This window comes from Podarcis vaucheri (assembly GCF_965113315.1).
Source record: "Podarcis vaucheri genome assembly, chromosome: 17".
NCBI classification, from domain to species: domain Eukaryota; kingdom Metazoa; phylum Chordata; class Lepidosauria; order Squamata; family Lacertidae; genus Podarcis; species Podarcis vaucheri.
In genome coordinates, this window is record NC_138755.1 from 35201028 (window position 1) to 35312188 (window position 111161).

General features: G+C 45.6%; 5 protein-coding genes and 1 long non-coding RNA gene across 9 annotated transcripts; 3 read left to right on the plus strand and 3 right to left on the minus strand.

Annotated features, from left to right (window-relative positions):
• The first annotated feature begins 378 nt into the window (after nt 1–378).
• PPP2CB (protein phosphatase 2 catalytic subunit beta) lies at nt 379–16627 on the plus strand. Its single transcript, XM_082205157.1, has 7 exons — nt 379–801; nt 3210–3419; nt 3569–3742; nt 4992–5081; nt 13541–13702; nt 14746–14864; nt 15969–16627. The coding sequence occupies exons 1-7, from the start codon at nt 700–702 to the stop codon at nt 16039–16041; spliced, it is 930 nt and encodes a 309-aa protein (XP_082061283.1). The 5' UTR covers nt 379–699; the 3' UTR covers nt 16042–16627.
• Nucleotides 16628–17177: 550 nt separating this feature from the next.
• GSR (glutathione-disulfide reductase) lies at nt 17178–35460 on the minus strand. Its single transcript, XM_082204999.1, has 13 exons — nt 35236–35460; nt 32181–32207; nt 29601–29689; nt 29001–29070; nt 28010–28157; nt 25752–25806; nt 23789–23888; nt 23144–23230; nt 21339–21500; nt 20645–20756; nt 18940–19071; nt 17766–17899; nt 17178–17508 (listed from the first exon to the last, which is right to left on the minus strand). The coding sequence occupies exons 1-13, from the start codon at nt 35443–35445 to the stop codon at nt 17359–17361; spliced, it is 1476 nt and encodes a 491-aa protein (XP_082061125.1). The 5' UTR covers nt 35446–35460; the 3' UTR covers nt 17178–17358.
• A 4759-nt stretch (nt 35461–40219) lies between these two features.
• On the minus strand, nt 40220–47706 carry LOC309522055 (cystatin-F-like). Its single transcript, XM_082205270.1, has 4 exons — nt 47082–47706; nt 43532–43704; nt 42640–42762; nt 40220–40384 (listed from the first exon to the last, which is right to left on the minus strand). Exons 1-4 carry the CDS (start codon nt 47269–47271, stop codon nt 40307–40309), a joined length of 564 nt encoding a protein of 187 aa, XP_082061396.1. The 5' UTR covers nt 47272–47706; the 3' UTR covers nt 40220–40306.
• Nucleotides 47707–51135: 3429 nt separating this feature from the next.
• TMOD1 (tropomodulin 1) lies at nt 51136–89568 on the plus strand. Of its 4 annotated transcripts, none has more exons than XM_082205105.1 (11): nt 51136–51376; nt 66754–66927; nt 68326–68482; nt 75108–75227; nt 79223–79312; nt 80957–81084; nt 81684–81791; nt 82175–82318; nt 84206–84350; nt 85217–85281; nt 88715–89568. In XM_082205105.1, exons 2-10 carry the CDS (start codon nt 66808–66810, stop codon nt 85279–85281), a joined length of 1077 nt encoding a protein of 358 aa, XP_082061231.1. In that variant the 5' UTR covers nt 51136–51376; nt 66754–66807; the 3' UTR covers nt 88715–89568. The 4 variants fall into 4 exon arrangements, with proteins under 4 accessions (XP_082061231.1, XP_082061232.1, XP_082061229.1 ...); XM_082205106.1 differs by having other exon boundaries at nt 85217–85275; XM_082205103.1 differs by lacking the exon at nt 85217–85281 and having other exon boundaries at nt 51139–51376.
• LOC309522175 lies at nt 85288–87536 on the plus strand. Its single transcript, XR_014214947.1, has 2 exons — nt 85288–85757; nt 86154–87536. It is a non-coding gene; the product is annotated as an uncharacterized lncRNA (long non-coding RNA).
• Nucleotides 89569–92127: 2559 nt separating the features above from the next.
• Nucleotides 92128–110458, minus strand: TSTD2 (thiosulfate sulfurtransferase like domain containing 2). The gene is made up of 10 exons (XM_082204971.1): nt 110331–110458; nt 108696–108904; nt 107294–107625; nt 105760–105874; nt 102822–102947; nt 100654–100759; nt 99032–99150; nt 97826–97984; nt 94939–95077; nt 92128–92734 (listed from the first exon to the last, which is right to left on the minus strand). The coding sequence occupies exons 2-10, from the start codon at nt 108885–108887 to the stop codon at nt 92505–92507; spliced, it is 1518 nt and encodes a 505-aa protein (XP_082061097.1). The 5' UTR covers nt 108888–108904; nt 110331–110458; the 3' UTR covers nt 92128–92504.
• Between the last annotated feature and the right edge of the window lie 703 nt (nt 110459–111161).

Consider the following 111161-nt stretch of genomic DNA (forward strand, 5'->3'; position numbering starts at 1 on the left):
CCACCGTCACAACATCTGTGCTCCTGACTCAAACTTCAGGATTATTGAAATACAACAACAAACCTCAATTTGAGTTGTGTGACTCAAATTGGGTCTACCAGACACACACACACCCCAAAAAAATTGCAGTAAAGCCGCTTCTGGGGGCCCTCGGGGATTAGGGGGCCGTGAAGCTTAAGCTTCATTCATTTCATAGTAGATCCGCCCCTGCCTTCAGGTTTCGATCCCTTTTCCCCTCCCGCGAGCGGAGCAGAGGCGAGCTAAGAAGGCACGTTCTGCCCTCCGGGCGATAGGTGGCGCTGCGGCCGGCCCGTTTCGCCGGAAGCACCTCGACGTGAGGCGGAAGTGCGCAGCGCCGCCGCCGCCGCCGCCGCCATTACACGGTGCCGGAGGGAGAGAGAGGGGGTGAGGGACTTGAGGGTGAGGCTTGGGCCTGTGTCGCGCGCGCGCTCTCTAGGCGGGCCGTTGGGCTTGTGACCGTTGGTCCGGGCCTCCCCCTCCCCTCCCCCTCTCTGCCCCCCCCTCCTCAGTACCGTTGGCTTGTCTTTCTTTTTTCCCCTTTCACCCCCTTCCTTCCTTCCTTTTTTTCTTCGTCTTTCCCTCCCTTTGGGCCGGTCCAGCCTGGACCACGCCGCCCTGGCCACGCCGCCCGGAGCTGCTCCCTTCTCCCACAACTGAGCGGGCGGCTGGCCGGCCAGAATGGAGGACAAGAGCTTCACCAAGGAGCTGGACCAATGGATCGAGCAGCTCAACGAGTGCAAGCAGCTGAGCGAGAGCCAAGTGCGGAGCCTCTGCGAGAAGGTGCGTGGCCGGGGGGGGGCGGGGGGGGGAGGCGGCCCGGATCCTACCGAAATAAAACCCGTATGTTGATCTGAGAGGATCACTAGAGAGAGGAAGGAGTGGGGGGGGGGGAGCTGAAAATGACTCGGGCCAAAGGTTTGGACTTCTCCCTTTGCCAGTAAAACGGGTCCTGGGAAACCAAGGAGACCGTTTTGAGAAGGCTAAAGGTGGAGAGAGTTCTCTGGAAAGGGCTGCCAAGGGTGTGTAAAAGTACCCCCCCCCAAAACACACACACACATTTGCATATAGAAATTAGATTAAGAGCGAAGCTGACAATCGACAAATGAAGCCGGTGGAGTATATCAATGTCATACTTCAAACCTAGGCTTTGCCTTTCTTGGACTGGGGCTGTCTTCGCTCCCTGCGAATTTCTCTCCATCCTCATCATTCTTAGCACTGTTAAGATCTTGGTGCCTGGGGTCTGGTTTGAAATCTTGCTGTGTTCCTGGCAAAGGGCACCGTGGGATTGTAGGGAACGTTACATTTCACTCTCCTCCGTTGCCATTTACTCTTCCCCGCTCGCTCGTGGGGAGATGGAAGTGTTGCGAAGGGTGGGGGCCACAGACAGATGACTGCAACTGTATTGTTGCTTTTTCCCAACAACAACAAAACAAAAACCCACCATGCTCTCAGCACCGGATTTCCTGCAGTAAGAGGTTGCTTTTGCCACTCGTCATTTACACACGCAGAGTATGCGCCCACAGCAGTGGGTTCTGTTATAATCCAGGTATGAGCCACAGTACTGTATCACCCCAAGTACTCAGTGGATGATGCAGTGCTTATGTGGTCACTACATTTTGAATGTATGTATCAGACATTTTTTAGAGCGTTGTGCAAAATAGCACCACTTTGTTAAAGTGCTTTGTCACTTTGAAGAGGAAAAAATGGCTTTATGACACGGTTCTGTATATTCCTTTACCTCCATAGCTGTCAACGTTTCCCTTTTTTAAAGGGAAATTCCCTTATTCCAAATAGGATTCCTCGCAAGAAAAGGGAAAAGTTGACAGCTATGCTTTACCTCCAATGATGGAGTTATCCTCACTGTTTTTGCACACCCTGATCCAGGAAATTTTGGAACATTCTAGTTTCTTTATCCAAACTAGGTTACTTGCTTTTCCTTCCCCATACAAGGCTGAATACAAAGAAGCCTGATTGAATTTGACTTCTTTCAGAAGTTTTGGACAGCTTCCCACGCAGAAGGCTTCTTTCATGGCTCTAGCTAGCCTATGAGAATATAGAGTTAACAGTGTGATCCTATACTTACCTGCTCAATGGGAATTACTCCCAGGCAGGTGTGTATAGGATTGCAGCCTAAACAGTACAAATAATGTTTACATTTTTCTTTTTGTTAGGAAAACAGCTGTACGTGCTTTCCACATATTTCAGTAATGTAAATTCTTGCACTGCTCTGTATAATTGGATACAGAACTACCCCCGGTTTTCAACTAAACATTCAACATCCATTGCACTTAGCATTATGGACGTAGTTGCCCAGCCACCAGGAGTGTGACTTTGAAAGCTATGTAGTTACAGCCAAGAGGGAGCCACAGGAATCCCATAGTTTTTTGCTTATTTCTTGAGTTTTATCATAGTTTATTGGTATGTCTTTTGAAATCAGGATTTTTAAAAATGCAGGGCTGAATGTGTTTATGTAATCAGAAATATGCATAAATTAGTGCAAAAACATTGAAGCAATGGCTCCCAGAAGACCACATTTCTAGCACTTTTCCCACTAAAAATTATACATAAATGAAGGAATTCTATGATTTATGGAATTGAAATGAGATTAATAGTATTTAATCCATTGTAGATCATATAGTTTAACTTCTTAATAATGTTTGCTGCTGGTAGTAATGATAGGTCTGGAAGTGGTGTGCACCTAGGATTATAGTTTTAAGAATATTGATTTTGTTTATCAATACAATTTTTCTTGGAGTTGATAAACACATCCTGAAGTGTCAAGCAAGTGCTTTTTGAATGTTGTAGGGCCTTGCATTTGTTGAAACAGGGGTAGGGGTTTTGGGTTTGGTTGGTGATACTTGCAAACGGGAGATAATAGGTAGTTCCTGAACACCTGGAAAATTCCTAAACGTTATGCCAGTTGTGACTGGTGCCCATTGGGACTCGTAGGGCAGACTTCAGGGAGGCAAACAGTAGGGTGGAGCCATAGCCAGTTACAGGCAGAGCTGGTTGATTCTAATTTTGCCCCCATCCTCTTTCCTGTTGAGTTCAACAAGGAACTCAGTTCAACACTGAGATTAAGGACAGTCACTAGATCTTCTGTTGCAGCAGTTTTTCTTTACATTTGCATAAAAAAACTGAATATAGTCTGTTTTCAAATCTGATTGGTTGTTTTTTTCTCATATTAGGCTAAAGAGATACTTACAAAAGAATCAAATGTTCAGGAAGTACGTTGTCCTGTTACAGTTTGTGGAGATGTCCACGGTCAATTTCATGACCTTATGGAGCTCTTTAGAATTGGCGGGAAATCACCAGACACAAACTATCTCTTCATGGGAGATTATGTTGACAGAGGCTACTACTCAGTGGAAACTGTGACTCTTCTTGTGGCATTAAAGGTAAGGTTTGTAGGTTCTGACTCCTGTGGTTTTAGATTAAAATATGCTTAGTAAACATTTTGCAATGAGATAAGCTCCATGCCACCTGGAGTATAATGGTGATACCAGCTGGTGGATCATTACAACACGTGTTTGTTCTTTATGGCTAGGTGCGCTACCCAGAACGCATTACAATTCTGAGAGGCAATCATGAAAGCAGGCAAATTACACAAGTATATGGCTTCTATGATGAATGTCTACGGAAATACGGAAATGCCAATGTTTGGAAGTATTTCACAGATCTGTTTGACTATCTTCCACTTACAGCTCTAGTTGATGGACAGGTATGATACTATTATTTTTGTGATACTCATAAAAAGCTTGGCTTCAGTAAACCTGGAAACCATTACCAAGAATGATGCAGATGTGTGGAGGGGAAAGGGAACTCCTGACAGCCCAGCATTCCATCCCATATGTGGTTTTGCCTTCTTATTCGGTGGTAATAGTACTGCCCTGTACTAATGACTTAAATTTCATGTCCTTAATTTGAATTGTTAGGTGTAAAATACATATTGTTTATATTTTGCAGATAACACTGTGAGGTGTGAAACATACTTGTGTATGGAGTTCAGAAACTAGTTTAAGAAATGTTGATGCTTTTTGTTGATGTAGAACAAAAAAAAAAGAATTCGCTATTAAGTAAGCTACAGAACTTTTCACTGTGCAAAAAATTGATCGCTTACTGGTGCTATTTGAATTGGAATTTAAAATGAGTTTGGCTTGCGTATAGAAGTGCTTATGTAACAAAAGTTTTATTGGTTGAAGTGACCCTTCACTCTAGAACAAAGGAGCAATTTTAAAAAGTCCTAGGATTTTGATACCCTTTATTTCCCCCCTCTAGATGATGCAGATAGAAGGGGATTGTTGAAATGCTATGATATCAACTATATTCACAGAGGAGGCGGAAATTGTTTTTGTTACTCTTTGCGCTGTATTATGCAGGCTTAGATGTTAATGCATTGTGCTACTAAATTGATTGCTTTTGTGAAACTTGTTTGGGTTTACTGAAAACTATGTGGGTGCTGATATATTGTGATTATTATTAACCATAGTTAATTGAATCAAGGCAGCTTCATAAACTGACTTTTTGTTGACTTGTTTCAACAAACCACTGTTAAGATTAATTATAGGTTGTCCAGATTTAATACAAGCTGCGTTTAGAGCAGAAGCAAAACGTCTAAACTCCTGGCAGCTGAAGAGGGTGGGGGAGGGGGGAACCTTAAGTTTGAGGCTCATTGCAGTTTATTATTGTAACCCTAAACAATGGTTTTAGTGTTACATCTAAAGTGGCCCAATGAAAAACCTGTTTCAGGTGATCACACAAGCTGGTGATTTTAATCTTCGGTAGAAATTTCTGTTCTCCCCTTGTGCAAAAACTGAGAAAGAAAGCAACACACAAGGCTCATTGTCAAGTGCATGTTGCGACAGTAGCATAAGAATTGGTTCTTGGTATCAACAAATACCTCACGTGAATGAAAAATACAACCTCTTGGCAGTGCACATAATAAATTTATTCTGGTTCTTATTCTTCAGATATTTTGTCTCCATGGAGGTCTTTCCCCATCTATAGATACACTGGATCATATTAGAGCTCTTGATCGTCTGCAGGAAGTTCCACATGAGGTAATATCAATGAAAATATATTGTGACTCAGAGTATACATTGAATGGCAAATATATACATTAAATATAGAATAGGGTATGGTATCATATCTTTGAACTGAATCAGGCAAATATAATAGCTAGACAAAAGGGTTGCAACATGCAGTTGATCAGTTAATTGATTAAAAAATGTGTTGGTTGCCTTAATTAGTTTGCAGATCTTTAGCCTTTAAAATTATTGTTCATTCTAGTATTTATAAAAATTGGATGCAGTACTAGTTATGTACCTGAGTAAGTTCTGTCGACCTTTGTGGGCCTTACTTCTGAGTAGACATGTATAAAATTGTACAGTATGAGGCATTCCCTGTTGCATGTGTGTGTGGAAATACCTTTTAAAATTCTGCAAGCTCTGATCAATCTTAAAAACCAAGAGTTTTCTTCTACAGTACTATTTTTTATGTATGAATTTAATTGGATGTGTGAGGGGATGATTAGCTGCTTGTGCTTAAAATTGTGCCCCCTCAGAGTTTGTGCGGCTCCACAAACCTCTGTGTGTGACAGAGCTCCTCAGACATGTCTGCTCTAGTCACTAGTAGAGTCTGACAGTGGCTGCCTGCGGAAGCGTTTCCAGCAAAGAAGCTCCTTAACGGAAACGCGTCTCCTGGACTCACGACGTGGCAGCTTCCGGCGAAGTATGGGTCTCCCTACGGTTGCTTCTGACACCTCCCCGCTGTTTTCGCTGGACGTGTCTCTCACCCCTTTCTCTCCCCTGCTGGTTCCTGCCTTGGTTGCTGCGTCTCGCTCAGCATTACTGAGATCCTCCTCCAGAGACCCCTCGCTCCCCCTGCTGGTCCCTGCTTTAGCTGCTGACTCTCTCCCAGCCTCTGGGAGCCCTACCACCTCCCTTTCCTCTGATGTCAGTTCCCTGACATCCACCTCCCCTCCAGGGCCCCCTTCCCCCCCGCCCCTACTCTCTCCTCTGGGCGGTGAGGAGCTAAAACCCCGAAAAGAATCCTCTTCATCTTCAGACGTCTCGAACATTTCCCTCCATCGGTCTTCGTTCCGGCTCGCTGAATCCTCCTCCGCCTCGGAATCAGAGAACCCCTCCAACTCTTCTTCTTCGTCGGTGGTGGCGAAGTATTCCCTCCGGAACCTCGCCACTGGCTGAGGTTTACGAGGGAATCTCTGATGAAAAGTTTCTATCAAAACCTCGTCATCTACATCCTCTGCCATGACCCAGGTGTTTTCCGACTCCGGCTCCCCTTCCCACATTACCAAATACTCTACTTGATCTCCCTTCCACCTGGAATCGAGAATCTCCGCTACATGGTAGCTGTGTTCTTTTTCCTCCATAGCTGGTCCCCTATTGACCCTCCCTTCTCTGTCCCCTTTATACGGTGACAGCAACGACCTGTGGAACACTGGGTGCAGCTTCATGTGGTTCGGTAACCGGAGTCTGAAAGCCACTGGGTTGACCTGCTGCGTGACTTCAAATGGGCCCAGCCTTTTGGGTCTTAACTTCTTACAACCCCCTTTGAATGGTAACCCTTGGGTGGACAGCCACACCTGGTCCCCCACCCTAATGCTTTCCCCTTCCCTTCTGGTTTTGTCTGCCTGCCTCTTATATTCCTCCTTAGCCCTGTTTAAGTTGAGTTGGAGCTGGCGATGGATCGCTTCCATTTCTTCAACGAACTGTTCTGCAGCTGGAACGCTCCAGTTCTCCCCTTCCCCCCCTGGGAAGGCTCGGGGATGACACCCGTGATTAGCCAAACAGGGGCTCATCCCCGTGGACACGTTCTCTGCATTGTTGTAGGCAAATTCTGCCAACGCCAGCTTCTCCACCCAATCATTCTCTCTGTCATTCACATAACACCTCAAATATTGCTGGAGGACACCATTAGCTCTTTCCGCCTGCCCGTTGGTTTCTGGATGACGGGCAGTTGAGAAATTCACCTCTACATGCAATAAGCTCATGAGCTTCCTCCAGAACCTGGAAGTAAATTGTTTCCCTCGGTCAGAAACCACCCTCAAGGGGGCGCCATGCAGCCTAAACACATGTTCCACAAACAATTTAGCGGTTTCTTCCGCTGTGACCGCATGTGAGCCGGCTATAAAGTGGGCCATCTTGGTTAACAGGTCTACCACAACCATGATGGCTGTTTTCCCTCTGGACCTTGGCAGATCAGTCATGAAATCTATTGCCACTGCCTCCCATGGTCTTTCCGGCGTGGGTAGTGGTTCTAATAAACCTGCCGGTGCCCGCCTCTCCCCCTTGGCTCGTTGGCATTGGTCACACCCTCTCACATACTCCCGCACATCTTCCCTGACCTTGGGCCACCAGAATTCCCTGGTAACCAGCCACATGGTTTTGTGTTGCCCAAAATGCCCTGCTGTGGGGCTATTGTGCAGTTGCTTGAGTACCTTTTCCCTCAATTCCCCTTCAGGTATATATAACGCTCCCTTGTAGTACAACGCCCCGTTTCTCTCCTCAAAACCCCCGGGTTTGTCTCCCTCCCTCCTGAGACCCCTGAGTTTGTCCTGGGCGTATTCATCCTGCACCGTTCCCTCTACCAGTTCCCTTTGCCCCACCAATGCCGCCCCACACACCCAGCGGTCCTCTGGAATGACATGGGTCTCTTCGGGTGCTCCCTCCCCCTCCAAATATTCAGGTTTGCGTGAGAGAGCGTCCGCCCTAACGTTCTCTGGGCCTGGCACGTAACAAATCTCAAAGTTAAATTTGGAGAACTCCTGGGCCCATCTCAACTGCCGTTGGTTGAGCACTCGCGCAGTTCTCCAATACTCTAGATTCTTATGGTCCGTGCACACTTGCACCTTATGTTGTGCACCAATTAGCAGGTGCCTCCATCTCCGGAAAGCCTCATGAATCGCAAGAAGTTCCCGGTCGTACACCGTGTAGTTCCTCTCGGATTTGTTCAGCTTTCGCGAAAAGAAGGCACACGGTCGCCACTCTGACTCCTCCTTCCCCGGCTGCAGAAGAAGCACCGCCCCTATGGCTCTGTCAGATGCGTCTGTTTCGACCCTCAGCTTTTTTTGTAAATCCACATGCAGAAGTTGTTCATCAGAGGCGAAGGCCCTTTTCAGTTCCTCAAACGCTCGCTCCGCCTCCGCCGTCCAAACAAACTTCTTTTTACTGCTGAGACAGTCCGTGATGGGCGCCGTCAGGTGGGCGAAGTTTCGGATGAACTTACGATAAAAGTTTCCAAACCCTAGGAACCTCTGCACATCCTTCTTGGTTTTGGGTGTTTTCCATTCCAGCACTGCTTGAACCTTGCCGGGGTCCATGGCCAACCCCTTGTCTGACAAGCGGTACCCCAGGAATTCCACCTCCTTGGTATGAAACTGACACTTCTCCAGTTTCACCCACAGCCTGTTGGCTTGCAGCCTGCCCAACACTTCTCTGACGTCTCTCACATGTTGCTCCTCATTCTCCGAATACACCAACACATCATCTAGGAAGGCCACGCAATTCTTGTAGAGCAAAGGCCCCAGTACGTGGTTCATGAAAGATTGAAAACACGCGGAGCCTGTTTGTAATCCAAAAGGCATCACGAGGTATTCAAATGCCCCCAAAGGGGTGAACATGGTGGTTTTCCATTCATCCCCTTTCCTTATACGTATCAGGTTGTACGCCCCCCTTAGGTCCAGCTTTGTAAAAATCTTTCCCTTCCGCACCCTGGTCAAAATATCATCAATCCTGGGCATAGGAAAAGCCGCCGGCTCTGTCACTGCATTTAACCGCCTGAAATCACATACAAGTCTCGGCTTGTCCGTGTGCTTTTTATCCACAAAAAACACTGGGCTACCCCCCGCTGCCTTGGACTCTCTGATGAAGCCTCTCTTCAGGTTCTTGTCAATGAACTCTCGCAACTCCTGCATTTCCCTGTCTGACATGGCATACAACTTGCCTACAGGAAGCTGTGCTCCAGGGAGTAAATTGATCTGGCAATCAAAGGGCCTATGCGGGGGTAGTTGGTCAGCTTCCTTCTCGCTGAACACGTCGCTGAGATCTGCATACTGTGGTGGCACCTTCACCTTCTCCATTACTTCAGTCCCTGCTAGGGTGGCTTGGGCCCCTGCTGAACCCTTTTCCCCCCTGCAGTGTTCTAAGCAATGTGCTGAACCGAAGGAAACCACTCTTTGATGCCAGCCCACCAGCGGATCATGTAGGGCTAGCCAGCTCATTCCCAAAATAATGGGAGCGCCTCCCAAGGTGGCCACATTAAACGCTATCAGTTCTGTGTGCCTTGCCACCCTCATTATCATTGGGACGGTCTGCAAGCTGACTCCTCCTCCCAACAGTTCCCTGCCATCGATCGTGGTCACCTGCAGGGGGTTGCTTAAAGGGATCGTCTGTATCTGGTGTTCAGCAGCAAACTCCTTGCTCATAAAATTGCAGGAGCTGCCTGAGTCCAACAGCGCCTTTATTTTTAGGGGGTGTCCATTTTGCAGCTCTAGCGACACTTCAATCACTAGAGCAGGTCGAGGAGCTTCTGGCACGGGCACTTTCACTGCTCTTTGGCCTGGCTGCAGTGCCCTGACGGTGGCAACCAGGCGTTGGCTTTTACCTGCTCCGTTTCTCCCTGCTCTCCCCCCTCAACAGCTCCCACCATCCCTTGCCATTCCTTCCTCTGGGGGCAGACTCTGGCAAAGTGGCCTGGCTGTTGGCAGAGATAGCATTTCCGGGCTCCTTTTCCCTCCTTCTTAGCCCCCTCACTGGGCTTTGAAACTGCGCGCGCGCGCGCTGTTCCGATTTCCATCGGCTCTGCCGGCGGGAAAGCTGGCTCAGGAATGTCTGGAATGCGGAACTCCTTCCAACGTTCCCCTCTCCCTTCCCGCCTCTCCAAGGCTCTTGCCTCCTGGCGCGCTCCAATGGTCAGCGCAGATTTGGTCAGCTGATCCATAGACACCGCCCTGGGGCTCCGGGACAGCTCGTCTTTCACAGCCGAAGAAAGACCTTCTTCAAATAGCATCTGAATGGGTGCCGCCGATAAATCCCACCCCAATCTGTGAATCAGCATGGTAAATTCAGTCCAGTACTCACGGACCGATCGGCTTCCCTGCTTGCAAGCCATTAGCTGTCTGCGCACCACCCCTTCCTCAATATCGCTGGAAAACATGATATCCATTGCACGAAAGAACTTCATAGTGTCCTTTAGGATATCATTGTGCGTTGCCATCAGGGGTCGAACCCAGTCTCGCGCCCCCTTCTCAAGATGCCCAATTACGAAAGCAACTCGCGATTCCTCATCAGGGAACTCATCAAACTGCACATTAAGGGCATATTGCATCTCTGTCCTAAAGGCATGGTAATCCTTGGGGTCCCCCCCAAACTTCTGCACCAATCCTGGTACCTTTCTGGGGAACTGAGTGGTTCTCCCCTTCTTGTCTGCATCCTGAGCCCTTCTCTCCTCGAGCCTCGCCGTCTGCAGCGCAAGTTGGACCTCCAAAGCTTGATACCTTTCTTCCAAGCTTGGACCAGCTCCAACCCCTGCCTCTCCGGTTCCGGCTGGGTTGCTCATGATGCTTTCTCCTGCACAGGCAGCGTACAAAGACTGTCAGACTGCTGTGAGGGGATGATTAGCTGCTTGTGCTTAAAATTGTGCCCCCTCAGAGTTTGTGCGGCTCCACAAACCTCTGTGTGTGACAGAGCTCCTCAGACATGTCTGCTCTAGTCACTCGTAGAGTCTGACAGTGGCTGCCTGCGGAAGCGCTTCCAGCAAAGAAGCTCCTTAACGGAAACGCGTCTCCTGGACTCACGACGTGGCAGCTTCCGGCGAAGTATGGGTCTCCCTACGGTTGCTTCTGACACCTCCCCGCTGTTTTCGCTGGACGTGTCTCTCACCCCTTCCTCTCCCCTGCTGGTTCCTGCCTTGGCTGCTGCGTCTCTCTCAGCATTCCTGAGATCCTCCTCCAGAGACCCCTCGCTCCCCCTGCTGGTCCCTGCTTTAGCTGCTGACTCTGTCCCAGCCTCTGGGAGCCCTACCACCTCCCTTTCCTCTGATGTCAGTTCCCTGACAGGATGGCTAGAAAATGAACAGACCAGAACTTCTACTTTATAGTTTACCATAATAGGGTCTGTAAGAACAAAACGTCTGCACAACTTGGGTGTCATATCAAGCCCTGAATTGGTGGTATAGATACTTTGTTCCAATGATATTTTTTCAGCTCATCTCATGGTGGGTGACAATATTTAAAATGATAATAACACATCTAGTTACTTAAATGAAAGCAGGTAAAAATGGGGAATTACATTTCACAGTGTGAAATGTAGCAGTGGGCTAATATTCATAAATGCCCAGCCTAGTGTTGGAATGTCAAAAGCATTGGGGCCTGATTTATTTCCAGGAGGAAGGCATTTCATAGTCAGGATGCCACCACAGAAAAGGCCATGGACCACATATCTGCAGTACATCTTGACACAGATGTTTCTCAAATGGTTTATTATGTGCACTCATGGCAGTGATACATGACTCATTCATTTGCACTGGATTTTAGTCAACACAGAATGCACTTGGATAACAACAGTTCCGTAGCAACTGGAGTTGGTCTCCTGTAACTTTACAAAGTGGCTAGTACATTGCTACAGCTGAAATATGTTTTAAAAGAGCAAGACTAGCTTTTTGAGGAGGTTGAGAATGTGTAGATAATAGTAATAATAAATTTTTATTTATATCCCGCCCTCCCCAGCCGAAGCCGGGCTCAGAGCAGCTAACAACAGTAAAATAATACAACATTCTAAAATCAATTCATTATAAAATCAGTTTAAATCAAATTAATGGCAACCATTGGGCTAGAGTTCTGTGAGGATTACCAGAGGAGGGGGTCAGGCTGTGGCTTGGCCAAAGGCCTGGGGGAACAGCTCTGTCTTGCAGGCCCTGCGGAAAGATGTCAAGTCCCGCAGGGCCCTAGTCTCTTGTGACAGAGCGTTCCACCAGATCGGAGCCATAGCCGAAAAAGCCCTGGCTCTGGTTGAGATCTTCTCTAGAAGTTTATAGTTTGCTCCCCCTTTCCTAAAAGCACTTTGCATCAGGATTTAGCATCCGCATTCCAACATACGTAGGAAGCACAAGGATCCAGTCCCCAGCATCTCAGGCACACCCGGCTTTCTCAAGTTAAACGGGGAAATCTCAGTGAGAATTCTAAACGTGCTTGACTAAGTGAGGATAGAAGCTCATTCAGACCTTAGTGGGGGTGGGTGTAGACAGAGTCATGCAGGGACCTTGGCAGACATGATGCCTGAATAGGGCTATTGTCTTGTATAAATAGAATTATTCTGGGCATTTGTAAATAATAATTTGGATGTCCATACATGAGTTGAAAACTGTGGTGTTAATTACTTTAGAAAGTTGAGATTATGCCTGTAACCTGGCTTTGAAAGTTTACCGCATGCCGGTGCACACACTTGGTTTATAATGCTTTACTATAATCAGTGCATAAAATTTCTGTAGCTCTGTTTTGTTTGAGCTGCAAGGTAGATCATGGCTCCTTTCTTCTGTTTGCACCACAATGACTATGTAGTTTAAGAGAGACACAGACGTGCATCTACAGTGCTATATAGTTAGAAGGTACATTTTAAACTGATGCTGATGTCATGCAAAGTTTGCTAGATGAGTCAGTTCTGAGATTATGCATAGCTTTCACATTGGAAGGGTGTAGACCCTTTAACGAAAACATTTCGTTTGTGTGCTTGAAGCTGGAATTATGCCTAGGTACTTTACATGCAAGAGCTGATCTTGCAGGATCCTGGCATCCCTCAGCTGTTCTTTTGGATTCTCCTTTGTTTAGCTGTCATCTGGTTTCCGTTCTTCCTTTTGGGAATTGCATTAGTTTTTCTCAGTGCCTTTACTGCCTCTGGTCCTTTCAACCTAGTTTTCATTTCAACCGAAATTACACTTTTTCTTTACCAATTTTCTCTCTAAACAGCACTGTGGCTTTTCTGTTCAACTTGATCTTTTGCCAGATACATGCGCAATAGTTCACATACTGGTGATGTTCAATTATATTTTCCTGTTTTTTCCTAGTATGCTTTTTTCTATTTATTGACTTATTTTTTTATCCTGCTTTTAGTTCTTCTGCTCCATCTGTGTTTGATTGTTGCTGGTATTAACTTTTCTTTTTGGCTTGGAACGTATTTTGTTTTGATGCTTTTACTTCATACACCTCTTTGTTTGCCAAACTCATCTGCTAAGTTTCTCATCACTTTTACAGGGGGGTTGGGTGATTTTTTTTCCTATTGATACTGTTCACTTCTCTGATTTTCACACTTGTTTTCTCTAGATAGGTTTCATTTTCAAATTCCTGAAGACTGTAAGAAACAACTTTTCCTATTTCTCTGTAAAATGTTTTTATTGTAGAGAATATGCAGTATACTTAAGAGATCCAGGAGTTTAACACTTTTTAGATTACCTTTTGCAATATTTCCCTCCTTATGTAACATACTGTACCATTTTCTTTGAACAGGGCCCAATGTGTGATCTGTTATGGTCAGATCCAGATGATCGTGGTGGCTGGGGGATTTCTCCACGTGGTGCTGGCTATACATTTGGTCAAGATATCTCTGAAACATTTAACCATGCCAATGGGCTTACATTGGTGTCTCGTGCTCACCAACTTGTAATGGAGGTATAATTTCTCTGTTGCACCTAGCCGCCTAAGGCTTAAAAATGAAAGTGTGTCTTTTTTGGAAAGAAGGTTGTATAGTCTCAGCATCTTGAATTTTTATGCTATGTAGTAGGCACCAAAAATGTTCTGTATCTTAGAAGGTGTAAATTAGTATAATATTCATCAAGAATTATCAGAACAATATTCAGAGTAAATAAAAATGTTTACACGTGTCACAAATATATGGTTCAGTTAACTTTATTTGCCAGTGTGCCAGTTAATCCTGTAATATTAATGTCTCTGTGACTGATTTTAGTTTATACTAAATTAATTTTAAGGGGACATTTCAAGTGAGCATCCCACATTTTCCAATTTGCTAGTGGATAGGGTTTGATAATTCGCCACGAGTTACAGAGAATGTTTAAAGATGTAAAAATTGGTGTTTGCATTTGAACATAATTAGTATTCATTGAGATAGTGCAAAGCATGTTTGCTCTGACTCTGAAATAGTTTGTTTTGTACCAGTGAAAATATATAAAGCAAGGTAGGATGCATTCCTAAGGGGATGGGGAGGGCGAGTCAAAGATGGCCCTGCTGGGCTTGTGCCAGCACTGTGAAAGGGAGGACAAAGGAGCAGTCTTATGCTACTCCGTCCTTTTCTTTTTATTTAAACTATTTCCCTACCATTGGGACCAATGCAAGGGAGATAGAAAGGAATAGTTTTCAGCTCCTGGGCTGTAGTTTTGTCCCTGGTGTGGGACTTGTCAGGGTACTGGGAAGGATTAGATCAAAGTATTTTGGCCTACCCCCAGCATGTCTCTTTATCACCTCTGATCAGGGTAGAGCAAAAGTTGTGGAAGTTTCAGCTATGCGGAAGGGGAATTTAGCATCAGAGCTTGCTTTCTGCTGCCAGAGAAGGGAATTAGCTGCTTCCTGTGACCCCTGGATCTCCCTCCTCAGGGTCATGGGATTACTGGCCTTACACCTTTTAATCTAGTTACACCTTCTTAAGAAGAAATTGGTTGACACTTTTCACTGAAAGCATTTTCTTCCCCCCACTGCAGGGTTACAACTGGTGTCATGATCGGAATGTGGTCACCATTTTCAGTGCACCCAATTACTGTTATCGTTGTGGGAACCAGGCTGCTATCATGGAACTAGATGACACTTTAAAATATTCCTTGTAAGAAACATGAGCTTGTTTTAACAATGGGGGTGGGGTTGCAAGGGGTAAAGTTCTCTGGCTTGTGTTAAGTGTTGATGAATTCTATAGAGTACACCACTTTTGCAGTATGAACTCTAAAGAATATCTCATGGGCCTAGTTTAGCTATGCTGGAAGCCTAGTTATGGTTTAGCACAAATGTGTGGACTCGTGGAGAGAAGATTGCAGCCACTTTGCTCCTTTCCATTTGTTTTGCTGCTGCACTGAGCGGGACAAAGCTTGGTTCATCATGTTGTCGAAATCTGGGCTCGGGGATTAGCTCAACTGGACAAGCCATAACCCATAGTGCAAACTTTGGTTACAGCTTGTGGTCAGGCCTCAGAGATCTAAACCACAAGCCTGAGTTTGGGTGACGTGAAGTTATGGCTTAGTTCAGTAGCAGGCCGGGGCAGGGGGTGGACTGCTCACATTCCAAGGCTTAGTGTGATGTGCAAACTAGGCCTTAATGTTCAGAAAATGATAGCTAAAACATAAGTAATATTTTTGAAACTGTATGTTAAAGAATACTGCATTTGTTTTTAACATCAACTCAAGTTGAATTGCTACCTCGTCTAATCAAGGAATAGGACACATTAATTTGGGAATTACACCACAAAATAGTCACCTTCAATGTAGGGACAGAATTTTAAACAAATCATGATTAAAACACTGCTAAATGAGTCCATTTTTATTTCATTGGAACTTTTCCCGCTCAAGCCCTAATAGAGAGTGAAAGTATGGGAAATGATGACTGAAATATTGATAACGTTTGTTGCAGATAATAAAAATACAATTTCCCTTTTTTGATTCAGTGTCGCATAACATTTAGTGAAATATGGGTAATTGTCTACCATAGTCAAGCAAGCACAAACATTGTCCTTGAAATCCTAAACCCTTGTCTGAAATATAATTTTCAGTTTTGGCAAACCTGAATGATCTTTATCGGCCTGGCATTCTGCAATAAAATAGCTTAAGAATGGAACTTGTGGAAATGAGAGTGGGGAGAGGACAGGTATGGGATTTAATTAACAAAAATGCAGCAGTTAATGCAACAAAGCACTTAATCAGCCTTTTCCTTTTAACAGCCTTCAATTTGATCCAGCGCCTCGCCGTGGAGAGCCTCATGTTACTCGGCGTACCCCTGACTACTTCCTATAAACATCTCTTCCTCAGCCTGACCTTGATCAGTAGTAGTACACCTGGCAATTTTTGAAAAGCAACAATTTGTGATAAGTTGAGGTCTGTCTCAGCGTAAAGCCTCTTCATGGACCAAACTGTGCCATAATGAGGATGACGAGCTTTTGAGCACAACTTCAGATGGACTTCAACGCACTAATCAATCCTTTATCAGCCAGTCCAACAGCCAGTTTGCCTGCTGTAACTATAGTAATTGTTTTCTTCTGGACTATTCAAAGAGGAAAGGTAACTAACAAACTCATCTCCCTGTCATGCTTACTTGTAAATTTTAGTTGTAGTGTTTAACTGGCATGTATTAACATTTTGAAGTTTAAGAAAAATGCACAAACTAACTTCCTTCTTACGCCTATCGCCCTCTATTTTATTGACATAAGTAACTTAACTGCAGAAGAAAGTTCCTCTTGGGAGTATGTTGTCATAAGCTTTCCCTCCATTTAAGCTAGATTACTGTTCTGTGTTGATCCTACCTTTTTTCTGTATATTTGTCAAAGTGCTTGCGTCTTATTTGATGTATTTGAGCAAATAAACTTGCAGATCATTACTCCAATCAGATGGGTACACTGAAATGAAATAATTTCTCTTTCTCATTCATTATAGGGGATTTATCAGTTGTTGGAATACTGCTTCTTGGCATTAAATATCTGGCAGCTAAACATGTAGGACCAGGGCCACAAACATAGCATGAGACTGTTTGCACTCACTCTTCCTTTCATAGTAGTATAAAGGTAATAGCTAATAGTTTTCTAGTTTATATCATTACTTCATGCTAACTAGTATCTGCAACTAAATATTTAGAACTCACATTTTGATATGCTGCATAAGACAGTGGCTATATCCCTCATAATGAAGTAAAATGTTAACTTGTTCTGTTTACGTAAAATTATATTAGCTCAAATTCACATTCCAGATTTAACTTAACAAAGTGTGGGTGAAGACACTGCCTATTTTTCCTTATAGCTGTTACCTTTTATAAACTTAGTTCTTTTGCAAGTTGTATTTTCCCCTAACATTTACTCTCCCTCCACAACTTCGTTTACTGCAAAATGATCACTTAAAAAGCTTCTGTAAGAATTGAATGACAATTCCATCCCACAATGTTAAGATGATTTAAGGCAACTTTATTCCAGTGCTGCATTTTCCAGGGCCTGTCGATAGATGGGCAAAGATTTCATTTACAGTTCAGTTGCAGTAAGAAAAGACAAGTTAATCTTGTATTGAATTAAGAGGGGAGAACATGATTCTGTGAAGATTACATCTAGGCACCTTATTAAAAAAAAATCAACGAAGTGTAACAAGTTCTTCAGAAGATGTTGGGTGGATGGCCACTGTCTGGTCAAAATCTGCTTTTGTTGCTCCCATTTTGACAGCCACAGCAAAGCCTTGAAGCATTTCATCACATCCTAACCCTTGCATATGAAGGCCTACCACCTTAAAAACAAACAAACAAACATGTTAATTAAAGCTTTGGTTTTGCATTGGTGATTTAATACTATAATTAGACATCTCATTGACTCCCCAAACCAGCTTTCTTCATCAATAAAAATAGGTTTATATTTGCAGTGTTCTCCTTCTCCAATATTGCTCCATTTGCCAGTTCTGCACAAAGTAGAGCCATGTGTGGTGTCTAGATAAGTATAAACAGACTAGTTGCTCACAGAATCTTTATTATTCCCCGTTTTGCTCACCTTCTCCTGTTTAGTTGCACACACCAGTTTCATTACACACTTCGTTTTCCTTTTTGTTACAGCATGATACATTGGGATAAAAGAAGTTGTATAGGTTTTCACATTCTCGCTTCCATATGTAGTTCTGGCTTCCGCTGAAACAGACAAACAGTAAGACAAAAATAAGCATATAGCCCACATAGTTAAGGAAGAGGAACTACAAAGCACAGCAATAATTGCCTTGCTTTAAAAGCCAAAAGGCAGACTAGATGTGTCTGAATTGCTATAATAAAGTTTTTGAAAGTATTTGACGTGTCTAAATACAGATGTTATAAAGCAAGAATTAGGAAACTGCAGCCCTCCAGCTGTTGTAGGCTGCGGGGGGGATGTGTGTGTGTGTGTGGACATCCACCAATACTTCCTATAGCACCTACAATAGTTATTCATAAATATCACAATGTGCAACACTTTTTCCTACTCAGTTGCCATTCACACTTGGCTGGCATCTCCTACATTGAAGCCACCTCTCAAGCGTGGCCACATTTCGGTGGAAGACAAGATGGACACGCTTCCAGTTTTGAACAGATGAGATCTGCAAAGAGCGTCTCTCTGTCAGAAATATGCAGTGGCTGGTGTAGGCTCCATCCCCTCCTCCATGTGCAGGGCATGCCCACTGGCCCAAAAAAAGATTGGTGACCCCCTCCTGTAATCAAACAGCTCCCATAATCTCTAAACACTGGCCATGCAATATCTGAAGGCCCTCAGGTTCCCCATCCTGGTTTAGAGGGCCTGGGCTGCCAATTTTGCAACTCACAACTCTTAAACCTTCCACATTCAGAGTTTAACAGTTCCAATTTTACATACTAATACAGTTTTTTATGCTTTGAACAAATTAAGAAAATGTCTTCTGCACTGAAGTTCAGGAGGATCCTCCACCATAGTCAAGGGGAAATGGGAGAGGGGGTGAAGCATTCAATTCTGCAGCCAGTTTCTAAATTCTAGTTAGCATCTGCAATGTGTTTACGTAGGCACAACCTTTTGTTCTTTATATAGCCTTGCCAAGCCACTGGCAGAAAATGTCCTAGAGCAAAGGATAAAATGGTATCGCATGTCACAAACGCTTAAGGTTACAGCGCCAATTCTTTTGCCCACTGAGCCATAGGAACTAGCAAGACAACAAGGCCTAAGATCCTACCTTCTGTTAGTCCCACCGTTCCAATAGGTGGGTGACTGAAGACCACGGTAGGAATGTTGGTGTAGTCAAGTTTTGAATCTTCTTTCCTCTCAAAAATCCTGTGTGCCAGTTTCCTTCCAGCAGCTATTGCAACTGTTAAGGATGAAATTTAGGCATGTCACCTGGCATAGTAGCAGGCAACTGTGTCCATTGCCGCTCTCCAAGGGATGCATGCAGTACAGGCAAGCCCCCCCCCCCCCACATGGCATAGGGTAGCAATGATAAAATGTGATATCTGCCCCAGTGCAGGCTTACACATGAAGTGATCCAGTGGATGCAGCTGCATGGAAGAAAGACAGTAAAGGTAAAGGGACCCCTGACCATTAGGTCCAGTCGCAGCCGACTCTGGGGTTGCGGCGCTCATCTCTCTTTATTGGCCAAGGGAGCAGGCGTACAGCTTCCGGGTCATGTGGCCAGCATGACGAACCAGAGCAGTGCACGGAAACTCCGTTTACCTTCCCGCTGGAGTGGTACCTATTTATCTACTTGCACTTTGACGTGCTTTTGAACTGCTAGGTTGGCAGGAACAGGGACCGAGCAACGGGAGCTCACCGCGTTGCGGGGATTCGAACCGCCAACCTTCTGATTGGCAAGTCCTAGGCTCTGTGGTTTAACCCACAGCGCCACCTGCGTCCCAGGAACTACAAACAGCCCCCCATTTACGCAGGGGTTACGTCACAAGGCACCACAAATATCGGTGAAATTGCATATAATTGAAACCCATTGAAAAAGCCTGCAGATACCCCTTTCTGTCCCCGCCCTATTAGTGATGTCTTTATGACGTTTCCAGGTCAGTTCTGGGTTCAGCGCAATGCACGTATTCACAGTCGCACATGTATTGAACACGCGTAAACGGAGCTGCCTGTATTTACATCTCTCCATTGCACTGCCCATTTATTCCTACTCTTTGCTTTCTGATTTTTAACCAGTTACTGATCTGTAAGAGGGCATCTCGCCTTATCCCACAATTGCTACATCTACTCAAGAGTCTTTGTTGAAGAACTTTAACAAAAAGTCTCCTTGATTACCCCTATTCCCCATGCTTGTTATGCCTGAAGAACGTGTTGATATGCCTGAACGACCAGACCCAGTGATTTGTGAGTTTTTAATTTGCCAGGAATGGGGAACACTTGATCCTCCATACATTGCGGAACTACAAGGCCCATTGTCCATGCTGGCTAGGGCTGATGGGAGCTGGAGTCTAACAACATCTGGAGGGCCAAAGGTTCCCTGTCCCTGGCCTAGAACTTCATCTCATCTCCAGAATTTGCATCAATTATTCTCCATATGACAGGGAACTAAAAAGCTTATGTATTGTTTACTTGGTGTGGCAGATCTAAAGGCAAACCTGATAGACTTCTAACAAGTCACATTGCCACACAATTCTTTAATTTTCTGCTAGTGTTTCAGAAATCAGTGATAAGGGAGATGCTAAGAGGTCACACCCAGACCTTATTGATGCAGTAGATTTACTATGATCAAAAGGCAGTAGTATTCTGTATAGCACCCAGAGAAGTTGATGAGCAGAAAAAGATCCCCAGGCAACCACTTGATTAATTCCCCGTCTTCCTCCCAGTTCTCTCCCACGCTATCTTTGGTGCAGCATGCACAGGTTCCCACATAACATTATAGAAGTCTTTTGAGCAAAACAGCATACTAATGTTACCTGGTGTAAGAAGAGCTTTTCCACATACATCTCCAACAGCGTAGATCCCCTTTCTGCTGGTATTTTGGAACTCATCAACAATAATGTGACCCATAGAATCTACCTTAATATTCTAAAAATGGAAAGGATAGTTTAAGTCAAACACGACATTCTGGGGAAAGAGTATCCAAGACAAACAGCAGTGATTCATCTCTTATTTCGAAGCTGTGTAACTTTTCAGAAAAATTATGTGAATAAGGGAAGGCAGGCCTTTTTCTTCCCACGTAGCCTCAGCACACAAAACACACGGAGCCATTTCAGAGTCAGGCATGAGCTGTATGCTTAGTGACAGGAGCTATGTGGGATATTTTTCCCATAACATTTAAATGACATTTACTATGTTCAGAGCTCTACATGTATTATCTCAATAATCCTATGAAAAAAATGTAGGTTTGCATAAAGTATTTGCTGGTGGGTGGAGGAATTGTTACCTAATATATGGTGGTCTGCTTTTTTTATAAGTATTTCTATTCATTCTTTTTAATAGGCTAATCAGAACAGCTTTCTAACTGAACAAAATGAATTTTTAACTAACTAAATACTGCAGCTCTACTCATAACCACAACACGATGCCAACGCTCATATAATCCAGATTCTATATGCAATGTATCAAAATCCCACATTGTCTCAAAGAAATAAAATAATTCCTGCTCACCTGCTGGTCAAGATTTAGCCCCTCTGTGTTTGGCTTTCGACCAATGGCCCATAACAGACAATCAACGTCCTCAATAGTTTTAAAGGTGGGTTTCTGACTTGGAGGAGAGGATGTTACAGTTACCGACAGCAGTCCTGAAGGTGACTTTGTGACCGACTTGACCTGTTGAGAAACAGGAGACTTGAGGACAAAGAGCAAAACAGTACGTACAACGGCCATAAATACTAGCTGCAAGGAAGGTGGATTTTAGGGCTCAACCCGATTTCCTGCTTCAAATTTGTTCTACAGTGGTACCTCCAGTTGCGGACGGGATCCGTTACGGAGCTCCAGTCGGATCCCAAAGTTTTCACAACCAGAGGTGCCTTTTCTGCGCATGTGCGCGGTGCAGTAGAGTGCTTCTGCGTGTGCACAGCAACACCCAGAAAAATACTTCCGGGTTTGCCGCATGCGTATCCCGAAGGATACGTAACCAGAGGTGCGCATAAGTAGAGGTACCACTGTATTTATTTCACAATTTGTTATAATATCTAAAAAAAACCTTTATTAGATTTGACATGTCAAGTTATAGGCATGGCTATGTGCCTGCCACAATTCTGTAGAGAAAAACACAATTATGTTGCACCAGTACAGATACCAGCTTCCTTGGGATCTCTCAATTTCATTTGAAGAAAAACAACAAGGGCTGCTGGAATCTTGAGAAGTCGCAGCAATGGCCAATTATGTTTTCCAGTGATCGGAGGATGGGGTTGGAGTGTCTTGCATTGCTCCTGTGCTTCAAACATGCAGAATAAATTATGCAAAAGAAGTACTATGGGGAAAGGTATGCAAAATAATGTGTTTTTTAAAGTGTTATGTGAAAAACCTACCCTAATTGTTCTTGGCCTTTTCCAGTTTTATATTAAAAATGTAAGGCCATTGGACAGGGCCTGTCTGTGTTTTCTGAACAGTGTCTTGTTTGTTTTTAGGGGAGAGAGCCCAGGACCTCTGTGCCACAGAGAGTCACTTTGGTGCTGCTAATGCAGCAGAAACAATGTTAGAGGCAGCAGTTACGAGTTTCTGGTTTCTGCGGCCACAGCAGGCGCTGCGATTATCCAGCAATTTGATTTCACCCCAGGAGGCGCTCTTCATTGTCTCCCGAGACAGACAGATGCCACCTTCAAATAATATATTTAATGCAAGTTGCAGAATTCAACCATTCTGCATACAGAATGTGTGACTGACTGGTATCGGTACTCAGCCTTGATTTAAGGACAGCTGCAGCTTTCCCAAAATGTACCAACCAAGGTGCAATAAATAGGAGCTCTGTTTTTCTGCTTATGATCTGGCTACTAGCCCTATTAAAAGCAGCTATAAATACACCAATAAGAGAAGCCGCATGGGCAATAAGTTGAAGGAAAAGGAGGGTGGGGGAGTATTTTGTTACATGTTTGCTACTTTCTCTCATTAAGAATAATACCACTCATAGAAGAAATTAAAGCACTGGTGCTTAATAAACTGGTGCTTAATAAAAGGTATTAATCTGTTAAAACAAACAACATAGCAATACAAGATGGGAACATCCCTGCATACTTTGCCCCGATAGAAGATAGAATCATTCAGCCCCACAAAAACAATAAAAATGCAGATTTTTTATATTTTTAAATTAGATTTATACACCGCACTTCATCACAAGATCTCAGGGTGCTATACAGGATAAAATACAAAGGAAGAACACAAGTAAATAGTTAAAACAAAAATAACAAAACATTGCTGCCCCTAAATATAGGCACACAGATGATGAAAGTGATACAGTAAATAGATAATACCTGAGAACGTTTCCAGACTTCTACACCACCTTGCTCCAGCTCCTGAGTACAGTTTGAGCTGATCATTGAATCAAAGTTTCTCAGCACCTGTCCAGGAAGAACATTAAATAAGACTGTAAGGGCACACAGCATATCCACATAACTCATTCAAGAGAGCCAGTGTAGCAGTTACAGCTGTTTCTGAACGCTTGTGATTTCCATATCACTGCATTTTTATAAGAAATTCCTGTAAACCGCTTTGAGGTCCACGCGAAAAACAATATATAAATGCATTTAATAAATAGTAGTGGCTAACAGCAGGCTGTAAACCTAGCAAGGGCAACTCACAAAACCACAATTCTCTAAGCCTCTCCACCCCAAACCCTCAGGATTTTTCTTTTGTAAATTTGGTTGTTTATATTTATCTGTATATGTTTAAAGCAAAATAAAAATTACTTTTTTAAAAAAAGAATGGAGTTCAGAAACTCTAGTTTAAGAAATGTTGATGCTGAACAAAATGTTGAACAAAAAAACAGTGCTTCCTTGCCCAGCCAATCAGTGCAAGGAATTAAAAGCGTGCACAACAGAACCCCATCCTTGCTTTTTATTGCATTGGCCAATACACAGCAGAGCAGTCAGGACAAAGAAAAAGTGAGTGTGCCTTACCTCACCATAACGGATCAGTAAGGATGTCTTTGAACCCAGGGCTGAAAGAATGCCAGCTATCTCCACAGCTATGTATCCAGCACCGACGACAACACTGCGCCTGAAAGAATAATGGGTTTTGAGCCATATCACACACACCCTATGAAGTTCCTGTTGGAAATATATTCTACTGCACCCTGAACTATGCTTTGCCTGAGTGCCTCATACTGAGGCAGTAAGGATCTTCACTCAGCGGACTGTTAAAACTATGGAAGCTGCTGCTCAAAATGTAGTGATAGTCATCCTTAAGTTAAAGGTAAAGGGACCCCTGACCATTAGGTCCAGTCGTGGCCGACTCTGGGGTTGCGGTGCTCATCTCGCTTTATTGGCTGAGGGAGCCGGTGTACAGCTTCCGGGTCATGTGGCCAGCATGACTAAGCCGCTTCTGGCGAACCAGAGCAGCACATGGAAACTCCGTTTACCTTCCCACCGGAGCGGTACCTATTTATCTGCTTGCACTTTGATGTGCTTTTGAACTGCTAGGTTGGCAGGAGCTGGGACCGAACAACAGGAGCTCACCCCGTTGCGGGGATTCGAACCACCGACCTTCTGATCGGCAAGTCCTAGGCTCTGTGGTTTAACCCACAGTGCCACCCGCGTCCCTATGTCATCCACTTAGATGGTCCTAAAAGGGAATTGGGCAAATGCATGGAGGGAGGACTATGCTATCAATAGCTACTAGTCATGAAATCTATATGCTACTTCCAAGGATCAGAGACCTACCACTAGGGACCTGTCGCTGGGGAATAACAGCAAGAGAGGGCTATCGCTCTCATGTTTCATCTGTGGGTTTCCTATAGACATCTGGGCAACTACACGTGTTCAGATGCAAGTAAACCTCCTCCCATCTTCCAGAGTTCTGGCCAATGAGTGCAGAAGCACTAGCAAACATTTGGCTACGTGCTGTGTGCGCTTTATAAATGACCAAATAATTATATGAAACTTTGGTTCATTTTAATTAACTTAATGACTCAAATTGAGCATTTTGCTGCACTGATTTGCAAACCACACCACCACAAGCCTGCTAAACTTTTCTCAAAAAACAAACAATGCCAATACAGAGCAAACCGTGTCTATGTGTGTGTGTGAACAAACAAGTCATTAGAAGGGGTGAGGAGGAATGTTTTGCGCTGATATTCAACTGCTCCTAAACAAGAATTTTATAGGTTTCACGTATCTCCCCAAACCAATGTGTCAAACATCTATTTACAAGCCAGACATGAGACTTTGTGCTGATTCTTGCTATTCTGAGATGCAACCCAGAAAGTAGGACTGGGACAATCGAAAAGAACAACTGTTGCATGAAGGAGCCTGAACTCTACAACCTCCAATTTTAGTACTACATAAAGCCAGCCAGTAAGGTAAACCTCCTTTAGGTGCAATTCAGCCACTGTTATACACTTGTAAACCCCATTGCTTTCAATGGAAGACTGGGTGCAAACTTCTACCTACTTCCCTAATGGAAGCAAGCCTCACTTAATTCAATAGGACTTACTTCTGAAGAGACAAAGCATATAATGCACTGTTGGGTACATACTTAAGCCATCTTGCATTAAAATTAATTGTGTTTACAAGTGATTTAATTTGTCTGGATTTTGCCCGCAGATTTTTCTCAGGCAACAAAAGAAACAAAGCCTCTAATCTAGCTCTAGACTAATACCGGATATGCATCAGGACAGACCAGATGCTAAATGGGGCATCTTTAGCAATTCTGCAACTTGCAACAGTAAATACAGCACTATGGGGGAACTCACTAGCCTTTTTCCTGCACTTAAGGTATTTATAGACATTTGAGGGATGTACATGAGCCCCACCTCACCCCGCCTATCACACAGTAACCCACATCCAGCATGCTCTATTTCTCAAATAATCTCCATTACGATGTGGAAATTGAGAACAGGTACACCCTAGATTGGCAACTTACTTGGGCAGCTCTTCAAGGTCAAAAAAACCATCACTAGTAATTCCCAAGCTGGCCCCTGCAAAGCAATGAGACACTACCCTGAATATCAAAGTCCACTTATGTAAAAATAGATCTTAGCTATGCAAATATTCAACTTTTCTTACAGCTCGTTCACTAATGCAGACCTGCTGCATACAATGCAATTCAATACTGCAAGCAGGAAAAACAGGCTTCTCCTAAACTGGGGCGAAGATGGTAAACATCTAAAAAATGTGGTGAATACACTCCCACAATTATGTCCGCAGCAATCCTGAAATTGTAAGTTCCTTGGGACAGGGGTTGCCGGACTTTTCAAAAATTACTCCATGTACATTTATGACCCTTAATAATTGACAGGGAGAGGGGGAGAGGAGGAACATTCCTGAAAAATGCACGTATTCCCCAAAGATCAACAAAACACAACGAGCAGCACAGGCGATGAGGGCAACAGCGTTTGCCAAGGATTAATGTTACAAAGTACAGAAAGTTATTGCTTAATCTTTTGAAGCAAGAAGCTCAACTGTCATATCAGCTTTTTTAGATCTTTCCTAATCACAGGACAGAGAGAGCTATTTCCATTTGCTTTAGCTCACCCTCCATCTAAGGAGCCTTCGTATGGGAGCTGCTCCCAAGTAAAGTATTGATGAGATTCTTGCCTTTTAGAATAAAATGGGGGGAGGTAACAAGAAGGGCTGGGTGATATCTGGTTTTCAACATCATGATGTATCACCAGCTAAATATCGCAATATAATGATGTATCACGATGTCTGAAATAAGGATGGAACTATGTAGAGGTGAACAGCAGGGCAGGGTGATATCTGTTTTTCAATCTTGTGATATATCACCTGCAAAATATCATAACACATCAATATACCCGTATTTTTCGCTCTATAGGGCGCACCCGACCATAGGACGCACCTTGTTTTAGAGGGGGAGAACAAGAAAAAAAAAATCTCCCTCTCTCTGCTCAGCGCCCCTTCAGCGAAGTGGCAGGAGAAACGGAGCCCCTTCCATTTCTCCTCCCACTTCGCTGAAGGGGCGCTGCGCAGCTCTCCCTCTCTGCTGAAGCCAAGATAGTCTTGCTCTCCTGGCTTCAGCAAAAGGAACCCGAAGCCTTTGGAGCACAGGGCAAGTTCCCGCTGCGCTCCAAAGGCTTTAGGCGGCTATCCCTGAAGCCTGGAGAGTGAGAGGGGTCGGTGTGCACCGACCCCTCTCGCTCTCCAGGCTTCAGCGAAAGCAACACAAAGCCTCCGGAGCACGAAGGGAGAGCTCTCTCTGCTCTCTGGAGGCTTTGCGTTGCTTTCGCTGAAGCCATGGAGCCTGCATTCGCTCCATAGGACGCACACACATTTCCCCTTAATTTTTGGAGGGGAAAAAGTGTGTCCTATAGAGTGAAAAATACGGTATCACAATCTGTGAAATAAGGATGGAGCTATGTAGAGGCATTGGCACATTGTGATTTTTGCATAGCGCATGCACACACACCATGAGTCACAATATATTGCCATACCATAATGCTGCAGCGAGGCTCCTCACAGGGTCTCTGCCATGGTAGCATATTCATCCAGTGCTTTACAAGCTGCACTGGCTCCCGGTGGAGTACAGGGTCAGATTTAAGGTGCTGCTTTTGACCTTTAAAGCCCTTCACGGCCTAGGACCCTCGTACCTACGGGACCGCCTCGCCTGGTATGCCCCACGGAGAGCCTCAAGGTCCATAAATAACAACACCCTAGTGGTCCCAGGCCCTAAGGAAGTTAGATTGGCTTCAACCAGAGCCAGGGCCTTTTCAGCACTGGCCCCAACTTGGTGGAACGCTCTGTCTCATGAGACCAGGGCCCTGCAGGATCTGAGGGCGGGGTATAAATAAAAAATTATTATTATTATTATTATTATTATTATTATTATTATACGAAACCAATATCACAATATGGACTTTGTTTCGGACAATATATTGATACATCACCCAGCCCTAGGAACAGGGCAATAATGATGATGATGTCATTAGCTTTGGGCTATTTTTGGATGTGAAGTTACTGGATATTTCTATTTCTGAACTATATGCTCATTTAAACTTTGATGTACGTTAAATGAACTTTCAACCACTGAAATTTTAGCGTTACATTGTAGTGATATCATAATTTACATTATGTATCGTTATTATTGGGATACTGTGCTTTGACAGTTAAAATGCTTTGAGAAACCATTATGCTTGCAAAAAATGTGGCATGTAAATGACTTACCTGGCACCTCACTTTCACTGGGGACTGAAGGCTGCCCACCAGTTGCAATCAGGATATGGGGTGCTGTGTATTTTTTACCATCCACTTCAATCGTGCCTTTGCCATCAGGTGTGAACGAAGCATCACCACGAATAGTTTCTACATTGGACTAATGAAATTAGGTTGAAAATGAGCTGTCAATCTATACGTCAATTCAAAGACCAGATAAAGAATTTCACAAGACCTTTTAGCTATTCCCTATGTTGTCACAGTGCTACCTGGTTGGTGTTTGCCGATTTCTCTCATTTGTTGATTCTCTCAGGAATTTAAATAATTGAACAAGTCTGGGTTATCCAAAGCTCTCCTATATATTTTGCCATAAATTCAGAGAAACCTCTATACCAGGCTTCCTCAACCTCGGCCCTCCAGCTGTTTTTGGCCTACAACTCCCATGATCCCTAGCTAGCAGGACGAGCGGTCAGGGATGATGGGAATTGTAGTCTCAAAACATCTGGAGGGCTGAGGTTGAGGAAGCCTGTTCTATACTGATAGAGCAGGTAGAATTAAGGGCATGTTTACAATACAGACTTAAATTCATTACTTCCTCTATCCAAACTTCTCTATGGGAATTAGGATCTCAAATGGATAATTCTTTGTACCCTCAGCATACAAACTATACTTCCCAGGGTTACTTAGAGAACCTATGACAGATAGAAAAAAAAGACTGATATAAAATCAACATATATTAGCAATGTGGATAGGGCTAAGACATTCTCAGAGGCGGGGCTGAAAATCCTAAAGCATTTCCGGATTGGTGAGAGAGATTTTACAAAAGTGCTGTGTTCTGAAACTAAAAGGAATATATTTCCAAGAGCGAAGGATGGTTGTCTCAAAGGAATAAGCTGATAACCAGCAGAGCCCTCTAGATTCTATACTGTGAAACTCATCGTTAGCAGCTGGAGGAAAGAGGCTTAACGATCGGTTGAGGTGCAAAACAGGAACATTTACAAACCTTGTTCAAATTACTTTGATAGATATCATTCAGTCGTTTCACATAAGCATCGCGCTTTTCCTTAATTACTCTGTAATAAAATAAGTTTTGTGTGACAAAATTATCTCTCTCTTGCACTAGCAAAACTATGGCTCAAAAAAACCCTAACCTTGTCCCTCCTTTCAAATCCCCATTCATTATTTGCTTTAGGAATTTACATCCCATCAAAAAAATCAAGAGGCAGGTATATTGGGTAGGCAGAACTGTTTATAAAGCCAATATCCAACTGTTTATAAAGCCAAAATAATAAAACCAGAAGATGAGCCAGTTTTTAAAAGCTTCAAACTTTTTTCTCCATTGACTGAGCTGCTTTGCTGTCAAAAGACAGCCTTGTGCATTTCAATGGGACAAGAATATAAATACCTCCTAGTAGATTGGAGGAAATCTGATGAATGGGGTACATTCAGCTACTATTAATGATGCTCCAAATATTTTGCACATCTTCCACTCAGTTCAGTGGGGCAAGCATATCAGAACCTCTTAGTAGATTGTACCCCACTCATCGCATTAGTCTGATGGTGCACATTTATTTCCACAGAAAGGAATTTTAACCTGACTTACCGCCAGTTAAACTTCACATCGGATACTTCAAAACCATAATCTGCATGATCATGGATGAATTCAGAGTGGACAGCAGTGTTCCACATCACCTGTTTGGGGAGGGGAGGGTGCAGTGAGAACATCCAGGGTTTAATTTAAAAATAAATGAAAAACCAAACACCGCTATTTATTGTATAATTAAGGATAATGTGAATAAACATTTTGATATGTTGTGGGGGGGAGGTATAATGCATAAAGGATTTTACACTGGGACAGCGGTTTAGATATATCAGGCCTACACAACTTGCCACCCACCATGACAAATGTAACCCACTAGGCATGTACTGTAGTCTGCAAAATACTTCAAAAACTCAATTTTAAATTCACTCAGTCTTTCTCTAAAGCAGTTCCTCTCCTGGTAACTGCCAGCTTTTTTTAAATCAAGAATAGTCTGAAAGATTCCCACTCACCCCCAGAGGCAGTGGGACAGGAAACCTGTATCTTCAGTCAACAGCCCCTAACCTGCCATTTACAACTCTGCTTTGCCCAAAGGATGGCTTCTAGGCAAAGGGCATGATCCAATTTGCCAGCCTCCCTGTGGCTACTTGGAAGCATCCACTGTCTGCAGCGGATGGAGAAACCAGCCTTCAATTTTCTATGAAACGAATATGATCCCAAGATTTCTTTTTCATTTTATTTTCCGCAAATGAGAATCATTGCATCAGGCGTGCATCAAAACACGCCAATGCAATTTCTTAAGTTCATATTTGAGTCTGTTCACGGAGAAGGCAAGAGAAAAACCAGTGACGTTTTCTTTCTAACAATAAAGGACGCTTGCTTCATACATTGCAATGTTGACTTCTCAACCCTTCAGAACCGGATCAGCCAGAAGAGCCTTGGGAAATTAGGCACTTAGCAGGAGTAACAGCAATCCTAAATTAGACAGCGGAGAAGCGAAGCGATGACCCCCCCCCCCCGGTGTATACAAAACCACACCAGCTCACAATGGCCAAGGGTATAAAGACAGTTGTCTTTTTTCCCGCTTTCTTTTTCTGCAACAGCTCACGCCTGACATAGATGGGGAGTCCCCAAGGAAGGGTCCCTGGAGTGATCTACAAGGCTTAAGTCTAGCAGACCTCTAGCCTCTGGGACCCCTACAATTGGTAGGACAACCAGTGAAGTGGAAAGACACATGGTGTCTTTTACATGCCATCTAACATCCCCCAGCCATCTGATAGCATTTAGTTTATTATCTGGAATCTTGTCTTTATGTTGTATGTTATATGTTGTATGTTTGCGATTGTAAAATTTTAATTTGAAAAACTAAATAAATAATAGTCATACCTCGGGTTACAGATGCTTCAGGTTGTTTTTTTGCAGGTTACGGACCGCTGAAACCTGGAAGTACTGGAACGGGTTACTTCCGGGTTTCGGCAGTCACACATGCGCAGAAGTGCTAAATTGTGCTTTGCGCATGTGCAGAAGCGCCGAATCGCAACCTGCGCGTGTGCAGACGTGCCGCTGCGGGTTGCAAACGTTGCGGGTTGTGAACATGCATCCCACACGGATCACGTTCACAACCTGAGTGTCCACTGTATATGTATAGGTATCAGCAAAAGTTGAACTGTGCCCTGAAATCTCTGCTTTGAAGAGTACGCTTTACCCTCAATGCAATCAAGCTGAGACTCAGTATGGAAAATAAGAATGCTAAGTTTACTACAGTCAAACCTCAGTTGTTGAACGTAATCTGTTCCGGAAGCCCATTTGGCTTCCGAAACGTTTGACAAACGAAGTGAAGCTTCCGTTTGGTTGCAAGAGCTTCCTGCACTCAAGCGGAAGCCGTGTCGGACGTTCAGCTTCCGAAAAACATTTGAAAATCGGAGCATTTACTTCCAGGTTTTCGGCGTTCGGGAGCCAAAACGGAGCCTTTCAGGAACCGAGGTCTGATTGTATAGGAAATACATGTTGGATAGGAAAAAACCTACTTCAAACAATCTAGGATGGAAATGCAGAAAGCCATGCTTGCTCTTTTATCTTTCTACAGGGCAAACAAAAGAAAAAATGTCTCCTCCTCCAAGGTGGGACAAAGAAAAAGTAGAAACACCCTGAGAGTATCAGTGTAGCAACTGAGGAAAGGTCAGCACAGATTCATTCAGAAAGTCAAGTCTAGGAGGCTTGGCGGTTCCTGTCCACCTACTTTCTGCCCATGGAAACCCAGCAGCCTTAATGCAACTGAGCTGCATCCCAGCACTTTCAGCAGCATCAACATCAGGGAGAGAGTTAATATAGCACTCTGATAACAGTTCCTTCTAGAAGAGAAGCAGAATGCCAGACCACACTGTGCCAAGTGCCTCTCCCGTACAAAATCACACATAAGCAAAAAGGCAGGTGTTTTTTGAGTGATCTGGCCATTTTCTTGTGTTCATCTGCATTTAGAAGACACCAGTCTCCTTGGGTAGCAATCTGACACATGAGGAGCCTAAGAATATATTTTAAAACCATTTCTAGCTGTTACTGCTGCTGAGTTTTCACTTCACACAATTTAAAAATAAAACAAAACAAAACAAATTGATAGTGACACATTCAGCGGTTTGTTTTTACCTTTTTAGGAACACATCCAACATTCACCTGAAAACGAAAAATAAACAGTGTCAAGCACCAACGCTACTAAGCAAGTATTTAGCAAACATGCACAAACAGGTTACAAGATAATTTGTTATGGATAGCTTTTTATTATTTATTTATTACAGTAGTTCAGAGGCATCCTGCCCTAATATACAGTCAACATGAGTAGTAGGCATTGCTATCTTTTATGCTCCATATATTTGTCAAATCCCTTCTTAAAACCATTTAAGCTGGTGGGCATCCTTACATTTTGAGGTAGCAAACCCCATAGTTCAACAATGGACTGTGTGAAGGAAGTATTTTCCTTACCTGAATTTAATAAATATGGAGATTATAAGCGATCTACCTTCCTTGTAAGGTACTTGACCTAGCCTCTTGTAAGGGTGACTGAGATCATGTATGTGAAGTACTGGATTCCGGCATCAGATTGAATTGCATTGCTGACTAACAAAACTATTTTAGATTTGGAGTTTATTGTTGTCTTGCATAACATGTTACATACATGTCTTTGTATGAGTTAATTGCTTCCAAATCTTTGGTTACAATGTTGACTATACATTTCAGACACAAAGATTTGACTACAATAAATATGAGGTATTGCCTCCTTCATTGTTGAAGTTCTGTAGAAAGCTCCTTGAAAGCAGATGTGCAATGATGGGTCCCTTATATTCAGTCGTGTGACCAAGAAACAGAACTCAGAATGGGGCAGAAAGAAACAAGACATGATTCTCAATTACTTGATTTTCAACAGAAGAGGATCTCAGAGGAAGAGAGCAAGTTCAGCACCACACTTTTTTGTGGTGTCACCCGACAGGGCCTGCTTCCATACAATTAAATGGTGACAGCCATTCATTCCAACTGGGAAAAAGAAATGGTGACACTTGGAAATATTACAAGAAGGTTAAAATGTACCCTGCATCACGGACAACTGGGTAACCTGGCCCTCACAAATCAAGAACCCAGAAAGGATGGCAACAAACACATGATTAAAAATTACATTTATATCATGGCTTTCCTAAAAGGAGATCAAACTGATCTGTAGAAAGGACTCTGTGAACTGAAAGTAGATACACTGTAATGTACTTTTGTAACCCAAGAAAATATTTAATAAAAACAAAGATTTAAAAAGATACGTGACTCCCCCCTCCCTTTTATGCTCACAACCCCCCTGTGAGGTAGATTAGGCTGAGAGGCAGAGATTGGTCCACAGTCCACCTGTGAGCTTCATAGCTGAGGGGGGGATTTTATCCTGGTCTTCCCGGGACTTTTTAACCACTAACTGACATGTCACACAGGCGTAGCCAGGATTTTTGTTAGGTAGGGCAGGACTGGGGGGGGGGGGGGGGAGCAGAACCAGCGTGATTGATCAGTTAGTTAATTATTTCTGTTGTTTTACTTGATGGGGGCAGCTGCCCCCCCCCAGCTAAGCCCATGGACATGTGGTCCTTTTGCAAGGATGATGCACAACTTTGTGAAGTGTACCACATTTTGGGGGCATGGAAATAATGCTTGGCATGCAGAAAACAGTGAAAGCACTATTTCAGTAATTCAAAGTTTCAGGTTTTTTGTTTCCTCTCCAATGAGCCATTTGAAACATAAAACTACTGGGGGTGGCGTATGGAACATCCTAAAATTTAAGCTGCAATTTCTGCATAAAGAGCTAGACCCTTCTCTCTCTATCAAATGCATGCACACATTTCCTCTGTTCCTCCTTCAAAGTTCAGTGTGTGTGTGTCTGCATGTGTGTGTGTGTGCATAAGGAAATAAAAAACAGAAAACAGATTAATGTTCTTATTACAACTTTCCTGTGCTCCTGGTCATCCTTAAGTGTGGGGAGCGGGGCAATTAACACCTGAGAGATGCCCTCCTGGCTTGCACACAGGGAGGTCCCAGGGTTCAATCCCCAGGCAGGGGCTGGGAGACACCCTGTAGAGCCCGTTGTCAGTCTGTGTTGACAACACTGAGCTAGAAGGACCACTGTTCAGCTTCTTATAATCATAGGCTTGTAGAGCTGGAAGGGGCTCCAAGGGTCATCTAGCCCAACCCGCTTCAATGCAAGCATCTCAGCTGAATTATACACGACAGGCGGCTGCCCAACCTCCCTTTGCAGTGCGTTTCACAGAATAATAAAATTGGAAGGGGCTCCAAGGGTCATCTAGCCCAACCCGCTTCAATGCAAGCATCTCAGCTGGATTATGCACGACAGGCGGCTGCCCAACCTCCCTTTGCAGTGCGTTTCACAGAATAATAAAATTGGAAGGGGCTCCAAGGGTCATCTAGCCCAACCCGCTTCAATGCAAGAATCTCAGCTGGATTATGCACGACAGGCGGCCGCCCAACCTCCCTTTGCAGTGCGTTTCACAGAATAATAAAATTGGAAGGGGCTCCAAGGGTCATCTAGCCCAACCCGCTTCAATGCAAGCATCTCAGCTGGATTATGCACGACAGGCGGCCGCCCAACCTCCCTTTGCAGTGCGTTTCACAGAATAATAAAATTGGAAGGGGCTCCAAGGGTCATCTAGCCCAACCCGCTTCAATGCAAGCATCTCAGCTGGATTATGCACGACAGGCGGCTGCCCAACCTCCCTTTGCAGTGCGTTTCACAGAATAATAAAATTGGAAGGGGCTCCAAGGGTCATCTAGCCCAACCCGCTTCAATGCAAGAATCTCAGCTGGATTATGCACGACAGGCGGCCGCCCAACCTCCCTTTGCAGTGCGTTTCACAGAATAATAAAATTGGAAGGGGCTCCAAGGGTCATCTAGCCCAACCCGCTTCAATGCAAGCATCTCAGCTGGATTATGCACGACAGGCGGCCGCCCAACCTCCCTTGGCAGTGCGTTTCACGGAATCACAGAGTTGGAAGGGACCCCCCCCCCGGGTCCCAGGGTCATCTAGTCCAACCCGCTGCAAGGCAGGACTCCCAACTCCACCATAAGCCACCGAGGGCCGCCCAATCTTCCCGGGCGCCGTGTTTCCTCCAGGCCAAGTTTCCTAAGCGCCCGCCACCCGCCTCCCGCCCCGGGACTCACGCAGGTGCCGCCGAGCCGCCCTCTCTCCACCACGGCCACCCGAGCGCCGAGCTCCGCCGCCCGCCGAGCGCTGGCCAGGCCGCCCGAGCCGCCTCCCAGCACCAGGTAGTCGAAGGCCGTCGAAGAGGAGGCGCGGAGCTGGGCCATGGCGGCGGCTGCAGCGCGACTAGCAGGAAGGAGGAAGGCCGCCACGGCCAGGGGAGACCGCATCCCGCCTCCTGCCCTGCCCCCGCAGCGGGCGAGGCGAGGCAGGCGGCGCCGGCGGGCGGGGAAGGCGGGCCAGGCAGGCCAGGCCGCGGCGCTGGAAGGCGCCTCTGTTAGGCCGCCTCAGCGAGGGAAGGAGCCCCTGAGGGAGAAAGCGGGCCCTGGCGGATTTACGTATAAGCTGAACAAGCTATAGCTGAGGGCCGCACTCTCTTGGGCCTCCCCCCCCCCAAAAAAAAAAAAATTAAAGGGAAAAAACCCGGATGTACATTTCCAAAATATAAGATATAAAAAAATAAAAAAAATCTACATCCAGCAGCAGTGTTTTGTTTTTTGTAGGCTCCTGTAAGTCATGGGCCCCACCTCCTCCCTAAAATACCACTGGTTTGCTCATTTCATAGAATCATAGAGTTGGAAGAGACCACAAGGGCCATCGAGTCCAACCCCCTGCCAAGCAGGAAACACCATCAGAGCACTCCTGACATATGGTTGTCAAGCCTCTGCTTAAAGACCTCCAAAGGAGGAGACTCCACCACACTCCTTGGCAGCAAATTCCACTGTCGAACAGCTCTTACTGTCAGGAAGTTCTTCCTAATGTTTAGGTGGAATCTTCTTTCTTGTAGTTTGGATCCATTGCTCCGTGTCCGCTTCTCTGGAGCAGCAGAAAACAACCTTTCTCCCTCCTCTATATGACATCCTTTTATATATTTGAACATGGCTATCATATCACCCCTTAACCTCCTCTTCTCCAGGCTAAACATGCCCAGCTCCCTTAGCCGTTCCTCATAAGGCATCGTTTCCAGGCCTTTGACCATTTTGGTTGCCCTCCTCTGGACACGTTCCAGTTTGTCAGTGTCCTTCTTGAATTGTGGTGCCCAGAACTGGACACAGTACTCCAGGTACTTTCTACATATAGGGTGCCTACATTCTGCATGGACTGGTTGCACGGCAACATGTGCAAATGGCTTGAGATACCTATTGGGTCCATAAATGACCACATAGCCTATATTCTGTGATAGGAATTTTGAGGTCTTAGATATATGGTAATATTCATAAGTTACCAACCAAGCACATACATAGATCAGCACAGGAAGACCGACCTGGAACCATTTTGATTCCTAAACTGAGCAAATGTTTTCTCTGCAAGGTCAAAGTGGGAAACCGTCCATTGTCTCTTTCCTCACAAATCCTGTCTTAAGGGCACATTTAAGATATGAATAGGGTGTGAGCCTGTGACCTGGCCCAGGGACTATTTATCATTACAAAAGACTGGCCAGGCTCCCCAGGAAATCCAATCAAGTAACCTGCCAGACAGGAGATAAACAAGGACAGGAGAAAAACAATATTCAAATTTCTGTTTTGGACCGCCTTTTCTGTGATGTAGGTGTGATGTATCTGAGGGGAGGTCTTAGGTTACACCCCTTCTGTGATGTATGTATGATGTTTCTGGGGGTGGTCTTGATCTACAGGGTGGCAATTTCAAAAGTCTTTATAAGGCCTTGCACACCATTTTTCTGGGTCCTCCTTCTGCGGGTGAGGGGAGCACCCTGTTGCAACAGATCACTAAAGATCAAGCTTACTAGCTGCTTTGCTTCTCAATATTCTCTGGTTGGCCTCTGTTATCTTCTCCCACCAATAGGGAACCTATGTAAGGACTCTGTATGGGCTCTCAGATACCCCATAAGGGAAAGGGGCAATTTTTGTTTACAACAATTCAACACAAAAAACAGCGACAATTTGTTGTTGACAAAGGACATATCAAGGGCCCCATTACCTTCAGCAGCTTAGGGTCTCATCAAACCTCAATCCGGCCCTGCCTGCAACATTTCTTTATATATATATATATATATATATATATATATATATATATATATATATGCAGGTTTTGGTGTCTTCGGGTGTCTTCCCGTGTAAGAGTCGGGGTGTCTGTGCGACGTTTCGACGAGGTCTCACTCGTCATCTTCAGGCTGGTGCTTTCGGCTTCTTGTTACTGGAACAGAGCAGAATCTGGTGTTTGAGTTCCTATAAATACTGTTGAGGGGTGTGGTGTATAGCCTCCAACGTTCTGGGCAGAGAGGAAGTTCCTAGATTAGTGTGCCTCTTCTTCTTTTGTTCCTTAATTACTTGAGGGATATCTTGAGTGATTTCATGAGTGATATTCTGAATACCACTGGGTGGGTCATTAAGTGTAGATTAGTTGCTAAAGCTTTTGTGTCTTGACCTCTTGAGCTTGTGAAGAGTTTTTCTGAGAAGATGGCTGTGCTGCATTTAGTTGTGCTCTGGCTTGGCTTCGTGTATAGGGGCGAGCTGTGGTTTTGTGCCTTGTGCCAGCCAGATCTGTGTAGGGATTGCAGGGGGGTGCAGCATCCGGAGGTGCCACTATAGTTTGGCTACTGGATGGAGTCTGTAATATGTCTGTGGAGAGGGTCTGGGTTTGGGTCTGGTGTGGTTGATTGGTGACGGCGTTCTGTGTGCTTCTGGTTCTGGTGTCGGTTTTTGTGGGGAAGGCTAATTTCCAGATGTCTGGCAGGCGGGACGTGTCGTCACGCTTGTTCATGTTGTGAGGGTGTTTCTCTATCTCGATGGCTTCCATGATTATTCTCTTGTGGTGATGTTCCATGTTAAAGAGCAATTTGGAATCTGCAAAATTAATTTCGTGTCCTGTTTCTTTCATGTGTTGGAAAAGAGAGGAAGTTTTTTCTTCTTTTTTGACGGCATTCTTGTGTTCTGCGATACGTGCATTTATTCGTCTGTTTGTTTGTCCAATGTACGTGGCTGGGCAGACTTTGCAGGGTATTTCATAGACTATGAAATACCCTGCAAAGTCTGCCCAGCCACGTACATTGGACAAACAAAGAATGCCGTCAAAAAAGAAGAAAAAACTTCCTCTCTTTTCCAACACATGAAAGAAACAGGACACGAAATTAATTTTGCAGATTCCAAATTGCTCTTTAACATGGAACATCACCACAAGAGAATAATCATGGAAGCCATCGAGATAGAGAAACACCCTCACAACATGAACAAGCGTGACGACACGTCCCGCCTGCCAGACATCTGGAAATTAGCCCTCCCCACAAAAACCGACACCAGAACCAGAAGCACACAGAACGCCGTCACCAATCAACCACACCAGACCCAAACCCAGACCCTCTCCACAGACATATTACAGACTCCATCCAGTAGCCAAACTATAGTGGCACCTCCGGATGCTGCACCCCCCTGCAATCCCTACACAGATCTGGCTGGCACAAGGCACAAAACCACAGCTCGCCCCTATACACGAAGCCAAGCCAGAGCACAACTAAATGCAGCACAGCCATCTTCTCAGAAAAACTCTTCACAAGCTCAAGAGGTCAAGACACAAAAGCTTTAGCAACTAATCTACACTTAATGACCCACCCAGTGGTATTCAGAATATCACTCATGAAATCACTCAAGATATCCCTCAAGTAATTAAGGAACAAAAGAAGAAGAGGCACACTAATCTAGGAACTTCCTCTCTGCCCAGAACGTTGGAGGCTATACACCACACCCCTCAACAGTATTTATAGGAACTCAAACACCAGATTCTGCTCTGTTCCAGTAACAAGAAGCCGAAAGCACCAGCCTGAAGATGACGAGTGAGACCTCGTCGAAACGTCGCACAGACACCCCGACTCTTACACGGGAAGACACCCGAAGACACCAAAACCTGCATTCCTGTACCCGTGAAAATCTACGAAAGCAAATATATATATATATATATATATATAGCCCTCCCCACAAAAACCGACACCAGAACCAGAGGCACACAGAACGCCGTCACCAATCAACCACACCAGACCCAAACCCAGACCCTCTCCACAGACATATTACAGACTCCATCCAGTAGCCAAACTATAGTGGCACCTCCGGATGCTGCACCCCCCTGCAATCCCTACACAGATCTGGCTGGCACAAGGCACAAAACCATAGCTCGCCCCTATACACGAAGCCAAGCCAGAGCACAACTAAATGCAGCACAGCCATCTTCTCAGAAAAACTCTTCACAAGCTCAAGAGGTCAAGACACGAAAGCTTTAGCAACTAATCTACACTTAATGACCCACCCAGTGATATTCTGAATATCACTCATGAAATCACCCAAGATATCCCTCAAGTAATTAAGGAACAAAAGAAGAAAAGGCACACTAATCTAGGAACTTCCTCTTTGCCCAGAACGTTGGAGGCTATACACCACACCCCTCAACAGTATTTTATAGGAACTCAAACACCAGACTCTGCTCTGTTCCAGTAACAAGAAGCCGAAAGCACCAGCCTGAAGATGACGAGTGAGACCTCGTCGAAACGTCGCACAGACACCCCGACTCTTACACGGGAAGACACCCGAAGACACCAAAACCTGCATTCCTGTACCCGTGAAAATCTACGAAAGCATATCTTTTTTATTGAGTTATGAGGCAGAACCACATTTCAAAACACAAGTCTTCTCCCGTCACATGTATAATATATTTTGCGTGTGATGTAACCTTCAGTCTTCTATTAGCCCTTGTAAAAGGAAGCAGCCGCTGGCAGAATGGTTAACAGCACTTGCTTACCGTATATCTCCTTGGTGCGCTGCCTGTTTAGTCCTTTGCTTGACCCCTGCCCTGTTTGGTGTATTTGCTTTTAGCTGCACTGAACCTACTTCCTTCAGTTGTGCCACACGTTCTGCAGTTTCTCCCCCACCCCAGCATTTGCCCGACTTCACCTCTAGGGTGCAGAATTAATCAGCAACAACCCAATAAAACCACATACAATTCTTTACAGACCAACATCTTTACTGATGATTTTGTCGCAGAACAACATTTACAAAAACAGAGTCCATTGCCTGTATTAGGGGGAGGTTATTGACAGAGGGAGACTGGGACTTCGACTTGATGCAGCCAGGGGGTGATCCAAACTTCAAAATAGCATCTGAATGTCTGAGAAGGGGGGAAAGGAGAAAGAAGAATGTTAAAATCAGCCCAGTGTCGAAATCTAGAAAGCTGACCTGTGTCATTATCCGATGGCTTGTTCAATATCCTGAGCAGGTATTTCAAAAAGGAGCTCACAGTTATTCCACCTTCCTCTTTGACAACCCCAAGGCAAGGAGATGTGGCCGCAGCTCCTGCAACATTCATGCGCAACTCCCTACTCTGGCCTCATGCCCAACGTGATAAAGGACAGAGGCCTCTTGCAATGCTCTGGCTTAGGAAACGACAGCCTTTCTTGTAGTGCTTTCGCTATCTGATAAGCCTCATAGATTACGTGGGGAAAGATTCTGCATCAGCAAGGGAAGAGCCTCTCGCTGCTCTCATGATGTTGCCACTACTGCACGACTTCTCATGTTGCGCAGGGCTAGAGGTCCCAGGCCACAGGAGAGCAACGAAGGCCACACGCCTTTGACAAAGCGCCTTCTGTGGCTTCGTTTCCCTACATCAGTAGAGCCTGCCCGATTGACCACCAGCAGCAACCATTTCAAATTTCCCACAGTGCCCTTGTACAACTTTCTCCTACGCAGTCACCCCAGAGCATTGTGGGAAATTCATCATGGCCATTTGCAGCCGCTCACTGCTTGGTGGGTGGGGGTAGAGGCTTAGAGGCTCAGGGCAGGTGTCAGAAGGTGTCTAGTGCTGATATCAGGCCTGGGCGCAACATAACTAATGCAGAAATAGGATGGAGCAGGGCTTTTTAAAGCCAGAACTTGCTGGAACTCCGTACTGACACCTCTTAGGTGGGCACCATTGCCGTTATAAAAGAACCAGAGAGTTCTGGACCCTCTTTTTCTAGGAAAAATAGCACTGGGAAGGAGCCATAGTATAGGTTCCTCTCACATTGCCCAGTGCTTCTTACATTACCTAAGGTATTCTGTGAAAGGTACAGGCGTATCTTGGTTCGCAAATGCCTTGCGAGTCGAACATTTTGGTCCCCAACGCCACAAACCTGGGAGTGAGAATTCTGGTTTGCAAACGTTCTTTGGAACCTGAACATCCGACGTGGCTTACGCGGCTTGGTTTCCGAATGTTTGGAAGTTGGACGGACTTCCGGAAAGGATTCCATTCGCATTCCAAGGTACCACTTTATTTTTTAAAAAGCTCCCAGATTTGAAGGTGGAAGGTAATGTCAAGGCTCTCGGGCATTAAGGTTCCCAACATGCAACAAAATTTGCACCTTCAGGACCTTGGAGAGGTAAGAATTGCAGCTCTCTCCCCAACATGAATTTCGCATGCGATACATTTATGCAATGAATAATCCAACCACCTTGGCTTGTGTGCTGCATGAACCAATCATGTTCTCTGGCCCTCTTTGCCATGTGTATGAGTTCTGCAGCACACCAGTCAATGTGAAAAGTGTTTCCTGAAGAGAGAGAGAGTTTGAAATCTACAGTGTGGTTTTTTTACACGTGGCTTCCCTTATTAACTTATTGAATTATAACTGGGATGGGGAATCTGTGTCCATCAACATCTGGAGAACAATAGGTTCTCCCCACTGCCCCATTTATCACTCCCAGGAGTAGGTATGTCAGTTTATTGCAGCAGCAAAAACAACAAATTATTGTGGCATCTTAAAAACCAGCAAATTTGGTTATGACATAAACCGGCCTTCCCCAGCTTGCTGCCCTTCAGGGTTTTGGTTTTTTTCATTTTATATTGGTCACTATGCTTATTTTACCTACATTTAAGTTATAAATATAATGTTTGCACTTCTAGACTCATGAACATTGATAAAGATGGGTGCAGCTAAGGCACCAGTGAAGAGATACCAATATGCATAGGAGTCCATTCCTAGGGGCCAAGGTCCCTTTGGCTCCCCTAATAAAATATTTGAGGAGGCCAGGTCTCTCAAAGTTGATGGGCAGTGCCATTCAAATGATGTGTTGCACCACATAATGTGTTCAGTTATGTGGGGCAGGGCCTACCTCCTCCCGCCCCATTTTATTCAAGTTGGCCTCCCTGCAATATGGATAGCACATCAGATCCTGGCTGAATCTAAACACATGGGGGGAATTTCAGGAAAACGTGTTGTAAACCTCGTAATGTGAAATCACGTTGCCAAAAGGCAGAACTCCACAGCGCAATCTGGTGTCACAGTGTTCTAATGCATTTAAAACGCTTTTTCTTTACTAATGTAGCTGAGTCCCCGTAACATTCCACATTAGTCCATTAGGAAACCAATGAGAAATCTGAACTCATCTTACTTGTCTCAGTGTCTTTTTCCTCTGGAAATCACATCTGTCCAAGTCGGGCTCGGGATGTATCCTTTTGCTGCATACTGTCCGGCAGATATCAACATCGATTTTGTATTTCACCCCTCTCACAACCTAGAGAGAACAATTTTCACTAAACCAGACATAGTAAGGCAAATTGAAGAGATAGAGGGAACTTTTTATATACCGGGGGAGCAGGAAGGGAAGATAACAGTTTTTTCAAAGGCCTTATATTTCCACCCCACCCAAGTGGGAGGCATATTGCTAAGGCATGTTGGTGCCTGTTGCTTGTATATTCATCCTACTCTTATCTCTGATTATTGGTTTTGAAGGACAAAAACCTCTTAAACCTGTTTGACCAGAGACTACATTGGGAGAAGGTGATGAAACAGCGAGGTTACTAGCTGGGGTTCCATTTGGATCATATATAACCTCTTAAAACAGCTGCATTGGTTGCAGCCAGTTCTTTTCTACACCTAATTCAAGATGTTCATGTTAGTGATTAAAGCCCTTAACAACTCAGGCCACAAATACCTGAAAGACTGTCTCCTTCCCTATCAACTTTCTCTGGTGTCAAGATCAACAGAAGGGGCCTGCAGAAGCTCAGGGTGGTGGCAGCCCAGAAGATGGCGTTCTTTGTGGTTGCAGGAGAAATGTAGACCTTCCAGAAGGGCTTATTTAGCCATCAGCAGAGCAGCAGCTGAACCAAGATGCAAGTCATAATAGCTCACTTCAACAGTGTGACTTTCAGACGCACTGCAGTGATATTTCCACCTGAGTGTGAGGTGACTTACGGGAATATTTCATCTCGCATTGGCACCAGAAAATGACAGGTTTCGTTTCATTGCTGAATTTGTTGCCATAACAGCCGGAGTTTCCTTACCTGCCTCATGGCTTTGTTTATGCGAAATTCTCTGAATAGAAAGATGTCATTTGAACTGTTGTTGTATCTGTAAACACCAAACCTAGCAGCTCTCTGAACTCCTGGGTCGTTGGTCTTGACAGTGATAGGAGATCCAGGTTTTATGGCTGAATTAGGCAAATGCCTCTTGCTACCTGTACAAGCAAAATTCACAAATAAATAATTATTTAGAAATTTTGTCCAGCTGACACATGGAAATAACCTTGTGACATATCAGCTAGGTTTGGAATTTCACACCTCCACCTCCCTATTTTGGAAATGTATTCATCATTTGAATGAAAGCGGGGGCAAATTTGACCACAACACAAATTACAATTGGAGTCAGCCCCTGCGAACCAGGCAAATAGTTTTGTGAGAGAAATGTGGCCCAGAGCTGTTTGTTTTGTTTTTAACTACACAGGGCTTTGTGGGTTTGCCCAAGGTGCTAGCTTGCCATTCATTTGAAATACAGTGGTACCTCGGGTTACAGACGCTTCAGGTTACAGACGCTTCAGGTTACAGACTCCGCAAACCCAGAAATAGTACCACGGGTTAAGAACTTTGCTTCAGGATGAGAAGAGACATCGCGTGGCGGCGGCACAGCAGCAGCAGGAGGCCCCATTAGCTAAAGTGGTGCTTCAGGTTAAGAACAGTTTCAGGTTAAGCACGGACCTCCGGAACAAATTAAGTTCTTAACCCAAGGTACCTCTGTACAGGCAATGGCTGGTTTGATGTGAGACCGTGCGCACGTGCATTGCACCGACCCCAGAAGTGGACAGAAAAGGGGGCAGAGCGGGGGTAGAGGGCTCTCTGCTGATGCTCGCGGGGGTCAGCAACGCAACTCTCTTGCAAAATGGCCACCACCTGTAGTCCCAACACCACCAAAATCTACCTTTTGGTGCCTCCAACTTTACTGAAGAAGCTTGCTGTTTGGCGAACTCAGACTGAAAAACTGACAGCTTTCAAAGCTGATGTCGTATGAGGAGGGGAACCATCAGCTTCTTCCTTTCTCTCACAGTTAAAACCCACTCTGTGGTTTATCGTTACTCTGCAATCAGCAGTTGACTCAGAGGACACGACAAGAGAGTGTCAAAACTGCAAACTTTCTCCAGAGGAAAGCTTGATACGGCAGTGCATTTAAACAATAGGTCAAGTTTCTGGCAGTGTAACTGGTGTGTAACACGGTGCAACCCACAAAGTCCTGGTTTTGCAACTGTGTGATGAAAAAAAAGCAATTGTCTGGATTAATGCATGGTAAAAATTGTGCAGTTTCTCTCCCTTGAACAGTACGTGCCGGTTCATACCTTCATATTAACCACGTGATCACTACAAGTAGAGATTTATCACGGCTAAAGAAATCAGGTGATACATGCATGTATAAAGGTAAAGGGACCCCTGACCGTTAGGTCCAGACGTGACCAACTCTGGGGTTGCGGTGCTCATCTTGCTTTATTGGCCAAGGGAGCTGGCGTACAGCTTCCGGGTCATGTGGCCAGCATGACTAAGCCGCTTCTGGTGAACCAGAGCAGCGAACGGAAACGCTGGAGCTATTTATCTGCTTGCACTTTGACGTGCTTTCGAACTGCTAGGTTGGCAGGAGCAGGGACCAAGCAACGGGAGCTCACCCTGTTGCAGGGATTCGAACCGCCGACCTTCTGATCGGCAAGCCCTAGGCTCTGTGAACTAGCTGCACACAAAAGCAGGGACGCACTGAGTAGCCTCAAACATGACACCACACATGCTGAGCAGCCCCTCCCTTGGCATCTGTGTGCACAATGCAAACATCTGTAGGGAGGGGTTTTTCAAATGTACAGGTTTATGTGCAAAGCCCCTTCCTCCAGACATTTGCCATGTGTCCATGAATGCCAGGAGGGGGGTCACTTAGCATGCACAGTACATGGGGGGGGGATACACACTCTTACGTTGCGCTATTCACTCAGCAAGTGTGTCTGAATGTTGCACGCTGTGAATATGTGTCCAAATCACTCAAGTGGAGACGTTTATCCCAGTCTGCATGTGCATTGGACTTGATTTTTTTAAAATTCTTGATGCTTTTATTGTGGCGTTGATTTGAGATTTGCTTGTAGAAAGCATTTCATAAATGGAATGAAATAAATAATCTACCGCACTTCAGAATGTGTGTAGAGCTCTGTTAGGGATAGACATAAATGCAATAGAGGAAGAGCAAAAGAGGAAGTGGTTCCGAATTCCACGCACATTCCCAGCAGAGAAGGCTATATGCACATTGTAAAGAGCGAGAGGGGAAGTGGTTTGAAATTTCACACACATTCACAACCTACTGAAGCCAACTGGATAACTGGATGCCTATGGGGAACTGAGAATGGCACATGAATGATGTGTTCATTCACAGTGGTCACTGTGATAGCAGCAGTTAGTTAGTAGGTCCATCTTCTTCCATGGTCTTCTCTTTCTGTCCCCCTTTTCTTTTTCACTCTGAATGCCAAGCTGGGCAATTTCTCAAATATTCCCACCCTTTGGCTGGCATCCCACTGCTAGTATTAAAAATACAGTTCCATGTACATCAGTGCAGCTCCTTCCAGAAATGTTGAAAACAGATGCATATTCATTTTACAGTAAATAGCTTTGAGAAACACCTAAAACAACACACACACACCCCACACACCAGTGTTAATAAAATATCAGGAGGGGGAAAAACACCCTTAGCTTTTTCGCTACTCAGAATATAAACCACAATGGAAAAAGAGAGATTTCGGTTTATCTAACAGCAGGCATTTTGTGAGACTCTGCTTTTTCTGTGCATTCATGTCTGAATAAGGAGAGAACCTCATCATCATCATCATCATTAGTATCCTGCCCTTCATTCAAAGATCACAGACCAATTCACAACATAAAAATGAAAATAAGAGAACACAAAATGCACAATAAAAACAAAAACAAACCAACACCCCCCTCCCACTTAACATTAAGTTTTCAGATCAGATCTTGAACCTTTAAGCGCAGCCTGGCATCCAGCTATTTAGCAAAAGAAGTTTTCCATGCATGGAAGATGTCATGGGAAGGGAGTTCTACGTGCTGAACCTCTGTCTCAGAGGGTTTGCAAAGGAGCAACAGCTGGCGTCTGTAATCCCGTTTTCAGATAAAACACTGGAAAATCTAAAGTTGACCTAACTGCCACTAAGAAACCTTGCAACAGCCTCTCTTTCACAAGGGTGTTACAGTCCTTGATTCAATCGCACACACTCTCCACCCAGTGCAACCCTGTTTCTTAGACTTAATTAAAAAGTAGTGGTCTCAACTGATAATGGCTGCGTACAAAACATACATTTAAAGTGCATGGCTTCCCCTAAGGAATCATGGGAACTGTAGCTTATCCACCACAGAGATGCAATTCCCAGCACCCTTAAGAAACTAAAGTTCCCGTGATTATTGGGGGGGAACCCCATGTACAGCATTTTAAATGTGCTTTAAGTGCATTGTGTGTAAACACCCAATATTGTACACACACCTGCAAATGCCATGGGAGAATACTAAAGCTGTTTTCTGATCTTACCAGCTGAAGTCCTGGCCACATTGCAGAGAAGAAGACAGCAAAAAAGAGCCATTTTCCTCCACCCAACGGACACCATTTCTACCTTCCTAGAGTAACCAGCAAAGAGACGAGGGCTGCTTGACTCGAACACTTGCTTTTTTGCACCTAGCAGAGGAAGTGGGGTTTCCACTGTCTGTTCAGGAACTCTCATTGGTCAAGAAGAGCATACTGTATAAAAAAGCCTCGATCGCTATCTCCTGTCCCGCTCATTGGCCCTTGCAAAATCTATTAGCAAGTTTCTTTTTGAAGAACTCTGGGTGATGTTAGCACTTCGTGCAGAACAGGGTTTGTTTGTTTGTTTGTTTCTTTGTTTGTTTTTAAAAGGGAAGTCAGATCCAAAATGGGCAGGTAGAAGGAGTCAGAGGCAGTTCAGAAAGAACATCGGGGGGAGTTCAGTCATTCAAGTCATGCAAAAAGTTGTGCTGTGTTAGGTAATAGAAAAGGGTGTAGCCAAGACCCTGATCAAGTATACCCATTTCTCTTTCGCCCTGCCAACAACCCTCCCTGCAGACTCCACTGCTCCGGGTATTCACCAATGCTTCTAGAACGAAGGAGATAGTTCTAGAGCATGGTTCTAGTCCTGTGGTGTTGCGATAAGGGTGCGAAGCCAGAAATATCCAAGATGGCATTCATAACATGGACCTTACTGGAGCCAACATGGATGTGAAATATTTGTGTCCCAAATGCACAAAATCATTAAAGCAGTTTGGAAACAGAGCAGTCTTCTGTCTAGGTTCCTCACTAATGAGAGGCAGTCACAAGAGATACGAAGGAATTATGAGTTCTCAATGTTAAGTTGTGGGTGAACATATCAGACGACACAGCAATTCTTCAAACAGCTCTTGTTTATTCACAGGCCAGAACAGAACTGAACTGAAGGGTTCAGCCAGCCTGCTTATATAGAGCTCCACTACAAAGCAACAGTAACAACTTTCTGTAACTATCCAATCACTGAACGTCACTTTCTATTCCTTATTTGCATATGTGGACCTGAGTGAAAACTATCTACAGTATCCCCCTGCTGGCCCAGGGTGAGAACTTCAGTACATAACTCTCAACTCTCCCAAGATCCCTCTTTCCTCAAAATCCCAGTCCTGAGGAGCTCCTCCCACTCTGCGTCGATTTCTAAAGGCCGTGGGATTTGACACTCACCAAGAAAGGATTATGCACACATGCAGAAAAGGCATAGGTGCATTGTAGCCACGCATGCTTTGAGCATGAATTATAATCACATGTTGTTGTTGTTGTTATTGTTGTTTAGTCGTTTAGTTGTGTCCGACTCTTCGTGACCCCATGGACCAGAGCACGCCAGGCACTTCTGTCTTCCACTGCCTCCCGCAGTTTGGTCAGACTCATGTTTGTAGATTCGAGAACACTATCCAACCATCTCGTCCTCTGTCGTCCCCTTCTCCTTGTGCCCTCCATCTTTCCCAACATCAGGGTCTTTTCCATGGAGTCTTCTCTTCTCATGAGGTGGCCAAAGTATTGGAGCCTCAGTTTCACGATCTGTCCTTCCAGTGAGCACTCAGGGCTAATTTCCTTAAGAATGGATGTGTTTGATCTTCTTGCAGTCCATGGGACTCTCAAGAGTCTCCTCCAGCACCATATAATCACATACCACTCAGCAATTGTAAATTTTCCTATAAGACCACTACGGGCGGTGGGCAAATCTGTCAATTTCTGTTTCTCTCACTCTCTCATTTTCCTATTCTTCAAGTTCTCCACATTTCCACATCAGTTTGCAAATTGTTTTTCTCTCCCTCCAAAAAAGTCATCTTGAAAAAATGATCAGTATTTTTGTGTGAATTTATTTTACTGTGCACATTTTCCCCCAAATTCTCCAGCCAAGTAATGTGTACAAAAAAATTGCAAATAATATGGTGAATTGTGCATGAAAATGCATATATTACTAGAGGGTCTCCTGCTGATCTTGAAAGAGTGGAGTGACTCCCATGATCTATCTTATTATTACACTTATCTCTCTCCTCTACAAAGAATACAGGCAATTTTTATGAAGCCGTACTGGCTCTCCTACAGGACAAGTGAACCAAAGCATTCTATGCTCAGTTGAGGCAAGCGCAGTTCACCAGGGGGCGCTATTACCCTTTCTGAGAAACTTGATTCAGGACCATCCCTGGCTCAAAGTTCTTGCTCTGGGCTCTTATGCACCGCTTCCCAAAAGCCACATTTTCCAAATCTGTTTTGTGCTTTGTGGCCCTCTATGGTTCCATACCTATGGGAGTTGTTTGCTGTTCTTGCATTCCATTGTATTTCAGATCAACAGTCGTGTTGCTCATCTAAAAAAACTCGCCCATGGACCCTTCATAAAACCCACTCCCTCTTTCCAGAAGAAATAAGGAAAACACCTGGGCTCTGCTTTCTTCCCTCTTCCCTATATTTTGGGGGTGTTGTAAGTCTGCTGCTATTTGGACTGGACTTCATTTCCATGTCTAGCTAACAATACGATTCAGCGATCATCAATCCTGCTATCAGCTCTATAACCCATGCAGGTGATACGCTCTTAGTCCATCGCTGCTCTAACGGAGGAGGGAGATGCACTTCTGGGGAAGCAGTGGATCTGTGTCATTTGCTTTCTAGTGGTGAAGCTTTTGCCAGATTGTGACAACCGGTCTCAGAAGGGACAATAGCACATTGTGTGACTTTTCTGGTGGGTCTGTCATTCTCTTACAAACATTCCTCCCCTCTCAGGTGAGTAAAGGAAAATCTGCCCTGTGGTCCTGACTGACTAACACACCCAACAACTTGGCCTACTCAGAAGCAGGTCAAAGGGACTTCCTCTCAGGTAAGTGTGTTCCTTCCTGCCTGCACCACTTGCTACCTTGCATATGTAGTAAGGTTAAAGCTTACTGGGAAATGATATATAATGAATTGAAAAGGATGTTTAAAATAACTTGGGGGGGGGAACGGGACCCAGAAGCTTTTATTTTGGGAATTATAGGTACAGAACTACCTAAATGGTATCGAAATTTATGTATGCGACTACCGCAGCAAGAATGCTACTTGCCCCAAAGTGGAAAGAAGCAGAAGTCCCAACAAATGTAGAATGGATACAAAAACTTATGGAATATGCAGGAATGGATTTTTTCTGCACTTTTACAGAAGCCCTTTATTGTATTTTATTCAACTGTACAGTACTTAAAAGCCACAGGAGCAGAAAGGAAAAAGGGGGAATGGCGCCCCTAGAGGTTACACGGATAACGACAAACTCCGCGGCTGTTTTTTTCCTCCCTTCAAGGAGTTAAATAGCCACTTCTGTGTTTTTATTGTCTTCCCGGAACCACGTGCGTTTCTCCCGGTTTTTCTAAACGCCCCTTTGCACACTTACGATTTGCGGCATAGAAAGGCTCGACCACGCGGTTGCCATTCTGTGAACCCCTAAAAGTGGCGGGGAAGAGAGAGATAGAGATCTGTTGCTCCCGGGGCGATTTGTTGCTTTGATGGGTGGGTATACCCTCCCCAGCAGGGGTGCCAAGTTGAAGAGCACATTTGGGGGTGGTGGGGCAGGTAATCCCCGCGTAATTAAGCACATGACGCACCGGGCGCAACATCTGGGGGTTGGGGTTAGTGGGCGCAAATCCACGGGTTAGGGGGCGCAAATTACTTGCCTTGCCCCGGGTGCTGACAACCCACGCTACGCCACTGTCCTCAGGCATGGGCGTAGGCAAGGGGGGCAAATCTAAATCGAGCAAATAAATCAAGGCACTTAACTAAAAGCAGAAATCGTAGAGTGCTTTGGACAGATTCTTCTGCGCCGTTGGAGTCAAAACAACATTTAAAACAACTTGGGGAGACATTTCCTTCCGAATTTGCTAGACAGAGGATGATGACAGGTGGGTGTCCTGCCCCCCCCCATAAATCCTAGCTACGCCCATGCTCCCAGGTAATAAGAGGCGGATCTCGCCTCCCCGCCAGCGATCCACAGTGGAATCGCCCTCTCCAGGCTCTCCTTGCCTCTTCCCACCCCCGGGGGCTGGGAAGAAGAGCCACCCTTCTTCCCTCGGTGGATCCTGCCTGCCTGCCAGCCAGTCGGTGGGGGTGGGCGGCCTTCCCCTTCCGCCATCCTCTGGGCCGCATGACTGACAGAGGCGGCGGGAGGAGTCCCCCCCCCCCCCGGGCTCTCCTTTCCTGCGCAACTTTAAGAGCGCGCCTATCCCCGGCGCGCGTCTCGGCGGCAGTCGGCGCGCGTCTTCCTGGCGCACCGCTCGGCAGGGCCACGGCCTGGGAGGCGGCAGCAGGTACAGAGGCGGGCGGGGCGGGGCGGGGGGAGGCCTGGGGGCCCCCCTCCGGCTTGGGACACCCCCCCGAACCCCACCTATGTCCGAGAGACCCGGCGGCAGCCCGCCAAGCCATATGTGGCCAAAACATCCCGCGGTCACCACCGGGGACCGGCCGGGCGCAGCAGCAGAGCGCCTATAAATAGCCGAGTCCGAGTCCTCCTCCCTGCCGCTGTTGGAGGGAGGGAGGGAGGAGGCGACGCCCCCCAACGCGTCGAATTCGGGAGCCCCTTGGCTCGTGCGAAAGCAGTGGGGCCCCTGACGCGTGTGTGGCAATGGCAAGACCAGGCTAGCTTTGGCTGGAGTGTAGCAGGGCGAGAGGCGCACCCGGAGGGAGGCTGCCTGGAAGTGGGACCCTGGAATGACAATACCCTCCAACATTTCTCCGGTAAAAATAGGAACGTCCTATTCAATTAACTATTATTATTATTATTATTTTATTTATGTCCACCCATCTGGCAGGGTTTTCCCAGCCACTCTGGACAGCTTACAGCACTTATAAAAACTTATTAAGGCAACCTAGTAAGATGGGCAGGCAAATAATAATAATAATAATAATAATAATAATAATAATAATAATAATAATAATTGCCTGCCCATCTTAGTAGGTTGCCCCAGCCAGTATAATTTCTTATCTCCTTGGTCCGGGGGGTCCCATAACCCCATACCCTCGATGACATTTCTCTGATGAAAATAGGGACGTTCTGGCATCAAATCAGATTCTGTAAATCCGGGGCTGTCCCTGGAAAATAGGGACACTTGAAGGGTCTGGAATGGTCTCCTTTCAGACATTTTATCCAAACTCCTCCTGGACCTCTTCAGGAAGCAATCTGGCGCCAAACAGCTAGGCAGGTGACTCTCTTTCCCCCTCCCCAATTCCTCTTCTGACAGGGAGATAAGTGGGTCGGATGGGCGGTGGACCTTGCCACCTTAAAAGCTTTGGGCATTGCAAGAGACGAGCAAGCAGGGCCAGGAGGAAAGTTGTTGGCAACCCTTTGGGTGCCTCTGCCCAACTCAGTGCAACGTTTCTCTCTCTCTCTCTCTCTCTCTCTGTGTAGAAGGGACGCTTCTAAATAAATCTCAGCGTCCTGACAATAAGCTGGCCAATAATAGTCTGTTAACGTACAGTAACAACATGCTTGAGAACTTGGGCGAGGGGACTCTGTAACTGCTTGGCATCCCAAAATGAGCAACGGACCATGCTGAATTGTATGTTTCCAGCAACTTGTCTTGAAGCATGTTTCAGGCTTTTAAATCTTGTTTATGCACAGTAGGCTAGTTGTGCCCAGAAACCATGTGGCTTTGTGATGCATGTGAGGTACACATCTTGGGGCCCATACAGCTACATTGGTACTGTTAAGTATGTTGCTTGGACCACCTCTGGATGCGGCAGCGAATCCTTGGTTTTGGAAACTGTGCTGTTTGATGGACTTTCATCCTGTTTTTCCTGACCCAGGAAGAGAAGAACCTCCTGCTCTTTATGCCAGAATCAGAGACAGTTTCTCTCTGCCTTTTTTAAATTTATGCAATCCCTAATAACCTAAGACAGTGAGTCATGAAGTGGGTGGGTTGCCATGCTGCAAGAGGGAATGTTACGCAGTGAAATGGTTGGCAGGCCAGCGTTTCAGTTTTCTCAGATGTGCTCCTGTTCGTTGACAGTAACAACCAGAGCTGCCAGCTGACCAGAAGAAAACAACCCAATTTGTTACTTTTGCAATAGATAAAGGGACCCCTGATTAGGTCCAGTCGTGGCCGACTCTGGGGTTGCGGCGCTCATCTCGCTTTATTGGCCGAGGGAGCCGGCGTACAGCTTCCGGGTCATGTGGCCAGCATGACTAAGCTGCTTCTGGCGAACCAGAGCAGTGCACGGAAAACGCCGTTTACCTTCCCGCCGGAGCGGTACCTATTTATCTACTTGTACTTTGACGTGCTTTCGAACTGCTAGGTTGGCAGGAGCAGGGACCGAGCAACGGGAGCTCACCCTGTCACGGGGATTCAAACCACCGACCTTCTGATCAGCAAGTCCTAAGCTCTGTGGTTTAACTCACAGCGGCATCCGCGTCCCAAAAAACACTTTTGCAATACTTTTCCTTTAAAAAGGAGAACAGCAAGGGCGTAAGCATTCTTGCCAGTTAACGTCTCCCAGCTGACCAAAATAAAACAGCCTCGCTTGATCCTATTCCTTTCTATTATTCCAGTTTCTGGATGCCACAGGAGGGGATAAAGCTCCTGTGCTCAGATCTTCCTTGTGGGTTTTCCATAGGTTGACCACACGATGCTGGACTAAATGGGTCATCGTTCTTTTTTAGCATTTGCTTCATTTGCAGAAATCAGCAAACCTTTGTTTTAGGGCATGAGCGTAAACATTCTCACCTGCTAATGGCTGCAAATCATGTTGCTGTTAAATGCATAGAAGCAGGACCTGGAAGAATGGTTGACAACCTTAACAGCAACCTAGTGCACAGGAATTATAACCAGGTGGAGTTTTTTCCTAATGTGTAGACAAGCAGCAGGAAAATACTGTATTTTTCGCTCTATAAGACGCACGAGACCATAAGACGCACCTAGTTTTCTGAGGAGGAAAACAAGAAAAAATATATTCTGAATCTCAGAAGCCAGAACAACAAGAGGGATCGCTGCGCAGCGAAAGCAGTGATCCCTCCATTCGCTCCATAAGACGCACACACATTTCCCCCTACTTTTTAGGAGGGGAAATGTGAGTCTTACTTTTTAGGAGGGGAAAAGTGAGTCTTATAGAGCAAAAAATACGGTACTTCTTTGCTGATTGGGTGTGTGTCAAACTGCTCCTAATAGCACCAGGACTGATAAAAAGAGGGCAAGCAGCAAACTTTCTAGGAAGCGCTTTGAGCCTTAAATAAAGACAAGGATCTCGGGGGGGGGGGGTGGCCTTGAGATGATGGAACCTTTCTTCACCTTCTCACTAGAAGGATGCTCAATGCGTGAGGAGGGGCATACTGTTCCATCTGAGCCTAGTGGTACAGGTGATCAGATGTCAAGCAGATGACAGAACCTCTCTTTTAATCTGCTGTAAATAAGAGATGTTCCAGGAGGTTCAACTGTATTGTGTAGGGAGAGGGTGGATAAAAATCTGGGGTGCAAACCAGAGAGGTCTCTGCATTCCTCTCTCCTCTTTCAAAAACTCGATTGGTGGCCTTAATCAAACCACTCCATCTTGCTTTGATATAGGAACAGTAATACTGGGCTATCTTGTTTAGACTTTGGAAGTTAAAGGAGATTCCAACTAAAAACCAGGAAGAACTTTCTGACACTAAGAGCTGCTCAACAGTGGAATGGACTCCCTCAGAAGGTGGTGGACTCTCCTGCCTTGGAGGTTTTTGAGTAGGGATCGGATGGCCATCTGTCATGTATGATCTAATTGAGATTCCTGTACAGTGATGCCTTGGTTCTCAAACTTAATAGATCTGCATTGGCTCCCAGTACGTTTCCAAGCACAATTCCAAGTGTTGGTGCTGACCTTTAAAGCCCTAAATGGCCTCGGTCCTGTATACCTGAAGGAGCGTCTCCACCCCCATCGTTCAGCCCGGACACTGAGGTCCAGCTCCAAGGGCCTTCTGGCGGTTCCCTCACTGCGAGAAGTGAGGTTGCAGGGAACCAGGCAGAGGGCCTTCTCGGTAGTGGCACCCACCCTGTGGAACACCCTCCCATCAGATGTGAAGGAAATAAGCAGCTATCTTATCTTTAAAAGACATCTGAAGGCAGCCCTGTTTAGGGAAGTTTTTAATATTTAATGCTGTATTGTTTTTAACACTTGATTGGAAGCCTCCCAGAGTGGCTTAGGAAATTCAGCCAGATGGGCAGGGTATAAATAATAAATTATTATTATTATTATTATTATTATTATTAATTATCTGGAAGTCCGTTCCAAAACCAAAGTGTTCCAAAACCAAGGCGTGTTTTCCCATGGAAGGTAATGGAAAACGAATTAATCCATTCCAGACTTTTAAAAACAACCCCTAAAACAGCAATTTAACATGAATTTTACTATCTAACGAGACCACTGATCCATAAAATGAAAGCAATAATCAATGTACTGTACTATGAAATAAATAAGACAGTATTGTAGATGATAAAAATTAAAATTCTTATTTTTCTTACCTGCACTGATGTTTGTCATTGTTTGGATTGAGGGGCTTTTATCCATTTCCGCAATCACACAATCAGTCAGTAGCTGAACTGGGTTCCACACAGTCACAAAAACAAATGAACTGAAAAAGCCTCAAAAACGCAAAATAATAGCGAAAACAAAAGCACCAAGCTTAATCCATTACGGAAGTCCATTTGACTTCTGAAATGTTCAAAAACCAAGGCGCAGCTTCTGATTGCTGCAGGCGGCCCGGAAACAATAGCCGACAACTGCATTGGGCGTTTGGCTTCCAAAAATCGTTCGAAAACTGAAGCACTTCCCGGTTTTCGGAGGTTGGGAACCAAAGCGTTTGAGAACCAAGGTACCACTGTATTGCAGGGGGTTGGACTAGATGACTCTAAGGTTTCCCTCCAACTCTTCAATTCTATGCTTGAGTTCATGCTTGTTTAGGCTTGGATTAGCTGTGGGAGTTGTTTGGAGCCGGCAGCTCCACAGGCACCTTCTGCCGTGCTTATGCTATCCGCTTGGCGGCAGACAGCGGACTGGATAGGATAAACTGATCTGAAAGGGAAGGACTAGAACAGGCTTAGGGAAAGCGTGTTCTCCTTCATGGAGATCACGTGTTGCGGTGGGGGCAAACAAGACATCCCTCTATTGCTGGGCGGGTTAGTTTGGATGGCCACGAATCTTATTGGGCACCTCTTGGTCGTTGGGGAGAATTTGATGTTGCAATTTATGATTGATGGCCAAGGGGCTATTTATTCCCTGCCCGCAGCATTGAGCTGCGCCGTTTTTCGCTGCGCACATCGGATCACCCGCCCACCCTCCCTTTATTTAGGGCTGTTTGCGTTGACCTTGCTATGCATGGGGTCGTCTGCTTTGGGGCAGGGGCCTGGTAGGAATTTTTCCATTAGGCTGATTGGCCAGTGCCATTTGGTTTTTTTGCCTACTGCGTAGCAAATCATCACAACTTGTAAGGTTGCGATTAGGTAAAGGGACCCCTGACCATTAGGTCCAGTCGTGACGACTCTGGGGTTGTGGCGCTCATCTCGCTTTACTGGCCGAGGGAGCTGGTGTACAGCTTCCAGGTCATGTGGCCAGCATGACTAAGCCGCTTCTGGCGAACCAGAGCAGTGCACGGAAACGCCGTTTACCTTCCCGCCGGAGCGGTACCTATTTATCTACTTGCACTTTGACGTGCTTTCGAACTGCTAGGTTGGCAGGAGCAGGGACCAAACAACGGGAGCTCACCCCGTCGCGGGGATTCGAACCGCCGACCTTCTGATTGGCAAGTCCTAGGCTCTGTGGTTTAACCCACAGTGCCACCTGCGTCCCAGGTTGCGGTTAGGCATTGGTTAAATTTGGTTGGTGGAGGGGGTATGGTTGGCTGCCCCTCCAATGCTGCTGCTGCAAGAATATTCCGTTAAAGGAATCCAGGGGCTCGCCATGCTCTTGTCCGAACCCCTGTCAAGAGGCTAGGGCCACGCAAGAGCCCCTGGGAGCATTTGGGGAAAGGTGAGGGCCTGGCACCCAGCTCCATTCTCTCCCCAAGATGTTTTCCCTTACTGACTTTCGCAGGTTTGCGGATGTCAGTTCTGTTCCTACCTCTAGGTGGGAACAGATAGTCGCAAACCAATGCTTAAGCAACCACTCACATTCTGTAATTAATAAAGTTGTGGCCTAAAAATTATGCCAAAAACCTTAAACAAAAATTCTGTCTGAATTGTGTTTTATTTGAGGGTTCCTTGAGTACAGTGGTGCCTCGCAAGACGAAATTAATCCGTTCTGCGAGCCTCTTCGTCTAGCGGTTTTTTTGTCTTGCGAAGCAACCCTATCAGCGGATTAGCGCTATTAGCGGTTTAGCGGCTATTAAAGGCTTAGCGGCTATTAAAGGCTTAGCGGATTAGCGGCTAAAAGGCTCTTAGCGGCTTAGAAAAAGGGGGGGGAAGCAAAAAAAAATTGGAACACTTGCAAGACATTTTCGTCTTGCAAAGCAAGCCCATAGGGAAAATCGTCTTGCGAAGCAGCTCAAAAATGGAAAACCCTTTCGTCTAGCGGGTTTTCCGTCTTGCGAGGCATTCGTCTTGCGGGGCACCACTGTACCAGCCATGCTGCTGGGAGCCCAGCAATATCTGGAGGGCTACAGCTTGCCCCATCCCTTCTTGCGTGGGTGGGTGATACTATAGAGTTTCTTTTCTTTTCTTTTTTGCTTCAGGCAAGACTTAAGCTTCCTCTTCCCCCTGGTTGGTTGGTTCCCTTCATCTATTAATAAATAATAATAAAGAAAGGTGTTCAGGGTAAGAGAGAAAAGATCCTTTTAGGATAACACCGAGCTTCCTGGAGCAGAGATTTTCAAACTGGTCTGCGGCCCAATGATTCAGGTATTTGGCAGAAAAGTTGTGAAATGGTTTTCTAGATTTCCTATCTACCTATCTATCTATTCTGATGGTGGAGATTGAGGTCGTTTTGACCAACAAGGTCTTGGTTTGGAACCATCTTCAAGAGTAGCCCCATATAAAGCACATTACAGTAGCCCTGATAGGAGGTCACTGGGACATGCAGAACAATGGTTTGGCACAATCGTTACCATTGAAGTGTGTGCTCATCTGGCAATCAGGTCTTGCAGGGTTTAAAATCTTACCAAACCTCTTTGATCACAGAGATAATGCTGGGACAAAGTACAGTGGTGCCTCGCAAGACGAAAAGAATCCGTTCCGCGAGTCTCTTCGTCTTGCGGCTTTTTCGTCTTGCGAAGCAAGCCCATTAGCGGATTAGCGGATTAGCGCTATTAGCGGCTTAGCGGGCTTAGCGGATCAGCTGATAAGCGGATTAGCAGATCAGCTGTTAAGCGGCTTAGCGGATCAGCTGTTAAGCGGATTAGCGGCTTGGGGAAAGGGGGGGGGAAGGAAAAAAAACCCGCAGGAACTCGCAAGACATTTTCGTCTTGCAAAGCAAGCCCATAGAAAATTCGTTTTGCGAAGCACCTCCAAAACGGAAAACCCTTTCGTCTAGCGGTTTTCCCTCTTGCGAGGCATTCGTCTTGCGGGGCACCACTGTAATTGCATGTGTGTGCCCAAGGAACAGCAGTGACTCTAGTTCGGCCTCAGTCCTGTATATCTGAAGGAGCGTCTCCACCCCCATCGTTCAGCCCAGACACTGAGATCCAGCGCCGAGGGCCTTCTGGCGGTTCCCTCATTGCGAGAAGTGAGGTTACAGGGAACCAGGCAGAGGGCCTTCTCGGTAGTGGCACCCACTCTGTGGAGCACCCTCCCATCAGATGTCAAGGAAATAAGCAGCTATCTTATCTTTAAAAGACATCTGAAGGCAGCCCTGTTTAGGGCAGTTTTTAATATTTAATGCTGTATTGTTTTTAACACTCGATTGGGAGCCGCCCAGAGTGGCTGGGGAAACTCAGCCAGATGGGCGGGGTATAAATAATAAATTATTATAATTATTTTTATATTCTGGGCAAATCACCTCCAGCTCTCTCCAAAGCCATTATTTGTCTTCAGCCTTTCTTTGGCTTGTCGTACAGTTTTGTTCCAGCCGGGAGAAAGGGGAGAAGCATTTGAAGCAGCTGCGACTCAGATGATTTATGAGATATTTGCACCATTTTTAAATCATTGCTCTGTAAGTTACGACTTGTTTTTGCTGAACTTATGTGCCGGTGTAGTGCCCTGTAAATCAAACTGCTACACAGCGTTATGGAATAGCAATGCTGGGGTTTGGACAATTGAGTAGTAGAAGGACTTTTTCTTTTCTTTTTTCATACATTCTGGCAGTTTAAAAGCAGCCCTCTTGGATTTGTTGGGATGCTTTTCTTTTCTTCTCATTTAAGCTCATTTAAGGGAGCTGGGCATGTTTAGCCTGGAGAAGAGGAGGTTAAGGGGTGATATGATAGCCATGTTCAAATATATAAAAGGATGTCACATAGAGGAGGGAGAAAGGTTGTTTTCTGCTGCTCCAGAGAAGCGGACACGGAGCAATGGATCCAAACTACAAGAAAGAAGATTCCACCTAAACATTAGGAAGAACTTCCTGACAGTAAGAGCTGTTTGACAGTGGAATTTGCTGCCAAGGAGTGTGGTGGAGTCTCCTACTTTGGAGGTCTTTAAGCAGAGGCTTGACAACCATATGTCAGGAGTGCTCTGATGGTGTTTCCTGCTTGGCAGGGGGTTGGACTCGATGGCCCTTGTGGTCTCTTCCAACTCTATGATTCTATGATTCTAAGCTCGAAAGCTGCTGCCCTCATCAATGGAGTGTTACATTTCTACATATAAGGTGTCTTGGTCAACTAAGACCTTCCTGGGGCGCAAGCCTGGGCAGCGTGTCTGGAGATCATGGGCTGCCTAGATTACAAGACCTCCATCTCAGCCTTGCTGATGTGGTCCAAAAGAAAGCAGAGCAAAACGTTTGGCACCAGGTTGGCTGCAGGAGTTTCTGGAAGGAGGCCTTCAAGGCACCATCCAACCATCTTAGGGGCTCCATTCCAAATTAGCCTTTTCTTCTCCCGAAGATATCCCGCAAGGCAGCAGAGGTTTAGGATTAAGGCTGGGCGATATCGGCCTTAACCAACCTTTCAAAATTGTGACGTACAGTGGTGCCTCACAAGACGAAAAGAATCCGTTCTGTGATTCTCTTCGTCTAGCGGTTTTTTTTGTCTTGCGAAGCAAGCCCATTGACGAATTAGCGGATTAGCACTATTAGCGGCTTTTAGCGGCTTATCAGCTTATCGGATCAGCTGATAAGCGGCTTAGCGGCTTAGAAAAAGAGGGGGGAAAGGGGGAAAAAACCCGCAGGAACTCGCAAGACATTTTCGTCTTGCGAAGCAAGCCCATAGGAGATTCGTTTTGCGAAGCACCTCCAAAACGGAAAACTCTTTTGTCTAGCGAGTTTTCCGTCTTGTGAGGCATTCGTCTTGCGGGGCACCACTGTATCAGCAGCCAAACATCATGATGTAGTGATAGATCACGATGTTGAAAAGCAGAGGGAGCAACAAGCTGTCTTGTCCCAGGCCTGACCCTGCAAGATTGGGCTGATGCAGCCAGGGTAGGCTTGATTCAAATCAAATCGATTCAGATCACGATTTAAATCACTAGTCAGGAAGCCTTGATTTAAATCACTAGTCAGTAACACTTGATTTATTTATTTTTATTTATTTACAGAAAGACTCATTCTTGCTGGTATCTTAATATTTACAACCAGATGAAGGTTTCCTTTTTGGAATAATAAATTTTCAGAGTAGTTTTTACAGTTATATTAAAAATTACTGATTTGGTTCTAGTATTAGAAATACATAGACTGATGATTATGAAATTATTGTGAGGTTTAATAAGTTAACTGTTTATATTTGGACAACTTTTCTGCTGTGCTTTATTGGAAGGAGAAAAATAACCATTTCCTTAATAACAATTTATTTAACTAAAACAATAACATTATAGCATATGTACCCATGTTTGTAAACTGATGTGGTTAAACGATTTATTTATTTTTTAAAAAACAAAACCTTAGACTGAGTTTTAGCACACATGGAAGACCTAAAACAAATCCTTGTTTCCTGATGAATAGCCTTTGGACTATAATGTAACTGAAACAGAAACTATCTTTAGAAAGATTTTTCCTCCAAAAGCATTTTATTTTAAAAATCTGATTTAAATTTAAAAAAAACCTGATTTAATTCAAAAAAATTGATTTTTTAAAAAAAGCATTGATTTTTATCTACCCTGGCTCTTACAGAGTTACTTTTATCTGCATATAAAAAAATTAAGTCATGCCATGCTAAGGAAGATGTTTGGTTTTGATTGACCGTTTAAGAAATGAACTGGAGTTAACTGTTCTGCAGTGTTTCCAATAATTTTTTATACCAGAGGTCTCAACTGAGGTCAGCTTTTCCCTGTTGCAAAATATCCAGCCAGGTTGCAACCAACATAAATGTTATGAATTCTTTGGATTCTGCATTAATGCATTTGAAAACAGATAATAAAAAATTCTTGGCATTTTTGGCAGTATTGTGTCCCCCTTCCGTCTGGTTTAGAAGCAGGATAGAAACGTTTTGAATAAATGAATGTTTAATAATGTGAACAGTTCGGCAATACAACCTCAAGTGATAGATGAGTGTTGAGTTAGATTAGTGATGATGACATTGGGTGGTATATTATTATTATTATTATTATTATTATTATTATTATTATTATTATTATTATTATTATATTTTTTGAATTAATATACCACCCTATACCCAGGGGTCCTATGGTGGTTCACAGAATATAATCAAGATATAAAACCACAAAATACCTAAAAAATAGAAACAACAACCCGATAGGCGCCTCCCCAAAAAAACCACATTTTAAAAGGGCATAGGATGTAAATCGGATCAACCAAAGGCCTGGTTTAAAAGGAATATTTTTGCCTGGTGTCTAAAAGTGTATAATGAAGGCGCCAGGCGAACTTCCCTGGGGAGAGCATTCCACAGGTGGGGGCCACTGCAGAGAAGGCCCCGTTTTTGTGTTGCCACCCTCCAGACCACTCAAGGAGGAGGCGCATGAAGAAGGGCCTCAGAAGATGATCTCAGGGTCTGGGTAGGTTCATATGGAAAGAGGCAGTCCTTGAGGGATTGCGGTCCTGAACCGTTTATTAAGCTCATTTTTACTCCAGGTAGACCTTTTGAAATTACTGGACCGACCTTAGTCATGTTAATTTATTTCAATGGATCTACTCTGAGAAACAATTCAGGGGTCAGCAACCTTTTTCAACCGCGGGCCTGTCCACTGTCCCTCAGACCTTGTGGGGGGCCGGACTATATTTTGTTGGGGGGGGGATGAATTCCTATGCCCCACAAATAACCCAGAGGTGCATTTTAAATAAAAGCGCACATTCTACTCAAGTAAAAACACTTGGATTCCCAGACCGTCCACGGGCCGGATTTAGAAGGCAGTTGGGCTGGATCCGGCCCCTGGGCCTTAGCTTGCCTACCCATGACTTAATTGAATACCACCAAATAAGTTTAGATGGCTTCTACATGTGCCTCCTCTGCAAGAGGTCTAGAGAGTAGCAACATGAGAGCAGGTCTTTCCGGCACTGGTTTTCCACTTGTGCAATATTCTCCCTAGAGAGCAGGGCCAGATTTAAGTTTGATGAGGCCCTAAGCTGCTGAAGGCAATGGGGCCCTTTATATGGCCAGCTGTCCTTCGTCAACAACAAACTGCCGCTGTTTTTTGTGTTGAATATATGCTATATAGTAATTTATGGACCTAATAGGTATCTAAAGCCATTTGCACAGAACAAATAGGAGCCTACACAACACAAAACACTGTTGCTGTATGTAGGCTTTATTTTATTTGTTTTTTATCTTATACAGTACAGTGGTACCCCGCAAGACGAATGCCTCGCAAGACGGAAAACCCGCAAGACGAAAGGGTTTTCTGTTTTGGAGGCGCTTCGCAAGACGAATTTCCCTATGGGCTTGCTTCGCAAGACAAAAGCCCATAGGGAAATCTCCGGGGACCTGTTTTAAGACTTTCGCCCACAGCCGGCCTTCAGAAGAGGTCTTTGCTCCCCCCCGCCTGCCTTCCCGGGACAGCGGAGACTTCTCCGCTGTCCCGGGCGATCTTAAAATGCTGGCGGGCGGGAGCGAAGCGTTCGCTGCCGACCCCCAGCATTTTAAAATCTCCCCGGGACAGTGGAGGCTTCGCTCCCGCCCGCCAGCATTTTAAAATCGCCCCGGGAGCTTGCGGGGCGGGAGGTGGGAAGAAGGGCTTTTCTTCCCACCGCCAGCCTTCAGAACAGCCTTCTGAAGGCTGGCAGTGGGAAGAAAAGCCCTTGTCCCCCCCCCCCCCAGCCTTCAGAAGAGGTTGGGGGACAGACTGTCCCCGGACCTGGTCTGAAGGCGGTTTCCCTAGGAACGCATTAATTGATTTTCAATGCATTCCTATGGGAAACCGTGCTTCGCAAGACGAAAAACTCGCAAGAAGAAAAAACTTGCGGAACGAATTAATTTCGTCTTGCGAGGCACCACTGTATTTTGGAAATGTACATCCAGGTTTTTTTCCTTTAAACTTTTTTGGGGCACCCAAGAGACTGAGGCCCTATGCTATAGCTTGTTTAGCTTATATGTAAATCCTGCACTGCTAGAGAGGCTTGTCTGGCACCTTCATTACAGATCTTTAAGCACCAGGCAAAAACATTTCTCTTCTCCCAGGCCTTTGGCTAATTGAAGCGCGGGTGGCGCTGAGGGTTAAACCACAGAGCCTAGGACTTGCCGATCAGAAGGTCGGCGCTTCACATCCCCGCGACGGGGTGAGCTCCTGTTGCTCGGTCCCTGCTCCTGCCAACCTAGCAGTTCAAAAGCACGTCAAAGTGCAAGTAGATAAATAGGTACTGCTCCGGAGGGAAGGTAAACGGTGTTTCCATGCGCTGCTCTGGTTCGCCAGAAGTGGCTTAGTCATGCTGGCCACGTGACCAGCTGTACGCCGGCTCCCTTGGCCAATAAAGCGAGATGAGCGCCGCAACCCCAGAGTTGGTCACGACTGGACCTAATGGTCAGGGGTCCCTTTACCCTTTACCTTTTTATGGCCTTTAAAATGTGTGTGTGTGTGTATTTTTGTGTTTTTATATTGTAAACCGCCCTGTGATTCTCGGATGAAGGGCAGTATAGAAATTAAATAAGTAAGTAAGTAAGATAGAATAAAAGGCAACCAACAAAAGTTGGTTTGGAAGATAGGATTGTCCAACAGCCATTTGGCATGGGAACCAAATGAAAACTGCACATTCTGGGGCAGTATATCTCTTGAGTACAAGATGCTAAGAGGCAGGCAGTTGCCTTTAATGTCTTGGTTGAAAGTTTCCCAGATGTATCTGCCTGCCCACTGTTGGAAACATAACACTAGGCTCGGTGGACCTTTGGCCTGATTCAAAGTAGGCAGCTCTTAAGTGTTCATTATTGACAATGAAAGACCCATCTGTGGTTTCTATGGTTCCAAGACAGAAAATACATCTTTACCTTAATTGTGCTCTTATTGCTTTGCATAGACTAGGTTAAGAAGCAATAGAGTTTTGCCTCTCAGCTTGCCTGTTGAACAACTCTCTTGGCTTATGTGGCAGGGCTTTTTTGAAGAACTTCAAAACTTACCTAGACTGTGGAAACACGGAAGCAGGCTCAATAGTTAAGTGTGTAAGCCTCTAGTCTAATCTGGCACTTTGAATAACGCCCAGGAGACTTCAGCAAGCAGAGCAATGTGCTTCTAGCATTCTACCCTGCAGGAATTGGGCTAAAATGGCTGTCAGCTGAAGTGGACTCTGTAGAGATTGGATTGAGCCAAATCCAGCAACTCATCCTGAGACAGGATATTCTACTCGGAAAACACCCTTAATATCTCTGTCAATTTATTTATTTATTTTGAAAATGTCAAAGGTAAAAGATGTCACAATTCCCCGCGATGGCCTGCTCCACTGCTGAAATGCTATTGAGGTTCATTCATCTTCAGCAACGTTTCAACCAAGAACTTGTTTCTTGTAGCTTCCTACCTTGACTGCCGCCCAGAGAAGCGAATACCTGCTGCCTCAACCCTTGCCTCTTTCAACCCCCGCCCCCATCACCTGCGCACTTCTTTACGTGGTCTTAAACTGCAGAGGCTCACCCTGGCAATAGATGTTGCAGGCATCAGGTGATGGACACAAATGCATGGACCAGTTCAGTGCATCTGACTATTCACTGCCTGTGCCCTTTGGCTGACATCCCATATGCTGGCAGTACTCTGCAGTGATTGGCTGAGTCTGAAGCAGGGCTGGTTCCTTACATTTCAAAATGTTGGAAATCCTTTGTGCAATGAACTGGGCTTCCTTCATACTCGGCAAGTCTTTCGCTGGCCGGGGATATCTGGGTAATCAACCCCTAACCAATCTCTGTTTCATTCTTCTCTTCTCGCCATCCCCAAGCTAGCAAATAGAAGGGATAGGAAACAGGGGGTGTTTTCTTTCTTCATATTACATACCCCCATTTTATTTTATATATATATAATTTTTATTTAATTTTCAGTTTTACAATGTAAAATGCTCATTTAAACATCCTTAAAATATCAATGACTTCCCTTCTTCTCTTTCCATGGTTCATTTTGCGTATCATAAATCCCTGCATATTGTACAAAACCTAAAACATTCAGAATTCCATTATGACATCCATCAAAACTTATTTGCACTGTTGAATTTATCTTAATGCTGTCAACATTTTCAAGTGTACACAATTCCCCCCGTGTATTCAATAAACGTTTCCCACTCTTCTCTAAACGTATGTTCTCTTATTCTATATGTTAGGTCTGTAATCTGTGATTAAGTTGCCATTCTTCTTTAGTTGGGACCTCGCTCGTTTTCCACAAGTGTCCTGATTTTATAGGGACAATACTGGAATCACAGAAGCCATCCCAGGGTTTTATTTGATCCCAGAATAACCTGGTTTCCCTTTTTCCTCCCCTCCATCTCCTGGAGAACAATTAAAAGGGGTGTGTGTGGATAGGTGCAAAAACAGAGTCCTGTTTATACTGAAAATAAAATACCTGCACAAAAAGAATTTTACAAGGTGGATGTGAGGGTTCCCCTGTTTCTATGCACTTAAAAAAGTGTTGTAGTCTTGTGGCTTACCAACACACCATGTTTTCCTAGAGTACCCATGCAATCCACATTGTAGGACGTAATTTCTGTGGGCATTCCAGGATGTGTGATGCAGCTGAAAAGCAACAGAGACTCTCAGACTCTCTCATTTAAGTGCACAGAAAGTCATTCACATCCTTAAATTTCAGGAAACTTTGCCCATCCATCCCAGAGTCATTGGGGGTATCTTTGCCTCCCCCACAAATTGCCAAACGACAACAAACTCTACTGAAAATTGCAGCGCAGGACTAATAACTGTAAGTTCATCAATCTATTGTTGATTCAATTCTTTAGTAGAGTTGAGTTCTGGCACATGAACCAACTGCGAAACCAAAAACGGGCCGGATTCAGCTAAATAGTTATGCTAGCGGGAGTCAGTGCAATGAGTCCTCTTGTCCCCACACTTCCCCCAAAATTGGCTCTGAGGAAGGGGGTCAGGAAAACCACTAGAACAGTTCGGGGCGGGGTGTGTGGGTGTGTGTGTAAAAGATTGTTCCATTGGCCACTCAAGGCTTGCATTGGAAAACACAATGTTTAAATTCCATCTTGTATTTTGTACTTTCTTTATTAGAAACATACAGATTGTGTATTAGAGAGAAGCTCTTGAGAGCAAGAATTCTCCAGGATGTCGTACCGAAAAGAACTAGAGAAATACCGAGATCTGGATGAAGATCAGATCCTTGGAGCGCTGACAGAAGAAGAGATCAAGATGTTAGAGGATGAACTGGTGGACCTAGACCCTGATGTAAGTGATTTTAAAGGACAGGCCATGTGATACTTCTTGAATTGTGTGAAAACATCTACGTCGGGCACGCTAAGCAATGAAATATAAATAAATAGGGGACCCTTCTGCTACTCTTTGCGGTGTTAGACCATCTTTGGATCTGCTTGGGCTTTCCTTCGCCCTCTTTCCCTCCCGACTCTCCTTGGACGTGAGCCAGGTTTGATACACAGTCTATTTTGGAATCTTACACCTTCGCTGTCTGCTTAATTTGAAGCAGACTCTTGCCTGCAAATGTCGGTGCCGCGCTCTGGTTGGTGGTGCCAGGAATACTAGAATTGCCCCCTTGGTTCAGATCATAGAGTCATAGAATCTTGTTTAGATTTTTCCTTGGCAGGCGCTCCTGGTAAAAAGATGCTTCTTTAATTCCTTTTGATGATCTACTGTTGCTACTGGGAAACTGAGACATGGTTTAAATGTTATGTGAACGAGCCTTGAGCTCCCCTTTCCCGCTTCCCCTCCAGTACACCTGCGAGGAGAAGATTGGAAGTACAGTACAGTCGTACCTTGATTGTCAAACAGAATCCGTTCCAGAAGTCCATTCAACTTCCGAAACAAGTAAACCTGCCACCAGCTCCCCCTGTTCCAGTCAGCAGGTGCAAAGAGGTGTATTTGCCACGCAGACATTTATTCCAGTTCCTCTGTACTGAGAGGTCAGAACAGTGGCAACAGATTTACTCACAGATATTTATTTTTATGTTTTTGGGAGCCATGGTGTGGCTCCCTGGCTGAAACAGCCTGGCATTCATGGTGGGAGATGGGGGGAAATGGAATGATATGTTCTGGAAAAGGGTCATGGCTGGCTGTTTGGAACCCTGGAGAGGATCACTCCACGCTGCGACATTTTGTTGCAGATGCCACTTACAGTGGTGCCCTGCAAGACGAATGCCTCGCAAGATGGAAAACTCGCTAGACGAAAGAGTTTTCCGTTTTGGAGGTGTTTCGCAAAACGAATCTCCTATGGGCTTGCTTCGCAAGACGACAATGTCTTGCAAGTTCCTGCTGGTTTTTTTTCCTCCCCCCCCCTTTTTCTAAGCCACTAAGACGCTTATCAGCTGATCCGATCAGCAGATAAGCCGCTAAAAGCCGCTAATAGCGCTAATCTGCTAATCCGTCAATGGGCTTGCTTCGCAAGACGAAAAAACCGCTAGACGAAGAGAATCACAGAACGGATTCTTTTCGTCTTGCGAGGCACCACTGTACCTCTTTAAAAAGAACTTACCTGGTCATCTTCCCTACACACTGTGGATACAGTCAGATGGGCACAGTCAGTGTGCGGTGTTTCAGTGGTATCTTATATTTAAGAATATGGGCTGAAAAGTGATGGTGATGGTGTTTTCCCTCCCCTTCTCCGAAATCTAGAATGCATTATTGCCTGCAGGAATGAGACAGAGAGATCAAACGAAGAAAACACCGACTGGCCCCTTTAAAAGAGATGACCTACTCGCCCATCTGGAGAAGCAGGCAAATGAGATTAAAGACCGGGAAGATCTGGTTCCTTTTACAGGGGAGAAAAGAGGTATGAGACAGTCAAGTAACTATCCCCGGGTGTTTCTCAAGTTTGGGGTATGTGTTCTCTGGATTTTCAGTTAGCCCCACTGAATGAATCAAGGTGATGTTGAAGGTTAAATCTCCTTTTTCATATACCATTCATTTCAGTAATGGTTGCTCAGGCCAACTTCCCATTGACTTGGCCTGGTTCGCACATCACATTAAACCATTGTTCTTAAAGCAAACCATGGTTTAATGTGAGTGTGCAGCCTGCTGGGGCACACTGCTCAAAAGTTCTCGCAGCACTCCTCCCCTGCTCCTCCCATACTGTGGACAAAAGATAGCAGAGTGCAGCATGCCTTGTTATCCAGATGTTGGCTTCTGGTTTCTTTCCACCCAATAAACCCCGAGTGCTAAGCCACGGACAAACCTTGGTTGCCACAAACGGCACAAGCCAGACTCTTGACTTGCTCACATGCTGCTCAACTCACATGAAATCGTAAGTGTGTTTTAGGCCACTGTGTCATGAGAGATGCATGTAGATTGACGTTCGTATTGGGTTTAGGAATGCAGAAAATTCATAACCCGTCTCCAAGATTATATCCACCAGTGGCCAAAACTGTGGAAACCTTTTGGGGGAAATGTATTTCCGAGGTTTGATGGCTCATAACACTCTTTCTTTTTGGAGTAATAGCATTAAAATTATATATCAATGGGAAGATAATTTAATGGAGAATGTAATGCAACAAGGTTTGTTCAATTATCTGCATTCTATTAAAAGTTATAGCCAAATAACCAGAAAAAGGAAGCACAAGTTGCTTAGGTCGATATGCAGTAGCTTTCCTTCATTTGAATGTAGCCAGCGCTTTTTTTCTGGGGGGACGCATACCCCTAAACTTTTTGTGAATCTGAGTTTGGCCTCATTGAGGGGCAGTATTTCAATATGAGTAGGAAAACGAGAGTACCTCTAAACATTTTTTTAGGAAAAAAGCACTGGATGTAGCCATTCTTCTGCTTGCACTCGGCGAGAGAAAGAGAGAAAGCCATGAGGCAGAGGGCTGATTTAGATGTTGCTCTCTCCATGTGGAGACTGTCAAAAGCCCTTCCCTACGGTGTTGGTCTGTGTGGGGCGAGTTGCATTTCAAAGGGCCTTGCCCTACTTGGCACATCGCTGGCAACGCCACCGCTGGCATTTCCACTTCACAAACAATTGGCCAATCACTTGCTGCACTTGCTGCAGATCGCTGCTGCTAGGAAGGGATTATAAAATGTACATGGGCCCACAGTAGTTGGAGTCATGGGGGTGCAGGTGGCGCTGTGGTCTAAACCACAGAGCCTCTTGGGCTTGCCGATCACATGGTTGGCGGTTCTAATCCCCGCAACAGGGTGAGCTCCCGTTGCTTTACCCCAGCTCCTGCCAACCTAGCAGTTCGAAAGCACGCCAGTGCAAGTAGATAAATAGGTACCGCTGTGGCGGGAAGGTAAACGGCGTTTCCGTGTGCTCTGGTTTCTGTCACGTTGCGCCAGAAGCGGTTTAGTCATGCTGGCCACATGACCCGGAAAGCTGTCTATGGACAAACGCCGGCTCCCTTGGCCTGAAAGCGAGATGAGAGCCACACCCCATAGTTGCCTTTGACTGGACTTAACCATCCAGGGGTCCTTTACCTTTTTATTTTTCTTTAGTCGGAGTCCCTACTCCTGTGAAAAGGCAGCAGCCCATAAATGTTGAGTAGCCAGGATAAGCTGAATTACACATCCATGTTATGGCTGAGTCCAGGGAAGGCACAGCTGCCTTCACGCAAGGGCATCTCCTTGGCTATTGTGGTAAATGGGATAGTGGAGAGGATGGAACTTGTGTCTGATCCAGCAATGCGCTTATGTTTTAATTAGACATGCATGGTAGCAAAATTCCATATTTCTTTTTTCTTTTCTTTTTTCAGAGCAGACCTTGTAGTATTTTATTTGAATTTAATCCACTGAATCCTGGATTTAACTTGTAACTGGGCTTCTATAAAGCCTGCTATGGCAAAATATCAGATTTCAACATAGCATTATCGTTATTTGTGTCCACATATTCTTTGATTTATAGCCCTACAAAATAAACTTACACCTATCAGTACAGATCAAGCAAATACACAGAGAGACACACAAAATCACCATCCTAGGAATATCAGTATTCATGCTCCTAATTTATAGTCATCCTGTCACCTGCCACTTGGGAGCACTAAACCCAGGTAAACGTTGGAAATCCGATAACCAACGAAACAACAGGAATACACATATCAAAAGAAAAAGGGGGGGACACTCTGAACAACACAAAACCACAAAATCAGTCTTTGGAAATTTTCTTAGCAATATATCTAAAATCAATAAAATGGAGACCGGGGAGTGGAGTGGAGTGATTGTACTGGTGGCATTTTCCCCCCAAGTTACATTTTAAGTCAAAATTCCTATTCCCTGATATTAGTGAGCATCTTTGCCTCTGTAAAAGTCCACCCTTTCTCTTCTTCAGTACAGTGGTACCTCAGGTTGCATACGCTTCAGGTTACATACGCTTCAGGTTACAGACTCCGCTAACCCAGAAATAGTGCTTCAGGTTAAGAACTTTGCTTCAGGATAAGAACAGAAATCGTGCTCTGGCGGCGCAGCGGCAGCGGGAGGCCCCATTAGCTAAAGTGGTGCTTCAGGTTAAGAACAGTTTCAGGTTAAGAACGGACCTCCGGAACAAATTAAGTACTACACCCAAGGTACTACTGTATATGCTTTTTAAAATCTAGACAGGGCAGTACCATAAAGGATTTCAAAAATTATTTTTTCCTGATCTCGAGAGGCAACCAGGGAGCAGTTGGTTCTTTGTGAGACCTAAATTTAGCCACGCTCAGCCTTCGAGCGGCTTTCGGGATAGCGTGGTCTTTGTTCTCTTCTCCATTCTGCGTCGCGGGGCAGCAAGGACAAAAATAGCCCCAGTGTCACATTCCATGCCTGGAGCAATGAGTATGCTATCTCATTTACAGGCATCTCCCAGATTGTTTTCTTTAAAAGTGCCTCTCTTTTTTTTCTTTCTTCAAGCTGCTCGTGGTTTTCACTTTTGGTGTGAATCTTTAAAAATCCAGCTTTTATAGAACGTTTATTGAACTTCTCTCCCCCCCCCCTTTTAGTGGAAAAATAACTAAACAGGTATTAAAAATAGATAAACTTTTCCCCTCTAACCAACACCACCTTGTGATCTATGTATTTTTCCTTACAATATAGTGGTTGATTGTTCTATACTATTTTCAACCCTTTGTCCCTGCTCCTGTGTGTTTGTGTGTGTGTTTACTTTGAAGATTTTGCTGAAAGGACATTTGTAGGAGGTCCCTGGTTGTACCCAGAGCTGGTGAGGCTCATTTGACATAAGTAGGAAACCGAGCTTTCAGTATAATTGGCCCCCTCTTGTGGAATGCTCTTCCGATAGAGATTAAGCAGGCGCCTTCTGTACGAACTTTCAAACATTTGCTGAAAACTATTCTGTGCTGCCAGGCTTATGCAGACAATTAATAAAAAACATTCTTTGTAAAAGTCAGCTGCTGACCTTTCACTTTTTTCCTAATTTGTTTGTCATTTTTTAAATTGTATTGTTCTTAGTTTTTTTTAAAAAATTGCAGTGTACAATTATTTTTATAAATAAAATAGATACACAAGATTACATATCTCCTATCTATCTGTGCCATCGTTACTACTAAAAGCCCTACTAAACAGTACAGTGGTACCTTGGTTTTTGAGCACCTCTGTTGATGAACATTTCAGAACTTGAATGCCATAAACCTGAAAGTAAATGCTTCCGTTTTCGAACATGCCTCGGAAGTTGAACGGCTTCCGCTGAGTTTATATGTTATCTTTCTCAATTTTCTCTATTAAATTTGCAGAATGCCTTTGCGCCTCGGTTTTCGAACATTTCGGAACTCAAACGGTCTTCCGGAACGGATTACGTTCGAAAACTGAGGTACCACTGTATTGGCTAACCCACTTTCTTTAACATTAAATTGGAGTTGTTATCAAACACCTCTTTCTCTCTTTTTTCCAAATGACTTAATTGGGATTTAATTGTCCCCAGTTTCAGATACTTTTTACAAGTGTAGGAGGTTTAAAGTTTGGAAAGTGAGGCGAGAAAAGCCATGGGCTGTTAACATAATAAGCAAAAATAAGATCATTTTGGTGTGAGGTAAGGATATACATAGCAAGAGTAATAAAAATAAATTGTTATTTAGGGGATTTGAATGTAATTCTATATTATATACCGGAAACATGGGAGATTACAAGGGGTAAAAAAAAATATGGATGTACCGTGCCATATTAGAAGCAAAAAAACTTGTTTTGATGAATTGGAAGAGCCGCAAAAAGATCCCATTGAGCACATGGATTGACAATATGGACAGACTAGTTACATACAAACGAATTGCATATGGACACAAATTAAGAATGGATAAATATGAAGAAATCTGGAAGGAATATTTAAGTGATAAGACGGACAGTGGTGGGAAGTAGGGGGAGGAGAGGTGGGGAAATATTGTTAAAAAGGTGGAGTTATAGGTATATCAGTACTCAAATCTGAATTGTTAAATTGTATTATTAGTGTTATTGTGGTTTTTGTTGTATGTGTTTTTTGTGGTTGCTGTTTGTATTGAAAAAATGATTAATTTTTTTTTTTTAAAAAAACCATAATAAGCAAAACGGGAACAGTATAAAACCAGGGTTCTGGAGTTTGAGTGAAGATCAGACAAAACACAAAGTGTCCCTCGCTTGTGGGGTGAGCAGGGAGAGAAAGGCTGAGCGATGTGCCCACCTTACAGTGGTGCCTCGCAAGACGAAAAGAATCCGTTCTGCGAGTCTCTTCGTCTTGCGGTTTTTTCGTCTTGTGAAGCAAGCCCATTAGCGGGCTTAGCGGATCAGCTGATAAGCGGCTTAGCGGATCAGCTGATAAGCGGCTTAGCGGCTTGGGAAAAAGGGGGGGGAACCCCGCAGGAACTCGCAAGACATTTTCGTCTTGCGAAGCAAGCCCATAGGAAATTTGTTTTGCGAAGCACCTCCAAAACAGAAAACCCTTTCGTCTAGCGGGTTTTCCGTCTTGTGAGGCATTCGTCTTGCGGGACACCACTGTATTTGGCAGATGAAGGCGGGTGAACGGCAGTAACAGTACCTACCCTGCCGGCCTTCACACAACAAAAGCCCCTTAACTAGCCTGCTTTGCGCCCCATAAGCTGGCCTGCTCTCTGGTGGAAGTCCCTGTTGCCAGTTTTGAAGTATGATTCAGCTGTCAGCCCAGTCAGGCTCTGTACACAAAATGGTGAGGGGCCAGGGAGCGCCGTCCTGTCCGTTGCCTCAGGCACCAAAATGTCTTGAGACATCCCTGGGGAATGAGCCTGGCTCCTTCTCAGCCTTGCAACTGAAACAAGAGATGTGCATACCAGCAAATCCAATGTTGGCATGGCTTTGCCTCCTCGCGACGTTGAGTACCTTTATTTTTTAAAGCGCCACATAAAGTTCGTGAGTTTGTTCACCTTACGGATTTTTCAGTGCAAAACTGCTCAGAAGGTAAGAGAGGTTCCTTAATGCCTGACATTTAGAAGACATCTTAAGGCAGCCCTGTTCAGGGAAGCTTTTAATCTGTGATATTTTACTGTATTTTTTGTTTCTATGGAAGCCGCCCAGAGTGGCTGGGGAAACCCAGCCAGATGGGCGGGGTACAAATAATAAATTATTATTATTATTATTATTATTATTAATGCCGTCGCTAGGAGGTGGGCAGCCAATCATGCGCAACCGACTTTTCCGCTTCAGCCTTGAGGAAAGGTATTTTCGGAGAATATGGCTGAATGCAAGGAGGGTGTTTCCAGAGTAGACCTGCTGCTCTGAAAATAGATAAAAGGTAAAGGACCCCTGGTTCTCGAAGCTACAAACATGAGTCTGACCAAACTGCGGGAGGCAGTGGAAGACAGAAGTGCCTGGCGTGCTCTGGTCCATGGGGTCACGAAGAGTCGAACACGACTAAACAACAACAAAGGACCCCTGGATGGTTAAGTCCAGTCAAAGGCGACTATGGGGTTGGGGCGCTCATCTCGCTTTCAGGCCGAGGGAGCCAGCGTTTGTCCGCAGACAGCTTTCTGGGTCATGTGGCCAGCATGACTAAACTGCTTCTGGTGCAACGGGACACCGTGACGGAAGTCAGAGTGCACGGAAACGCCATTTACCTTCCCACCACAGCGGTACCTATTTATCTACTTGCACTGGCGTGCTTTCAAAGTGCTTGGTTGGCAGGAGCTGGGACAGAGCAACAGGAGCTCACCCTGTCGTGGGGATTCGAACCGCCGACCTTCTGATCAGCAAGCCCAAGAGACTCAGTGGCTTAGACCACAGCACCCTCTGAAAATACTGCACTGCTTGTTACCCTTTGCTATCTACTGATTATATATCCTGTCGTTTTATGTACTTTTGCTTAATCAAAACATACTTGCATCCCTGTCAGTAGGATCAAATTTTAACCTTTGGGTTGGGACACAGTAGCTGTTGTTCTTGGTGCTACATATTCTGTTTACTAGGGTTTTGTGGCAAGGAAACTTAAATCCCTGTCGTTAAAGCAATTGCCACGAGGCTGATGGCCCTTTTTGTATTTACAGGGAAAATTTGGGTCCCCAAGCAGAAGGCTATAGATCCTGTTTTGGAAAGCGTAACTCTGGAGCCAGAACTGGAGGAAGCACTAGCAAACGCCTCAGATGCGGAGCTCTGTGATATCGCTGGTAAGACACGAGACTGCCTACATTTGGCTTTCTTTGTAATTATCCTTATAGGTTTGGAAGCCACCTCACTACGTTCAGTCTGTATGTGCTGTTTCATCCTCCAGTTTTGAGTTTTTTGGGGTGGACTGTTCCCCCCCAAAAATGTAAAGGGCGGGGGAACTGGATGTACATTTCCAAAATGTAAGATAAAAAACAAAATAAAAACTACATACAGCAACAGTGTTTTGTGTTGTGTAGGCTCCTATGATGTAAGTAATGGGCCCCGCCTCCTAGCCTGCTCCCTAAAATATCACTGGTTTGCTCCTTTCTATATCAGTTACTTTTATAAAATACATATTTTGTTTTGTGCAAATGGCTTTAGATACCTATTAGGTCCTTAAATTACTACATAGCGTATATTCAACACAAAAATTTGTTGTTGACAAAGGACAGCTGGACATATAAAGGGCCCCATTATCTTCAGTAGCTTAGGTCCTCATCAAACCTAAATCTGGCCCTGGCTTTCCTTATATTCTTACTTTCCTGCATTGCAATGTCAGAGCGTTCTGCACTTTCATCTCTTCCTGCCCACCTTCCAGCAGCAGCAGCTGATGTGGTGCAGGGAACCATAGCGCTCTGTGATGTGACAATACCGGTGAGTGATGCTTCCTTTTGCCATTGAGGAGAGGGAAGGTTACCGTGCAGCTGCCATTTTCAGCGTTGCGTCCAGTTTTGTCAGGGTTTGGACTCAAGAGGAGGAGGATTGGTGGAGATCACAAACGCCCTTCTCCCGACACTTCAGGAGGAGGAGAGGAACACACCATTGGTTTACACCAGGCGTTTGAGGAGTTTGAGGGAAGTCACAGCTCAGAGACAGGCGAACAGAAGAGTTGGGAAGTATTAGAAGAAGGGAGGGGGGGCAGTCAGCTGACACTTTGTCACCGGAGAGTATTTCTGATTCCCCTTCCCCCAGAACTCGGCATTCAGGAACAACGGAATCAGAGACATTTGACCCAGGTGGCCACCGTACGGGAAAAGGATGCTTCTAGGAAGGAGGGAGGTGGAGCTCTGTTTGGAGCAACACCATTGTTAAGGCTTGTTGCGTTCTTTTGTCTCTCGCTATTAGAATTGAATAAAACTCATTAAAAAGGACTCTACCTTGTTTTCTCTGCTCTTGCTCCAGCCGGGGGAGGAATAGCTTTCCCGAAACCTTGACAAGTTTGGACCTAAGTTTGGACTCTAATGCAGTCAATTCTCTAACCCCCTTTGCCCTCCAGATGTGGATGGACTACAACACCCAGTTTCTCATTGGCCTTCCTAGCTGGAGCTCATGGGAACTGGAGCCCAGCAGTATCTGAAAAGCACTTGCCTAGCGCAGACTGTCTTGGCTTATTTCCCAAGAGTTCGTATTAACACCCGACTCGCTCGTTTTGACTAAAATCCTCTTTCCCCCTCCGTTCATCTCATATTCATGCTCATTTACTGAATCCAACCCTTTCCTTCCTCCTTAAACTGTGTCTTGTTTTTTCCAGCTTGCTGTCTGTTCCTTCCCATATTCCCATGACATCATCCATCTCACTAGAAGCCGCAGAGGGACTGTAAGAGAACCTTGCTGGTGGCCTCGTGGCCCTGCTTAGGAATGCTTTGGTCCTGCTGCTCTGCCCTGCCGTCCAAAATGGTTTTGCTGCTTGGTCATTTTGTATTTGCGAAAAGCTGCCGGTCCGCACTGTCAGTTAGGGCTACCACCATAATAAGCCAGGTTACCATTTGCTTAGGTGCTTTCTTAATCACAGGTGCAGATTGACAAGCTAATCAACTGAAGCTTGCAAAGACTCGAGAGGTTCAGGGCGCCTTGTAAGAATCCAGGCGTGTGTCCCTGTGGCCTGTTCCCACCTCCTCAGGAGCAGGCGCAGTCGGTGGACCAGCTTAAACTTGGCAAAGACACTCCTGTTGTCCCATGACTGACACCCCGGCAAGCAGGAACGGTGCATTGTAAAAGCCCTATGTAATCATCTGCTAAAAGGCAGTCCCACATGTCTGCAAATGTGTACACGATCCATTTGGGGGCAAATAACGCTGACTTCCTCCTGTCTTTGAGTAGCATATACATCACGGATAAGATTGTACGGTTGTGGGCTAAAGCCTGTGTTCCTTTCTTTTTAATTTCTGTACTTGAATAATGATGGCTGTGGGTAAGAAAATGAGTTTGCCTGAACCTTACTAACTGGATGTTTTACAATAAAAGTTTAACATGATATTCATTTCCAGTGCATGTTTATCTGGAAGTTAAAGCCAAGTGGGCTTATTTCCCTAAGAAGCCTATTTAGGATTGTATCCTTAGGCTTACCAGATGAGTTTATTTAAAATTATTTCAGCCATTTGAAACACTGCCCCTAATTGAAACGAATGTTTTAAAAAAGAGAGATGGTTGCAGGCACTATTTTTGAAGAGGCCTTTCCCTTTTTCTCCTATATTGAAGCAAATGCCTCTTCTAGGAGATGCAACTAACTGACATGTAATACTCACAGAATGAATCAGTTGAGATCAGATTGCAGACATGGCAACGATAAATTCTAAGCTGCTCTCAGGTTTAAGGCTACACAGGATGTTGCATGTTGCCAGATCATTTGCCGGAGGAGAGATCCAGCTGTTACTGAATGTATTTCTGCCTGCTGCTGAGTGCATGTCATAGAGTGAATTACATGGACAAACTCTGAAATCAAGCCAAGTCCAAGTCTTCTCTGTTCTGACAGTAACAGGAAAACTTCACACATGTTTTTTTTCAGGCCCTTGCAAGTTCTGTAGGTGGAACACATCCCAGACAAACTAGAGACAAAGGGTGGCTACCATTTCCCTAACAGTCATTTGTTGCAGTGTGCATGCAACCCACTTGGCAGACTAGTCATTTATGACATTTTGCCAAATGGTGAGGATAATTTTGCTCCTTCCTTTGCTGCTTCCACCAGATTTCCCTTTGATTTCTGAACCATTGCAGTAAAACTCTCCTCAACACTTGGCAGGATCGACTGTTCACTGAGTAGCAACTTGCTGATTTGTCTATAGCACTTAAGGTTTAGTGCAACTTGCACAAGCTGATATGAGCCCAAGCAAAGCCACAGGCTCACAGCACCTTCTGCATGACTGGGGAAAAGACTAATGCAGAGTTTAGTTTCACTTTCCATGAATCCTGGTTTATCCCTACGTAAAACAAAACTGGATAAACAAACAGGATAAACATAACTGACCAGAGTTTTGTTTTAAATCACAATTTCTGGTTTGTGTGTAGGGATAAAGCAGGATTCATGGAAAGCGATAAACCAGGACTCATGGAAAGAGGAGTAAAACTCTACAGAAACCAGTTGTGCAAGCAGAGTAGAGGGGGAAGCATACAAGCCTGAGGCTTTGCTTGTACAGTCGTACCTTGGAAGTCGAACGGAATCCGTTCTGGAAGTCCGTTTGACTTCCAAAATGTTTGAAAACAAAAGTGCAGCTTCTGATTGGCTGCAGGAACCTCCTGCAGCCAATCGGAAGCCCCATCAGATGTTTGGCTTCCAAACATAGTTCGCCATCTGGAACACACACTTCTGGGTTTGCGGCATTCAGGAGCCGAAACCGTTCAAGAACAAAGCTGTTTGAAAACCAAGGCACGACTGTACTCGTCCCAGTTCATGCATGTAGCACTAAACCACAGCTTAGCATTATAAGCGAACCAGTAAGTTGCTGCACGGTAAAAGACCATCTGTGGTCAACCAAAGTGACTGTTGAGAAACATGGAATCATATCCTCTCACAATTTTTATGTAAATTGTGTTGAGACCCACCCAGCGCATTGGATCTTCTTGCATTGTCCTCCGAGTCCACCCAAAATGTGAACCAACATAATCGACTTGAATTCTGCTGTTTCGTGCTTTCCCTCCAGCCTTCTATGTATCTTGGCCAGATTCTCACTTTCCCAAGAAAGGAGTTTAGTTATTTTGCTTAACTTGTTTTGTTTTATTTCTCTCCTCTCTCGTGTAGCTATTCTTGGCATGCATACCCTGATGAGTAACCAACAATATTACGAAGCACTTGGAAGCACTACTATAGTCAACAAGGAAGGTTTGGATAGTAAGTAAGATTTGCAGCCACATGATATATTCTGGACACCTGAACCAATAGGTATAATGTTTCCGGTACTTGTTGAATGAATGCATATCCTTAAGGTGAATCATCACCAATGTATTTTCTTGGCTTTGTCCTTGGACGTTCTTCTCCGTGGTATTCTAGGAGGATTCATTGTCTAGTGTTCCACTTCTAGGCTTTTTTTATGAGAGAGCAAATTCCTCTCTAAAGAATGGGTGGCCCAGGGATCATCAGGTCTGCTGGCTGGGAAGGACTTGTTATCACAAGAGGACCTTTAGGCCCTCCAAATTTTGCGGAACTACAACTCCCAGTGAGTATGTGAATGGTTGGGGATAATGGGAGTTGTAGCTCAGCAAAGTCTGGTGGGCCAAAGTTTCCCCACACCTGCCCTTTTGGCAGGTCTACCGCTGAGTAAACATTCTCCTCTTTCCATTCAGGGAAGGCCCATCTTCTGAGGAGGTTTTGGTTTTTCTTTCTTTGTTTGTTGCTTAGTTACATTTGTCTTTTAGGCGGTGTAAAAATACCATTCAACAGTATTGGGGGGTATGGGACCCTGTTAGAATTCAAATTAGGGTGAAAATGCACAGGAAGAGGTACTGAGGTAAAGGTAAAGGGACCCCTGACCATTAGGTCCAGTCGTGGCCGACTCTGGGGTTGTGGCGCTCATCTCGCTTTATTGGCTGAGGGAGCCGGCGTACAGCTTCTGGGTCATGTGGCCAGCATGACTAAGCCGCTTCTGGCAAACCAGATCAGCTCATGGAAACACCGTTTACCTTCCTGTCGGAACAGTACCTATTTATCTACTTGCACTGGTGTGCTTTCGAACTGCTAGGTTGGCAGGACCAGGGACTGAGCAATGGGAGCTCACCCCATTGCGGGGATTCAAACTGCCGACCTTCTGATCGGCAAGTCCTAGGCTCTGTGGTTTAACCCACAGCGCCACCCACATCCCTAAGAGATACTAAAGGAGGTACTAAATCTGGGTTGAGACTTGTGCTCCAGTGTAATGTAGGGCAGAGTTGGACCCAGCCAGCTGTCAGGAATGGCAGAAATTCTAGTACAGGCAGCAACATTGGGAGCGGCGCAGGATAGCCACCCCTGATTTAGGGGGAAAGTTGAAAGCTTTTCAGAAATACCTGCTTGTGCATAACCAAAGACAGAATCGAAAAACATTTCTCCCCAACTGCACTTAGTATGCTTTCGTGGTCATTTAGTGAGGCTTGTTGTGAGCACATTACACTGTTTGGTTATGTGCTAAAACTATCCCATGTCATTTCTGTGTAGATCCAATCTTTAAGCAGAGGCTTGACAACCATATGTCAGGAGTGCTCTGATGGTGTTTCCTGCTTGGCAGGGGGTTGGACTCGATGGCCCTTGTGGTCTATTCCAACTCTATGATTCTATGATTCAATATCAGAGAATCAGATTTCCTCTTTTATTCTCCAAATGAAATGAAAGCTGGTGAAACCAGTATGGTTACCAGGAATCAGAAGCTGCAGGGCTCAGACCTGGAGTCCTGAGACATGGGCACTAGCTTCTTTCTCACACTAGGGGAACTGGTTAGAGGAAGAGACATTGTAGGCCTTTTCTTTATTTGTTATCCTTGTCACACTACCCCTTCCCATGCAGGCATAATCAAGCCCACACAATATAAACCAGTTCCCGATGAGCCCAATGCAACCGACGTAGAAGAAACCTTGCAAAGAGTGAAAAACAATGACCCGGACCTTGAAGAAGTTAATCTCAATAATATAAAGGTATGAATTCTTTCCATTCATCAAATAGCGGAATGAATGTAAGCTATGCAAGAGCATTATGGTAAAGGTAAAAAGGTAAAGGACCCCTGGTCAGTTAGGTCCAGTCGAAGGCGACTATGGGGTTGCGGCGCTCATCTCGTTTTCAGGCCGAGGGACCGGTGTTTGTCCACAGACAGCTTTCCGGGTCATGTGGCCAGCATGTCTAAACCGCTTCTGGCGCAATGGGACACTGTGACGGAAACCAGAGTGTATGGAAACGCCGTTTACCTTCCCGCCGCAGCAGTACCTATTTATCTAATTGCACTGGCGTGCTCTTGAACTGCTAGGTTGGCAGGAACTGGGATAGAGCAATGGGAGCTCACTCCGTCGTAGGGATTTGAATAGGCTCAGTGGTTTAGACCACAGTGCCACCTGCAAGAGCATTACAGTGAAGCCTGTGTAGGAGAAATACCCACAGATCATGCCACTGGCGTAGGCCTGGTCTACACAGACAGTAGAATGGACTGATCACGTTGCGTTTTCCTCAGTGTGTGTAGTTATGATGCCCCCCCCAACAAAATAGAACACACTGCCATTGACTGCTTGTTTGTCTTTTGAAGGACATTCCCATACCAACTTTAAAAGCCTATGCCGATGCTCTGAAGAACAACTCGTACGTGAAAAAGTTCAGCATAGTAGGAACCAGGAGCAATGACCCTGTCGCTTATGTAAGTATTAGGCAGATTATTTTCAGCTAATCTTCTCAGGGAAGTGTTTAATGGGACTGTCTCCTTTAAAGACAGCCTGCTGGATGAAGAAGTGTCAACACGCAAGTCCTGTGTCAAAGATCTCTTTCATTAACTGGAAATAAGGTTATGGCAGCAAGTGGAGTTAAGCACAAGCCCCTGGCCTTTTCGGGTCTGCAGTCATATATCGAAAAATCTCAGAAACTGACCCAGGCACCACAGAATACCTGTTTCACTGGCCTGACAAGCTATTGCTTTGGTCTGATACAACAGCAGGAATCTTAAGTTCTTACAACAATAAAATAAGCTTTCTAGTTATTGATGATGATCTTATTACTTCTTTTGTTTATTATTCTTTATGGAAGGCATTGGCAGAAATGCTAAAAGTCAACGGTGTATTGAAGAGCTTAAATGTGGAATCAAATTTCATTTCTGGATCAGGAATTCTGGCACTCGCAGAAGCACTGCAGGACAACAGGACGCTAATTGAGCTCAAAATTGACAACCAGGTAACATAAAAATCCATGTCCGTTCTGTTATACGAGGAAGCACAAAATAAAAAGTTCTGCTTTATGCTCAGAAGAGAAACAGAAATGTTGCATGGGGAGAATTAAATAAGTGACACATATTTTGTAGATTGTATGCACAGGTGAGGGATGAGGCAAATTCATCCAGTGAAGACAGGCCTAATGGCTGCATTTGCACTTAATGCTGAGCCATGGTTTGTTTTAACCATGGTTGGTTCAACAAACCACGAGCCATCTCACATCTCGGCAAAGAAACCATGTTTCATTTCTCCTAAGCTTGGTTTGCTTTTCAGATGCTCTTGCTTCGTGCCTTTGAAGCGTCTGGGTTGTATGACTGAGCAAACCATGGTTAAGCAAGGTTTCTGGCTTCAAATATGACCCCAAACCATGATTAGAACAAACCATGGTTTGTAAGCAAACAATAAGCCATGGCTTCACATTCTGGTTTGTTGGCAGGAAACAAACCATGGTTAGTCTGGTAGGCTGAGTTCAAACATACCATTGTTAGGCTAAAGAATCACTTAGCAATAAATGCGAGTCACACCAATGTAAAACGAGAGCCCAACATGACTCCCAGCTTTACAACTGAAATGACTTGCATGCATTTCATTCCAGTAACTGAAGCGCTGGCTCAGCTGTCTGTCTTGTGCCTTCTCTCATGCTTCACCAAAAGCAGTTTACTTATTGAATTATTACTGTTATCAAGTGCAGGCTGAGAGCATAGATCCATTCAGCCAGTTAAATGTTTATTATTTGTAGCCAGTGGCCGTTGCAGTATAAATCACAGAAAACAAACAAGGCAATCCATGAGTGAGTCAAAACATTTACCAATTTTCAGAACTGCAAATCATTAAAACTAAAAATTCTGTAATTCCACGAATCGTTTAGATTTTTTTTCAAAAATCCTTTTGACCGTCAACCTTGTTTTGGGTAAAAGCAAGTAACCCATGACTTTCTTGTAGCTTGTGGATATAAGGGGGAAAACGTCACTATATCAACCAGCAATCACCTAATTTTGAAATCATCTGGCTGATCTCCCAAAAAGAATTTGCTAGGTGACATGTATAAATGGCAATACAGAATATAGCACACATTGTCTTCTGAACCACGAAGATAGCAATTGGTTGGCCTATTAAGGAAATTATTCTTCAGGCATAGTTTGAAATCTGAGCTGGGCCTAATTTCACTATGCTTGGGGTTCTCCATATATTCAAAGTCCATTTTGGCTGCACCAGCAAAAAATTCTTCACTGACCATCAGAAATGGTCAGAAACATCCCATAATAACATTACAAGGGAAATTGGGCAAGTTGACACCATTGTGCCCAGCCTTCTCTGTTCTGCAGGTCTAAAAAAAAACATAGTTTTGCTCAGTGTTGTTCTGGTTTCAGTGAGAGGTTTCCCCCCCAAGGATAGAATCATAGAACTGCAGGGCTGACCTGTCTGCTAAATGAATAAAAGTTTCTAACAAGGTGCCTACACATGAGTATACTCACGCAGTGAAAGTGTGATGGACTGTGACCTTTAATAGAAGCAGACTGAGGCAGCCTGCCTCAGTTGGCAGAACCCAAGGGGTGGAAAAGCAGTGGCAGCAGCTTCCGGGTTCTGGCGAGACCTCACAAGAGCCCAGTGAGATTGCCAGAACCTGGAAGCCACACCTGCTGAACCCCGGTGAGCGAGGTGAGGGGCAGGGGGAGGCATGTGTCTTGCAAAAAACAGCCCCTTCCCATTTTGTCTCAGGCAGAGAAATGGGACTGGCCACCCTTGTGGAGCTGAAGTAAGATCTAAAGTCAAGATCGAGTGGACGGGGAAGTTAAAGGTGAATGGGTTCCTGCTCTAACTCTTTTCCCTTTTTCTTTTTAAAATAAAGAGCCAGCCCCTAGGCAACAAGGTAGAAATGGAGATTGCGAGTATGTTAGAAAAGAACGAGTCCCTCTTGAAGTTTGGGTATCATTTCACTCAGCAAGGCCCCAGGCTTCGCGCATCCAATGCCATGATGAACAACAATGACCTTGGTGAGTTGCTTTCTCCAAGTGATGGGGCTCTTATTTGTCTTATTTTCTTGGGTCTGTAAAAGCAGTTGAGCCCAGAGGTGGCCTCTGCCCCAGCCAATGCAGCGTTGATATATTGTCTCTTTAGCAGACAGAAGAGGTTGCTTTCCTCGTATCTGTAGCGGTACTAAAACACGTAATCCCAACACAATAGCAATCAACAAGTGCTGATCAAGAATTAATAATCAACCCCTCAGATGCCGTTGAATGCCTGGAAGCAAAGGAATATACCAAAGTCAACACCGGGGAGTCCATATCTAAAATGACCATCTCCCACATCGCCATCCTCCAGACTTCTCTGTGGGGGAGAGGGGAGGTCCAAATTCTGTTTGGCGCCCTCATTTCCTGTAGTTCCTGGTGCTTCAGTGCCATTTTTCTAACATTTCCCCCCCTTTCCTTGCTCATGGTTGATCCCAACCAATTGGGGAACACATATCCTGAATAAACTGACTCCCTTGAAGCACTGCTGAATTATTTTGAAAGAGGGAGGGGGATGTTGCCAAAAGTATTGAAGAACACACCCTAAACATTGGGGTCAGCAGTGATTGTGGGTGACCAAACCTTTTTAAGCAGCTGCTGTGCAAAAGTTAGCTTGTCTATTGCAATATTTATTTTATATTGTGCTTCTGGTTGATGGTACCATTGGCTGAGTTGGTACAATTGCACAGATTAGTCCAACTTCACGTGGGACAAAGTTGTTACTAATCTAAGCTTTGTAGTCCAGTATTTGTGGGAAGAACAGTTGTCAGTTTGGCTGGGAACCGCTCAGAGTTTGCTTCCGTGGTGGCAGGAGCTGTGCAAAAGATATCTGACTCAGTTCTTATTTGCAGCTCGTATACATCGATGTGATGGCCTCTGGCATAACACCTCGGCCCCGGAACTGGAAGATGTATAAGTATAGATTCTTCCCTCACCCACCTTCCTCTTGGCAATCACTCTTTCTCGTTCGTGGGCTTCAACTCGCAGTGCCTTCCTGCGACTCCACTTGGATTTTACTGTCTCTTTTCAGCTTCTGTCATGGCTTTGCTATGGATATGTTTTATTCTTTAGAAATACCTTCATCTGCCCTGTTGCAGGGAGTGGGGTGTGGGGAGAGAGCCGCTCTTGCCTTCATTGTAACATGAATGTGACCTGTTCTTCTTCAACTTTTTCTTCTTCCCGGTCTTATTTATCAGAATGACTGAAAACTAACTCTTTTGGAAGCAAATACGTTTAAGAGGTAGAACATCAACAAAGGGTAGCCTGTGATTTCAAGGGGGGGAAACTTGTAGTGTGTGTGTTTTTAGAGGGATTCATTCATGAGGTGAGAGACGCTTATATCTTCCTCTTTTTATATAAAGAAGCAGTAAACGTTCAAAGGATTGAATAAAGGTAAAGGGACCCCGGATCATTAGGTCCAGTTGTGGCCTAATGGTGGCCGGGGTTGCGGCACTCATCTCGCTTTATTGGCCGAGGGAGCCGGCATACAGCTTCTGGGTCATGCGGCCAGCATGACTAAGCCGCTTCTGGAGAACCGGAGCAGCGCATGGAAACGCCGTTTACCTTCCCGCCGGAGCAGTACCTATTTATCTACTTGCACTTTGACGTGCTTTTGAACTGCTAGGTTGGCAGGAGCAGGGAAAGAGCAGTGGGAGCTCACCCCATCGTGGGGATTCAAACCTCCAACCTTCTGATCGGCAAGTCCTAGGCTCTGTGGTTTAACCCACAGCGCCACCCGCATCCCTTACTGAATAAAGGTATGCCCATACAATTGATTAATGAATAAAGGTATGCCCATACAATTGCCGTTGGCACTCCCCACAGCAGGACAATGGGAAACATGCTCCCCAAAAGGACAAGAAACTCCACACACACAAATGTCACCACAGATGAGTGTGCTTATACTAAGAGCTATCCATCTCAGCCACTAAGAAGCAGCTGTATGGCTGATTTCCCTTCTTTAGAGCACTTCTAGATTCAATTGAGCCAACATTTGCTGGGGACTGGATTGCTGGTGAACAGATTATGTTTTCAGGGGCCTTGAGAGTGATAGGAGGAGACATTACCGTCTACAGCTAGACTGATGACTGGGAGTGACCGCTGAGACCATATAACACCAATCCTGAAAGACCTACATTGGCTCCCAGTATGTTTCTGGGCATGATTCAAAGTGTTGGTGCTGACCTTTAACGCCTTCAATGGCCTTAGCCCAGTATACCTGAAGGAGCATCTCCACTCCCATCATTGAGGTCCAGCTCCAAGGGCCTTCTGGCAGTTCCCTCAGTGCAAGAAGTGAGGTTACAGGGAACCAGGCAGAGGGTCTTCTCGGTAGTGGCGCCTGCCCTTCCATCAGATGTCAAGGAAATAAACTGTCTGACTTTTAAAAGACATATGAAGACTGCCCTGTTTAGGGAAGCTTTTAATGTCTGATGCTTTATCAGTTTATTAGTATAATTATTATCATCATCAATTCTGTTGGGAGCCGCCCAGAGTGACTAGCGAAACCCGACCAGATGGGCAGGGTAGTAATCATCATCATCATCATCATCATCATGCATTTTTCACCCTTCAAGCATCCCTTTTCTAACAGCTTTGGGAGGTGTGCTTTTTAAAGGAAATAAAAACAGGAAGGCCTGTTTGGCCAATAAGCAGAGCAAAACAGAGAAGAGGGGAGAGAATGTCTGCATGTACCAAATAGCTTCACCATGCAGTTTTCAAACCTCGGAAAATCAGTCATCCTTACGCAGCCTTAGATATACTGAAGAGATACTCTTAGATATACTCTTCAAGCCCATGCACCTTAGAGCCAATTCTGGCAGTACAGTTCTGCCCTGTTGCAAGCACAGAGTTGATTAGAAAACCAAGTCCTGGAGGGTTAGGACTTGCAGCAAGTCCTGAAGACCTGACGTGAGAATTCATTCTTGTGCAGCACCATCTAGCTCTGGCCAACGTGTGGATCTGCAGGGAGACTAGGCCAGCCAGTAAGGAAGCCTTTCGACACTGGTCGTTGGCCAGAGCAGATCACTTCACCCGCCAAAAAGGTTTCCAGGTCAGGCTTGTTCACCAGCCTAGGCAACAAGAGGATTCTGTGGCTGTTCCTGAGAAAGGACTGCCTTCATTTTTGTCGTTTGTTCTGTATCATCTGACAGTCCCCAACTCGTCGTGTCACACCAAACTGCTAACAGGTATTTGCAGAGACCTGCTTTGACCCCTCTGCGATATACATGTGGCTGGTTCTTCCTTCAGATGTCCCTCAACAATGGAAACATGCAGATTTAGGCCTTAACGCAACAAAAGAAACTCCTGCTGTCCCGTCACATTTTCAGACAACATATCTGTCTTCTATGCCTTTTGCATTCCGTAATGGCACGTGGCTTAACTAGCAAGACTTCATCTCAAAGACTCCCAAGGCCTGTTCCGTGTTGGACCCGAGACCCCGGCCCCTGCTCCTTTCACAGAATAGAACAACTTTCCAGGGCTTCTCAGCTGGGAGGCAAAACAGTTGAGGCATATCCTCACCAAAGACTACGCTGCCATCTTCGCCACACTTAGCTGGGAACAAACGCCACCAAAGTTTATTATAGAGATTCCTTCTGAGTAAACATTTATGGCAGGCACATCCAACAGGTAGATCGTGATCTACCGTTAGATCACTGGATGTCTGTGGTAGATCACTGGCAGATCACTGGCTCCCCCCAAAGAAGTTCAACAGGGCTATCCTCCCTAAAAAAAAGCTGAACAACTTTGACCTGAACCCGCCAAAATGGGGTTGTTTTTAACTCTGTGAGTAGATCGCAGTCTCTTGGGAGTTGGCCACCCCTGATTTATGGGATTGCACATTGATGTGGCTTTGCGGTCATTCCTTGGAACTGTAATACAAGGGGCAGTGGTGGAGTAATGGAATAGAATTCCTCAATTTAAGATTCCTAGGATTCTTGAGTGATGGAGAAAGGCAGTCTCAAGCCAAAATAAATATGTGGTATAGAAAGGGCCTCGCCTGGATGTCACTACGAAATGGCCGTCTTGGTTTAGATTGTTTCCAGAGGAGATTAGCAGGCTTATTACCACAGATTTTACACACAAAACATTCTTGTGTGTGAAAGAAATGTTTGAGAATTTAGAACAGGCTTCCTCAACCTCAGCCCTCCAGATGTTTTTGACCTACAGCTCCCATGATCCCTAGCTAGCAGGACCAGCGGTCAGGGATGATGGGAATTGTAGTCTCAAAACATCTGGAGGGCCGAGGTTGAAGAAGCCTGATTTAGAGTATCTCTGGAAACGCCCTGCCCCCAAACCAGACAGGCACATAGCAGCTCTTTCACCTCAACTGTATTTTTTTTTTTCTTCAGTGAGGAAGAGGCGGCTTGAGGACCTGAACGGGCCAATTTTTCCCAAGTGCCGGACCGGAGTGTAGCTCTTGGCTGTGCCGATGGCACTGGATTGCGAAGTCTCGTGCTCGTACTGGATTGCAACGCTTTGGTGTGGAGCAAACAGTGCAGAGAATTTGTGGTGCCTGCTTGTTCTTTCTTCTTCATATGACATCCTTGCCCACTGAAGGTTTAAACGAAATAGTGATTGTAGGCAAAGACCCGTATTATCATTGTGTGGAGAATGACATCTTCTTGTTTGTTTGTTTGAGTAATCCCAGTTTGAGCCTGTTTACAGTAAGGTGCTAATTTTGGATTCTGACAAAATAACATCATAGCACAAAGATGGCTTCAGCTGATAGGCCCTAGCTTAATTTTGGTATGGAATTTTTGTGTGTGGTGTGATATGCATGAGTAGTTCACAACAACAAAAGGATGCAACGCTACTCTGCAAATGTAGCAGAAATGTTAAAAAAATACTTTTATTTTTATTTTGACAATCTCCAAGAATTAGAAAGAAGCTACTAGTTTGACAGCATTTCTATCAACCCAGTTTGCATTGCTATTTTTTTAAGGACTTGTGAATTGCAGTCGCCTAATATCCACAGCCCTGCATTGCAACCTAATTTTATAAAGCATCTGTTAATAAGTCTCTACACCCCCACCCAACAGAAAGAATGTAAGGCCACTCTTCCCCCCCCCCCAAGCAATAGTCACAAGAAGACAGCTGCCGACTGGGGTGTCGGTTGTTTCTCTCTTGCTGAAGAATCCAAGACCTTAAAACAGTGAATTTGCACATGTTGTTCTCTTAAAAAAACGTCTTCTAATGAGCACAAGGAAGTGTCTGGACTCTTTATTCCTCTGAATGGCTGCTTTGTTCATTTGTCACACTTCTGTTTCAAGAACTGCCCTCACTATTGTTGCCTTTGATCAAATGTATCTTCTGCCAAAGGAGAAGGTTGCTGCCTGCCTGGGTGCAAAATCTCCTTGGCGGTGTCACAATATGCCCCATCAAAGAATCCCCCCCAAAATCAACAGGAAAGAGGAGCAGAGGTTGATGCTGCCCTTAAAAGCTCAGGGCACTATCAGGCCCTGAGGAGCAGAAATTGGCTCACGGTCCTTTCAAACATGGCACAGCACCCTCTGTGGAACTTAATAAAATGAATGGCAGGTTCATTGCCGCACTGCCTGGTCCGTTGCAGCCAGCCTTGTAATGTTGCACTGCTTGTAAATTACCCCTTAATAAACCATTGCTCATAACAACCACCTTGGCTGAAAATAGATACTGGACCATTCCTGCTAGAAGAATCAAGAATCTGATTAGCGCCTTGTTAGGCTCTTTAAACCCTGCATCACAAATCTCAATTTTTTCCTCCTGCTTGCAGATCCAGGAGTCCAGAGGGGTCTGCCTCCTTTTGCAAGAAGGTGCTAATTGCAACTAGATGCACAGGCACTGTGCAGAAACGTATATTTGCAATATTCCCACCAGTTCTGTCTATATTTTGGGCAGTTGCCAGAGATGGATCTTGATTAAGCCTGCCCTTCCTGGAAGCCGCGGGACACCAAACTACGGGTCAGTTTTGCTGCATTTCCGAACAGCCTCCGCTTTTAAGCCAAGGTTGTGTGAATTTGGCTCCACCCGCAAATAAAAACTCCAACCTGTGCATGTTATGCAAATATAATAACTTCTGTTCCCTTGCATAATTCTGCGTCTCCTAAGCTGTATCCACACAGGAGTTTATCTTATTTCCTTAGCTGTTAATTTCCACATTATGTTTGAGCTTTCACATGAAGTAAAAGCCACTTCCAGAACGTAGCGGAATACAGTCGTACCTTGGAAGTCGAACGGAATCTGTTCTGGAAGTCCGTTCGACTTCCAAAACATTTGAAAACCAAAGCGTGGCTTCTTATTGGCTGCAGGAAGCTCACTTCCTGAACAGTCACTTCCGGGTTTCGATCGTTCGGGAGCCAAAACTTTCGAGAACTAGGCTGTTTGACTTCCAAGGAATGACTGTATAGTGGAAGTTCCATGCTCATTTCCATGTAAATTGCTTACTGAGAAAAAAATCTGTTTGTAACCCATTAACCCAGAGTGAAGTGGTGGAATTTGGGGGAGTATGTCAACTTGCTTCACAGAGGTCCCCCCCCCCCCTGTTTTGGAACCTGCTAACCACCTTTACTCATCTATATGTGCATTTTAAGGAACTTTTAAGTCCCCTTTCTGAGTCCTCTTGCAAACCTGTGGTCTCTGATGTCATTTACTATCTAAAACAGTGATGGCAAAACTTGGCCCTCCAGCTGTTTTGGGACTACAGTTCCCGTCATCCCTGGCCACTGGTCCTGTGAGCTAGGGATGATGGGAGTTGGAGTTGCAAAACAGCTGGAGGGCCAAGTTTGGCCATCACTGTTCTAAAAGATCGTCAAGGATCTGGAAACCAGGCCTTCCAGGGAACTGTTGGAGGGAGTTGGGTATGTTTAGCCAGGATAAGAGGAGACTTGAGAGATGTACCATAGCCATATTCAAATAACTAAAGGGCTGTCACAGGGTGGATGCAGCAAGCTTTTTTTTCTCCTGCACTGGAGGGCAGTACTTGAACCAATGGCTTCAAGTTACAAGAAAGGAGTTTCCAACTAAACAGGAAAAAGTTTCTGATAGTGAGAGCCGTTCGAAATGGGAGAGAGTCCCTCAGAAGGCGGTGGCCTCTCCTTTCTTGGAAGTTTCTAAGAAGAGGATGGGCAGCCATCTTGTCATGGACGCTTTAGTTGAGATTCTTGCATTGTAGGGGGTTGAACTAGATGGCCCTTAAGATCCCTTCAAACTCTACAATTCTGATTATTTTGATTCTTCAGGGGCCCATGCAGATCTCTTACCTGGGCAGGGGTGGGGATTCCACAAAATCTGGGAACCAGTGCAGTTTCCTACCCAAAATTCACCTTTTGGGAGGGAAGATGGGAAACTTGCAGGCCGATCACAGCCTATACCAACAAGCGCATCACTCACTGCATGTACAGTGGTGCCCCGCAAGACGAATGCCTCGCAAGACGGAAAACTCACTAGACGAAAGAGTTTTCCGTTTTGGAGGTGCTTCGCAAAACGAATTTCCTATGGGCTTGCTTCGCAAGACGACAATGTCTTGCGAGTTCCTGCAGGTTTTTTTTCCTCCCCCCCCTTTTTCTAAGCCGCTAATCAGCTGATCCGATCAGCAGATAAGCCGCTAAAATCCGCTAATCCGTCAATGGGCTTGCTTCGCAAGACGAAAAAACTGCTAGGCGAAGAGAATCACAGAACGGATTCTTTTCGTCTTGCAAGGCACCACTGTATAGGTGGCCCACATTTGCTGGAAGCCAGAGCACATTGTAGCCTCCCAATGCACATACACATGAGAGTCTACCTGTCGGTGGTGTGCTTTTCCTTTAATGGAAATCCTCTTTACACCTCACTGTGCCTTGTCGCTCTGTCGTCTTGCCCTGGTTCAGAGAAGCAGAGCAGTGATGCTTTCTGTCAGCGCTCTGCGTCCCGCCCGAAGGGAAGGGGCGATCATCTCACACAAGGAAACGGTTGTGTAGCACCATGGGAGTTCTGTTGTGTGTACATGCTTGCACCATTAATTTAGTTCGGAGAGTTGCGATAGCGTTGCCGTGAAGCCCTGATTAACTGCCTGAAACCGGAGGTCAGCAAAGCTGCCGAATGGAGCTGCTTGCCTCAAATCCCCTGAAAAGAGAGCTGGGATTTGGGACCCCAAGCGGATGTCCAAGGAGGTGGGATCCTTGGTTAGATGCACTCCACCGGCACCTGCCGCCGTGTGCCGGTGCACTCACACTCCTCCTTGAAGGAGAGTCCGGAAGGAGCTGAAGCCAGCGCCAGGCCTTTCTTCTGGCAGAGGGGGCAGCAGGCTGTGAACCCTTTCAGCTGGCACTGCGGGCATGCCAGGACAAGCTGGCGGCAGGGCTGGGTGGAGCAAAGTCGATACTGGTCCCAGAGCATCCCGCAGTAACGGCAGGCTGGAGGAAGAGAGGGAAGAGGGGGTTAAATCTCCGGCCAATAGCCGCTATTTGTGGTTGCCGCTGACCCCACCCTCCCCAAGTCCTCTGGCAGACCCTTCAGATCAGGCTTCCTCAACCTCGGCCTACAATGTTTTTGGACTACAACTCCCATGATCCCTAGCTAGCAGGACCAGTGGTCAGGGATGATGGGAATTGTAGTCTCAAAACATCTGGAGGGCCGAGGTTGAGGAGGCCTGCTCCAGATGAATTTTCTATTCTGCATTCATTGTAACTTCTGCTGAAGACACATCCAATCAATGCTTTTCCCCCTTAAAAATGTTTAGGGATACTCTCGCGTCCGCCTGAGGCTGCCATTGGGGAGAGCAACGGAACTGATGATTCATAAAAAAATAGTTTCTTCTCCCATTCAATTCACAAAATGTTTAGGGGTATGCGTAGCCCTGCGTCCCCCCAGGAAAAAGAGCACTGCGTTCAATCCACAAAAGCTGCCTCAATGCAAGAAGGAAAGGCACTCCTTAATCTCCCCCCCCCCCCGCTCTATTCTGCAGCAGAAATTGACTCAAGGCTGCCATCCTAATCCCACTTAAACCTTACGCACCATTAAATTCATGGTTAGGCTTGCCTAATATCGCAGAGAAGCAAAATCTTGAGCAGCCATTGGCTGAGGTGCTCAGATCCAAGATGGAGTCCTAAGCGCATCTGGCCCATGGAGGATGAATGGCAGGTGGTTTGAGTCTTTATTGACAAAGCACAAGCATACAGTAGGTCCTAAGGTGCACCAAACATGCACAATACACTTCTGGTGTTTAGCAAGCTGGTTCCCCTCTCTGGATCTGTGCTCCGAGCAATGGTCCACGCCTACCCCCCAAAAATTAAGTCCTCTTGTCCGCCAGCACAGCACAAGTAACTTGCGACTTCTCCTACATGGAAGGTGTTACTGTGCCTGCTTTTTCAAGCCCCCTCCTGGTCCTGGGGGGCAGCAGCAGAGCGGAGGATTCTGCCAGCCCCCTCGCTTGAGGCACCATTTCTCCCTCAGCTCCTGGTGTGTCCTCTCCTCCTTCCACCATTTCTGACTGTTCAGACCCCCTCCCCATCCTCCAGCTCTGGCTCCTGCCTTGCAGGGGGCACAAAACCCCATAAATCACGGTCTCCTTCCCCTAGATCAGCCTCTGGCACCGCTACCCCTTCCACCCCTCCTCAGAGCCCTGCCAGTCCCTGACAGATAGGCAAAAGGGCCCAGGGAAGACGGGAGGTGAGGTGGGGATCCAGGGGAATAAGGCAGGGGATCTAAGAAAGGAGCAAGACAGGGATGATGATGATGATGATGATGATGATGATGATTATTTCCCCAGCCACTCTTGGGGGCTTACAGCATATATATAAACATAATAAAACATCAAACATTAAAAAAACAATACAGCGGTACCTCGGGTTAAGAACTTAATTCGTTCTGGAGGTCCGTTCTTAACCTGAAACTGTTCTTAACCTGAGGTACCACTTTAGCTAATGGGGCCTCCTGCTGCTGCGTGATTTCTGTTCTCATCCTGAAGCAAAGTTCTTAACCTGAGGTACTATTTCTGGTTTAGCAGAGTCTGTAACCTGAAGCGTCTGTAACCTGAAGTGACTGTAAGCCGAGGTACCACTGTATCTTATACAGACTATAAATAAACCAATAAATCAGTTAATAATAATAATAATAATAATAATAATAATAATAATAATTTTCAGTTATACCCGAATGAAAATAACCCCAACCCCAACCAATGTGCCCAGTTATCTGCTTCCCTCTGCGGCATGTGCAGAAACTACCTTCGAGACCATTGTAACCTCTATTGGTCTCATCCGCTCAATCTGCCAGAGCCTGTCTTCGCATATAGGACAAGTCCCTAACTCACTAAGGGTTTGAGACCTATTGGCAACCCTCGCTAGGTTTAGGCGCCCAGTCAAAGCCATTTCCAGAGTGTGGACGCTGTTGCATTCTGATAGCTTCCAGGAGCCACAGATGAGAGCTGAGTGCTGGGTGGGAACCAAAGATGGACAAACTACCCCAGAAGGAGCATGGTGTGTCCCCCAACAGAGGTACTACCCCTCCCCTAAAACCCCATACACTCCCATCCCTGGACTAAAGTTTACAAATAAGCCTAGGAAGGGGAAAAGGGTCGAATGTCAGAAAGGCCCCTCAGGAAAGGCGGCTCACCTACCTGAAATCACATCGCCGTTGGAGGAGATGCTATAACGTTCATCAAAGACAAAGAGCTTCCCTCGGTAGAACCCATCTGGGAATTCTTCCAGGTACTTGTGGATGCCACCCTTGAGGTGGTACACTCCTTTGCACACGCCCTGTTTCAGAACAGCCCCAAACCACCAAGAGTCACTATTAATTTCTGACCCAGAGGCAAAGACTTCTCTCCAGTCTGCAATTGGCTTGGTTATTGTTACCTGCACTACCTGCTTATTTTCTGAAGTGGGAGGGAACATCCTTGTACTGAATGTCCTGGCCCTCCCTGTAGGTAAGGTAAAGGACCCCTGGACGGTTAAGTCTAGCCAAAGGCGACTATGGGGTTGCGGCCCTCATCTCGCTTTCAGTCCAAGGGAGCTGGTGTTTGTCCATAGACAGCATTCCGGGGCATGTGGCCAGCATGACTAAATCGCTGCTGGCAGAACGAAACACAGTGACGGAAACCAGAACGCAGGGAAACACCGTTTACCTTTCCGCTGCAGCGGTACATATTTATCTACTTGCACTGGCCTACTTTCGAACTGCTAGGTTGGCAGGAGCTGGGACTGAGCAACGGGAGCTCACCCTGTCGCGGGGATTAGAACCGCCGACCTTCCGATTGGCAAGCCCAAGAAGTTCAGTGGTTTAGACCGCAGAGCCAGCCTCACCTTATCTTACCTTGCGCTCCACGTAAGCCCTCTTCACATGTTGCTCGGTGCTGAGTATATAATAAGCAAAGTGCCTCTGCTGTGTCTGCTCCCACTGTTGCTGCTGTTGCATTCACAACTTGTGCATGGGGTAAAAGGTAAAGGGACCCCTGACCATTAGGTGCAGTCGTGACCGACTCTGGGGTTGCGGTGCTCATCTATTGGCCGAGGGGGCCAGCGTACAGCTTCCGGGTCATGTGGCCAGCATGACTAAGCCGCTTCTGGCGAACCAGAGCAGCACACGGAAACACCGTTTACCTTCCCGCCAGAGCGGTACCTATTTATCTACTTGTACTTTGACGTGCTTTCAAACTGCTAGGTTGGCAGGAGCAGGGACCGAGCAACAGGAGCTCACCCCGTCACGGGGATTCGAACCGCCGACCTTCTAATTGGCAAGTCCTAGGCTCTGTGCCACCCGCGTCCCTGTGCATGGGGAGTCTGCTCTATACATGCATAAGAAGACGCCCTGCACGACTCAGAACGCTGATCACGTAGGGAGCAGGGCTGCAACATAGGAAACTGAGGGAAACATGACCCATGTTCCTGAGGGAGGAACCAGGAAGTTGCCAGCCAAAACACAGAAGCTCTGCTCCTTGACTGAAAAAGCTTTTTATGGGCACCCCCTGCCCATTTACAAATGCATTTCCACTAAACATGAAGACAATAAACCAGCTTTGCATTTATTTAAAACAAAAGCCAAGCGAGATGGGATTCTGTGCCAGGTAACTGTGAAATGACAGGAGACAGTTTGCTTCGGTTATCACGGCAGGGCCTCAAGTGTAATATCTGTTGCCTCTAAGCTCAGTGAACTGCCTTGAAAGGACAAGCGTTAATCTCCGAACCTTAAAGAACCTTGTCTCTAGGGGGAGGTTTGCTAAAACACAGACAGCACAGGAAATAACAGGATGGCTTCTCCTGTCTGCTAATAGCTTCAGCAGTTACTCCTGGTGGCACTTGAAAGAGCTTTGTTTCTATAAGGAAAGAAATTAAATGTTTTGAAGAGATGTTGCAGCAGATTCTTTGCCTCCTCTAAGTTATACAGTGGTACCTCAGGTTAAGAACTTAATTTGTTCTGGAGGTCTGTTCATAGCTGTCAACTTACAGATTTGAAAATAAGGGACCAGCAGCCTCGAAAATAAGGGATCAGCAGCCAAAATAAGGGATTTTCAAAGCACGGGTATGTTCAACTTCTGAACCCTTCCAAGCCAAAGGCAGAAAGCCCAGTCAGCAGCCAAACGAAGCCTCATCAATAAGGGACAGCAGCGGGACATGGCGCTGGGATAAGGGACTGTCCCACCAAATAAGGGACGCTTGACAGCTATGGGTCTGTTCTTATCCTGAAACTGTTCTTAACCTGAAGCACCACTTTAGCTAATGGGGCCTCCTGCTGCTGCTCTGCCGGAGCACAATTTCTGTTCTCATCCCGAAGCAAAGTTCTTAACCCGAGGTAATATTTCTAGGTTAGTGGAGTTTGTAACCTGAAGCGTATGGAACCTGAAGCGTATGGAACCCGAGGTACCACTGTATTGGCTAATCAGCTAAGGGTACTGCTACAGATGAGATAGCTCTAATCAGAGCATTTAGAGTAGATGAACTTTATGCCCTTTCCATTCCTTCTTAGCAATTATTTCAAGTGCTGAATGCAAGTTTACCCGGTGCTGTCATCGTTCTGCTGTCATCATTTTTTCTCCTTAAATTTGTAGACCTATATTTATTTACATTAGGTCCACAAATTTAAGAAGAAAAAATACTTGATTGGCTTAGGATTTTATTTATGTTAAGTGAGAATTAATATGTTTGATTTCATAAAGTGAAGATTTAAGGATGTTAATGTTTAAGTTAAATTTTATAAGAATTGTGACTTGGGAAACGGTTAAAAGGATACGCAATGAAATTCAACCAAGGGGAAGCGAGGAAGTACCTTAACAAAGTTAATAAGTGTAATTTTCAATAAGGCTATGATTTATGTTTGTTTGTTTTATGTGTTTGTTTGTTTATAAAATTGTGAAAATCAATAAAAAGTTTTGGAAAAAAAATAAAATAAATAAATTTGTGGACCTATGTGTCAAACCAGCAAAGCTATGAACATTTGACTGCACCAGTCGTGCTCTGCAACACACTAATTCTCTCGGCCGAGTGCTTTCCCCTGAGGCAGCTGCTCACCTTGGACCTGAGGTAGGCTGAGCCCCGCTCACAACGGATTCCTCCCGTGCAATACATCAGGATCCTCTTGCCCCTGAAAAGATCCAGGTTCTCATCCACATAGGTGGGAAAGTAGCTGAATTTCCTGATGTCCGGAGCCAAAGAACCTTGGAAATGTCCCTGGAGGCCAAAAGAAAGGCATGCCGCTTAACTTGAGTGTTTTGCAAAGTTGGGCCACTGAAACACTTCTGGAGAGTGGAACATCTCATGTGGGGTTTCTGCATCAGTGTCCTATTGCTATTGAGAATGAAGAGGCACTTCCAGACTGCCACTATTTCCAGGGTGGGGATTCAATCACGTACTGGCAAATTCAGGCTACACCGTTGGAAAGGATTGCACAAGAAACCTGCTTCCCCCCAAGATCGGAATGTTTGCGGTAAGGAAAGTGACAGGGAGATGCAATGGGAAGTGTGGGATAGCACTTGCATTGACGCCACACCATCGAACCACCCTACAAAGCAAGCATGAAGAATGCTCAATAAACAAGTTATCTAAAAGTGCCACAGGCAGGCTAAGGTAAAGGGACGCCTGACCATTAGGTCCAGTTGTGGCCGACTCTGGGGTTGCGGCGCTCATCTCGCTTTACTGGCAGAAGGAACTGGCGTACAGCTTCTGGGTCATGTGGCCAGCATGACTAAGCCGCTTCTGGCAAACCAGAGCAGCGCATGGAAACGCCGTTTACCTTCCCTACCTATTTATCTACTTGCACTTTGACGTGCTTTTGAACTGCTAGGTTGGCAGGAGCAGGGACCGAGCAACGGGAGCTCACCCCACCGCGGAGATTCGAACTGCTGACCTTTTGATTGGCAAGTCCTAGGCTCTGTGGTTTAACCCACAGTGCCACCCACGTCCCACAGGCAGGCTATAAATATTATAAATGAAATCATTTTTAAAACATGGCAGAAAGCAGATGGAATAGAAAGGAGGACGTGTTGTCCTTTTGGCAACTACTGATGATGACCTTCCTCTTTCAACAAATCTTTAAGCTGAAATCCTTCCCCAGGCTGCATCTGTTTGGGAATTGTTCTTAATATGCTTTTTTACTGTTTTATCACATGTTATTTGCTGTCCTGGGTGGGATATAAATTAAAGAAAGACGAAATCTGCTTCCTTCAGACTTTTGAATCCCCAAGGAAGAAAATAAAAGCCAACTCAAAAGCCACCTACTATTTTACTTTCATAGAAGTTCCTGCAGTCCAGCAAAATGGTGTCTGCCTGCCCTTTGTTACCCTGAGAGAGATATTTCTCCACTTCTAGATGAAACTCCTTCGGAGTCAGACGGATCCCTACAAGCAATTGAAAATAGCTTACAAAGGTTCTAAAGGTATAAAAAACAAACTTGAATTCAGACTCAAACAGCATTCCTCTCTGCCCTTTGTGTGTGGGGAACCCTGCGTCAAAACAGGAAACCCCTTCCGATGAGACAGCTTTCGGTATAACATTAAAGTGTTTCAAATCCATACAGCAGCAACAATTTGGGTGCGTGAACTGGGACTGCCAGCAACTACTCCCTTTGCAATAGCAATTGGGTGAAGAGGTCCTGAAAACCAGGTTCTTCAAGGGCAGAGCAAGGGGAAGCAAGCAGAGGCTGTGGCATCAATTCAGCGGCCAGTTCCTTTTACAGTGTTCAGCCAATGCAGCTTGTCGATTAAGGCAAATGGGGCTCTGCTCTACCAACCTGAGCCTGCCCCCTACCTCCCTTCTAGTTTTTACAACTGGTCTGGGGCAGAGCTCTGGGTGTCAGCTACTTCCACCTTAGTCTCAGTAGAACTCAGCAGGAAGGAGGATAAAGGCAAAATTAGACTCAGTTGGCTCCGCCCATCCCTAGCTTTGGCTCCACCTTTCTTTTTTTCCCTTTTTCTTTTTAAAGAATTTTTTTATTTTCAATGCAGAATCATAACAAAAATTACAAACATTGAATCCAAAATAATGCTATACAAACAAAAATCCCCGGAACATATAAAAAAAAAAAAAAACAGAAAAGGAAAAGGGGAAAAAAACAAAACAAAGGAAACAAAACAAAACTAAACAAAAACGAAAAAGCACACATCTACAGAAAAAAACCATATCATTACGTACATAAACACAAATTGACTTCCTTCCTTTGTTCCGAGACCTCAAAAAATTTACTCTTACTGTATTGTTGTGTCTAATTAGATTACTTCCACCTTGGTACTTTTTTTTTTTTACACCATTTTTCTTTTTCCTTAACCCTGTAAAGCATCATTCATTACATACCAATATACTAACTCCAGAACAATGTTTTTTCATATACTCTTTAGCACAACCCCATTGCTTTGGCTCCACCTTTCATTGATTTGGGCTCCCTGTCCTCTGCCCCACCAGCCCCCCCCCTGCCGTGTTTGGTGCCCCCTACCCATCAATTCCCAGTCCTTCTAAAGCCAAGCGATGTTGGCCTGGGCCCAGTATACCTGAAGGAGCATCTCCACCCCCATCGTTCAGCCCAGACACTGAGGTCCAGCTCTGAGGGCCTTCTGGTGGTTCCCTCTTTGCAAGAAGTGAGGTTACAGGGAACCAGACAGAGGGCCTTCTTGGTAGTGGCGCCCACCCTGTGAAACGTCCTCCCATCAGATGTCAAAGAAATAAAACAACTATCTGACTTTTAGAAGACATCTGAAGGCAACTCAGATCAGGGAAGTTTTTAATGTTTGATTTTTTTTATTGTGTTTTTAATATTCTGTTGGGAGCCGCCCAGAGCAGCTGGGGGAACTCAGCCAGATGGGCGGGGTATAAGTAATAAATTATTATTATATCATTATTTTCCACACCTGTTTCTTTGTAAGAGACTTTCTTCGGGTTGATTCCCATGGGCACAATTTCTTCAAAGACGCCAACCCGAAGGTCTGTGAAACAGTGCGCTCCTCCTGCGCTGGTCTGAGGAACAGGGAGAAAACCAACAAGAAACAGGTACCAATAGATCTACGCTGGAAGCAGGTCAAGTGGAGACGTTGTTGGACTCCAACTCTCATCAGCCCCAGCCAATGTGCTCTATGGTCAGGGATGATGGGAGTTGTAGTCCAGCAGCACCTGAAGTTCCCCATCCCTAGAAAACAGGCTGCATTGTTTCTCTATCGGCCCCTGGAGCTGAAGGCTATTGCCAGACTGTTGCTATAAGGCGGTTTATGTACTTGCTGAAGAGGGAAATGAGGAGATGAGGCTTGTCAACCTGGGATGGTAAACATCATCGTTCTGCCCGGACACTGAGGTCCAGCGCCGAGGGCCTTCTGGTGGTTCCCTCATTGCGAGAAGCAAAGCTACAGGGAACCAGGCAGAGGGCCTTCTCGGTAGTGGCGCCCACCCTGTGGAACGCCCTCCCATCAGATGTCAAAAAGATAAACAACTACAGTGGTACCTCTGGATAAGAACGGGATCCGTTCCGGAGCCCCGTTCGCATCCAGAAGCAAACATATCTAGCGACGGCACGTCTGCGCACGCGCGTGTCGTTTTTCGCAGCTTCTGCGCATGACGTCATTTTGAGCGTCTGCGCATGTGCAAGCGGCGAAACCCGGAAGTAATGCACTCCCGTTACTTCCAGGTTGCCGCGGAGCGCAACTCGAATGTGCTCAACCTGAAGCACATTCAGCCCGAGGTATGACTGTACCTGACATTCAGAAGACATTCAGGGAAGTTTTTAATGTGTGATATTTTAATGTATTTTTAATCTTTGTTGGAAGCCGCCCAGAGTGGCTGGGGAGACCCAGCCAGATGGGTGAGGTGCAAATTATTGTTGTTGTTGTTGTTATATCCAGAAGGAAAACTCTCCTAAACCTCTACTGGCCTTGCAGCATATCTTTGGGAAAAGAAAAGGCTCAGTAAATCTGGAGTGGAGCCTTGTACGTCTCCTTGTGACGCGGCAGCTAAAAAAGCCAATGCAATTCTGGGCTGCATCAATAGGAGTATAGCATCTAGATCAAGGGAAGTAATAGTGCCACTGTATTCTGCTCTGGTCAGACCTCACCTGGAGTACTGTGTCCAGTTCTGGGCACCACAGTTCAAGAAGGACACTGACAAACTGGAACGTGTCCAGAGGAGGGCAACCAAAATGGTCAAAGGCCTGGAAACGATGCCTTATGAGGAACGGCTAAGGGAGCTGGGCATGTTTAGCCTGGAGAAGAGGAGGTTAAGGGGTGATATGATAGCCATGTTCAAATATATAAAAGGATGTCACATAGAGGAGGGAGAAAGGTTGTTTTCTGCTGCTCCAGAGAAGCGGACACGGAGCAATGGATCCAAACTACAAGAAAGAAGATTCCACCTAAACATTAGGAAGAACTTCCTGACAGTAAGAGCTGTTTGACAGTGGAATTTGCTGCCAAGGAGTGTGGTGGAGTCTCCTACTTTGGAGGTCTTTAAGCAGAGGCTTGACAACCATATGTCAGGAGTGCTCTGATGGTGTTTCCTGCTGGGCAGGGGGTTGGACTCGATGGCCCTTGTGGTCTCTTCCAACTCTACGATTCTATGATTCTATGATTCCTTCCAGCGACTCCTGTAGCCAAGCTGGGGCCAAACATCTTGCCCTGCTTTCCTTCGGACCCCATCAGGCAGGCCGAGAGGAGGGTCTTGCCATCTGGGCAGCTTGAGGCCTCCATAGACACTGCCCAGGCTTGCGCCCCAGAGAGGTCACTTTGGTGCTGCTAACACAGCAGTTTGACCCCCGGAGGCACACTCCATTGTCTCTCAAGACAGATAGATGCCAGCAACTACTATTTTGCAGATACGTTTCCGTCGTTCAGCAGCAAATTTAGGTTTGCCCATTTAAAGTGGATTTGACAGTCTCACGCTGCAAATCCATTCTTTTGGAGCGCTAGCTCTGCCTACAACTGGATTCTCTGCCTTCCACCCTAGAAGTGGGGAGGAAAGGGCACTTCAAGAAATGCGCGCTGTAGGACCAGGAATGGGCGCTTCCGCATCTTGCCAACCAGATCAGGTCTCTCACCTTGAAATCCTCCCTTGTCAAAATGCCTTTAAAGAGGGGATGAGACAGCATCGCCTCCACATAAAGGCTAGTAGCCATCTTGCTCCCACCAACGGTTCCGTTGATTCCTTCAGAAGCTATTCGCACCTGGAAACCAACCGAGAAGGAAAGGACAGGAGACGAGATGTGAAACTCAGGCCTACCCAGAAGTAAAGTGCAACTGATTGGCTTACATCCAAGAAAGAATGCATTGGATTTTGGCCTTCCAGCCCAAACGACACATTGCGCGCAGCTGCATGTAATTAATCCAAGGAAAAAGCTATCACAGGTTGTATAATGCCTTTGGTGGACTTACTCTCCAAAGGATTGGATTTCAGGAAAATTAGTTCCTCATTGGAACTAATGTGATTTATTTATGATTGAATCTATAGCCCACAATCCCTCCAAGGAGCTCCAGGTGGCATGAATGGTTCCTCCCTCCCCATTTTATCCTCACAGCAACCCTCTGAGGTAGGTTAGGCTAAGAGACCAGTCAGCTTTGTGGCTGAGTGGGGATTTGAACCCGAGGTCCTACCCGGTCCTAGTCCCCTAGGAGGTTTAAAGACTCTCTCAAGGCAAATCTTTTAAAAATGTAGTATAAACACCGACAACTGGGAAACACTGGCCTGCTACGAGTGCTCCAGTTGGAGAACAGCTTTTACCAAAGGTGTCATGGGCTTTGAAGATGCTTGAACTCAGGACGCAAGGGAGAAACGTGCTAAGAGGAAGGCATGCTTGGCAAACCCTCGCCGTGATCAACTCCCACCCGGAAACCTATGATGTCCCCACTGTGGAAGGACGTGTGGATCCAGAATTGGCCTCCACAGTCACTTACGAACTCCCTGCTTAAGACTGTGTTTATGGAAGACAATCTTACTCGGCTATGAGTGATTGCCAAAGAAGAAGAAGGAAGTCTGACAAGCTATGCACATTCAAAGCACATTATTTCCCCTCAAAGAATTATGGGCATTACAGTTTCCCCCTCAAAGAGATACAATTCCCAGCAACCCTTAACAAACTACGGTGCCCAGAATTCATTGATGGGCAAGGGAAGGAGCTTCCACTGCGCTTTAAAGGTACAGTGTGCTCAAAGCCTGACGCTATACTAGGGCTGGGCGATATCTGGTTTTCAGTGTTGAGACATATCACCAGCTAAATGCCGCGATGCACCAATACATCACGATGTCTGAAATAAGGATGGAACTCTGTAGAAGGGAAGAGGGACTCGGGTGGCGCTGTGGGTTAAACCACAAAGCCTAGGACTTGCCGATCAGAAGGTCGGCGGTTCAAATCCCTGCGACGGGGTGAGCTCCCGTTGCTCGGTCCCAGCTCCTGCCAACCTAGCAGTTCAAAAGCACAAAGTCAAAGTGCAAGTAGATAAATAGGTACCGCTCCAGTAGGAAGGTAAACGGCATTTTCGTGTGCTGCTCTGGTTCGCCAGAAGCGGCTTACTCATGCTGGCCACATGAACTGGAAGCTGTACGCCGGCTCCCTCGGCCAGTAAAGCGAGATGAGCACCGCAACCCCAGAGTTGGTCATGACTGGACCTAATGGTCAGGGGTCCCTTTACCTTTTTATGTAGAAGGGAACAGCAGGACTGGGCGATATCTGGGTTTCAACTTTGTGATGTATCACCCGCGAAACATCACAATATACTGGTGTATCACAATGTCTGAAATCAGGATGGAGCTATGTAGAGGCATTAGCTGGCTTCGCAGTATGATTTTCGCATTGCAAATGCATCATGATTTGCATCCAGGCCTACAATAGGTAAACAGTAAAGGTAAAGGACCTCTGGATGGTTACACCCAGTCAAAGGCGACAATGGGGTTGTGGCGCTCATCTCACTTACAGGCCGAGGGAGCCGACGTTTGTCTACAGACAGCTTTCCGGGTCATGTGGCCAGCATGACTAAAGAGTTTGGATTTGATATCCCACTTTATCGCTACCCTAAGGAGTCTCAAAATGGCTAACATTCTCCTTTCCCTTCCTCCCCCACAACAAACACTCTGTGAGGTGAGTGCGGCTGAGAGACTTCAAAGAAGTGTGACTAGCCCAAGGTCACCCAGCAGCTGCATGTGGAGGTGCGGGGAATCGAACCCAGTTCACCAGATTATGAGTCTACCGCTCTTAACCACTACACCACACTGGCTCTCAAACCGCTTCTGGAACACTGTGACGGAAGCCAGAGTGCATGGAAACTCTGTTTACCTTCCTGCCACAGTGATACCTATTTATGTACTTGCACTGGCGTGATATGAATCGCTAGTTTGCCAGGAGCTGGGGCAGAGCAACGGGAGCTCATCCTGTCGCGGGGATTCAAACCGCCGACCTTCTGATCGGTAATCCCAAGAGGCTCAGTGGTTTAGACCACAGCGCCACCCGCGTCCCATATCAGCCCTGCACTATACCACAGTGGCTCTTGTAAGGTGTCTGAACAGATAAAGGTAAAGGTAAAGGTACCCCTGCCCGAACGGGCCAGTCTTGACAGACTCTGGGGTTTGTGCGCCCATCTCACATCTATAGGCCGGGGGCCAGCGCTGTCCGCAGACACTTCCGGGTCACGTGGCCAGGGTGACAAAGCTGCATCTGGCGAGCCAGCGCAGCACACGGAACGCCGTTTACCTTCCCGCTGGTAAGCGGTACCTATTTATCTACTTGCACCCGGGGGTGCTTTCGAACTGCTAGGTTGGCAGGCGCTGGGACCGAGCAGCAGGAGCGCACCCCACCGCGGGGATTCGAACCGCCGACCTTTCGATCGGCAAGCCCTAGGCGCTGAGGTTTTTACCCACAGTGCCACCCGCGTCCGGAGATTCCTGATATGGGAGGCGCCCCTAGCCTGCCAGGTCTGCTGGTGGGGATAGCTCTGGACAGCCAATCTGCTGCAACTCTTCACCGTGCAGTGCGCTGAATTACTTACCTTGCCCGTGAGATGCAGGTGTTGGCACAAAGCCCTCTGCCAGTCACAGAGTCCCTGGGGATCTGCCACCTCGCAGTAACAATAGTACAGCAAAACTTGGCCAGGCTCACCGTCACTGTCAACAAAGGGGGAGCAGGGAGAGGCTTACGTAACTACGTCTTCCGCAATGGCCATATAACACCTGAAAAGTTATTATCCAAGTACAGTGGTTCCCCGCAAGACGAATGCCTCGCAAGACGAAAAACTCGCTAGACGAAAGAGTTTTCCGTTTTGGAGATGCTTCGCAAAACGAATCTCCTATGGGCTTGCTTCGCAAGACGAAAATGTCTTGCGAGTTCCTGCGGGTTTTTTCCCCTTCCCCCCTTTTTCTAAGCCGCTAAGCCGCTTATCAGCTGATCCGATAAGCTGATAAGCCGCTAATAGCGCTAATTCTCTAATCCGTCAATGGGCTTGCTTCGCAAGACAAAAAAACCGCTAGACGAAGAGAATCACAGAACGGATTCTTTTCGTCTTGCGAGGCACCACTGTATATAGACCGCTTTGCAGCACAAAGACATGGAAACTGTGCAGGGTCAGTAGTAAGGCTTGGGGGAGAAAACTGGCTTCGTTTGCACTTCCCAAAACAGAGGGCCAGACTCCTGCTAGTGGGATGGGGCTTTCTCCCATCTCCTCACCACTGCGTGCCCCCCCACGCCTCCCCCAAATCCATGTTAGAGGGTCGGGAGAACCCGTGGAACAGTACGCAGGGGGAGGAAGGGAGATCTGTCCCCCTGGTAGCAGAAATGCTTGCACTGACATAACAACTGTGTCAGCTCAACGTTAAATTCCGTCCAATACATGACCCAACATGCAGCTGTCCTTTGACTTTTGTATTTCACTGAATTTTCCTGCCTATTTCGCCAACCAAAAACTAGGGAAACCGCTCACATATATTAGTGAAAACAGCATACAAAAATGGATTCTATATGGGGAAATTGCTTGCAGAAGTGTCCGTAGAATCATAGAATTGTAGAGCTGGAAGGGACCCCGCGAGTCGTCTAGATGTCTTCAGACATCTGAAGGCAGCCCTGTTTAGGGAAGCTTTTAATGTTTGATGTATTTTAATATTTTGTTGGGAGCCGCCCAGAGTGGCTGGGGAAGCTCAGTCAGATGGGCAGGGTATAAATAATAAATTATTATTATTATTATTAGTGCAACCCTTGCTATCCAGGAATCTCGGCTCGATCATACAGAGGGCCATCTATTTTTAGGCAAAATTGCACAGTATATAAGGAGACATGCACACTAACAATGCTGACAAATTTTGGGGAGTGGCTGGGGCAACCCGGCCAGGTGGACGGGGTATAAATAATAATATGATTATTATTGGGGTGACCTTATTTTTTAAAAAACTGCAAACTGATGTAGAAAGTTGGAGATCTGGATTTAAGATGTGGGGGAGAGGATAAACTGAAATTTGCTGAACTGTGCATTCCCAGGTGCTGTTTGTGTCTGTTAAAAAAGAAAAACAAAACAAAACAAAACAACCTCTTACCTTGTCATTTCATTGATATCGATATGGCTTGTGTCTGGAAGCTTCTGGAACATCTCTTGGCTTCTGTACAGGGGCCTGCTATTCCTGGATGTTTCATCTGCTGACGAAACTGGGCTACTTGTGACACTGACACCGCGTGCCATCTGTTTCAGGATCACGGAGGTCTGCTGCCCCACAGCGCCCGAATGCTGCGCCGCTACATGCCTGTGAATGCCAGTCAGGTCTTTGAAAGTTTCTTGGCAGCATCTCCAGGAAATCGCCCTTTGGCAAGCAGACATCGGGCAGCAAGTGTCAGCTACCACTTCCTTGGCTTTGACGAAGAGAGCAAAGGCCTGCGAAAACGACAAAGGGAGAATTTTGGGCACAGACCACCTTTCCACTGGAGAAGGCAAAGACTGTGGTCATACTATGCACATTCGAACCACATTTCCCCCCCTCCCCGCTCAAAGAGCAATGACTCTCTGAACACACTGACACCCTACTTTAATCCTCCTCCTAGGTCTCTAACGCTCTACAGAACAGATTTGATATGGGGAAAGTTGGGGAGGTTTAAATAATAATAATAGTAATTTATTATTCATACTCCGCCCATCTGGCTGGGTTTCCCCAGCTGCACTGGGCAGCTCTCAACAGAATATTAAAAACACAATAAAACATCAAACATTAAAAACTGCCCTAAACAGGGCTGCCTTCAGATGTCTTCTAAAAGTCAGATAGTTGTTTATTTCCTTGACATCTGATGGGAGGGCATTCCACAGGGTGGGCGTCACCACCGAGAAGGCCCTCTGCCTGGTTCCCTGTAGCTTCACTTCTCGCAGCGAGGGAACCGCCAGAAGGCCCTCGGAGCTGGACCTCAGTGTTCAGGCTGAAAGATGGGGGTGGAGACGCTCCTTCAGGTATACTGGGCTGAAGCCATTTAGGGCTTTAAAGGTCAGCACCAGCACTTGGAATTGTGATCGGAAATGTCCTGGGAGCCAATGTAGGTCTTTCAGAACCAGTGTTATATTGTTTCGGCGGCCAGTCACCAGTCTAGCTGCCGCATTCTGGATTAACTGCAGTTTCTGAGGCACCTTCAAAGGTAGCCCCACATAGAGCGCATTGCAGTAGTCCAAGCGAGAGATAACCAGAGCATGCCCCACTCTGGCAAGACAGTCCGCGGGCAGGGAGAGTCTCAGCCTGCATACCAGATGGAGCTGGTAGACAGCTGCCCTGGACACAGAATTTACCTGCACCTCCATGGACAGCTGTGAGTCCAAAATGACTCCCAGGCTGCGCATCTGGTCCTTCAGGGGCACAGTTACCCCATTCAGGACCAATACCAAGAAGCTGCCATCTGCACAACAATTTTCATATCACTAGACGGTTGCGTACGTTCTAACTGTGTGAACCAGACACCAAATACCTTTTTCTTTGCAGACGCATACTTCTTTCGGGCCCTGGCATCTAATTCGGCTTTCAGGTGGCCCTCGGGTGGGGAAGGACTGTGATCTTTCAGCTCCAGGTCTGCAAATGTTAAAATGCAAAATTCCGCGGTACTGTCTCCATCAGGTAGCGACAAAGAAGAGGTCATTGCTACGTCACAGCAGCTGGGCATAAGTTCTTCTCTGGGACCTAAGAGAGATCATTCCAAAAGAGGAATATATAGTTAAACCACAGAGCCTAGGACTTGCTGATCAGAAGGTCGGCAGTTCAAATCCCCGCGACAGGGTGAGCTCCCATTGCTCGGTCCCTGCTCCTGCCAACCTAGCAGTTTGAAAGCATGTAAAAGTGCAAGTAGATAAATAGGTACCACTCTGGAGGGAAGGTAAACAGCATTTCCGTGCACTGCTCTGGTTTGCCAGAAGCGGCTTAGTCATGCTGGCCACATGACCCTGAAGCTGTACGCCGGCTCCCTCGGCCAATAAAGTGAGATGGGCGCCGCAACCCCAGAGTCGGCCACAACTGGACCTAATGGTCAGGGGTCCCTTTACCTTTACTATATATATATATATAAGCAGAGGTGGAGCACAATATATGAAAATGTGGAAAGCAAAGAGCAGAGGCAGGCATGATGTTTTAGGGCAGTGGGTCTATGTCTGAAAGCATCCTCATTGTGATCAGTCCAAATCATTCCTATTCCTTCCCAGGCTAATGTCTGAAATAGCCTCCTTGTTCACCATGGAAGCAACATGTGGCACTTAAAAAAATAAAATAAAAAGGTAGAAAAAGTCCACCTGAGGCGTGCGGGAAGGGGGCAAGATTGATAACTTCACCTTGCAGCTGAGGAATATGCCGTGATCTCTCAGAATATGCCATGATCTCTCTTTCTTATTAAGCTCTGTCTTCACCTGTGGACAGTGTGATTCTGAATGACGGTGGAGGTACAAAATAGCCATTGTGGCAAGCAGACTTTGATAGCTATATTTGCCATGGATTTCTCTGTTTTTTTAAAACCATCCAAATTGCTGGCCATCCCTGCCTCTTGTTGGGAGCCAGTTCCACAGTTAGTGCTGTGTGAAGAAGCTTGCCCATCTCTCAAGGGGTGGGTGGGCGTCTGTGGCAGGACACTATCCCCCAGAATCTGGCCCTCCCCACGCTTGCAATAAGCACGTAAGAGTACCAGACTGCTCTACAGGGTTGTTGTAAAGGTGCCGCGCGATCGAAGTGCTTTAAAGCATCATTCCGTAAGTGAAAAAGACCCATGTTTACGGCAAGCAAGCTGGAGAGGTTGTCGGCTGCCAGAATTTGCCCCCCAAAAGTTCGGCTGCTTCCAAAAGTTGTGCTTCGCTCTTTCCACAGTCGTGTGAATGAGAGGAAGCAAAAGTGAGTAGTTCAAAGAAATCATCTGTGCCAGGTGCTGGACTCACGTTTCTTGGCTAAATAGGCTTTGCCCCCTCTCCAGACTGCTGCAACTCATTGACCTGGTGTCCCACAGAATTCAATGGGAGCGATCATGAGCTAAGGCAGCACCACTCCTTTCCAGATTTTCTTTCTGCCTTGTTCTGTTTGCTGCATCCCTCTCCCTCCTTCCTGCTATTGCTCCATCGCCCCCTTTTACCTTGCAAAGCTCCCTGTGTCCCCAGGAGATCTCTGATCCAGCTGTTCTCTGAAGCGGCTCCTTCCCCTCCCGAGCAGGCAGCTGAATTTGCTGACTCTCTCCGCTAAGGGAAAGCATGTCTTTTCCCCTCCCACCCAACCCTCCACCCCGGCTCCTCCCTGGGAAAGCTGCACTTGAGGGACTCCTTGCAATTCTCAGCCTTTTGCAACAAAGGTCCGTATAGTTAAAGCTATGGTTTTCCCAGTAGTGATGTATGGGAGTGAGAGCTGGACCACAAAGAAGGCTGATCCCCGAAGAATGGATGCTTTTGAATTATGGTGCTGGAGGAGACTCTTGAGAGTCCCATGGACTGCAAGAAGAGCAAACCTCTCCATTCTGAAGGAAATCAGCCCTGAGTGCTCACTGGAAGGACAGATTTTTCGGAGCTAGCCGACCTAACTGGAAGAGTCCGAGACCAGGAGGAGGAGTATCAGGAATATTAGATCAAACTTAATAATGACTAACTTAACATATTTACGGTAACTAAAACTAACTGAAAACAGCTTGCAGATACTTAATTGGCTTAGGATTTTATTTAAGTTAAGTGATGAATTAATATGTTTAATTTCATAATGTGAAGATCTAAGGATGTTAATGTTTAAGTTAAATTACCGTATTTTTCGCTCTATAACACGCCCCCGACCATAACACGCACGAAGTTTTTAGAGGAGGAGAATCCGTAGGCATGCCACCTGTAGGCATTCCCTCCATAACACGCACAGACATTTCCCCTTACTTTTTAGGAGGAAAAAAGTGAGTGTTATGGTGCAAAAAATACGGTACTTTAAGAAC

Coding starts and splice junctions, on each gene's coding strand:
- PPP2CB (XM_082205157.1), top strand. CDS start 700: ATGGAGGACAAGAGCTTCACCAAGGAGCTGGACCAATGGATCGAGCAG. Junction 5,082..13,540: donor TGCAGGAAGTTCCACATGAG/GTAATATCAATG, acceptor TTCTTTGAACAG/GGCCCAATGTGTGATCTGTT. Junction 14,865..15,968: donor GACACTTTAAAATATTCCTT/GTAAGAAACATG, acceptor TCCTTTTAACAG/CCTTCAATTTGATCCAGCGC.
- GSR (XM_082204999.1), bottom strand. CDS start 35,445: ATGCGGTCTCCCCTGGCCGTGGCGGCCTTCCTCCTTCCTGCTAGTCGC. Junction 23,231..23,788: donor TACTGATCCGTTATGGTGAG/GTAAGGCACACT, acceptor CTTCCTGGACAG/GTGCTGAGAAACTTTGATTC. Junction 17,509..17,765: donor GTGCAACTAAACAGGAGAAG/GTGAGCAAAACG, acceptor TTTGTTTTTAAG/GTGGTAGGCCTTCATATGCA.
- LOC309522055 (XM_082205270.1), bottom strand. CDS start 47,271: ATGAGAGTTCCTGAACAGACAGTGGAAACCCCACTTCCTCTGCTAGGT. Junction 43,705..47,081: donor TGTGGCCAGGACTTCAGCTG/GTAAGATCAGAA, acceptor TTGCTTGTACAG/GTAGCAAGAGGCATTTGCCT. Junction 40,385..42,639: donor GGAAAAAGACACTGAGACAA/GTAAGATGAGTT, acceptor CCCCCTTCTCAG/ACATTCAGATGCTATTTTGA.
- TMOD1 (XM_082205105.1), top strand. CDS start 66,808: ATGTCGTACCGAAAAGAACTAGAGAAATACCGAGATCTGGATGAAGAT. Junction 81,085..81,683: donor TTAATCTCAATAATATAAAG/GTATGAATTCTT, acceptor TGTCTTTTGAAG/GACATTCCCATACCAACTTT. Junction 81,792..82,174: donor GCAATGACCCTGTCGCTTAT/GTAAGTATTAGG, acceptor TCTTTATGGAAG/GCATTGGCAGAAATGCTAAA.
- TSTD2 (XM_082204971.1), bottom strand. CDS start 108,887: ATGCCCAGCTGCTGTGACGTAGCAATGACCTCTTCTTTGTCGCTACCT. Junction 107,626..108,695: donor ATGCGTCTGCAAAGAAAAAG/GTATTTGGTGTC, acceptor TCGTTTTCGCAG/GCCTTTGCTCTCTTCGTCAA. Junction 100,760..102,821: donor TGACAAGGGAGGATTTCAAG/GTGAGAGACCTG, acceptor CCTGTTCCTCAG/ACCAGCGCAGGAGGAGCGCA.